Source organism: Strongylocentrotus purpuratus, unplaced genomic scaffold (genome assembly GCF_000002235.5).
Source record: "Strongylocentrotus purpuratus isolate Spur 01 unplaced genomic scaffold, Spur_5.0 spur5_scaffold_5, whole genome shotgun sequence".
NCBI classification, from domain to species: Eukaryota; Metazoa; Echinodermata; class Echinoidea; order Camarodonta; family Strongylocentrotidae; genus Strongylocentrotus; species Strongylocentrotus purpuratus.
Genome location: NW_022145611.1, coordinates 19,525,737 through 19,669,915, shown reverse-complemented (window position 1 = coordinate 19,669,915; position 144,179 = coordinate 19,525,737). Strand labels below are relative to the sequence as shown.

The 144,179-nt window shown below is 36.7% G+C and overlaps 6 protein-coding genes across 11 annotated transcripts; 3 read left to right on the top strand and 3 right to left on the bottom strand.

Moving 5' to 3' along the window:
- Positions 1-34,652: 34,652 nt before the first annotated feature.
- On the bottom strand, positions 34,653-41,994 carry LOC579434 (enhancer of rudimentary homolog). The gene is made up of 4 exons (XM_030998356.1): positions 41,569-41,994; positions 38,815-38,902; positions 36,561-36,681; positions 34,653-35,497 (listed from the first exon to the last, which is right to left on the bottom strand). Exons 1-4 carry the CDS (start codon positions 41,569-41,571, stop codon positions 35,404-35,406), a joined length of 306 nt encoding a protein of 101 aa, XP_030854216.1. The 5' UTR covers positions 41,572-41,994; the 3' UTR covers positions 34,653-35,403.
- Positions 41,995-49,731: 7,737 nt separating this feature from the next.
- Positions 49,732-64,378, top strand: LOC763202 (intraflagellar transport protein 43 homolog). Of its 4 annotated transcripts, XM_011663713.2 has the most exons (7): positions 49,732-49,863; positions 54,344-54,481; positions 57,949-58,031; positions 59,166-59,201; positions 60,883-60,932; positions 61,431-61,579; positions 62,692-64,378. In XM_011663713.2, exons 1-7 carry the CDS (start codon positions 49,828-49,830, stop codon positions 62,872-62,874), a joined length of 675 nt encoding a protein of 224 aa, XP_011662015.2. In that variant the 5' UTR covers positions 49,732-49,827; the 3' UTR covers positions 62,875-64,378. The 4 variants fall into 4 exon arrangements, with proteins under 4 accessions (XP_011662015.2, XP_030854213.1, XP_030854214.1 ...); XM_030998353.1 differs by lacking the exon at positions 59,166-59,201; XM_030998354.1 differs by lacking the exons at positions 49,732-49,863; positions 54,344-54,481 and adding an exon at positions 56,918-57,354.
- A 1,595-nt stretch (positions 64,379-65,973) lies between these two features.
- Positions 65,974-121,879, bottom strand: LOC580457 (F-box only protein 11). Of its 3 annotated transcripts, none has more exons than XM_030998954.1 (19): positions 121,525-121,879; positions 99,493-99,608; positions 93,904-93,985; positions 92,043-92,190; positions 90,424-90,553; positions 88,093-88,303; positions 86,935-87,041; positions 86,461-86,572; positions 80,676-80,782; positions 79,767-79,904; positions 79,094-79,311; positions 78,396-78,576; positions 77,797-77,919; positions 76,961-77,123; positions 76,047-76,190; positions 74,008-74,226; positions 73,417-73,525; positions 72,451-72,549; positions 65,974-71,805 (listed from the first exon to the last, which is right to left on the bottom strand). In XM_030998954.1, exons 1-19 carry the CDS (start codon positions 121,613-121,615, stop codon positions 71,676-71,678), a joined length of 2,628 nt encoding a protein of 875 aa, XP_030854814.1. In that variant the 5' UTR covers positions 121,616-121,879; the 3' UTR covers positions 65,974-71,675. The 3 variants fall into 3 exon arrangements, with proteins under 3 accessions (XP_030854814.1, XP_030854815.1, XP_030854816.1); XM_030998955.1 differs by lacking the exon at positions 121,525-121,879 and adding an exon at positions 114,253-114,426; XM_030998956.1 differs by lacking the exon at positions 121,525-121,879 and adding an exon at positions 107,174-107,420.
- A 3,417-nt stretch (positions 121,880-125,296) lies between these two features.
- On the top strand, positions 125,297-129,711 carry LOC580508. Its single transcript, XM_030998821.1, has 4 exons — positions 125,297-125,655; positions 126,853-127,068; positions 127,533-127,739; positions 128,158-129,711. The coding sequence occupies exons 1-4, from the start codon at positions 125,347-125,349 to the stop codon at positions 128,341-128,343; spliced, it is 918 nt and encodes a 305-aa protein (XP_030854681.1). The 5' UTR covers positions 125,297-125,346; the 3' UTR covers positions 128,344-129,711.
- A 2,120-nt stretch (positions 129,712-131,831) lies between these two features.
- LOC580574 (cyclin-dependent kinase inhibitor 3) lies at positions 131,832-139,214 on the bottom strand. Its single transcript, XM_780626.5, has 6 exons — positions 139,083-139,214; positions 137,000-137,109; positions 136,398-136,453; positions 135,659-135,703; positions 134,342-134,700; positions 131,832-133,363 (listed from the first exon to the last, which is right to left on the bottom strand). Exons 1-6 carry the CDS (start codon positions 139,107-139,109, stop codon positions 133,274-133,276), a joined length of 687 nt encoding a protein of 228 aa, XP_785719.2. The 5' UTR covers positions 139,110-139,214; the 3' UTR covers positions 131,832-133,273.
- Positions 139,215-139,391: 177 nt separating this feature from the next.
- LOC763235 (uncharacterized protein C3orf14) lies at positions 139,392-142,843 on the top strand. The gene is made up of 4 exons (XM_001199146.4): positions 139,392-139,599; positions 141,620-141,743; positions 142,055-142,129; positions 142,610-142,843. Exons 1-4 carry the CDS (start codon positions 139,544-139,546, stop codon positions 142,700-142,702), a joined length of 348 nt encoding a protein of 115 aa, XP_001199146.2. The 5' UTR covers positions 139,392-139,543; the 3' UTR covers positions 142,703-142,843.
- The last annotated feature ends 1,336 nt before the right edge of the window (positions 142,844-144,179 follow it).

Here is a 144,179-nt window from a genome sequence, read left to right as displayed (position 1 = left end):
TCTGTCTCTCTCCCCCCTCTCTCTCTCTCTCTCTCTCTTACTCTCTCTCTTTCTCTTGCTATCTTTCTCTTTCTCTCTCTCTCTCTCTCTATTCGTCTCTTTATGAGATGTGAAACCCATTCAGGAGTCCATGGGTATATGAAGCTTAAACAATTCACAGACTATTCCAAAACACGAAGCCCCCTTTTTTACGCATACTACCATCCAAGAATATTGTTGTGGTAGAGCTGTACAGGTAGGAAGGTCATTATCCCAGTAACAATTTCCTGGTCCAGGTTTTTTTATTTTTACAGAATGTATTCATTGGATATATTTATTTACGTCTGGGGCATTCACATCTGGGGCTCAACTTTCCAGAGGTGGATTTTTTCAATATCAGTTTTTACCGTGTTTGCCACTATTTGCTTAACAACTTTTGATAACAAAACAGAATGTGAGAAAAATCAATGAATTTTGCCTGCAGTATAATGCAGCTAATGAGATCTCCTTGCTCATATCCCTCTGATAGATATAGCTTTAGTTGTCAGCCCTCACGGAAAAGGAATTTTGTCCATATTCAATTAAAATGATATTGAGTTTAAACGAGCCAGAGGCAAGATTTATTGTTTTCTTTGATGTACTGTACTCTGTTTTAATCTCTCATGTACTCCATCATTCAATTTACATGTAATCACGGGCTATATTTTTCATGTACACTCTAGGTGCCTCGACCATTTTGCAAAATGGATATGGCGTGTTAAAAATACTCATTATCATTTATTGTTATTAAGATGACTTTCAGATTCTTGACATGAGAGAGGAAAGTTCACATAATGGTGGAACACATACAAAGAGTGTATGTATGGAGAAGGAAGAAGATGAGAGTTGGTCTAGTGGTCAGTGCTCGGGCTTCACCTACAACCCGCTCGGACAATACGGGTACAAAACTGAGACGTTTTTAAGATGGTGATGTTACAGGTTAGTCCCCAATCCTGAATAATCAGATCTGGACCCGTCTGATAAACAGGTGCGATTAATGGTAACTTATTTGCAATTGATATAAATTGCAACCATGTACATAAGAAAAAGGGGACTGTAAACTTGTATTGGTTCAATCGCAACTCTTTATAAGATGGGGGCCCTGATTGATACACTCCAGTGAAACCCTATTGCAAACACAAGCCTTTTAGTCAAAGGTGCATTCACACAGAACATTTTAGTTTCTGTATACCAATTTTCCTCCAGTGTGAAATAGCCATTACTCCAAACTGAAATTCTTATTTGGACATTGGAGTTGGAATTCAATCTGTGAAGAGATTTACTTTAAAATGAGACATGGGATCGTGTTCAATGACATCTGACCAGCTTTCATCAGAGATTGAACGTAAAACTCAATAAAGCTCAGTTACATCACAATGTGATGAATAAATGTCTGAGAGTGCATTACAATCATCCATAATCCCTCCAAGGGGATGTAAAATCTCCTTGATCACTCTTAGACTGAAATGAGATGATAATGGAAACTTGCAGACTGCCTCGATCCCTGATTCACTTGGCTCAAAAACTTATGAATAAAGATATATATGCCCACTTCACAACCACATGCAGTTACAGTTGATTTAATTTCACACCAAAAAGAACATAGACCAAAGTTAGTAGAAAGATGACGTACTGTATGCCTGATACAGTTATGAAAACATAGACTTGTTGCATGGTACTGAAGATTAAAGGGATCCGGTAACTTTGTCTCAGATTCTGAAACAAAATTCTGGATTTAGCTCATGATGCAATGATAATTATAAACCTTTGAGTCAGTCAGGAACCCCATGACATTTACAAGCCGATCACCTGTCTGATTATCAAGATATTTATGATTGAAATTACAAATTTTGAAAAACGTTCGCCTGACGGTTTTCATAACGCTACAGTCTATTGGGGAAAACGAGTATGGTAAAACCGGTCACTCAAAGATTTTTACTTTTTTGAGGCACTTCTTGATCATTTTGAAGCGCAATTTTTTCAGGGCTTCAATATTACACCATATCACAGACACTGATAACATGTAGGGCCGTGTATCTCAGATTTAACATTGTTAGACGATCCCTTTAAAGGGGACATCCGGTGACCTAATGCAGTATTGAAAATAAATGAGTTACAGAAAATCCAACCTGAATAGTTCACAACTCTGAATGAAAGAATCAGAAAAGCAAATGGGTGAAAGTTTGAATGAAATCAGAGAAGAAATGGGATAGGAATGACATGTTTAAAGTTGTAATCTGTAATCACTATATGAATTGGCAGTGGGCACTTCATATTGGCTGAATTGGCAGTGTCACTGTGACACATACCGGTAGTCAAGTGCCAGACAACTTTCCCACTTGCTCCAACACACAAAATGACCAACTGTTTTTAAAATTATGACAGAGGAGGGTCTTTTCTTTCCAGAGAATATGCTGACCACATTATATTTTGAGAAGTGCCCCGAAAAAGAAGGCGCTTTAATAACGGAATAACGGAAAAACAGAAATATAAAATATTTTTGTAAATGACAAAAGACAGGGTTGTCAGTGAAAACATCTCCATCAAGTGACCAAATTGCCAATTTGAAATTCACACAGATTTAGTGATCTCATATTTCAGGCACTCATAACTTTCTTATTATTGGTCCGATTTATTCAAAACTTTCGCCACTCAGTTTCTTTTATTTGTTCACCTTCCACAAAAATGAAACTATTACAGAGGTCGTATTTATTGTCCTTTAAGGTGATTTCAATCAATGCAGCACACAAGAGATGAGCTGTAAATTTGCTGCTGTTTCAAAATTTCTCAAAAATTGTGGAAAAAAATTTAATGTTTTAAAATAACATTTAAGTATTGAATACATACTGGTAAACCTGTAAAGCATATACATATAGGTTCTTTCAAACATACCAGCAAGAATAAAAGTGATATTTTAAGTACCATTCAGATATCACTTTTCAAGTCTGTTCACATAAAGTGAGATAAACATTGATTTTCATATTTCACAAAGACTCATATCCACTGATCAAATATAGAGCACTCTACTCATAGCAAAGAACTTAGGAAACACTTAGGGTACTCAATTAATCAGGATCAGAATTTCACTAATTTGTGACATTTTTTGTTGTGCATGCCCAAAATGACGTGATTTTATTTGTCGCAGTTATAAAAAAAAAACACTGCGCATATATGAACGTCGTTAATTGCTCTGCTTGTGAACTGCCCTTTTATGAACATGGCTACTAGATCATTACTTCACTAATGAATAGATGGCCAGGGCAGATGGCAATGTGATTTGGAGAGCTACCGGCCCACTGGTGTATAGTGGACTCTTGTACATTATTCTTCACTGAGTGAACTTGATGATGAAAATTGATTCTCCAGACTCCTTTGTGCCAGAAGAGACTACAGCGTCTTTCACACCGGAACAAAATTTTAACGGGTCATTTGGGTGCACTTAATTACTGCACTGGGTCTTATTCTTCAGTCTGATGAACTACTGACGATGACTCTTGATGAAACACAAATGAAAATTTGAGACAATTAATTTTCTCTTCTCTTCCCCCTAGTGACTAGTCTATCTTTTGGTGATTCCTTGATGGCACAACAGTGTTCCATCAAGAAACTTGGGTCTGAAACTCCGTCCCAATGGAACGCCGATGAATATACGCTTATTTGAGGTCACACTTCATCCATGGCTTCAGATGAACTTGCTTATAAACATAGCATTCCATTGGGCCTATATTTGCATATTGCTGTCATACCAACACTACTTCCTGTTGCAGTGAAACTTTCAAACTAGAGCAAATCCAGGATTGGCACTTGGATGCCTTACATCTCCTTTTGGTCTGAAAGGTAGGTTAAGAAATTAATCAGGATCCATCAGTTTTCTTGTTAAGTCTTCTTGCCCCAGTATTTTAAAGACTTTCAAAATATCATTGTAAGGAGTCTAATGCAATTTCAAAAGTCTTGTCCATTACCGATATGCAAACATTACAATGACATAATAATAATGATAATACTTTTTTTATATAATTAAGTACAATTAAGTCTCTAAGCGCTTCCAAACTTGGAGATTGTCGCTCTAGCATTCCAAGGAATTAATTCCTGTCAGGAACTCATTTACATCACCCGGGTTGAGTGTGGCAAATGTAGATCAATGTCTTGCCAAAGGACATCATGTTATCTAAACATGATTTCTATGGGATATACAATATGATATTAAAAATGCCCTCGAGCTGATTTCTTGAAAGTATTTGTGATAGTGTTCCCCCTTCCCGTTGAATCACTGGGAGTTCAACGGATACCAAAGGAAGCTGGGGGGCCTTTCACAAAACTTGTCATTGGTGACAAATGACAGTCTTTGTTATAAGCTACTGAAATCTTTGCTTCTGATTGGTTCTCAGCAGATTTGTCACTGATTTTTGTCATTTGTCATTGAAAAAAGGCTTTGTAAAACAGGCCCCTGGTATGAAAGGGGCATCATGAAGCCAAGGGCTAGTAGGCATGTGATGCAGCTCACAACAAAAACATGATTAGCATGATCACTACAGCCTCATGTCAGCACGTAAGTGTTGGCCTCCCGAAGCGCTGCCAGACTCGATTGTCAAGACGATGCCTTCTTCTTCAAAATCACGACTACTGGGGCAAATGAGCAGACGAGACAAGACAATCTGCAGCATTGATAGGAGTGAGGTACTATTTCACTCATTGCCAAACTTCAGACATACATGTGCAAAAGATTAATTATCCCCGGAGAAAAACATCTCAGACATTCATGATGATACTACAGGGAGTCTTTTCTTTGAAGCATAATGCCTAACAAACATTGGAAATGACTCGCAATCGGTCTTTGTGAATACTGCACCGGAAGAGAAAAAGGAAGATGATGTATGACTATTATAATCGGCAGAAGAATTTCAAAGAAAAGCATTAAAAATGCAAGAGCCACATAATCTAATCATTCTAATCCTTGTTTTTTTCAAAAACTATGATTTACAGTAAAGCAACAAAGAATTCAAATGACAGGTATACCTAGTGTACTGCACTATATATTACCACCTAGATTATTATTATGAAAAAATGAAAAGGGAATTAAGAAATAAGTTCAGAGGTTGTTTTGCAGAAAACAAAGAAGTTTGAATTAACCTAACCAAGAGGTGTATTCTAAATGAAAGCATGACAGTGACCAGCCAATGTCTAGGTAGTATATACCTCTGCATCCCACCTTTAAAACTCAGATTAATTTGAAAACATCGTGAGCTGATGATCACCAGCAATCCGCTATCTCCCTCTGGATGATCTCCCTGGAGTCTTCATAACCCTTCTGGGTGCTTTTATGGATCGTATTTCAAATTCTACTCTAATTAATGAAGAAAAAGGATTTTCCCTTCTACCCCCTCAACCTATTTGGTTTCGAGTCCAGCACATTCATGTGGAGAGTGCATATAAAATTGGGGTTTTCTGACTCTTGTTTGGTGCCATGACCTTCTGAGAAGTGATGATCTAGTTTATTCCTCACAGCCAAACAAACAAAAGAAAACAATAAAATGGATGCTCTGGAAAGTTCTAAGAGAGCTCTTGAAATTAAAAGCAATATATATATATCTGGGGGGTGTTCCACAAAGATTCTAAGTTGGACTTAACAAATATGGAGAGCCATTTGTAGCCTTGAAATAAAATATATCCAAAAGCAAACATTCAAGTATTTTAGACTTTTCATAAGTTCCACATCAAGAACATGAAATCTCCTTGGTAATAGAAATAATGAATATTTGGGATCAAAATGTTATGCCTTTTAAAAACAACTTTTACAAAATATTTTCAAAGATGCTAACGGCTTTCCATAATTGTTAAGTCCAACTTAGAGATAAGTTCAACTTAAGATCTTTGTGAAACACCCTCCTGGTGAAGTAAAAGATATGTAATACTGCTGTAAGGAAATTTACATTACCGTGTCAGGTGTGAATGGGACTCAAATCCTAGCATCTATTCTTGCTCAATACACGTATGCATATCATACCAGAAATTTGATCTGAACCTGATATCAAATTGGCAACGGGCGATCAGATCGCCCCTCCAGCAGATTAATACCATTTTCATCCAGGCTAAGTAAACAACACACAAGACGTATTGCAGCAGATGCAAGCGCAATATGGGAGAGAGCCAAGTGAACTTTTCATCAAAACATGGGGTTGGAAAAGCAGAACCCGACAGGCATAGAGTAAAAATAGCGAGCCTAAATTCAGAGACAGCAATATAAGAACCAGGTTAATTATGTTTTATGACTGAAAAGAAAAAGATCAGAAAAGAGTAAGCCTATTATTCTATATTATGCCGTTCTCAGTATCAGTTTATGAATATTCTTGCTTCTAGCAGCTCAGTGTTCATTTTCTCAAAAATGTTCAATCAACTCTTTGCTTTATATACATGTATATCTGAACTTTAACCAACCCTCCCCCTGAAAATGGACTTTATTCATATGGCCAATATCAAAGTAAATGAGGGGGGGGGGAGTCTCCTCCCTCCCAGGTTTTTTACACAAAATTTGATAAAGCATATACTCTGTATGTTCATAGGACATGATTTTTAATCTTTTGAGAGAAAAAGATATGTCTGAAAACTGATTAATCATGATCCTTTAACAAATATAGAAATCCCCGCCTTTCAATCAAATTGACAGCTATGAACCACAAAGTCACAGTCAATGAAAGGACACCGCAAGAACCAATTCCAAGGCTGACTTTTGTGAATGCAAGTTCATCCATGTCCTGTGGGTATATATATATATACTGATTCACAATGCTCACCATTCTACAGGTGAAGTCTACATCTCTAAAAATTGAAATCCAAGTGCTACAGAACTTGCGTTCAATTTGATTAGCTCAACAAAAAATCAATGAATGTATTTAACTGGGAATGACTATGATTGTCTGTTAAGATGTTATGTTCCACACATCATTTGATATTCAATGATCTAGAAAATCATGGATTTGCAGATTAGGAAATCATGTTTTATAATTTTAACAATTTGTTTCTCTTTACAAAGCACACACCTAAGCACAGTTTCCATTAAAAAAACGGAGGAAAATCAACATACGAGAGTGAACCAGTATGGAAGCGCTCCAAACACTCATCCCTTCATCCCGAGGGCGAAGGAGATGGTCGTTCCTCTGGGCACGACTATTCCGAAATTTTCACGTTCGTATAAGTGGAAATTATGATTTGAGGGAAGAAGAGCCATTTGACTTGCATGACTTTGCTCGGAGGGCCAATAAATCCTCTGATTGAATCTCTTCAGACTTGCTGAAGCTGTTTAATGATGAATTGATGAAGCTCTGGAGTATTCTGTCTCTGGGATTCTAATTAGAGCCTTACCGTTTGAAGAGACTGCCACTTGACAAAGAAGGGATGTATTATGATCAGTTCTTAAAGGGGTTCATAATGGACGATTAAAAGGAACGTCTGTTGGCTATGCTAGCTAAACACCGACAACAGTTAAAGAAAAACACTTTACTTTCTATATGTAAGTCCGCTCTCAATCCTACCAAACCACGTAGACATATCATGCATCTACCATCGTGTTGTCAATATTTGACAATCTTTCAATTTTTTTTATCCTGAATGTCATTACAACTAAGAGGAAATTTCAAAAACATATTTGATTCATATTTCTTACATTTTTTAAAGTGTTACATTGCTTCTATTAAATGACAATGCAATATGGGTATGTCTGTGGGTGTGTCAGTGGGCATGTATGTGGGCGTCTCTGTGGGCGTGTCAATAGGGTGGTTCAGTGGCTAAATGTATATCAAGAAGCATACAAAATTAAAGCCAATTTTTGGCCAGGGTAACAGATATTCTGATGAGGATGTTACAGACAGCTTATAAAAGAAGACAACTTATCTAAAAATCTTCATTTTAATGTTGAATTTGAATACAAATTTGAGTAAAACTTAACATTTAATCAGGTCCAACAAGATTTTATGTACGGGCATTAAGAATTACCAAAGGCATATTTCAACACCAAATCACTGGATACTAGTAAAACTGGGCCAATCCGGATCAATCCGGATTTATCCCATCAAAATGCAAATAAAATCTGAGTTTTCATGAAATTGAAGGTTGCTATATATAGCAAGGCAAGGTATAGTTAAAGATAAAGTTGAGTTCTGGTCATGCGATTGCATTGTGAAAGAAACGGTGTGGAATCGACCAGAAAAGGTTGATTATCTAGCATATAAGAATTTGTGTGTATTGCAAGGTTCTGGAATCATCAAAATGATAAGAAATTGGCCAAGTCTTGGTAAAGTTACAAACACTGTACACAGAAAAATGTATCATGGACTACACAAACACGTGGCGTAAAAAAACCTACCCCCCCCCCCCCCCGAGTTTTACGATGTACATGACATATTTAGAATATAAAGGCATTTGAAGAGCCATGCTTTTCAGGGAACATGTCTTATCTGATGTTCTTCCACACTTGCATAATAAGAATGATAACGCTCACAAATTATTTTTCACCTCTTCCCAGAACTCAACCTTCTCTTTAAACACCAAATCACTGGATACTAATAAAACACGGCCAATTCTGGATCAAGAGGGATTTATCCCATCAAAATGCAAATAAAATCTGAGTTTTCATGAAATTGAAGGTTGCTATACTTTCCCCCTGTCCACACACAACATTTTCCGTGATTAGCTATACTGTTTCGCGATAGTGATACCGTTTCGCGATAGTTTTACAATGAAATTGTGTGTGTGGACGCTCACTAACGATACGTCGTATAACGAAACTAGTCTAACGAAACGCAGGTTTGGGCATCGTTTCGAACTGAAACTCAATAAAGAATCACGCCTAATCACGGAAAATGTTGTGTGTGGACAGGGGGAGTGTAACTAGTGTAACTAACTGGGCGGGGCTTAACGTGACCTCGAGCAAAAGGAGACCAGACTGTAGAGTTTCAGGATTACTTTCTGCTGTTTATGGACATCCTTGAATTTATACGATGATTATTTATATGACGTTTCTTGTGTGTGGACACTTTGAAATTTATACTATGATTCTTTATACGACGTTTCGTTATAGAGTTTCGGGGTAAATTGTTTTGTGTGTGGACACGCTGTATGACTCATACCTCACAATTCATGTTGTTGCCAACGTGAAATCAGATTGACTGGATTTTGGCTCTTTTGTGCATGAGCATGTACCCCAGAACATGATTCAATCAGCATGTTTTGAGAGGTTATTATTCGCCTGGATTCAGTCCAGTGAATGCCATTACAGTCGACTCAAGGGCGCCTAATGAAGCAATATCCATAAATCACAATACATCAATAGAGATTGTTGGTTTAACTTCAAGTTCATGCAGCATATTCAAACAGTATTGTGGGGGAAGTACTATAGGACTGAGGTGGGATTCAATTGGTTTTCATCATTTTGATTCACCTTGAAAATTAAATTAGAAAATGCCCATATGCTCTTTTTAATAATCATAGAAGTCAATAGGTCAAATTTATGAGATTTGAAAAGAGCTGCTCAAGAACAGAAAACTCTTTTATGCTGATCATAATGCTCATAAAATTGAGTTAACTCATTGACTCTAGAATTCCCTCCTTTTCCTAGGCTTAATACAAGAACCTCGTGGCTCCCACAAACTGTGGGTTAAATTCTATTTTGACATTTTGAAACCTAGGAAGGCTAGGATAAAATACAACATAATTTTGGTGAAGATTGGTGAGAATAATGCAGTTGAGTCATCTCTAACATTTCTTATGTCAACTTCCCTTGCATTCCACAGCATGATCACATATCCTTATTTGCACAATGATGCATAGAGCAACATTTCAAATGTTGGCATTTGAGAAACACTTTCACTTCAAAAGATGTTCACTTTTAAACTCTGTATATACTTGGTGCTATCACATGTGTATGCCTTGGCCTGTAACAAAATTTAAGTGAAGACATAAGAGTGTTTAAACATACTTATTTTTGATAGGTAGTTTTAACCAATTTCTCAGAAAACTTGGTCAGATCCTCTTTTATCCTGACGTACCTATCAAGAGCCAGAAGGGCATTATAACTGATATAATTTTTCAGAGATTTTAACCTTCTGGCCCTCAGTTGATGAATATGAGCATCTTCCTTTCATACCACAATGATACAATTTCTTTCCACACAGGCCTAAAGAGCCGGGAAGCTGGATATATTTCATACAATACATGAAGTGAGTAAATTATACACCACCAAGTGGTACATCCTCTTGGGCACAATTCCATCCCCCCTCCCTAGGCAAAACAAGCAGATCAATAGGACCAGATAAAAATAAGTAGATAACCTAACCCTAATCCTAACTACAATCCCTTTATGGCTATTAATTGTGCCCTAATAGGCCAATATAGATCATGGTACAGATATAGAAGATTAACTTATCCACCAATTAACTCAAAGCAAATACAGGCCTGAGTGATCTGTTTGTCTGAAACCACCAGACACATCATGAACAAATTAGTAGGTTGTCATGCGTCAGTGTGGTCTCCAGAACTCCGAAACAGAAATGGGCCACAACTTGATAATGTTCTCTGCTGAAAGTTACCTACCTTCTTGTTTTCAACAGACTATCAACAACAAAATACTCTGTACTTCCCAAAAAAAGATAAAACTTGTTGATGAACATTGTAATGTTGCTTTTCACTTTCATGCACCCCTAGGCATATGTACTTCACAAATTCACTGTTCCAGATACCATGAGGCTACGCCACTTTCCTTGTGATGAAAACAAATCTGATTCCAGGTGGAAAGTGACAGCGGAAACGTTTGCTCGAATGAGACAAGCAGAAACCATTATTTAGATGTCAGATTTAGTCCAGACTTAATACTTCACCTCGGAAACCATCACATTGTCTGTTGAGTCTGGTTAGTGTAGGAATATTATGCCCTTATGGGCTCTTATGATTTGGTGAGATTAAACTGTGAGTATCATGCTGTGACATTGAAAGTCAAAGAGATTTCATGAACACTGTATTCCTTTCTTCTTACCATTTCAATCATTTCAATCACAAAATAAGTCAAATTTTTTCCTTTGATTTCTCTTTAATATTTAGTTCTTCTTTTTATTCCATTTCTCCTTCATTTTCTTTTCTTACCTACATTTCATCATTCAATTAATTAACAATTTCACCTGATATTGACAAATCCATAAGAAATAAAACCATGAGAAGGTCTTCTAACTATTCCAATACCCCTTTCATGGATTTAATAGCTTATACTGACCTGCAATACTTGTCTTTCGGATACTGACAATTTTTCATTCAGCTTTCAAATCAACTAATGAATCAATTATGCCAGTTTAAGATGTTAATGTTTTGATATTAAAAACACTTTGATGTAAATTAAAACGATGATTAAAACAACATCTAAAACAACAAGCTTCTGGATTCTAACGAGTCTGTTTGCTGATCGGTAATCATAATAATAATAATAATAATAATTTCTACATTTAAATTGTGCACGTATCCATCCCAGGGGATGCTCAAAGCACCTAAAAAGTACTGTCATTATCCTGGCTTCAGCCCAGCAGCCAGCTGCTACAAGTATTTCAAGGAATAAATTCTTACCAGGTACTCATTTACTACACCTGGTTGACAAATATAGATTAATGTCTGTCTTGCCAAAAGACGTTATGAACTCATTTCCTAGAATAGTTGTGTACTATTTCCAAAAATTACACTTTCTGGTGCATTGCTTAAACTCACATACTTATAAGACGGCCCTTTTTTGATGATCTGTTTTTGAAAGTGTGTGGATGTTGTCAAGAATACATGAATGTGGATTTATGTTTACCAGTAGTCACTCAATATATCTTGTGAATTAACCATGAAGAAATGATATTTTACACGAGCAAGCGAAAGTCATCTGCATGTTCAGGCAAACCCCTCTCGATAGTCCTCCCGGCAGTCGAGACGATATCTGACCCCTTCATGAATTAAGTATCCTCATTTCTTCCCATCTTGCTTCTTCATACACATTGTAACATAAGCGGGGAAGAATCCTCAAAAAGTCACATCATGGTTGATTTTTTTTTCTCCTCTTGCTGTGTCCACTTCAATGGTTTGTCTGCTTCTTGAGTCCAATATAAATGAGAAATCAGTCAACATACGCATTTGCATGTCTGCACAACCACAAACGCAAACAAGGCCTGTCCTCATCAGCTCGAGTTTGCCAAATAACCCGCTATTTTCAGACTAAGGATATTATCCCGAAGCTCGAAATTACGTCTTCACCAGACTGATACGCTCATTACATAATAGCTCAGACGGTTGCAAATTAGTCCGCTATTTCCCTAATAGCAGGATATTTGAGAACAAGTCCAAGATTTCTCAGGATACTTTCTCGACCAAATATCCTGCTAATTGGAACTGCGGGCTGATGAGGACGCAAATTAGCTGGATAATTTGCGATCTGGATAGTTAAAATAGCGGGTTATTTGGCAAACTCGAGCTGATGAAAACAGGCCTATAGGCAGCGCATGCCAGTGATATCATTACCCTTCATTGCTTTCGGTGTGAATAAAAGAGTCTTGATCAACCGCTATGCTACATTGTCCAGTGTGGTCATGCCGGGGAATTCCCCTTGTCTCACCTTGTATTTGAAGCTTTAAGATATATGTCCTCAAAATGTGAAGATTTATATCAATTATCACTATGTATTAAGTGGAATATTTCAGAAATGTTCAAGAGTGTGCAAACTCTAGAGAGTAATTGTCATGATAAACTGCTATAATATCCTGCAGCGTCCAGTTTGGTCCTGCCAGGGAATTTCCCTGCCCATACTTTGTAATTAAAACATTAACTCACTTGTAACTCACTTGAAACATTAAGGTAAGATTCCTTTTATCATGTAGGTGGAATAATTCCTAAATGGTTATTTAAAGTGCACTAAGCTTCAGGTCTGGAAAGAGAATCCTGCATTTGGTCATGCTAGGGAATTTCCCTCTTCACAAGTTGTACTTAAAACATAAGATTTGCACTTAATATGTTCAGATTTATATTATTATGTAGGTGGAATGTTTCAGAAACTGTTCAAAGTGATATGACCACACATGGACCATGCAGGATAGAATATAGTGGTAAAATAATTTAGGCCTACTAACTTGTAATCTCTCCTTGTGTTAGTTGAAAAAGTATAACAATACATTTTCATTCCCAAAAGACATCAAATGTTTTTTTAAAGAGACAAAAAACCATGCACACACAGAAATGAACATATAGTGTAACAAACTCATCACAAGATTGTCTCTTACAGAAATACCCTTTTCTCTGTAGAAAATGGTATACTGGACCAAGTAATCCTACCCCTCCCCCCTCCCCCTCCCCCCCCCCCCCAAAAAAAAGGTTAAGTTTCCACATTCCCCTCTAGATAATCATTTACTGTGGATTGTGAAAAATTCTCATAAAACTGATGCTTTGTTTATTTTGTTTCATCTTTTAGTTGCCACCTAGGCCATATAAAGATGGAACTTCAAGCTTCGAGACAAGATTTCGCACTAGTTGCAGAAGCAAGTATCACTGGATTCAAAACTGGAATACAGTTGTAAACTGTTATCAGTCTAGTAACAACCACCTTTATGAAGACAAATTATGCGAAATCTACATGTAGCAATTTGTTTGTAAAATTGTACAGGAACTTCAGAGTCAAATGCCCTTAACCACACAACCTGCCTATACATGTATGGTGCGATCTTCTTACAAAGACAACTTCACACTAGCATACTATGGGGTTTGTATGCATGACCCTCCCATTCAATGAAGACCAGCATGGACCTCTGGTTTGCTCTTTATTCATGATTGCGGTTGCTCCCATAGAAACTTAGGGTGCGTTCATGCTTGATTTTGAAGGCAGAATGAGCGATTTGTAACGCTCATCGTAAACGCTCATCGTAATGGCAGTTCCACAGTGCACTGTTCATGCTCACTTCTCCAGGCAATTCTCCTTGGGTGGCCTTCAGCTGGATTCGCAAACCTGTGTGCGCATGCTACGTAGACCCACTAGAGGTCAGTGCGTTGACCCCATTTAAACGCGTTTACAAATTGTAAACGCATCTTTTTGTGAGTTTACGATCGGTGATCGTGATCGCCGTTTTTCAGTGATTCTACAAAAGTGAGCATGAACGCAATCGTGTTTTAAACTAAACGCGTAACAGATGCCTGATTCTGGCCGTCAAAATCAAGCATGAACGTGCCCATAGAAAGAAGGAGTATTTTTCTGATTCAAAGTCCATGTTTTTCATTCAAGGCCATTCATTCTAACATCAGATAAATTAATGAGCCATTCTCATTGCCATTCTAAATGATCCTTTTCTTACTTTGGTCAATATATTATAAGACCAGACTCAATATTATTGGTCAAAATTTCAACAAAATTGTTAATAATCTGAATATAGATTCAGAAAAATGCCATTGGAAATGAACTGATTTCAGTTTTTATTGTATATGACTTCTTTTTTTTTTAACTGCTTAGAATTTTGCAATGGGTAAATAAAGAAAATAGAAGTTCATTACATGATAAAGGAAAGACTGTATAATATTTCATACTTGGATATTACAAGAACATAAAACAAGGGGATTAGGATTAATCCAATATCAAGGAAAAACAGCAGCATTTATCGGTATAGACTCAGGGAAAAAATTAGTATTTATTTTTCGGGGGCTACTTTTCAAGCTTGCCTACATGAAAATAACATTTTAAAATTTGTTTTGCATTGAACTCTATGCAAATTCATAGGGGCTCTTTTCTGATTTTCGGGGGCTCTTTTGGGATTTTCGGGGGGGGGGGCTCTTTTGGGCATTTCGGGGGCTAATTTGCCCCGAGCCCTCGTGTACTTTTTTCACTGCGGTATACACCATTGACCCTCCTACAAGCATTGAAATAATCACTATACCCCTCAAATTAGGTAACACCAGCAAGGAGTGAAAGAGAGAGACAAGATGAAGGGAATGCTAAATGCTTGTTATCAGTCCAAACCTCAAAGAGCTTGCACAGTACAAATAAAGGCCACACTGAGATGTCATTTAGGGATGCACCTCAGAAGATGTTGCAATTTATACCATCACATCCTCATGAGCATTGTGCCTCATTCAATCTTTACCTTACCACAAAGCCTATTACCAATTTTATCGCACCTTCCAAAATCCATAACTTCCTTAATTTTAATCAGTTCTTTCAGACATTCACCGACCTGTTCCTCTCATTTTTCTGCTTCTATTTTTAAAAAGTAAACTTGATATCAGGGTGGATTTCCCCTTTAAGAGTACTTAGATCTTTCGACCAGTTGCTACTTTTCTTCTTGCCAGCTTACATGTACCACCATTTGGAAATTACAAGTAGAAAGGTAGGCAAATTTCTCATACTATACAATAAATCAATTATAACCATTTAATTTTTTTTTTTCAACCCGGTATTTTCAAGCAGATATATGTATGTACAATGCGACCAAGGGAGAAGACTTTCAAGGAAGAATACAAAGTTTGTAGCAGTGCAGTGATATGACAAGTTAATGCGAAAATTTAGGACGTTATATGTCTTTAAAACAAACTGATGAGGCCCCCCCCCCCCCCTCAAACGAGACATTATTAGAAATCCAATCTCGCATCACTACTTAAGGAAAATGAAACTCAAGATGCCAGGTCAACATTCCTTTCCTACATGTTTAGTTCCTACGTGAACCAAAATGTTTATGCCATAGTTTCGGCAATGAAGGCTACATTATTACAACTACCAGGATTGGAGGATTTAGGTAGGCACCTAGCTATGTTTTAATCAGAATATGGAAACCCCAGTCTTTAAAAAATATATATATTGAGGCTTATTTCAAGATGAAGGAGGAATGATAAAAATAATTTTTTTAAGTCATCCAAATTTATATTTTAAACTGTATGTTCTATCATGTTATACTACTATAGCCTGATAAAATGATGGGATAATTTTTTTTCCAGCACAAACTTTAATATCCACATAGAATTCAAGTCTATAATCCACAAATACACAGCATACCTTCATACGTTCAGGTTGCATATATATCATATCAGGTTCTTGCCCGTTTCATACAGGGGCTGCAAGTGGAGGGGGGGGGGGTAATCGGAGCACTCCCATACCTTTTGAACTATATTGCAGCATTAAATATTAAAATGCTTGCTCATATACAGTCCCCTTTTTCAAGAACGCTCTGGGGCTTACAATCATAGTGTTCCCTACAAATTCCCAGGGACCCCTGACCAGCTCAGTCATAAGATTGACCAGAGTAAACATACACACAAAGCATAGGCACAAGTCTGAAGGGTCCTATACTATTCATGTAGCTGCTTAAAGGTAAAGACCAGTTATGGTCATGCGATTGCATTGTGAAAGAACAAAGAAACGTTGTGGAATCGATCAGAAAAGGTTGATCATCTAGCATCTAGCATCTGCAAGGTTCTGGAATCATCAAAATGATAAGAAATTTGGCCCATTCTTCGTAAAGTTACAAGCACTATACACAGAAAGATGTATATGGGACTACCCTATATCTCTCACAGACCATGAGAGAAACAAATTTACCAAATATATGAATTAGTTGGCGGTTTCCTGGCAAATTTTTTATCATCATGTATTAGTCAAAACATATTCTTTCACATGATTGGTAATGAGAGCTTCCATTTCATTTTTTGAAATTGGGGCGTTTCCAATACTGGTCTTTACCTTTAAGCTTGCCCTTTTCAACGCGCGCTTCCATTATGTCTGTTGAGAGCCAGAAGGAGGTGAACTCTATGTAAAAGTTCATGAGTTTACATTCTTCTTGCTCTGAGCAGATATTGAATAAAGATTTTGTTCAAGATGAAATCAGCAACGAGCAATGAGCATTAAAAAAAAAAAGTAAAAACCATACCACAGAAACTTGGCACATTTTCGGGCAACCTTCAGAGAAATGCATATCCAAAATGGATGTCAACCATCTGAAATATTAGTTGCAGTGTACTTGGAGGCCTATCATTTTCTTTACAATCTTTAGCCAAGGGATAAATACAAGTAAAGAATTATTTAACTAATGGTATAAAATGCTTGAGGTTGCAGGGACTGCAGTCAGATAAAAATCATCAAAGTAAAACAGGGAATATTTCCTTGTAAATTGACACAAATTACTAATTAACCCCCCACCCTGTTACAGAAAAATAATCATTATAAACAGTTTTTTGGCAAATGGCAAAGAAGGATCTCTTACAGATGAGCCCTATGTACAGTAAAGAATGAATATTTATTGGTTCATTAATGTGTAGACCCTATGCCAAGGTTCCAAAGTCTGTCCACAAGACACTGGTGGGCAAGTTCAATCTATGCACAATTTACACAAGGGAGTCATCACGATGGTCCCAGGGAAAAATTAAGCCACAAAGCTCGATTCTTATCCACGCACTCGATTATTTGATAGAGAAGTTGACAGAAACCACAAACAACATGATGGAGAAAAAAAACACAGGGGCAAGAATCAGTCCATCCCAAATCAAAGTTTAATGAAAAAACAGCTGAAAACTTGATGGATTTTCTAAATAGTACTCTTTGCCTTTGACTTTCAAAATAAAGACTAAATCTGTGAATTGGTTTTGAGGAGCCTTTTTTCACTTGATGGATTAAAATTGGAAGTGCCTAGTTTGCAGGAAATCAAGTTACATCTCAAATCATGATATTATCTATATGAAATGATTGATGATTTTCATATATTTCAAGAAATTCATAAAACATCTACATTATCTACAACATGTATGTATAATAAAGATCATCTGTTTTGTGTAACTTCTGTGTTCAATCGAACATGTCAACGTTTATTTTAAAGACTGTACTAGTTAGTACTACACTGTGCGCTTAAAGGCCCACTGTACTACCTGTAGCTACTTGCTCCCTCCATATAGAACACATGCCTAATTGGTGCCTGTTAATCCCCCATGATCCTCTTTTTTGTATGTTAATTGAGAGCTGAGTTGATGAGAAAGCCAGTCACCACCATGGGTGGTCTAATCCCTCCTGTCCACACTAGGACAGATGGTCTTTAAACAAATCAGAACCAATAACAGCAAGAGAGTGTATATTTCACTATATGCCAACTGTCATATTAAATCATCATGCACCATTGATCTGAAGTATAGCACACACCTTTAAAAAATAAAATACCTTAAAAATTAAGGACACTTGTTAGGATTGTATCCTCTTTAAAGGCTGGTTGGACAGGGCGTATGGAGAAGAAATAAGGCTAATAATACAACACAAATAGCTTCATTAACATGCCTCAGCAGTTGGATATAGAGGGTTAATCATCTCCTGTCTCCCTTTCAGTAAATGCATCTCGAGATTAAGAGATTTAACCCTATTCAAATATTTGTTATGCTGACTTTGTTATAAGGGCCATCTCTACCCTACGGAATCTCTATTGATACAGATAAGAACATTCAAATGCTCACCTTTTGCTAGATATTGATAGAAAACTGTTTTAAAAAGCAGTTGTCAGATCTATAGAAACATATAAATGTTTACGGAAGTATCATGCTGGACTTTTGTGTTTCTTTCAGTAACAGTTCTGAAAAGGACGGTTATAAGAATAGTTGTCAAATTTAAGGCATACCACTGTATGAATAGTCTTACTCTTCAATTTTCTTTTTATTCAATCATTCCTTTTCCAATGCTAAAGATTACAATTTTCAAAGATTTTTAAGCATATAAAATTGGTAATTTTCGAACTAAAAGTATTCATAGATGAAGCATATATCATGTTTTGAATACCTTTTGAACAGAAAGAAATTGTAATTTCTTATGTCGAAGGTTTGTACAAGGACAAACCCTGTTCGCACTTAAAGATGAAGTTGAGTTCTGGTCATGCGATTGCATTGTGAAAGAAACGGTATGGAATCGACCATAAAAGGTTGATCATCTAGCATATAAGAATTTGTGTGTAATTGCAAGGTTCTGGAATCATCAAAATGATAAGAAATTTGGCCAAGTCTTGGTAAAGTTACAAACACTGTACACAGAAAGATGTATATGGGACTACACGAACACGTGGCGTAAAAATCCTACCCCCAAGTTTTACGATGTTACATGACATATTTAGAATATGAAGGCATTTGAAGAGCCATGCTTTTTAGGGAACATGTCTTATCTGATGTTCTTCCACACTTGCATAATAGGAATGATAATGCTCACAAATTATTTTTCACCTCTTCCCAGAACTCAACCTTCTCTTTAACTGAAGTAACTGAACTTGTAACACTAGGGTAATATGAATGCTGCAAAACAAAATCTCATTAAGATGGTTCATTAATTGGCACTTCATCAATTATCTGACGACTGTCTTGAAATTTGCAGCTGCACTACGCTATAGCACGGTATCACAGTGCGACCAATCTAATGTGATTATCTAAGGGTCGTCTCCCATGCATGCAGACTCAAATGGAGATCGTTTTAGACTTGGTGCTTTCATGAGATGTTTTCACTCCCACCTGAACAGAAAAACAGCCCCCATAGTATACAGTACAGTGAATGGAAAATACAAGGTGGGTCATTTGCTCCCTCCCCCCCCCCCCCACAAAAAAAAAATGCCTTCCTTAAATTCAAAGAGAGCCATGCCCCTTTCAAATCACTCTGATATGGCAGCAAGTCTACCAGATCTTGAAGATCTGTTCCTAGCTTTGTTTTTAATACCTCACATACAATTTCTAATTTTCTATTTTTACTGTTATGACACCATTCATCTTTCATCAATGGGTTCAGTTCCACCATTTAAAAAAAATCTTTTTGTTCAAAGAAGTTCTTCTTCCAGTGAAAGTGATGCTTCAAGGTGATGAAGATAAACAGACATAATCACACAAACGCACATAATCACATTAAAAGTTCTTAAGGAAAACAATTGTACAGCTTAAGATTTTTTTTTTTTTAACCACAGCTCTGTAGTCTTTTTTAAGCTCCTTTGGGGCTTTCCAGAGCTTCTTGTAAATCACTCCCCATTCCCATTTATTAAAATAAAAATGATAAGGTCATTCCCACCCCCTTCATCATGCATATAATCACATTAAAAGTTTATTGGTCATGCAAAAAATAAACATACATTTGGCATTAAACACATTCTGTGGCTGTTTCCAGTACAGAGGATTAGAAACTGGGGTACTTTATACTTGAGGGTCAAAATAAGGATCTACTATGTATGTTGGTGGGTAATAATGCTTCTTATGTATGTGACAGCCTGACAGGATGTGAAAAAGTGATAATCCTTACTTTGTTTCCACTCCATTCACACTGGAAGAAAAAAATCAAAAAAATCAAGGGTTCTATGATCTTAAAGCGATGCTGCCGACCCCACCCCCCCCCAAAAAAAAAAAAGTTCACAGGGATGTTTGTCCAACTTCACACTTGCCGTTAAGTCAAGTTCAAACCTTTGTGTGGTTGCTTTGATATATAACAGGGCACTTTGACTTTAAAGTGTGACTTTGTGAATGGGGCCAACACAGAGGGAAAAAACTGCATTAATCATACATGCAATTTTACATACATGACAAATTTCATCTCTTGGAAAGGATCATATCAATCATGTTTCAATGTCACACTTTTAGTCCAACTCACATCCATACATAATAAGGTGTCTTAACAGACCATCTTGCAAAGTGTGCTCATATGTTTCGAATGTGAAAGAGGTCTCTGATGCAAACAGAAGTGTGGAGAACATAGGACATTATATCTACAATTTTTTTTTAAAAGCACATCAATGAAAAGGGGAAAGCTAGAACACACATGAGTGATTCTTAATTTAAAGCAAGCTTATAGTATTAAAAGAAATAAAAGAAAGGGAGTGTTATTTGCAAAAACATACAATTGAGAGATTATGTACAAGGTAATCTGTAAGAGATCTTAGGCTTACCTAGATAGGATAACGGATCTCAGAGATTTAAACTTAAAACCAGTGGGAATAAAATTAACGCAAAGGGTGATTTTCCCCAGGAAACTTAAATTAAAGTTAATGGAATGCATACCACAAAAACATTTCTGTCAATGGACTATGCCTATCAAGATCACAGGATATCGATAGCTTTAACCCCTGCTAAGCTATAAGTTAGCCCTTGGAAATAAAAGTCTTTACCCTGCTTTAAACTCGCCAATTTCAAATTGAGGTAAGAAATATACTTGTGAAAACAAACATTTTTTGCAAAAAGAAGTTCCTTGAGCTATTTTGGTCAAGTGAGATACATGTACATGTAGAAGCACGAACCTTATGAAATGTGTCATATAGGACATGACTAATGCAAGCATAGCTGCCAAACTCGCAAAAACAGTTGCAATTGTTAGTGCCCCTGGGTTTTCATTAATAATCCTTCAAGTAAATGTACATTCACAATCTGACAGGAAATCATTCATCTGGGGATAAAAATACACTAGTGTAGTGTACAAACACTGAAATCTCAAAATTAAAATCTACTACAATCCAGATTAAAACTAGAGCCTTCTTTCATCTTTTGTACAAACATTAGAGGTGCAATAGTTTCAATTCAAATACTTGAACTGCTTAAACCTTGCTAACACACTGACCCTCAAGGACAAATAGAGTGCTCTTTATAGTTTAAATCATCTTAATATTTAGCTGAATCTTGGCTACCATTTTGAGGGATTTTAGTATTTTACAAGTTACCAGTTCCAACCCAACACCAACAAGTTTTTTTCTTCTTCACATGGCTCTTTTGGAGTATGGAGGCATTGCCCACAGAGCCTTCTCTTCCCTTTCACTGGAGTCTAGTGAAAACCAACATGCACATAAAGAAAGAGTCACACCCCTGACATTAAAGGTAAAGACCAGTATTGGAAACGCCCCAATTTCAAAAAATGAAATAGAAGCTCTCATTACCAATCATGTGAAAGAATATGTTTTGACTAATACATGATGATACAAAATTTGCCGGGAAACCGCCTACTAATTCATATATTTGGTAAATTTGTTTCTCTCATGGTCTGTGAGAGATATAGGGTAGTCCCATATACATCTTTCTGTGTATAGTGCTTGTAACTTTATGAAGAATGGGCCAAATTTCTTATCATTTTGATGATTCCAGAACCTTGCAGATGCTAGATGCTAGATGATCAACCTTTTCTGATCGATTCCACAACGTTTCTTTCACAATGCAATCGCATGACCATAACTTGTCTTTACCTTTAACTACTTACAATACATGTAGCTAGAAACCATTAATTTCAGTTGGACATTCACATAAAAGATCAATCTTGTACATATCAGATCAGTGCAGACACAAGCTTCTTCCAAGCATACTTTGTGTAGTTCTTTATACTGTAGGTATTACTGTACATAAATGTAAAGATGACTGTAATCCAAAGAAAATCTTCTGACTGGGAGGGCTGGTATATAAAGAAAATTATTTACTGGCTAGAATAAGATCTTTTAATCTATCTATCTTCGTCATGGTTTGTGACTTTTTGTAGATGATCTGCCTGTGAATGCATCTCGATTTAAATTGCTTTTTATGGGATACTTGAAGTATTAATGCATGGTAAACTAATGTACTAAGCCTGGTTTAAGTTGTTACTTATTGTATGTGCCTGGTTATAATACTGCCTTAGATTTTTCAGAAAGATACAATATATCATCGACCCCTGACTTCCATGATACTAACTAGACTTTGTCTCAAACTTGTAGATCAGTGCATCACAGTGACACAATCACCAACCATTCTTGAATTATATGTACACATTAAATAGAACTTTTGCAATGCTTCAAACTTTTGTGAAGAAAAAATTCCCTCATAAACATTGGTTAGAGGACCTCTATCAATGACTGTGCTGCACTACATTATTTAATCTTGTATAGAAAGAAAATGAATGACTCAAGGCTGGTACTACACATTAATGGACTATATACCTGATGGCTTTTGCTCTAGAATCATTGTAAGAATGTCCCTGAAGATTTGAAAGTGCCATCCCCATTCTGCAAAACTGAATAGGGATACTGAAAACGAACTTTTTACCTACATAGCTCTATTGCTCCAAGGCTTTAGAGGGTCCCATCCCACTCCCAATAATTTGCGGGGGAGGGTTTTTGAGGGTTCATGTTTGGAGTAACTGGAAACTAAACCCTTTCATGTCATCATGGACCTACTCATGATTTCATGCTCTTGGCAGTCTAGAGCTGATCTCTGATCATCTATAGGCTACATATGTTATCTGGGAATCAGCCCTATACATGTATATCTTCAATCAAAAACAGTATACAAATCATGCGTGTATGAACATTATTGATACAGTGTAAATGGTCAGGGTGCCCCTAAAAGCCAAGGATTTATTAATGGGGCCCCAAATACATAAAGAAATATACATAGCATAAACATGAGATACAAAACAAACTTAGTTATAAAAAAAAAACATTAAAACATTAAGCACTAAACATACATGTAAAGAGAAATTGGAAAAGGTGAAAAAAGAAAACCTAGGAAGGAGACATGTTTATTTTTTTTAAATACTTTTTTGGAGGACAGGTTGCAGGATTGTTTGCAGGACTGGTTGCAAATGTATTCTAAAAATGTCAATTAATTAATAAATTAACCATGTACATCCAGATGATTTATCCAGTAGTTGTGTCATCTTGACAGGTGCAGGCAGACCAGTGCTCTATTTTAACGGACTAAGGAACCTGTTACAATCTCCTCAAGAGTAGATACACACCTTTGTTAATAAACTGTGTTTAAATACTATTTGAAGTGTGAGTCTGTAAAGTAAACACAAACTCTATATGACCCTCATACTTTTGTATAATTCTCCCAAGGTCCTAGAAAGATGGGTGCTATATAGTATACATTGCATTTGTTCTGCATACTTGCTTTAATCTTCAAACAGTGGAAAGTAAATGTCTGAAGTCAGAGCTACAATACCACATTCCTTCCAATCTCCAAAATATCACTAAATATCTAAAAACCTTTATTTGAAAAGGGCTTGGTGAAAGTTAGTTCTTGACAGACATAACCTACATTTTAGGTCTAGTTCCTGAACAAGTAAAGTTGCTAAAGTTTTTTGTCGTGAATTTTCTGACTCTGTAGTAGCCTAGACCAGACCGGAGCTCCATCTAGGTGGGTCTACAATCAGAAGAAGTTCTGTAGGGCCTTTACTGGATACAATACCACTCACCAAGGTGTGGTAATCTTGTCATCAACTGTCAGCTGAACGGGACCCCTAAGAGGATTTCTTTACAAGGATCAAGAATCAACACAAGTGACACACACAGATCTAAGCGCTTTATAGCCTGATAGTCTCCAGACAGTACAACTGCTCTGGGTCTAAGGGCCATTCAGACAGATAATGATAATCCGTTCTGCTAACACTGTCTCACTAGAGGGTCTCTCTTAATCATCTGAGTCACACTGACTTTCAAGAGAAGGTTTGAGTTCTGGCAAAGGTGAACAAAACAGTTTATGTCAGCCTCAAGGTCATATTAATAGACATGTATGTCCCCTGAAAACTGTGAATAGGATTGCCTGTTAATGCCCTCATATTCAAAATATGATAAGAAATATTTGGAGCTCACAGTAAAGCCACATGTGTATACGTTTGTCATCAGGATTGGGTAAATTTCTTGGCAATTTGAGGATTCCTAAATCTCAGATTCCTATTTGATTGGAATTACTTCCAGAAGTTCTCTTTGATTGATCAGAACTCAACTTTATCTTTGAGAGTATTGGATTTGGGGAGCAGTGGAAATGGTTCAAGAGTGAGAAGTTGCAATTTGAGTTCCACTGACAGACTGACTTGAGGTACTTTAGGATTATAAAAACATCTGTTTTGTGCCCTGAAGTTTTTATTTTTTGCAGTATATTCAAAATAGCAGCCTATTGGAAAGAGGTACAGAAAGACTGAGGGCCAAAATGGTAAAAGAAAGTTTAATGTGACTTTTGAGGACACAAGTCTAAGTTGATATAGCCTTGATATGTTAACCATATTTATTTCTCATATAATAGCTTTTGGAAATGATTTTACATCTTCTAAAGATGTAGACATTGCTTTTGTTTACCTTTTGGTCCACTAAAATAACCATCACATTGATAAGATATTGATATTATTATGCCGAAGCCCAGAGGTGAAATAGGCAACTTTCAAAATGTCACAGGGTGAACTCACTACTTATCCACTTGGTAATAATTATGACAGCTGCAAAATTCAAAGAGGGCATATATAGAGGATAGTTAACTCTGACCTAAATGGTAACCACTCTTTTCCACTCATCAAGAACCAAATTAATGTTGGCATGTGGTGAGTCTTCCGACAGTTGCCACATGTTGCATGCAGTGATCGGGCGGATGCGCAATCAAATATCAGAGTGCATGGACCAGTGTGTCGGAAACGGCTTGTCCGTAATCCATCAATCCCTATTCACTAAGCTACTGAAATCAATTAGAGCAACTAGGATGGGTTTTTTAATGTTGTGAACGGTTGCATGGTCTATACAGAGATGATGACACACGGAGTATTCATTAGCCCTGTGTCACTTGTGCTTTGAAATGATATCAGCATCAAAAGACAGTGATTTGAATGCCTTTAAAGATGAGACAATCATTTTGATGGGAAATTAATGTTTCTGACAAGCTATTTTACAGTTTACCCAAAGGTCATGACAGAGAATAAACACTAATAGAAGCATGGATCTTCGTAGTAGTTCCATGATAGAAGACAATGAGCTCAACTGATGAGAGTTTAGAATCATATAAAAGAGAAAGGTATGTTTTTTATATTAAAGCTTTTTAACTGAAAATCTACCAAAAAGAAAAATACATATATGTTTCTGAAAAAGCTTTTACCCCCCCCCCCCCCCCCCCAATAAAAAAAAAATAAAAAAAAAAAACTATAAAGGAGGAGTATAAAAAGGGATTTGGACAAGATTTTCACCTTGCACTTTTGAAAATGAACAGAAAACAAAGGAGCTCAGAAAAACAGATTGCTCTTCTTTCTTAAGAATATATTATGCTCATGGATTACAAGGAAATATCAACACATTAATTACTTTGCTAGACAAGGAAGGTCAATGTACAAGTCTCAACAGTTGTTACATTACACACCTCCACCCAATGATAAGTGTATTTGCTTGAGAGGTTTGTTTACTCTCAGTCTACAGATTACAAAACAAGCTGCTATCAATTTTGCATTTCAGTTTCACAATCTAATATCAGTCATTCAGAAATCCTACAAACTTTCAGGGAAGTGTCTATTTGTAATACAAGCTTAACCCAACATCATTGGTCCATATTGTGTTTCTAGACTGCAGACATATTCGTTTAAAAAAGCTGGTACACAAAGTATAAAACGTTTAAAGACCGTCAATACTACTGGGATAGAAGGGATGAGACCACACAGCCAGGTCACTGACAGGTGGCTATCTCATTACCTCAGCTCTCAACTACATAAGAAAAAGAGGAGCATGGGGACCAACAGGCACCGATTGGTTAGTTTTCTATATAGAGGGAGCAAGTAGCTACAAGTAGGACAGTGGGGCTTTAATAGTTAATGAGATTCATAAATTTGAAAGAAGCCACAACAAAAGAGCACTCCATGTATCAAAGGAGTAGTGTGACAATAAATTATCAGCAACAAAATACATGCATTTTTCTCAAGATAATGTTGCATAGATTTGGGTTATTCAAGTGGAGTAGAGAACAATCTCTATGTACAAGTTATATTTATATACATCAACTCTTCCTATATATGTTATCAAACTTCTTGCAAAGAGACTCAGATTTGTCTTACTACAATGTTGTTAATTTTGTTACATCCTTGACTCAAAGTAATGTTTGGTAAGCCATTTAATTTTCTCTTGAAATGTTACAAACTAGTTGCTTGGTTTCTAAGACTGACCACATAACCTTTATTCTTAAAAATATTAGTTTCCAATTGTCAGCCGGTTTATCTGAATATTCCTTGCTAGAATCACATCTCTATCTGTCTATTTACTGTCCTCTCTCTCTCTCTCTCCCTCTCTCTCTCTCTCTCTCTCTCTCTCTCTATCTCTCTCTAATCATTTTCTCTCCCTCTTATTTTTCTCTCTCTCCTATTTTCCTCTTTTTCAAATTACCTTTCAAAATCCAACTATTTGCCTGTAATGAGCATCAACAAGGCATTCTACTATAACATTTCAATACAATACAATGTCAAATGAGCAATTTATCCAAGTTATTTTGAGCTTAGAACATATTTTGTGGAAATAAATCCTTATAAATGTCAACAAATAGCATTGTTGTACTAATATGTAACCTTGATAACTCCTACCATTTCATGTCTGGCCCATTGTGATGAGCCATTACATCTAGTTATAATGTCTGGTCCTATATCATTATCAGCTGTTCAATTATGGCAGTACTCAGTCTACAACCACTTTATGAAGTGTACTAAATATCACAAATAGTGACAAGATTAATAATATAGCAAAACAGGAAAGCAAAACGTAATTTCCAGAAAAGACTTTGGACTATGAAGAGATAAATCAAATATAATGAGTCCCATGACATTTTAATCATCTTTTAACATTTTGTTTGTAATTCAAGTCACTAATTCCACCCAGGCCCAGGTATGAGGACAAGTTCTTCCTAATCATAATCATTACAAATGTATATGATTTATGATAACCCATTTTGTGTTTCTGCAATAGCATCTCATTTTCCTCATCTTAAAGTTTAAGCCTAATTAATTTCCTTTCAAACTCTCTGAACAGGTAGAATAAGTTTAAATCATATTTATCAAGGTTTAAATGTTGTATATATATATATATATATATATATATATATATATATATATATATATATATATATATATATATATATATGAAAATGGTAAGTTTAAAAAAGGTTACTTACAGCAATGTCATTAGCCTTGTATGCTGAATTAACCAGGTACAGTACACTTCCAAAGGCGGCAAGAATAAGGGTGAAAAACCACAACCGCTTTCTCCGAGGCATCCTAAATCGTTTGTCAGTCACCCCGGCCGCGCTCAAAATGTGATACCAAAACGGCCTCCAAATCCTCATGCAAACACACAGGGGATGCACTATCAGAAACATGCGCTTTGCTAAAGATGAAACACGAATATATCCATGAACAATCCAGGGGTTAGATAGCGGTAAATAAACCTTGGCGCAGTATTTGCTTCCCTGAACAACATTGTCTCTGGCCAGCTTATGTTTTTAAAGTCCAAATATGGCAAATTCGATTAACCGCTCGCCCAGTTGTCGAGCGTACGAATGACCATCGCTCCGCCGAAACTCCTGGCTAATAAATGATCCGAGACTCCGATCCACAGCCTAGTTCTCTAGGAATTTAGCGAGTTGACCTTAAAAGTCATAAAACTCCAATTAAACTTGCCAAAACGAACAATACGACTGGAAAAAACAGTGTGTGTAACACTGTAACCAAACTTTGGACTGTTAGTGGCATTAACGACGATTACATAGCTAAGTCCCCTTTGCAGAGAGACTAGAGAAGTTTACCACTACTGTTTCGAACAATACATACGGATGATATACAAATATGAATGCTCGCTCTATGCACATGTTATGGGGGGTCGGACAATGGAAGTTCAGTGATTGCGCGAGTTCTGTCCGCCAAAAGTGCAGCGCTGTAGTCAGTGCCATTGACTTTGTGCACCCGGGGTTATGATACTTTTCCCTCGCTTATTTACGCTGACCTGGAAATGCGGTTTTTCTGTACAATGGATGTCATTTCTTTTTGGGGTATTATCGTATTATTATAAACTTTGACTCTTATATGGGGATTCAAGCCTGAAAAAGAATTGTATAACTGTATGTGTCTATATATGTGGTTGGTTGTGCATGGCAAAACGTGATGTTCTCCACCATGACCCCAAAGTAATTCAAGATTAAATTTTAAATGTAAACCAGCCTTTTCACGGGCACAGGTGTGAAACTTTAGTCTGTAAGTGCAGACTCTGACAATTATGTGTCATCGTTTCATCAAATTTTTAATGGCAATGCTAAGTGCTCAACACTAACTATAATGCATTTTGTGTAAGAAGTAACTTTTCCTTATTTTAGTTGTCTACTGGCAAGGCGCCGAGGCATATGAGGCACAGACACAGTTTTGATGTAGAATCTTGTCTCTTGCAAATTGGGTATTCGAGACTTGTGTCTGCCGATCTCTCAGCACGAAGTATGCTTCTTTATTGCGTCACAATGTGGATCCACGCGCAAGGCATTTATGACGTCACAAAGAAACGTCCCCAGGGGCGCGGCACGCGTCCTGGAACGAGAGTAATTTATGACATCATAATCAACTGAAAAAGTAGGTCGAGGTCACGGTAAGGTATACTAGTAAGCACAATATCGGTTTGGTTGCTATAAACTTTCCCAGAGCAAGAGCTTCTCAAAAAAAGGATCTTGGTTTTCAAACATGAGCTGAGATAACAAGCCTTTTATTTTGCCACCTTGGTAAAATTGTTTGCTTGATATTCTCTGCACATTTTATATTATTATTATTGTGTGAATTCGACCAGAGAATTCATCACAGGCAGGAAAGGGGTATGTTTAATTATTCATCTGCGTTATTTCTATCGTTCATTTATTTATATTTTTAGATCCACCCATTTATTATCTATTTATTAAAAGATCCAAATATGGCAAGCGCATAGCTAGGATTTTATTTTAAGGGGGGGGGCGATAGTGAGCATTCAAAGCCGGTACGAATCACTTTCCTAGGGGCCGGGAGCGCGTGTAGGGAGAGGGAGTTTTCCCCTCCCGCGCAAAGGGAGCTTTTACGTTTCATTAATTAAATTATTAGAGAAAGAAGACTATTCGTTGTACCGTTCTCGACTCTTAATCATTGTCTGAATTCAGTAACCCCGCCCCCCTCCCGCGCGAAGGGAGCTTTGACGTTTCAATAAATTATTAGAGAAAGAAGACGATTCGTTGTACAGTTCTCGACTCTTAATCCTCGTCTGAATTACAAAAAATGTTTCTATGTCTGCTAATTTTTCTTCCTACGTCCTCTTCCTTTTTTCTCTTCTTCTCTCTTTCCCTTTTTTTTTTGGGGGGGGGAGCGACCAGGGGCGGATCCAGCCGACGACAAGAGGCCCGGGGCCGAAATCTTGAGAAAAAAAATTAGCGCCGACTCATCCAGCCGGTGAATAAGCGGGGGGGGGGGGGGGGGTTGATCTAAAGGAGAACCACTAATTTTTGTTGGTGTGGGCGAAAATATAATTTCATTTGGGGAGGGGGGCGCTTTTGTTTTTTGTTTTAAAAAGGGTTAAATTTACATTTACCAAAACAGTTTTGGGGGCTAGGGGGGGGGGGTCCAGGCCGGAAAAAATTGCCACGTGGATCCGCGCCTGGGGGCGACTGCCACACCGCCCCCCTGGCTACGCGCCTGAATTATGGGTTATGCCGTTAAACTTAAAGGCATTACAGGCAGTCATAAGCTTTTGTTGTCATATTATAATTTCTTCTGCTTTTTGCATACTTCTTCAAGTAGTAAAAAAATATGTAACAAATACTCTGTACCCTAAATCTATGTAGGTCTCGTATTCATCGGTCCATGTTCCCGAAAGATCAGGTTTCAGTGCTAGAGGCAATTTCATTGCACTATCCGACTTAGCACATGATATCCCCACATCGTGTGTCAGGTATTTCATTTCATAATATTTCAAGACTTATGTTAGACAATAGGTCGAATGTTTATGGTAGTTAGTGCTGCTTTATGCATACCTTTTCTAGGCAAAAGTGACAACTGTATTTTTGTTAAACGTCCGAACACATGATCTTCCATCATAGGGCACCATAACAGATTTTAAGGGGGGGGGTAGTTGGACACAAAATATGCCGTCTAACCCACCACCCCCTAAAAGAGCAATCTTAATAAAGACCTTTTGAAATTTTGAAAAACACCAGTTGCCTTTATTTCGAGGAGAGGATTAAATGTAACACTATAATCCACCACGATGTAAATTTATAATCAAATCTTGCGATACTCTTGTGTTCATTCGTGAAGATGTTAATTTTCCTTTTTTTGAAATGAGGATTTTACAAGACTTTATAGAAAAATGTAAAGAGAATTAAAATCGAATCAAATTAAAACAGTAAAAGCAGGCTATTTGGGGTTATAATCCTATATTTCTATGTTTAAAAAAATGAACACATAAAATATTTTTGGAGGATGGAGAGGGTTCGAGTAATATTAAGTCTGAAAGTTACGGGGTGTCAATTGAATTTGAGCCGCCCTTTCTTTGACAAAATAAATAAGTCTCAGTGTTTTTTGTGGTACTGTTTTCTGCCCTTTAATCAGGTAAGCTTATTCTCCTGAAAAGATTGTAATATTCAGATGATGGAGCACAACAGAAAATTAAATCCTATTCTGAATCTAATCAGTAGGTCTACTTTGAGATTAGGGTTACTAGTTGTTAATAGAGACAGAAATACTGTCAAATACATCCTTAATTATTCTCTTTTTAGTGAAAATAGTCAAATGAAGATGAATATAAGCACGGAATCAGAATTCACTTTAATGTAGTCACCCGAAGAATCAAAAGTGTTTTGAATTGATGCCAAATTCGTATCATTGCGAAGTGGAAGCCTTACTAATCAAATATAACAACTTCCCTCTTCAAAATATGTTTGGGGCCTGCAGTAATCATCTCTCAAAAATGTTTTTAAATCCAGATTTTTTGCCTTCAGCGGTCCTCCGTAGAGCGTCAAGATTCGTTACGTCACATGCTAGACATAACTAGCCACAAAACTGCATTTTACGCCTTTCCATGATATATATGATTTTTCAGCAAATTATTCGTGTTTTTTTTTCAAGAGAAAATCTTTCCATCCATAATTTGTCAATAATATTATCAGTTGTGAATTTTCTTCGGGCGACTAGAAAAACACATGTACGAGAATACTCCATATTTTCATCCGTCAACAACCACGAAAGGCGACCCGAACCCGAGCACATCTGGTTGGTAAATCTTTGACAAAGATGTGACGACAACCCGAAGAACCTTAATCACATAGATTTATAAACCCTTGTGGGAAACTATATCCCAAGCAGATAAAATAGGCTTCAAATCCGATCCATTGGTCCCCGGAGAAGTCTTGTCTGCCTACAATCAAAGACAACAAATTGTTTGTTGTTGTTTTATTTTTTGTATTTTCCTAAATCATATGTGTGTGTAGGGGTGCATGTGTATGTACATAATGGGTGTGGTTCATAGATAATTAAAGGAGAATTAATAACAAAATGACTAGTAAACATTTAAAACGAAGGCATTTTTTAATGATTTTTATTCAAAAATGTTTATTTTATTCTTCTTAAAAGGAACAATGAAGAAACTCAATTGTTTCTTATACAATGTACTTGACAAGTAACATATGTATATACACAACATATTTGTTAAAAGTACAAATACCTTACTTACAAGAAATAAAAGCATGTTAACTAACTTTTAAAAAGTTGCCCCAAAGTTGTCAACAAGTGACTTGCGACTGTAAAATAATGAAAGCAGAGGGCGCACGACCAGAGTAGACACGATTCAACATACACTTCCTAAAGACATTTGATGACTCCTTCCTTGAAACAAAAGTGAGCACAATTTTTTTTTATCTCAGGCAAACAAAATACTGTCTAAGATGCAAACTCCCCCAGAAAAAAAAAACTCACCTTGTTAATACTTACATAATAACTAATACAAATCTTGTGAGTATCTGTCACATACCATTTTGTCCTAAACTGGTACTTAAAATTTACAGAAGTGGTTCATGTGGGATAAATGATAAAAATAAAAGCATTTCAAACTTACACTTCTAAGTATATTGACATTTTGATGATTCTACATATTCAATTATCTTTTGTTTCAGAAAAACTTAATATCTTTAAAAATATTTTAAATTACAAAAATACTTTTTAGATAGATTTCAGGTTAGCCACTCGAACACGTAGTTGAAGTAGAAGGGCAATTGAAAACTTATTCCACTACAAGTACCTTTTTAGGTTGTATTTTCATAATTTATGACTTATCATGCACTGAAAGTACATAGAGAGAAAGTTTAAGCTCTGCATCATTACAGTCAATGCCTAACACCATCATGAATTTCCATAAAATTGGAAGCGCGATGGCTCAGTTAGTGGTCTAGTAACTGGGAGGTCCTGGGTTCGAAACAAAGTTGATGCCCTAGTGATCTTTGGTCAGGCATTAATCCTCATTACCAAGTCCCACAGAGTCCCCTGGATGCTTACAAACATATTCATGTACATGGTTTCTTAGTAGGTAGTCGGGTAAAACAATCATCCAATCATCATAAAAACATTTTTGATAGATTTCAAACAGTATACATGTATTTGGTTAGTGTAAGATTCAACTTACAATACTCTATCTGACATAATAGTGATAAAAAAATGCAATAGTACAATGATAAAAACAATTATTTCTGGTTATTTTGAGGAAAAATAAATCCTAAAAATAATTACAGTTAAAGGTGATCCTGCTAATACTCTAAACAAATGTATTTCACATGTAAAACCTCTCATTTGCACACAAACACTTTAGGACACTGGTACAACATTGTATTGATATTGCTTTAGAAAAGCATGGCTTAAAGATTGGAGAGAGCATTCAGTTTGGGTTGGGAGGAGAATTCATAACTAGAAATTCTTCCCCAGCAGTGGATCTTTATCATTTTTTAATATAATATTTTTGAAGATCGGCTCAGTAGTACTGTCAATTTAGCTTGCTTGAACAACCTTGGGTTTCAGTCACACAACTAATTTGAAGAGAAAGTGGCAAACAGAAATTCTGATGAGTTGTTAGGACCCAGCCAAATATAAACAACCCATATGTACTGAAAGCTTCCTGGATAACCACTTTGCCAGAAAAACACAACTTCCATTTGCACATTTGAAAATGTGTAATGCATTGGTCAGGAAAAGTTGCTTGGTGTCTCCATCTGTCTTCAGTCATTCTTTGAATGTTATGTTCATGAATTTCTAACACAATCATTTGGTAGATCAACCTTTCTTTTGTAGTTTTGAACATGCAATGGAATTTTCATTTGATCCTGGAAAATTATTTTTCGAAATTACCAGTACACAGTACAATTACTTTTTAAGCCTTAAAGGTAATACAAAGCTTTGGTATGGGGCCATGAATTTGGTTCAAATGAACATATTTGAAGCATATGCGATCCTACAATATACAGTGATCGTTGTCGTGGTTGAAATTGAGTCTAAAGTTGTGAAATTGTAAATAATAAACACTTTATGCTGTTAGCTCCCTCTCAATGGCTTAATTAAGCCATAAAACAATGTTTCTTGACTAAACTTGACCGATTGGCTATTTCCGTTTGGAAATTATATGTCACAACTACATATTCTGAGATTTGCATGGTCGCAGCTACAATTGTATGGGCATAAGCGCTATTTGAAATTTTTCAAAATTTACCGGGAGCACCGGTAAATTTTGATATTCAATTTTACTCAAAAGCAGAATTGTTTTAAGGGCTAAATTTTCTAGTGCTTGTACATCTACAGGGGCATCAAAATATATCAAAATTGTAGAGAATCACTATCCACCCAATTTTCAAAATTTCCCAAAACTTTGTATTACCTTAAAAAAAAAAGGAAAAAGATAGAAATCAACATCAATCTAGAAAATCAGAATGCTCTTACTTATGGATCCATTTTGCAGTATGGAAACTTACATTACAACACTAAAAAGCACAGTAACAACATAATTAATACTTTTCTATCTGTCCAAGTTCCGCTTTGGATTTAACAATAACAAAAGAAGAGAAAACAAAATTATCCCAATCCAGCAATTCCAAACACGCATATAATGAAAAAGTGGCATAAATTACAAGCAGCTTATTCTCCCTCCACCTAACAAGCATTTTTACTTTTCATAAACAGAAAAATGGTCTGATCATCTGATGGCATATCTAATTATCAACAAACAAATTCTTCAACAAGAAAAGTTGTCACCTAATTAGAAGTAAATCGTTATTCACTGGTCAGGTCTGATAATTGGTTCCTATGGATCAAGAAGCAACTTAATTCTTAACGTGCAAATAGCATAATCCCATCGCTCCCTCAAAAGAAGATGAAAAAATGTTTGTCGCAAAATGAAGCGAGAATAGTCAACTAAAATATTTCAATGGTTCATCCCATTGCTCACAATGATATTGGTAGAAAAATATAATTACACTGATGAGTGTGAAAAAAGATGATTACTCCAAGTTAAAGACTTCCTCTCAGATACGGCACAATATGATCTCAATCAACGTTTTTCCATCTTTTTTTTTGGCAATTTCTCATCAAAAGTTCAAAGTTCAAGTGTGATGTGTTGGACCTAGAGAGAGTCATCACTTGGCAGCTTGCTTTCTTAGTGTGAGATAGATTTTCTCCTTGATCCAATCCTTGTTCACAGGAACATACATGTTTGCAGTCGGTTGGAAGCTGGGGTGAAATAAGAACAAAGAAATACCACTACATCACTGACTAGTTATTATTGATGAAACCAAAGAATTATACCGGTACTAAATTAGTCTACAGAGAAATTTGATAAGTATGCACGGTTGAATAGAAGAAAGCAATTACATGTAGTCTGTTATGTAATTTACCCTGGGTAATGTAACTTGTACAAACAATGATACATGTATAAGGATCAAAGCCACACGTACATATATTTAATACAATACATCTTTGTAAAAATCTCTGGGTCATCCAATCGATTGTTACGACTGATATTAATGCAAATGGTTTACAGGTGTTGTAGAGAGCCATTGGCACTAACACCATTAGGCACGATATGAATCTGCACTTAGCCCAGGTGAGGTAGCCGAGTACAATTAACAAGGGAAACGCTCTCGGCGGTCTGGCCTGCCTTACGCAATCGATATGATGAAAAATTGAGGTTGGAACATTATTTATAGGCAGGGTTAGCTAGGGTGGCCCATTAGCAGGCCCCCCCCCCCCCCCCCCACCCCCCGAAAAAAAAAAAAAACACCTCTGAATATAATCAGCATTTTGAAGTGAATATTGGCTAAGAATCATCAGAACAATTATTTACTATAATTTGTACCAAGATTGATAACTTTAATGGAATATGATCGAAGAATAAAAATTGATTTATTAATTCTCATTCTACTGACCTAAAATGGCCTTTGCTCTAGATATTGTGACCTGGAATTTGCGTCATATGATTTGTGATACTTGAAAACCCTGAGTACAAGTTTCATGAAATTTGAACACACGCTTTTGAAATTATGCTAAAAATTCAAAATCTTGATGTTGATACCACAACAAAGTCTCAGTTTGCAGACCTTAAATTACCTTTGACCTTGACTTTGTCACCTAAAAGACTAATCACATGATTGATAACTTGATACTTGATAACCCCTATGTTCAAGTTTCATGGAATAGGAACAGGGGCGGATCCAGGAATTTCTTCCCGGGGGATAAGAGGACATATATATATATACATGTATATATATATATATTTGTTTGGTCCCAAACTCACATGAGGCAGCTCAGGTCTGTGAGGTTATCAATGAAGTCAAACAGCTCACTGATGTCATATGTGATGGATGGGCTGTTAGGATGCAACCTCTTCAGATGCTCCTCAAAGATCCGACAGATTCCTGAATTAGATATCAATTTTAGGGAAAAGGAAATGGAAAATGTGAGGTTTGACAATTTCATTTTCTGATACTGTAAATATTTGTGTTTTTTTGCTACTTCAAATGAATGTCATTTATAAATGTTTAAAAAAAAAAAAAATCCATTCTTTTATACGAAATGGTCCATTATCTGAATATGATTTTCTTTTCCTTTCTTATCTTTCTTTTTTTATTGAACAATTGAGATACATCATGTACAGATACGAATAAAACATGACAACAATTCAAATACAAGAATCTTTAAAAATGAGTTTCAAAGGTCAAAGAGAGTCTCAAAATTCATGTTATTTGCCATGAAAAGATGTCAGCAGTAATATTCAAACTCTGCAGGAAATATGACAAATGACGACTGGTTCCATTACATGTATGTGTCTGACATTAAAGATAAAGTTGAGTTCTGGTCATGCAATTGCATTGTGAAAGAAGCGTTATGGAATCCATCAGAAAAGCTTGATCATCTACCATATAAGTATTGGTGTATACTACAAGGTTCTGGCATTACAAAATCAATTTTTCGAAAAGTGCAGTGATTGTATGCTTGTTGTCGTCCTAGTTGAATATCTGCAATCAACTGTCTTATTGCTTGTTTGTTTTGTACTTTAATCTGTTAGATATTTATTTGTTTGACTATACATGTACATATTCATTGCCTTACTTCTTGCATTTGCAACGTTTTACATATTATTGTATAATTCACTGTATATTTATTGTTGTTTTTATGTTTGTGGACCCCTTTGAAAATCAGCTGTGCTGAAAGGGCCATCCACCCTATGAGAGGAAATGAATAAATAAATAAATAAATAAATAAATTGTAACCAGTAAGACAAAGCAACCTACATGCTCGTCTTGGGTAGTCAATGGGTCAACTATTGAGGAGAAAGTCAGTCATCTGCACCTAATACGGCGCAAGGCATGACCCCACAGATAACATCATTGGAACGGGTCTCCATACTTTCTACGCCCTCTCTGGTACTGGTGCATAATAGTGCATATACTGGTGGTTTCATCCCTACACTTATATCCCAACTGTGGAATACCTTCTGCATTCTGAAAATGTTACATGGCTCATCCATAATCATATTCACAAAATCAATGCTGCTGAAACTAGATAGGGCCCAATCACATCTTTTCAAACAGATATTAGGGGTGCCGAAGTCTGCTGCTGATGAGATAGTCTATCTGCTCACCAACCTCCTGCCAGTTTCCATGCAGATAGACCTCGGCAGGCTGTTGCTTCTAGGTCAACTGACCAAGCTTGACCACAGCGTTTTGAGTTAAGAACATTTTTAGAAGCCCTCAACACAGATACACCCATAATACTGGTTCTACAAGAGACAGTGATGAGAAAGAATGATCTTCCAGACCTCCATAGCCTCGTCTCAAACACCTCTGTACTCAACCTGGAAAAGGATAATCAAATACAAATACCTTGCAGTAAAACACCATACACTACAAGGAATCCGCTCTAAGTCCTCTATCAAGTTCTGGATAGATAACACTCCACCCTCTGCAAATCTCCTATATCTGAAGAACCCACCATCTCCTCCCATCCGAAGAGCCCTTATAGTGAGGGCCCACATACTCACATCCAAGTACTTGACACAATGCCGTCTCTTCACGCTTAAAAAACCCTATCTGTACATGCCCTCTTTGTAAAACTGACGATGAGACAGTGGAGCACTTTGTTGGACTCTGCTCCAATCTGGACCATCTCCATCAGGATTTTATCCGCAAAGTCAAGGAAGGCCTCGTTGATTATCCAATCTGTTCAAACTTGTATGATGATGATGACCCACAGCAATTTACCCCTGCTACTCTGTTAGTGTTACCCTTTCATCCATGCCTGCCATCCAAAATTCATAATAGCCTTCTTCTACCATCCCTCTTTTTTCTATACAAAATTTATGCCTGTCGTTCTAATGCTATCCAAAGCTCCTAACCGGTTAGATTTTTACACATTTACTTTATTTGGACTCCTGGAATCTCCAAAATAGTGGTGGGATCAACTGAGAAGAAAAGGTTCATTTAAAATAAATGGGCAATGATTCATGTTCCAGGGTTAAACTGAACTAAATCATTGAATTGAAACATTACCTTCCATACATTCTCTCACAGAATTGTAATCTGTGTATGTTCTCGTGTCTGATATCTCTCCCGGCTGAATCAACAGAATTGTGTGAGACTGCAGAAAAAAAAATGAAGACAAGAAAATAAACATGGTAAAATGAAGGGTCTATAGTGGGATGAAGAGGGAAAAAAAGTCTTCAGTATAATTTGTTGTGATATTAGAAATAGAATGACTAGACGAAAATCACATGTACATGAAGTGCGAGTCAGAAGGGAAAACATTAAGAATCGAACATCTCATACAAAAAATCTAATGCTTTAAATCATACTACATGTAGTTTTCATATGTAGATTTTCTCTAAAGAGAAATTTACTATTCTCTCACTTTATAATTTAATATTGTCTTAATATTTCCATAGTGCCTACAGCATACGATACCATCTGCCTTCAATTTGTGGCTAGAAAACCTGAATGGTCAAGGTTCTGAACAATCATGTGATAAATCATATCAAAATTTGGAGTGACTGCAAGATTTCCAGTCGGAAGAAAATCCAAATTGGCCGAGAAGGCGTGAATCGTGGCGATGTCAGACCAGTCATGTGAAATGTGATTGTCTACAATTTGAAGCTGAAATGTATACAATTTACCTGTAGTTTATTCCGACTAGAACTAAAAGGCTTCAATGCACATGAATTCTGATTATTAGACTATAATATTCAGAATCTCATTTTGAAAGACATTTGTTTGATTTTCAATATCTTCTTTGAAAATGGATCAAGTAGGATCATTTAGTGTGCGGTGAGCCTACAATGTAGCTTAGCTCATCTTAAAATTTGAGAGGATAATTTAACAGGATAATTTCAAAGGCCAACTGACACTGATTATTAAGATATTTTTATTAAGACAAATATAAATGTAACAATACAAAAGTTACCGGTAGTCATATAAACAAACTTACAAATACAAAGTAAGAATCAAGAAATTTAAAAAAGATGATATTTTGAGAATCAAATGTTTTTTATGCATACAGTAGGTCTCTAGACTGAAAATTCAGTCTCTTTCGTTCGTTAACCTCCGATTTGGGTAGGGTTAGGACCCTACCCAAATCAGTAATGAGAGGAGCCGACCTAGCCCGAATTTTCTGTCTCTTTCGTTCGTTAGCCTCTGATTTGGGTAGGGTAGGCTAAAGCGAGGAGCCGACCCTACCCAAATCAGAGGCTAGCGAACGAAAGAGACAGACAATTCAGACTTGAGCTGACCTAGACCGAAATTTCTGTCTCTTTCGTTCGTTAGCCTCTGATTTTGGTAGGATCGGGACTCAGGCGGTCGGCTAAAGAGAGGAGCCGACCCTACCCAAATCAGAGGCTTAACGAATGAAAGAGACAGAAATTTTGGTCTAGAGCTGACCCTACCCAAATCAGAGGTTAACGAACAAAAGAGACAGAATTTTCGGCCTGATTAGATCTAGATCTAGACTGAGAGTGAGACTGAGAAGTGAGAGTGAGAGTGAGATAGTGAGAGTGAGATAGCGAGAGTGAGATAGCGAGAGTGAGATGGCATCGACAGTCAGAATCTCAGTCAGATCTAGACTAGAGTCAGATCTAGACTAGTAGAGTCTAGATCTACTTCTACATCTACATCTAAGGTGGTACTGGACAGGACCAATTGGTATATACGTCCAGATTTCCGTGGCATCGCAAACTGTCAACAAACATCACAACTGATGCAAAGTTCAAAAAACAAAATAATAAGGTGCTCATAAAATGAGTGGGTTGTAGACATCATCTAATTTATAGATGAAGTAGAGCCACATTGACGCTCTATCCCGCCTGTGTACAGCTGGGCTGAGTGGTCATTCTGCATGTAGCTCCAAACTTTGGTATTGAAGGACTTGGCCGATGTTGACTCTTTGATGATGGTGGCTGGTAGTCGATTCCATTGCTGAATGGTACGAGGATAGAAGCTGTTCTTGTATGCTTCGGTCCTGGCAGAGTAGTTGATGTACTGGCTTGGTCTCTGACTACGGGTGACTGGTCTGTTGGGGTTGTTGGTGACTGGGATAAACTTCTCTGGGATGGTAATCGGGAGTTCATGAGAGTTGATCTTGAACAGCATGGTAAGACGTGCAACTGTCCTCCTATCTTGAAGTGAAGGCCACTTCAGCTCCTGCAGCATCTGGCTGACGCTAGCCGTACGCTGATAGTTCCCTTTCACAAAACGGGCAGCTTTCCTTTGCACTGATTCAAGGGCTGAAATGTGTTTCTGGAAGTAGGGATCCCATGCTGTACACGAATACTCCAAGATTGGCCGTACCAGGGAAGTATAAGCCTGCTGCTTGATCTTCTCAGGACACTTGTAAAGATTCCGTTGAAGGAAGTTGAGCGATTTCCGGGCTTTGCTTGTGACATTGTTGATATGTACACCCCAGTCCATCTTGGAAGAGAATTCCACGCCAAGGTATGGGTGATTGTCAACTTGCTGCAGATCAGCCCCTCTCATGCTGTATGTTGTCCCAATACTGCGACGTTTCTTGGTGATACGGAGTAGGGAGCACTTTGCAGGGTTGAATCTCATCTGCCAATCAAGGGACCATTTTGATAGGGTGTCAAGATCCTCTTGAAGAAGTGCAGCATCCTGTTCAGACTGGATTTCTCTGTAGATGAGGCAGTCATCTGCAAACAGTCTGATGGAGGACGAGATATTAGTAGTGATGTCATTAATGTACAGTATGAAGAGGAGTGGGCCTAACAATACTTATTTTACGCCTCAATTTATTCATACCATGGTGATTATGTAGTTGCCTTTACGTTAACTTAAAAGGTCTGGAAGACGATCAGAGGGCTCCAGTGCAGTGACAATCAACAAAATATAACACTGCATAGACGATCAGCAGGATCAGGCCACAAAATCCAAATCCGAATCCAATTCCAAATGTTTCGAATACCGTGCGGGATCAGACTCAGCGTGCAGAGCGAGTGGAGTTTTGTCGGGTGTGCAGGAACAAGCCGCGACTTCGTGAGATTCCTAGCAAAGACCTCTGTAATATTCTTGGTTAAACTGCGGATAAAAGCTGCAACTAAAACATAAACTAGAAATTGAGAGCTCAGGAATATGAAATCAGGTTCCGTGCTGTCTTTACAACAACAAAAACAACCGTATGGGCCTCACGCGTTACGCCTAGCCAAGCCTCGGTAAAAAAAACGTGTGCGTGTAAAGAAAGATGTGCTGTTATTAGAATGATCGACGTGCGTGATGTAGACCAGCTGCAAAAATATTTGATTGCTAATTTGATGGTCGATGGGTTGAACCCCCCCCCCCCCCTTAACCTTTTTGATATGTGTGTTTGGAGGACCCCCCCCCCCTTTTGTTTTTTGTTTTTAATTCAAAAATAATAATAATAATACAAAATATAACAAAAATATAAAAATTATAGTAATGGTGACCCAAAAATGTACTCTTACCCCCCCCCCCCCTCGCTTATTCAGCGGTTGGCTAAATCTAAGCGAAATTTTTAGGACCCCCCCCCCCCCCCCAAAAAAAAAAAAAAAAAAAAAAATCCTGCGTACGCGCCTGTACCCTTGTATATTATTTATTCGACCATTCATAAAAAAAATACAATACAGAATAAAACATGCAAAAATATTTAAAAAGTGGGCTAAAATTTAGAATAACCCTAAAAAGGGAAGTTCTTTGATAAAATGCTAAACATTTCTTAGATCTTTTGAATACATTTTCAAAATGAATGTTTCAGCTACTACAAGTGACCAAAGTGTCTATTTTATGGTTCTACTTTGGTTTGGGCATGTGCAGATCAAAGGTAAACTTGAAAAAATTACAAGGAAAAGGAAATCCCGATTAAATGACCTGAACATTAGGAGGGGAGAAGGGTGAGGGGTGGAACAAGCCAGTGGCGGATCCAGGGGGCCGCCCCCCCCCCCTGGCAAAAAAAAGGGGAAAGAAAACAACAACAAAAAAAGTGCTCATCTGACCGCGATTAAATGCCTTAGAACCCCTGAGCTTCCGGGGGCTCTGCCCCTTGGATTTTACCTAGGGCCCAAAGTCAGGCACCTGGATTCTCATCTGACGGTAATTTAATGCCTAAAACCCCTGAGCCTCCGGGGGCTCTGCCCCCTGGATTTCACTTAGGGCCCAAAATCAGGCACCTGGATGATCATCTGACGGTAATTTAATGTCTAAAAACCCTGAGCTCCCGGGGCTCTGCCCCCTGGATTTCACCTAGCGCCCAAAGTCAGGCACCTGGATGATCATCTGAAGGTAATTTAATGCCTAAAACCCCTGAGCTCCTGGGGTCTCGGCCCCATGGACATCATGCCAATTAGTGTCCTGCCAGTGTCACAAATAAGGTATAAAAATATGCTCATCTGACTGTAATTTATTGCCCAAAAGCTCTGAGCTTCCGGGGGCTCCGCCCCCTTGCCCCCAGGCCAATTCGTGATCTGCCAGTGTTACAAATAAGGTATACAAATATGGTCATCTGGCGATGATTTAATGTATAATACCCCTGCGCCTCTGGGGGCTCCGCCCCCTGGGGTGGTATTCTGAACATTGTTGTAAGTTTTGTGTTATCTTTTGTTGTATCTTCCAGAGATAACACAGCGCTAATATTGTTGTAAGTTGGTATTCTGAACATTGTTTTATCCCTGTGTTATCTCTTGAAGGACCGCCTCTATCTTATCTTTGACCATTGATGACACGCCCATTTTTATGGACCCTACCAATCAAAATCTATTTTATATAAGCATGATAAGTAGATCAACCAATAGGAATACTTTATGCCATATCTGAAGATGCGCCTAGCGCATACTAATCTTGGGCGTAATTAGTTATTTGAGCACTTATTACGCGCGTCATCATTATGCGCTGTTGAATGTGGATCATGAAGACAAATCACGCTTTCACTATATTGGTTAAGATGAGAGCATTAAAATAGTCCTATCCTAGCATGTAATATCTTAGAAAGTTCTCATCTGTGATGTTTCCGGTCAACACACAATCTTCTTCTAACTCGTCTATTGGCACGAAGTTGGTTCTGGGCAAAAAATATTGCCGCCATTATATCACCACGAAAGATACAACAACCCCCTACCTGTTGTAAATATTGTTGTAAATACCATGCAAGATAAGATAAGATAAAAGATACAACAACTTTCAGAATACCAATTATCTCGACATAATCTCCCGTGCGCATATGCAAATGAGAATTAAATGCCACTTTATTAATAATACGCACAATTACAAGCGCACCAAAGTATGAGCGCAGGCGCGGCCAATAAGATGAGAGAAAAGATACAACAAAAGATAACACAAAAGTTACAACAATGTTCAGAATACCAACTTTATCTTATCTTCAAAGATACAACAATATTAGAGATAACACAGGGTTTAGAATACCGCCCCAGGACCCAACACCAATTTGTGTCCTGCCAGTGTCACAAATAAGGTATAAAAATATGCTCATCTGACCGTAATGTATTGCCTAAAACCCCTGAGCTTCCGGGGGCTTCGCCCCCTGGACCCTACACCAATTTGTGTCTTGCCAGTGTCAAAAATTAATAAGGTATCAAAATATGCTCATCTGACAGTAATTAAATGCCTATACCTTCTGAGCTTCTGGGGGCTCCACTCTTGACCTCCGCCGAGAAACGTTCAGCGGGGCCTGCATGTAAGAGTGGGGTGATGGAGATTTGTTTTTTGTCTACCCCCTCCCCCCCCCCCCCCCAAACGTTTTTGCCACTGCCGGTGTCACCATTACGTACCAATATTTAGCTTGCATTATTTCAAATTTGGGCCCCCCCCCCTTAAGAAATCCTGGATCCGCGCCTGGGACAAGCACCCGCCCTTATACTAGGCCCCGGCCCCCCACTCAGGGGTCGGAATGACCGCATGCGTGTTGCCAAAGGGGTACTTTTCGTGCGACGAAGTCCGGCCCGAGAATTGTAAAAAAAAAAAAAGGGTGTATTTGACTTTTCACCCGGAGATTTCTTTAAAAAGGGGTGTTTTTTCTTTTTTTTTTCTCTCATCTCTTTGGACTCCTGAGAAATTATTCCAAATTTAGGGGGGGGTACATTGAGCATTTTTCCTGATTTAGGGGGGTCTCCAAGGCAGGAAAAGCCCGCGAAAAGCCTGCAAAAGGGGGTTTCGGAAAATGTTGGCAGTCCTCAGATAGGGGGCCGTGCTTTCAAAAAGAGGGAACGAGCATATGCGTACCCTAAATAACACTAATTGGTGGCGGGGGGGGGGGGTACTAGGCAAACCAAACGGTACAAGTTTTTTGGGAAGGAAAAGGGGTATCGGGGCGCATCCACTACCGGATCCGATAAATATTATTAAGAGAGACATAAGATTGAATAAATCTTATATTAAAGGGAATAAATCTAACCTTAATAGCCAACAACTCTAGAAGAAAGCAGGACCAACAAAAAAAACGGAACCAAGGAAAACAGAAAATGATATCTAATTATTTGTATACAAGAAAAGTGGGCGGGTTGGATTGTGACTACTTTACCGACAGATTTGTAATTTGAGATTCGCATAGCTCTAGTGATCTCATAATTATATCGAACATTCATACTATATTTTGTTCGAATTATTTCAACATTTTGTTTCTCTTATTTTTCTGCTTTTATACAAATGAACTTATTACAAGGGTTGGATTGCCCTTTTATGTATACCAGATGATGATCTGAATATCAAACAAAATAAAGTGTATTTTATCAATTAGGCCTACCAGTAAATAATAACCTGCGTAACGGTGGATAAAAAATATGACGATTTGGGAAAGATTTTCCTTTCATTTTCATTTTTAAAGTTCGGCACGGAAACACTTACTTTAGCCAACAATGGCTGTTCTTCTGCAAGTCCGTGCTTTAACATAATGCGTACTAATTATGTATACATAAGAAAATACAATACAAAAAAAATACTTATAATGAAATACTTATTTTCGCCTCCCTCATAATCTACATGCTCAATAGACTGCTCTTATTTATTCAAGGGAATCTACAATTTACAAGCTTAGCTTTTTACTATAGATTATTATATTAATTTCAGTTTAAATACCATGCAATCGTATGTATATTTCTCCGTGTGTTATTTCGACTGTATTATTACTTTCATGACCTGATATTGTTGTATGGATTTTTACACTTATTAAAAGAACATTTTTGTTTCATTCTTATCGTTTATTGCTTATTATATGATTTATGTAATTAATGTGAATGTGAAATGTGAAATAAACTGAATTGAAACTGAAACTGAAAAAGAACAAAATGCAAACAAAGATAATTATATATATTACATATCTTTGAAAGAACAACTTCTTTAAATTCTTATTGTTTATTGCTGAAAAAGAACAAAATGCCAAAAAAGATATATTATTTAAAAAAATTATATACGCATTATTTGATTACATTTTGTAATTTTTGTTGCATTTGTTTGTAAATTTTGATTTAGAATTCACTATCTGAAGAAATAAAAATGAAACTGGTCAGTATAGTGAAGAATAGAACTCTCAAGGATTTTCATTTCAATTATTTTTATTATTATTTGTATATCGCCGTGACGGAGGAATATCTACATTAAATTATTTGTTCTATTTATTATATACATGTAGGCCTATATGAAATAAACATAAATAATGATAAATAGAAGATAATAATAATAACGTTTTATTTACGCAGGGTATCCACTTCAGTTATTAAACTGCTCTTCCAGCGGGCCCTGCATAACATTATGTTATTACTACCCTTCTCCAATCTAATAATATTATGCTGAGCGCCTAAGGCAGAAGGTCCCATTGTTAAAAGTCTTTGGTATGACTTGGCCGGGGTTCGAACCCACGAACTTGAGGCGGGCGCTCTAACCACTGAGCCACCATGCACCATGTTAGATAAAGTTATATACATGTAAATAAAAGTACAAACAAAATATATGCACAAATGAAGGCAGATAATCATATTATAATGAATGAGGATACACGATAAATGAAACTATAAAGAAAAATCGAGAATTAAAAAAGAAGAAATCAAACATCGAATATGATCTTATGAATTAACATATAAACATTGATTGGAGCAAGATTGGGTATAGGTGCTAAATGCAAAGAGGTTAGAACAGTACAAGAGGCAAACTGGGGAAAACAAGAGTACTGAGGTTGTTAGAGAAAAGTATAAGAGAGCAACTTGGGGGAAGGGAAAAAACAAAAAGGTAAGAAGAAGAGGGGAGAGTAAATGGAAGAAGTAACGATCTTACTCAGCCTATTTGATGGTTTTAGGCAAGGGGTCATTATAATTCGTGCTCTCTCTCTCTCTCTCTCTCTCTCTCTCTCTCTCTCTCTCTCTCTCCTCCCCCTCTCTCTTTCGCTCTCTCCTCCCCTCTCTCATCCTATTTCCCTCTACTTTTCTGCGATTATTTTATTTTGCTTTAGCATCATGCTTTGCAGTTGGGTGTGACGGTCTGAAAATTTATTTGCGAGCGAGGAAAAATGTTAAGATTAATTTTGTGAGGTCGCCGTGCGAAATATACAAAGAGAATTTGTCAGAGGTGAAAATAGGGCACTTCTTACACCCTCAAAAAGAGGCACTCACCAGGGAAAAAAATCAGTCATGACAATAGGCATTCGTCGACGGAAAATGGGCTCCCATCAGAGTTTGATGGGGCATTTATAAAAAGTGAAAAGGGGCATTATGAAAAGGGGATAGGTCCCTTATTCGAAACGAAAAGGGCACGTATCACTGTTAAAAGGAAAATTACCAGAGGTGAAAAGAGGCACTTATCGCACCTGAAAAGGGGCAATGACCAAATATGAAAAGGGGTACTTATGTGAATGAAAAAGAGGCACTTATAAGAAAATGATTTTAAAGGGGCATTTATAGGAGGTGAAGGGGGCACTTATGTGAAGTGAAAACGAGTAACTTCTCGTACCTGAAAAGGGTCATTTACCAGAGAAAGGGCACTTATGAGAAAGGAAAATGGACACTTATTGCAAAGAAAAATGGGAACTTGTCGAAGGAAAAGGGCACACTACCAAATAAAAGGGCACTTATCAGAGTTGAAAAGTTGAAGGGGCACTTTTACTTGTTAATAGGGGCACTTGTCAAAGTAAAAGGGGCACTTGTCAAAATAAAAGGGGCACTATTCCTATGTAAAAAAGGGGCACTTTTCCTGTGTGAACAGGGGCACTTTTCGGGTGCGTAAAAAAGTGGGGTCACTGTGCCCCCTCTGCCCCCGGGAGGGCCGCCTCTGGTCTGTTTCTTACAAACATAATATAAAACTTACGTTCCAACTACCAAACAACAAACTTCCTTTATCTCCTTCTTCACCCAGATATACTTATCATACCAGATACGCTCTAAAATATAAGCATAATATTCCCCTAAGGCCCTGACCAGAGCACTATTTTTTCTTCAAAAAACTATAAGCAGTCTTAGAACGTGCATTATTATTGGAAGGGTGTTATAAACAAACCTTCAAATTTTATAATATTCTAACCTTCAAAAACACCTTAACTATCTTATGCCTGTTACCCTTGAATACAATACATAGGTCTACATCAACTTTTTAATAAAACAAAAATAAGTTGTGACATAATAATCTTTCTCCAAAATATCGAATTGGAGTATTCTGCTGTATTGCCTGTTATGTACATACAGTGAGCTTATTTTCAAGAGGCACTATAGATCCATGTGTGTAACTTAAGAAAGAACTCTTTGTTTACCCGATTTTGTTCAGGTGTCTATGCAAAATTGTTATTAAAAGATGCATGTGTTCATAATTTCTCTCGTAATTTAGGTTAATAATTTTGTTCAAGGTAAATAAAGGAAAACGTATATCATTATCTCCATTTGCTATCAAAAGATTTTGCTCCTTTCGGAAAACAGCTCTTCAAATGTTTAACACGTAGAGATATAAATAAACAAAGAAATGGATGAAATCAATAAAACAAAATAGATACTGAGTATGAATCAGGGAACAAACTGAAAGTTTCGTCTCCTACATGCTGCCATTTGGACAAAACCGTCTTCCTCTTCAATGATACAATATTTTATTACTCTACTTGCATTATGAGAAAAAAACGCATCATCAACCCCACATAGCTTTAAAAATCACTTCAGATTGAACTGGCCAAAAGACATGTGATATTCTTGCTCAGATGCTTTCCTTTACCTTTAAGAGTTCTTTATATTGAGGAATTGGTTGATAATTTTTTCTTGGCAATAATGCCCAAATTAAAAGAGTTAAACAAATACACGACTGTAACTTTTAGCGCGTTTTGAAAAATATTTTAGGAAATATCAGGAAATAAAATTAGTGAAAAAAACAAACAAATAAAGATACAACGACGTGAATTTTAAAAAGAGTGAACGGAAACAACATAACAAGTCTTATAATTCATAGCAAAATGTGTATATTGAGGGTCATCTTGCGAGTAATAACCATTAACTACTCTCATCGGGCTCTTATCATTAATTTTTCTCTTCATTTTTTTTTTTTGATGGTGATTTATTGGGGGGGATGACTGTACAGGCCACCCCCCCCCATCTGAAATATTGGGGGGGGGGGGATATATCCCCCCCCCCCAATATAAATATATATATATATATATAGATATATATATCTCCCCCCCCCCCCCCCCCCCCCCCATCCCTCCTGGATCGACACCCATGGTAAGGGACCCCATTGGAAATAAGCTCTCGAGCTTTCGTGGGTTATCCTGTTCAAGCTGACTAAGGTGGTATATTGTTGTATCTTGGAAGCTTTAAAATCAATCAATCAATCAATCAATCAATCAATCATTTTTCTGGGAGTATTCTGGAACGGAGTAGCCCTATGGTATTACTGATATGCGCTATCTTTGTACACAGTATATCATTGGTCAAATGTCATTCTGTTTGTGAATTTCATCCAATCAGAACAAATAATACGAAGGCCGTAGTTACAATACATCGTCAATGTACACATTTTTTCATGCAGATGATCCTGAATCTGAGAGTTGAAAGTTGAGCAAATCTAACCATAGTTATGGACGAAAATCTGGAATTTACGTCTGAAAAAAGAGTAAGTAATTAGATATATGCCTTAACTTTATCTGTAAAATGTTGAATCAGTGTTAAAGTTTATAATGATCATTCGATTTACATGTTTGTGCTCTATCTGTGGAGAAGCCGTAGGTACGGCATCTGCAAGCCGCGGTAGCCGGGCTGGGCGGCCCAGCCCTGGGCAGTTCTCCCTTTCCTTCCGTAGTAGTTAATACGTGACGTCCTACTAGCTAGACCGAAAGCTTCAGTCTCTCTAATCGTCGGTTGTTCCACTGAGACTACGTCTGGCTCCACTAGACCTCCGATTATAGAGACTGAAGTCTGGGGACCTCTTTCTGTGAGGCACTGTATGGAACAAATGGTTCGGTTCGACCGGACTGCGATGAATGAGATATGCAACGAGATTTTCACTCTCCTCATAACTGCTGCAATTATAACACAAATTAAAAATAACATCTATATATAGCTTATTTGACTTACGATAGCTTGCTCATTTAGATCCTAAATTAATGATTAATCCGAGAAAGTCTCGTCGTCAACATTATCCGTCTTGGTGTTAGTTGATGAATATTCATTTTTTCTTTTCGAACGTCCAATAGCTACCGTAGCTAGAGTCTACGTACGAGTTAGACCGAAAGCTTCAGTCTCTATACCGTCGGTTGTTCCACTGAGACTACGTCTGGCTCCACTAGACCTCCGGTTATAGAGACTGAACGATCGCCTATGCCAGCCTATGTTGAAGATATCACGGCTAGATTTTAGCCGTTAGGCCCCTCCCACAAACATGAACAAACTTGCCACGGCCGTATTGTTATGCCCCCAAAATCCCCCAAAATGTCATTTTACCTCGTGCATATCCAATTTTACATTAGGCCTAGGCTATAATACATCGGTTCCACTTACTAACTTGATTGAAATAATCCGTTTAATGGTCCCTTTTAAGGAAATTATGGGTCAAAAACGACATCCATGTTGAAAATCTTGCAAGCCGTGTTAAACTCTCGCTGCCGTCAATCTCATCCCTTCTAGTCTACGCCGAAGGCAAAAATGATTATGAAGGAAAAACTGTGATAACGCCATTACGAACGTGTAGATGGCGCACAGTTTTTCCTTCATAATCATTTTGCCTTCGGCGTAGACTAGAAGGGATGAGATTGACGGCAGCGAGAGTTTAACACGGCTTGCGTGGAACCGATGTATTATAGCCTAGGCCTAATGTAAAATTGGATATGCACGAGGTAAAATGACATTTGGGGGGATTTTGGGGGCATAACAATACGGCTGTGGCAAGTTTGTTCATGTTTGTGGGAGGGGCCTAACGGCTAAAATCTAGCCGTGATATCTTCAACATAGGCTGGAATAGGCGATCGTTCTGTCTCTATAACCGGAGGTCTAGTGGAGCCAGACGTAGTCTCAGTGGAACAACCGACGGTATAGAGACTAAAGCTTTCGGTCTACGTACGAGTAAGCCCAGCTTGACCAACGAACTCCCACGAAACGAGTGCTCTGATTGGCCATTTGGCTATGTTTTGGTAGGTTGACCCGGAAATATTTTGGCCGCCGGGTCATATAGACCTATGTTCCGAGTGCATGAACGTTCGGAGATACAAATTGGATAATTCATATAAGTAAGTCCGTAATTTATCCATTTAATATTGAGTTATCAAATTTTGATAACTGTAATTAGGACAAATGACATACCGACCTAATTTACATCTGATTTAGAAATCAGGAAATTAGATCTAAATAAAGAAAATCGGGGAGAAAATGTCGTGGACGAAAATATGTACATAGCCTGCCCCACGGTACGAGATCTCTGGGTTGCCATCTGTATTGGGGAATGACAACAAATGTCAGTTTTATTAAAGAAATGACCCAAATCAGATGGTTATTGCTGTCTACCTACTAGCTAGCTAGCGGCCGTTGCTGAGCTGAGCTGAGCTCAGGATCAGGCTCGGCCTTAGACCGAATTTGTTGTCTCTTTCGTTCGTTAAGCCTCTTATTTGTGTAGGGTCGACTCCTCTCTTTAGAGACAGAACCCGACTAGTCTATAGGCGTTCTCCTTCAAGCACCATGGCCATTTATATACGGGCATATTTTATGCCCCCAAAAATGGCAAAATTTCATTTTACCTCATCATGCTCAAAGTCATGCATAGAGTGATACTGATAGACTGATTTATTCTATTTTGAAAATTATGCCTAGACCTCTAGGCTATTATACGACGGTTCCACTTACCACGTGACTGAATAAATCAGTTTAATGGTAAGTCAGAATTTGTAATTACTAGATCTACACACTTCGGGGAAAATGTCGCCACAACCGCTGTTTGATTTTTGTTTCAGATGTCGCACTGAAGCTTCGGTGTCGAAGCTTCCTGGAGTTAGCAACTATACTGTCTCTGATCTTTCTAAACGGCAAACTGTTTCACGAAGAGCTTAATGATAATAGCTAGACATCTTGTGAAAGCAATATTATATACATCATTCATATATTCTTGTTAATTGATTGGTTAAAAGTGTGTCACATGATAAAAAAAAACTATTTTGCAAAAAAGTACTACTACTGGGGCCTACTACTAGTAGATCTAGACCTATTCTATTTACAGCTAGCAAAAATTAAAACAGCAGTACTTTTTGACTGGCTACAGCGGGTAAGTTTGAGCTCTTAGATTTAATTTTACAGCAAAATCATTTAACCAATCAATGAAAAAACAATGACATTTACTATATGAAACAAATATATAAATATAGACTAGCTACTCCCTTTATTCAAGTCTCTGGATTAATAAAACTACCCAGAGCCTCTCATGGCAGTATGTACTTGTATACTAGATTCTATCTCAGTATCTGCAAGAAGAGAGCCAAGACATAGCCTTAGTCGCAACTCCACTGGATTAAAAAAAAAAAAAATAGTTTTAGGAAAACTGCAATTATTTAAATGAATTGGGAATAAAAACGATTGAAAGTAGTACCAGGGAATATGAAGAGAAAAGATGCAAAATACTTCAAAGTTTGTGTAGATTATATTTAGAATTACTTGTATATTTTGTAAAATACTACTGTGAGTATTTCATTTCATGACCAGTACAGTAAATCAGTTTTGTTTTTGAGTTTTTGTTGTTGTACCTCTATATACACTGTATTTTCATTTCTACGTCCACGTTTATGATAGTTTATACAAAAATACACCCCTGATTATAATACAGTGTTTACAGTGCTATGAAAGTTTTGACAAATGTTTTAAGCTTCAACAAAATGTCAATATTCCAAATGTTAAAACACATGTTTTAAACTACCATATTCAGTTTTCACATTTGGAGAATTTATCTCAAAAATAATATGGTCTGACAACTAGAGAATATACTTATGGCTGGCTTACATGGCAGATTATCCATCCCTTCAAGGATTTTGCATTGTGAAAATAAACGTGTATAATCAGTTTAGTTAAGTGGAAAAAGCCTTACAAACATGGCATATTTTCATTATATTTTCAATATACATGTATTATACAAATAATACACAGCAGTGAGGGCATTAATAAGAATTACCCACACAAAGTACCTTTGGAAAAGTCTAACACACCCGAGGCGATAGCCGCAGGCATGTTAGACTTTTTCAAAGGTACCAAGTGCGGGTAATTATACTAATGCCTGAACAAAATGAGGTGTATTATTTGTTTTATAAAATTATAACGTGGATCCTTGTTATTTGATCAATCGCCCTCATCTCAAACTCAAAGGCCCGAATTCACAAAGGAGGTTTAAATCTAACCCATGGTTTAAATTCTCATTTACATAACCCATGGTTTAAAATAAGCGCAAATTGAGGCGTACCTTGCCTTGCGCGCGTCTAATATTAGACCTCCGACTTGTGTCACGCTTATTTTGCGCTAATTTTAGCTAGATGTGGTAATGACCGGTCATTACCCAAATTACGCGTTAGGCAAAATAAATGCCTGGTCACGTGTACGCTTTCAACCAATCATTTGATTAGGATCTACGTCATCATCATCTTATAAAAAAGGATAACTTCCTGTTTTAAATACTGGTAGTGAATGGGTAGAAAGGTCATAGCTAGAGGATTTCTTGTCCTTTTTTTGCTAGCCATAGTCTACCCAATAAATGACATGTGATGGCACTGCCCATCAACTAAAAAGTTATGACAGAGATATGACAGGGTCGGAGGTGCCATAACTACTTAGTCAGGATGTTGTCCTTGATTTTGGCAAAGAGGGCTTCGTTAAACAATTAGCGGACAAGTACATGTAGCTTACAGGATCAACTGGATATATTGACATTTTGTAGAGAATGGTTTTCTAACTAATTATGATGTAAAAGAAATTAGAATGCATGTATACAATTTGATCACCATTGATCTTCATTTCAATATCATTGGATGGACCTTTCCCTAATACAGTCAAGTACTTCAACAAAATATTTATTGTCAATAGAGGGCAGCACAGCCTTTTTAATCACCACTTAATCTCTAATCTTACAGAATGCAAAGCAGGGCCGCAGAGCACGTAAGGCAGCCCAAGAAGCCGCCGCCGCCGCCGCCAGCCAGTCTAATGGGGACATCGGAGGGGACGAGTCAGCAGAGGATTTGGTAGGACACCCCCCTCCGTCAGAGAACCAGGTAAAAAGAATCAAGGTTTACCCCTAATCTTACCCCCATTGGAAGGATAATCATAAAGGCAGTGTCTACCGTCTCTACGTACTGTACACGTTGCTCAGATTATCGTTGATTACTACTAAAATGATAGATTGCTTAAGTTATATGCTATATATATTCATGCATGTGCATGTACAAGTAAACAACATTTTTGTGTAATATAGATACATATAGGGTATGTACATGTATACATATTGTTTTTCAGCAAATGAATAATTCATTATCCAAGTCATGTTCATCCTGTTTTGTCTATTTTATCCCAAGTTTCATGCAACTTTGGGAGGGTCTCCTATATGTATAAGATAACCAGAAAATGGGTGATTCCCCCAAAAAATCTATCCTCATAGTTGAGACTTGAGAGAAGGTGATATTTGAAGGAAAGTGCTTGAGGTGAAATCATAATGTGAAACATTTAAACTGCTTCTGTTTGAGAAATTTACACTGGTTCTTCAGTTTCATTGATTGATTCATAAATGTACATAACGATATGTAGTTGCTACTCATATGATAGAGCAATGCATTTAAACCATGAATTAAGGAAAACTTGATCTTGGTTAAAGGGGTTATGACTTATGATCTCTTGATCTATTGCCAATGATGGACATTTTAAAACATCTATCCAGTTAGTACAGTAATGTTTGTAATGCAGAATTCTTTATTTTATATTATCTCCATTCTCCAAGGAATTGAATGAAATCCACTTTGTTTGTGTTCTCTCAAATACAATTATATCACTAATCAGTACATATCCCCATTGTTATTCTAATGACCAGAAGTGCTGCCGTAAATAAATTTGTTCCTCATTGTAACACAATATCTAAAAGCAACTAGACATTGAATTTGTCACAGCGACGAATTAGGTGATCTGCTGCTTTGATCGAGACATGTCACATGTAGAAAAGCAATAAGAGTTATGGTCTTTAAAAAAAAATTCCACCCTCTACTTACATAACACGCCTATATGTACAAGCTCATTTAGTAATCAAGGATATAGAAACAGAAGTAGGTGAACAAACAACAAAATTCATAAAGTACATGTTATGATTGTATATTGTATGAATATATCGGATGATCGAATCGTACAGAGCAGCAAGGAAAGCGATGAGATAGAGAGAGAGAGAGAGAGGGAGAGAGAATGTTGAAAGACTACACTCATTAGGAGATTTGCTACACGAGGCGGTCGATCACCTAATAACACAGAGTGAGAGTGAAATTCAGACTTTGAAAAATACTCCCATCCTCCATTCGTATAACACATACAAGGAGAAGGTCTGAAACGTGTAGACTATCCATGACGGAAATATTACACAAACTCAGTGGGAGATATAATACCTACTTGTATATGTACACACCATAATGGCAGATTCTTCACCTTAAATTGGAATTTTGACCACAATGTAGCCTTCTGATAAAAAATGTAATTCATTGTACATTTGTAAAGTTAGGTTTTAGCTACAACAGAATTAAGTATCGGAGACATCAGATTAGGGATAGACGAGATATATTCAAAACAGCAACAGCAAATTTTACCTAATCGAATCAAATTCAACTTTTTTCCTTTATGTGGCACTATGTTGACGTCAAAGCATTCTAATAGCAAACGTGTTACATGAAATCGCATCTCCAAGTCATACCCTATCAGAACATGAAGAAAAAAAATTGGGGGTCACCAGCCATTCTGAAGAGTTATAGCGGATTAAAAATAGGTATCGGTTCTCTTTTGCCCTCTTTTGGCCTTGTTTGCAAAAGCGTGTGTGCATCAATTTTGAGGTTAAATTAATGTCTACAAGCTAAATGAAGGTCGATAAGGGCTAAAAGTGATTTCAAATTGCTAAGAACAGTATCAGCAACACAATACAAGTAACAAAATCAGTAAGGACGGCACACGCACAATTTTGAAATTTTCAAAAAGGTCTGAAACCTGTAGTAAATTGGTCCAATAAGCATTTTGACCAATTTGAATTGTTGACAACCGCGTACACGTCCGCTCTGAAGCACGCACGGACATGGTTGTGACCAAAAGTTTACCCATGACCTCAAGATTATGCATATATCAAATATCATTCAGAAATATGGTAAATATTGGAAATTAACAAAATGGCGCCTAGATGACGTCACGCATGAGTAATACAAAAAAAAAACCCTCTTTGTTAGGCTCAATAATCATGCATAAGCCACACGCCATGAAAGTTCTATGGTCATTCACCATGCCGTTCATGAGATATCCACGTAACAAAATTCATACTGAAAGAATAGAAAAAGAAAGATTCTGAAGAAAATCAATATGTAGGTGGTCTGCCAGGCTTTGTGGCAGATCATCTAAACATCAATGCTTTGTCATTTTGAATGAAAAGCATACACACAATGGACTGTGATGTAACTGTAAGGCCACTGCACATAAGATCACAACAAGCAGTTCTTGGCAACACAATGAGCGAACAGCCAGACAGCAGAAGAATTCAACACTATAGAGCTTCTTAATAATTCTTTAAAAATAAAAGGAGGATGTCTTATCATGATCGCAGTAACCAGTCTAGTTGAAGTGTTTGCCTTTCTTCTTTGCTAAGCCTTATCAGGGTGATTTAATGTGTGTGTGTGTGTCGGTGCAACTGCACTGGATTTGCTAGATAACAAGTACATGTATATCGAGCTTCATTTTTACCGTTGCCTTGGTTCGGGGAAGCTGTTTTCTGGACTGAATGCTCTAGCTGTTGCGGTGGAGAAATGGAATGATTTCAGCATGTGGCCTGGATTGGAGGCTGGTGTTGTTCCTTTACATAATGGCATCAATCGACTTCTTCTTTCAGAAAGAATTTGCCAAACTCGTCATGAAAAGCGTAAGATCAAAAGGTTGCTGATTCAATAAGGAAGCTGTTTCATTTGTTGTCTGTGTTCTTATGTAATGACTGGTCTTGAGGTTGGAAATACTGATAAATACACTTGGAAAATAAAAAATTGATTGTCTTTTGGCCCTAAGGGCAATACTAATGTGCAATCATATTGCAGCATGTTTATATTTGGACTAGCTTAATTCTTGAGTATAATGATGAACTGAGTTCAAGTAAATCATTGTGAATATCGATAACAACTGTAATAGCAATCCATTGACCAGCAGCAACTTATTAATGTAATTGGATCAGATAGGAATGTGTAGTACCCACCTTTAGTCATTGCCTTAAAAAGTGATATAGATAATTTGTGATAGAGTATCAAGCTACTTACATGTAAGTAGGAGTTCTTTTTGACCTTCCCTTTCTTTTCCCCTCTTTATCTCCCCTCCCATCTCTGTTCTTCTCACTGTTTTCTTTTTCCATGATCTCTGTGTAATCATTCCTCTGCCCCCCTCTTTCTGTTATCCCTATCTATGACCCCATTACCACGTACTGACCATTCCTGTCATTTTTGTCTTTGCCCCCCCCCCCCTCCTCCAGGGTGCATCTCAAGATGGTCCAGTCCGCCCCCCTAGGAGGCAGATGGGATGGGGTGACGACGCCCCCAAACCTGCAAGAAGCCGGTAAGTCACATGTCCTTTTCATGTTGGTTACTATCACATTATAGTTACAATCATATCATATTCAATGGGTTAAATAATATAAACATGTTGAAAATCATCCAAAAGTAAAGGGAAGCAATTTAATATGGGTGGTGAGTCAGTGACAATGGTTATACTAGGAATTCATGGAAAAAGTTCCAACTGAAAGTTGATCTTCTGGATATTTGTACTGCAGTTTATGTAAGTAAAAAAAAGAAAATAGATATCCAAATATTTCATTGTAAATTTACCATTAGTTTTTCTCTTACTAAACATTGATCATTTTTATTCCTCCTTACCATCTTAGCCAAATGGATTAACAGTCCACTATTTATACGGCCATGTAAAGATGTTATGTAAGATTTGTTATCTGGATATATTAAAAGGAGTGCTCCTTTATCAAGCTTCTGAGAAGAACCATTTGGAATTATAGTTAATTCTCTCAGCGCTTGTCTGAGATTAGTAACCTTTGATTTGTCTTCACCAAAAAAAAAGCATGATATTGATGAAGTAGAAGCCTTGGAATGGGTATTGATATATACGATTAATGCAGAATAAAAACTAGCCAATGCAGTGAATGCACTCTAGTATAAGTACAGGGTACTTGTGTAAGATTTTGTTTGTATGTGTTTGAGGTTTGTGCATGTCTAACTGGAAGATTAGTATCTTGATGAATGTATTGCTTGTTCCTATGGATTTCTGACCATATCAGACATGTTATATGGGAATGGTAACCTTTGAACCAGGATCCATTGGGGTCCATTTGATAACGTAATTGTTGGTCAGCATGCCATCGATTGTGGTTCATGTCATTTTCATCATTTTTTATTTTCCTACTTGTTCATGTGCATCTCTCCCCAAATGAATACAGAATATTGCATTAAAGTTTTTGACCTGCTAGTATGCAAATATATGCTGACTTATATGCTTATCTTCGTTATTTTTTATACTTGTCCAACTCAAATTCATTAATTTTCCTTGTTATGGGATTAGTAAGATCCATAAAATGTAAAATGATGTCTAATTATCTAAATGAAAGCAATTGTACCCATTTTTAGGTAAAATATGACTGTATTTCTTTTTTTAATTGCTTGAATTTTCACTAAAAATTCATAGTGGAAACGTTGATCAATTGGAAGCATTTTCAGCAAAGTAAGTTTACCTGTCTAGACAAATAGGAGTTGAGTTGTTCAGTCTCAGAATTGTGTTTGCTGTGTGCTTTTTTGTTGTATAATACATAGAATCTCAAGTAACTTTAATTTTACAGATCTTCTATTATTTGTTTAAATGTTCAGAAGATAACATGTTGAATATGTTTGTTTGTCCGACTTCACGTACAAAAATTTCGTTTTTGCATACTAACATTTTTGCTAGAGTGCTGTTAAGCCTTTCTGTTTCCTTTCCTCATTCACAAGAATGTTTCCTCTCAGTTTCATTTTTGTTGTTAATGTATTAAGATTTCATCATTGTTCACTAACGTTTTGCTAGAGTGCTGTTCAACCTATTTCGTTTCCTTTCCTCATTCACAAGAACGTGTCCTCACATCAATTCAGATGTGTTAATAATAGTTGAATGGTTTTGAAATCACTATAATGCCTTTTTATATGCACTTGGTTGCTCATGCTTACATCATCATATTTCCATGGAAACACAGTATGAGAGATATAAATAAATGCATGATCCTTGAGGGTCTCAATTTTTCACATTATAGACTTTTTAGTGATTTCTGCACTTTATATTCTTATTGATATGAAGCATACATTATTTTGATGTGATGTAATGTGTTGTGTTCAGTGTTCTTCATGCATATAATTTCTTGCATGGAGTAGTGGTAATATTTCCCTTTTTGCCAAACTATTTCCAGTTAATCCTATTCATATATCTCTTCTCTTTTCTTACTACAGTCGATGCCTTCAAGTTTATCTGAAATTCATCTGTGCATGCATGAATTCAGTTTTCAGAATTATATTTGTGAGATAGAAAAAAAATGAAATAAAATGTAGTATAAAGCATTTAGAGGATTTAGACCCTTTTTTGTGAACATTGTGGTATTGAAATGATCCATGTTTTACATTTACATATACCGGTACATGTATGCCTACATGTACATTGTACCTACATACATGTATTCTTCATTGTTATACTGACAATGTGCATGTTGTTATCTTCCTAATTATATTTGCGCAAACTACACTTAGCAAATATAAACAAATAGTCATTCTAGCCTTTCAAACTTCTTTATAGGGTATAAAGTTTGCTTAGAAGTGTTAAAGGTACGAATAATTCAACCTAAACAAAAATAATGAAACAAAACAAACAAACGAACTTTTCTTATCTATCCTTCTGAATATATGTTTTCTGTATTGCTTTTCTCTTTTGTTTTTTTGTTGAAAATCTATGTTTCTTTATTTTCTATGCAACTTCGTAAAATACTTCATGTATGTGCATATTTGAAAATTGTTTCATATCTTTGACTTCTTTTATAGTTGAACAAAATAAAGAAGAAGAAATATCTATAGAGGTCTTTCTGTTTGTCTCAATATGCGATAAGTGCTCCATGAAGAAGGGGGGGGGGGGAGGGAATGTACCAAATTTTAAACTCGCCTTGTTTTTGTTTTTTGAATCAGGCATGTATTGTACACACCATTTGATGACAACAAAGTAAAAAAAAAAAAAAAATGTGGGCGACCAGGTGTATGCTATACATTCTTGTCTACAATTGTTACCTTGTTATTCATTTTGGATTTACAGAGATATGATAAAACATGAAGACCAATGCTTAGGCTTACATGAATCAATAGTTATAATAAATATTACTTTATCTATTTTATAGTGATAGAGTAGAACAGGAAAGCAGATCCAAGGCGCATGATTCCGATGATGGTAAGTATATATGAAGTGGAACATATTAATGTTTTCCTGATGAGCAAACAACTGGTGTCAAAATATCAAGGCAAAATCAGTAAACATGAAAAAGAATCAACTTATTTTTTTGGAGCACAGAGATAAGAGGAAAAATAAAAAGGACAGATAGTTATCAAGCAATTGTTGTCCTATTCACAGTGCAATGTTAATGTTGGGGGGGGGGGGGTAGTGTCAGCTGAGTTAGCAGAACACTCAAATGATTAAGGTTATGGATGCCAGCCTTGGCAAGTCTATAAGTTCTTGAGCAAGGCAATTTTTTCTGTAAGGCTTCTCTCTATTCATGGTATGATATGATTCAATAAGTGGGGTAACTTGGCCAAGTTGCCTGCTTCAGTTGCTGCATGAAGTGTATATTTACGACAGGGGAAAAGATATCTAATAGGTCTACAAAATTGATATTGAGTGCTCTATAAATGTTGACACTATCATTAATGTTATATCCTGGTCATTTTTCAGACATGCCGGTCATCCCAGACCTTGATGATGTCCAGGAGGAGGATATGGCCACTCAGATAGCCGCCCCACCCAGTGTACCGGTCAACAGGGTCATCACCTACAGAGAGCTGGACAATGATCTTCTCAAACACTCACAGCTACTCACACTGGTTAGTAGAACATGGACACTCCAGCAAAGCATAGAGAGTCAATGCTAATGCGTATTGACCTCTAGCGCTGCACTGTGTGCTATAATAGGCAGCAATTGCAAACACAAATAGTCAATACACAAATAACACCCAAATGCACACAATGATGCCGATGCGGCTGATCGGCAAGTTTGTCAGTAGGCTTACAATTTGAATTTTAAAATTCTTCTTCCTAACATCAGTAAGTTTAAAAAATGGTATTTTACTGCTATTTAGGTGTCATTAATTGTCACTAAAGTACTGATTTCGAGTAAATTCAGTTGAGTTTTGTACAGTGGTGTTTGAAATATTGAGAATCAATAGCACAGCTTTTAATACACAGCCAGGCTAGTAATGCAGCTATGTGTGGTTAGTAGAACATGGATAGATAGTATGGAGTTGATGTTGATAATCAACTTCTATAGCAATCATAAACCCAAAAAAGGTGGTGGGGGGGGGGGGGGCTACTATGAACCAATGATATCACGTTTTTCAATGAAATACAAGTGAAGCACTACAACTTACATTTTGGCTTCCAAGAAGAGGGGAATATCAGTCCTGGTACTGGGTTGACTACCATACCCTCCTGCATGCATGAGCCAGCAAAAATCCCCTATGAACTTGATGCTTTGTCGCAAGCAATCCTCTCTCTCCAAAAGAAAATATCAGAGTGAGCTTATTATGCTTTTTAGCTTCCACACCAAAGGAAAAAATCTAACAACAAAGAGTCTGTATAGTTCGGTACACCTGAACATTGCCTAGCTACTCTGGTTATCAAGACCACCCTTTGTACTGGAATGGACTCCATTGAGATACCTGCATATTTCTTGCTTTGTCAACCCTAGTAAACCAAAAGAGACATCACACATTCTTGCATAAATTTGTAGAAGATCCTCACAAAATAAATGGACTAGAGAAATTCACAGAAAGTTTTTGTTCTTGTATGTGGTAATGAATTGATTTCTTTGGATAATGTAATGATATTAGCACTATTAGAGTTTTTCTTCATCTGAATAAAATTATGTGTAATGCATGCACTTACTAATATATATTTGTTTTGTTTTTGTGTTTGTATTTGATCCTCAAATTGGCAGGACAATGAGATAGATCTGAAGCTCCTGAGCAAAGCCTTATCGGCTGAATCTGAAGTGATGGAAGAAGACAAACCGTGGGACTGGGACCATCTCTTCACAGAGGTCTCATCCGAGCTTCAGACAGAATGGGACCAAACAATCTCCACGCAGAAATCAGACACAAGTATAGTGAGCAAGTCGTAGGGCTCAGTCAAGACTGACCAACAACTCCAAGTATTCAGTGTGGCAGGCGTAGCTGAGGATGGCTGTCGGCTCCAGGAAAGCACCCATTTTTTTTATCATTATCTCCCCCGTCCCCCCTCAAACTCACAATTTTCTTTCTTAATGAAAGATATTATTCAGACTTCTGGTTCCCATGGAATAACATTGATCACCATGCTAATCGACAGGGCTTGTCCATCCATTGAGCAGGAAATCATTCAAATTACTTTACAATCAATGATCCTGATTCATAAAAATTGCTATCGATAACAAGTTACATTAACTGTTAGAAGCTACTGAAATTGTGGCATTTGATTGGCCGAGAGCAAATTTGTCATAGAAATTTAGCATAAAAAAAAACAAGTTTTATGAATCAGGGCCCAGTTCATACGCTAGCTTCTGTCTTGTCAAGGAAATATTTTTGTTCATACTGATTCAGAGAATGATGTTGGAAGTAATTTCTCTATACATTGCCAAATTTTAAATTCTCATTACAGATATTTTTATTATTTCTATATGACATGTAGCTGTGCTTTCATGTTTATCCATAGATTTTTTTCTTCTTTAGGAAATGCAATTCCGCTCGCTTTTCTGTCTTTATAATTGTTTTTTTCAGTAGCTGTCTAATAACAGATTACAGTTGACACAAACATGAGGGCATATTGGTTCAGACAATTAAGCTTATGTCATGTCATTTGCTCTACCACTGGCAGATCATATCTGTTTTTGTTGTTGCAAGAGTTGGTCATTTGCTGTGTGCATCGTTGATTCACAAGTTTTCATTTAAACTGTATGGACAGATCTACATCTGAATTTACCTCATCAGATGTATAGAGGTACCATGTATCTGTATAAATATACAAGAAAACTGCATTATCATTGACTATTAAGATGGCTACAAACATTCCATTTCTTGATAGGTTCCTGGTATTTATTCTTCTACAGGGCTACATTTAAGGCATGTTCATAATTGTGCAAAGTACATCATAGAGAAGATGATAGAAGCTATGAACAGGAATTCTCCCTTGAATTTAGGAACTCGAAAATAGGGAACTGACTTTCTTGAATAATGAAAAAGTTTTAAATTCCAATTGAACTCTGGATGAGTAATCCATTAGTTTTTTTCCTTCATATTATTCATAGATCAAGATTATTTTGTTAATTTGTCATTAAAAAGGTAGGACTAAGATTGTATATGAATACTTTGTGGGTATATTGCTTATCCATACCTACTTTTTTTGCAAAAGTTCTCAAGAGATTAATACTGAGGCATAGAAGAAATATATTTTATATATTATGATGAAGTTAAAACTTCTTTTGGCTTATCTGAGAAAGGGGAGAGAAGAAACAAGACATAATTTGATGGTATTCAAATAAGTGTAAATATCGTGTGTAGTATTTCAACCTATGTATATATGTGTATATTTCAAATTTCTTATTTAATGTACAATTGTGTGACAGAAATAAAAAATGTCTTAGTTATGTACTTCTTGCGTTGTTTGCATCCTGATTTAATGTGTATTTGTATGTTATTAATTTTTAATATAATAATATAATATCAGTTTACTTTATTCCTCTCAGGTTAATTGCTCTACTACCATTTAGGATTCTGATGAATCGTTGAGGACAGATATTCTTAACACGAACAAAGTAATCACCACGATTTCTATTTGTGGACTCATTTGCAGTGTATATCATAGGTTAAATTGATGAAGCAAGAGGGAATTAGCAATCAATAATTGCATTTACACATACTCATAATATGATGTAATTGAATTATAAGTGAAGGTTGAAGGTTAGCTCAATGAAGTGTATTTAAATCACACCCAACCACTTTACTTTAGCAAGCTGACTTGAAGGCAAAATATTTACAAAATATCTTGTTTATATGATTTGGCCTTTAAGGTAGTTTAAACCACGGTACAAATTTAAACCACCTCTTCAAATTTGGGCCATATAGATTTTCTCTTTATTTCTAAACTAGATGGAACTTCGACTACGCGCAGTTGAAACTGATGCCTCCGTCATAGAGCAATTTTACAAACCAAAACAGAAGAAATTTGTCAAGTTCGATTGTAATCCATTAACAGGTTCTCAGAATATCGTGATTACAAGCTATTTCTCATATACATGTATGACCCTTTGATCTTTGACCTCATGACCCTAAAATCTACTCAGTTCATTGGCTCTGCAAGATGTCCTGAGTTTGATAGTAATCCATCTGTCAGTTCTAATGAGGAAGCGTTCACAAGCTATTTTTGCATACATAATAAAGCCCCATGACCTTTGACCTCATGACCCAAGAATTTACTCAGTTCATTGGCTCTGCAAGATACATACATGATCTAAGTTTGGCAGGAATCCATCAATCTGTTCTAATGATAATGTGATCACAAGCTATTTTTGCATACATAATGAGCCCTGTGACCTTTGACCTTGTGACCCAAATCTAATCAGTTCATTGGCTCTGCAAGATACATACATGATATAAGCTTGGCAGGAATCGGTCGGTTCTTGAGATAATGCGATCACGAGCTGTTTTTGCATGCATAATGAGCCCTGTGACCTTTCACCTTTGACCTCGTGACCGCAAAATCTAATCAGTTCATCGGCTCTGCAAGATACATACATGACCAAAGATTTGCAGGAATCCATTAATCGGTTCTTCAGATAACACGATCATGAGCCATTTTTGCATACATAACGAGACCTGTGACCTTTGAACTTTGACCCTGTGACCCCAAAATCTAATCAGTTCGTTGGCTTTGCAAGTTACATACATGACCCAAAGTTTGGCAGGAATCCATCAGTCGGTTCTTGAGATAACGCGATCACGAGAACGGGACGTACGGACGGACGGACGGACAGACGGACGAACAACCCGAAAACATAATGCCTCCGGATACTTCGTAACGGAGGCATAAAAACCTCCTCCACTTTCGAGCTCATCACCTTCTCATCTATTCTTCTCTCTCAACCTTCTCATTATCCTTCTTCTTAATACTTTGGCTCATCTATCTTTCTCTCATCACCGGTCACTCTGTAAAGGCAACATCATAAAAACAGACGCACAGTCCGATGTTTGAAAGGCATGAGGCAACCAGATTTTATTTGGTGCTTCTCTACACAGTGAGTTAAACGACACCTGGTCGCCCACATTTTTTTATTTTTTTACTTTTTTGTCATCAAATGATGTGTATAATACAATGGGAGTGAATCTGGCTTCTTTCAGGTAGTATTAATATCACAATCTACAAATGAAGATTTAAAAAAAAAAAAATAACATGAAGAAAAAAAAATTGATGGCCCATAAATAGTAACTATATTGCATATTGATCGTAAACCAACGAATGGAGCATTCTACAACACCATTTACAAATTTCTTTGTACAACAGAGAGGGAGAAAAGAGGGAGGAAAACAGCTCCCTTCTTTTTGAGCATTTCAGTAGTGAATGCAATGTTTTTATTACAAGAGGATATGAATGAAACCTCCTTCACATTTCATTTTTCATGTGGGAATTGAGATTAAAGAGGTTTTCATTCAGTAACGTTCCTACTAATTGTGTGTGTGTACATAGTGCATGGCATAGTGAGAAAAAAAATTAGACAATTTTAAAGAATGAATACTTCAGGTTCTGGACAGCTGATTACACAAAACATACATATGATAAGACATAACATAAGATAGCAGAACCAACCAAGCTTCTATTAAAATGAAATGTTAAAAAATTAAATTAAAAACTATGCAATCTTCTGAACATGTTTACTATACAAAAGAAAAAGACAGAAAAAGAGTTGTTGCGAGAGAAGAGTAAACGATACTTCTATTATTGCTGGAATTACAAGATTAAAAACATAAACAAATTAAGATGATCTATATTCGGAGATCGGGTATTCAGTGTAAGTGATTTTGGTCGGATTACGTTAGCCGCTCAGAGCCTAAGCTCTATCAATCGGCCTTGTCAGAAGCAGCTGAAGTAAAGAGCCTATGGTGTGCAGTAGACAATGTAGTCGTCATAGTCTCACAGTGCATACATTTTTACGCACAACGACTGACAAAGGTTTGTGCTTGCAAACTAGCGTGCAGCAACTTTTTTTTCTTTATGCCAACTATTCACTTGCGCGTAAAATTTATGTTGCCACAGCTCTTTAAAAAAAAAAGATGGCTTACCATGTTATGTCTGAGCATGACTAACAGTATTCAAGAAGAATAAGAATAAACTTTCCCTTGATCTGATGGACTGAGTTGTTTTGTTGAGCTTTGCTATAAGTTTCAAGTCAACTCACAGGACAAACAATGAGTTTGTAACAAGTTTTCGGACTTATGTCACGTCATAGGAAAGAGTGTTCTAGCTTATTGCGGTACATTGGCATTTCTGGTTAACGCAGGCAGTGCTTTAGGATACCATGAAGGTGTTTATGGTCTAAAATGTTAAACAGGTATTCAACATCGGCCATTTTGTTCCGGTTATAAACCATATACAAAATATTATTATTTATTTTATTTAAAAAAACATATTACAAGAAAAAAAAGACCATCTCAATTGACAGAACAATTTCCAATACCAACACTTATACCGACCAATCTACCAACAATATTCAACTATTTAAAAAAAAAAAATACATTTCATCAAATGTAAACAAAAGATTTCATTTTCATTTCAAGATAGACTGTTAACAAGGCTTTTTTTAAACACTGTTTTCACATCACATAAAAAAAATCAGACGGAACAACAGATTCAAAAGCTTTTAACAATCAAAAGAAAACAGGAAAAACAGACTTCAAGAATACCATCCCTCGATGCTCAACATAAAAAATAATTAAAATTAACTGTACAAATTACTTTTCACTCATTCTTTTCATTCTCTCCCTCTCCCTTCCCCATGGAATGCCTCTAAAAATATGTGCTGTCACCTTCTAGAATTAGCACCATAACAAATAACAAATAGTTTCTACTATTTAAATAATAAATAACATTGGCAACAGCAAAGGGGGGGGGGGGGAGGGGGGGGAAGCAGCGAAATTTAAAATCGCGACCTCCTGAGTGAAATGTCATGACATTCTCTCTGTATGACTCGTATTATTCAAATAGAGAAAATGCGGTATTCGATTCAAATTGGAAAATTGCTAAGGGATAAGGTTCACTAGCATTTAAAAATCGTTGGCAATTTGCATTAATTTCTCTATTATTATTCCATCTTTAAAATGATTTTAGCCTCAGAATGTTATCCTTTCTTAAACAGAAGTTTGGGTATTCTTTCATCATTTTTGTTCTTTACGATACAATATTTGAAAAATGAGAATTCTTGATTTGACTCAATTTGTATCATACCATTTTCTCATTGCTCAAATGTTTTTTTAACAAGAAATAACAAGTTTTCATACTTTCATGAAATTAACAGATATTTCTTCCTGTTCAAGTATCATGCAAGTAAAATTCACAGCCTCTGAAAGTTCAGATTTGTTCCTACTTTTGGCAGAATTTAGTAAGATTTTCCGAACTACGATAGGCCCACTCATAGAGTTTATAATAATAAAATGTATGATAAATAAAATGAAGGGGAAAAGAGACTGTAGTGAAGTTTTTGTAAATAAGATACGATAACCTGAGCTAGGGTTTTCTATTTACATACATTATACCATTGGCCAGAAAAGCTTTGAATAATAAATGACTGCTCTCTGCAAAAAACCCAACATGAGAAAAAAAAAAGAGTTGTATAAATTTCAAATCATCTCATCAACAATTTACATATTACTGTTGACTTCAGTTCTATACACTGGTGAAAATATACATTCTGTGATGAAGGTGGCAATGTGCTGTACCAAAATATTGGCAAAGCTGTTTCATCTAATGATGTCATAGTTTACACTCTTGATCTGCATACATCAGACACTCTAGCATTAATTGAACTTTAAATTTAAATCATCATTGGCTTTTGAGTTGATTTCTGGGAATTCTCTAGAAATGAGATTTACACACATGCGTGGATCCCAATTCAGCTTATAAAAAACACACACCTTTATACTTTTGCAGCTATAGTTATCGAAGGGAAGCAATGAGAATTCAATTTTATTACGAAGCAATGGACTCATTACCTATCATTAGGCATCCAGGACTTTAGGTACTAGTATTAAAAAAAGTGTACTAGCCTTAACTGAGTTTTAAATCCTGACTATTAAAGTGGATAGAATTAGTCCAATGACTTATTGAGTAACAGATGCAAACCTCTTTAATCCTGTAATATAACCATAATTCTGTAACTACATGAATACATGAAAGCCTTGTCCAAAAATTGGTTTCTCATTTTCATTTCATGTCTTAAAGTCACTTTGTTTATTCATTACAGAAAAACAGAAATGTATAATAACTAAAAGAGGTCAACACTTGGTGCTTCATATATTGCATTGGGCAAGCCAGAATGCAGGCCTATCTGAACATGGACATAAATGTAGGCAGTTTACTGAAGGTCCTTTATCCTGATTTTCTGCTGCTGTCTTGTTATCAGTGAATAATAGGACTAAACAGGACTATGGAAGGTGGCAGAAAATGGTGCATATATCTTCATCATAAATCCCCCATATCTTGATCGATAGATTGTCATTTCGCAAATACTTTCAGAGATCAGAATAATCTCTATTTCTCACAGAAACGTTCTGGAAGACCCTAAGTTCATCAAAATTGTCTGATTAAGTCATGTTCGGTCACATGAAATGGCAGGCTTGGCTGTAGGTACCCGTCAAGCGCAATGGAACCAAGTTCATTTCGTTGAATGACTGACTTTGTACCTACCATTCTTAAAATAAGCAAGTGGAAAGTATCTCAAATACCCAGGTCACACAGATGAGACTAACAACAGACCTGATTCACATTAACATTACCCTGAATGGCATTTGTTGATTGTTGTTGGTCAGTGTCGAGTTGATAAATGTTGTGACAGGGGTATCACACTGACCTGTTAAACATATATTAAAGCATTTTCTTACGATATCATTTTTTCACATTAAGGTGAATTTCATTAGGTAGTTCTTTTTCTAATTAACATATCCTTTTAATTAGCATAGCCAATTAAAGTGTTCAGACAAAGTCAATATAAAGGAACTTAACAAGGGCCTAATCACACATTTTAACTTTCTGCAATTCCTCTCAAATTAAGTCAGGGATGTCTCTCGACTTCTGATCATCTTATGTGGTTCCATGATTCTGATTTTGGCAGTTTTCAACTCTGCAGCATAAATATGGATAAATATATATTTATAGAAATATAGTATCTCAACTTTTAACATATTCTTTCTTCCTTTGTTATTCTCTTCCACCCGCTTGACAGAAAACATAAGAATGCTATTTCTCTTCACTTGGACATTGATTACAGATACTTCTCTGGTGGAAAACAAATGAACATTCCTTGTAAAAAAAGCAACAAAAAGCAAACATTTGAAAGCGTTGCTTCTAAAACAATGTTAGTAGTCCATCCCATGACAAAAATGTTAATGTTCTATAATAGTCTACACGTCTAAATGGCAAATGAATGTATCATGCAAATATATGTCAAGATTCATTAACAAATATTTCTACATTGAAATAATGAAGAAATAACATAGTCTGCAGGATAATGTCTTCTGCTATACTCCTTTCACAAACTGATTTGGTGTGAGGAATATAATTTCTTTGTACTTCATATCAAAATGAGACATTCTCAAAGGAGATCGAATCTCCCTCGGTTTGAACAACAAGCACGAACCATACTCAACACAAAACATGGGTGCACACATTCTATTCACTACTCAATGACACTTGACAATTTAGACAAAACATCTTAGGCACCTCCTTTTTTTTTCATCCATTTTTTTCTTCTTTCTTTGATCACATTTAACCACCAAATAAACAATAAGTGAGTTGTATGAATCCACTGGTGTGACTGTAACAGATACTTGGTAGAGCTGGGTTGGGCTGGGTTTGGGTTCCTTGCCTGTGACTCCGAAGAATACATTCAACAAGCTTCTACTTGCTGCGGATATTGAGGTGTGAGGAATCTTGATCTGCGCCCCTTTCTCAGGTCAGGGTTCAAAGGTCACATCCTGATTGCATACAGCGAATTGATCCAATAAGTCTGCCGGCACTTAATTGTGAAAGGCCTTCTTCCTTCAACATACTCCGACTTTCATCACATACGTCTTGTCCATGTGCTCCTTTGAACATCACGGCTTATGTGAAAAGAAATAATACGCTGAGGGACGATAACTTATAGGATGACTTCAGCCCCTTCAGTTTGGTTATCAAGTAACAGGTTACAAATGAGTCCTGCTGTGGCTGTACGGTAAGATGAGCGATACGTTGCATCCATATCCATATGGCATTTTCATCAAATTTCAGGCAGGGAAGTCTTACTGATGAATTCTTGACGGTACTCTCAAATGGGGTGAACCTCTACACCAAAGACTTCTTTGATGATCTTCAAAGACCACATTGCATCGTTCCAACCGCTCCGGTAGAGGCAGAGACACTCGAGCCCAGTCACATTCTCCAATGCGCTCCACCTTATACAGAGCCTATCCTCCAACCAATCCAGCAACCTCCAACAACAGTTTCTCCCCTTGGTCAATGTACAACAAAACTTTGGCATGGAACAAACAATAATCATCACTTGATGGGTAACCAACCAACGTTTATCCTGGAAGAGTTCAGGGTTTCCAAACACATCTCTCCTCCTTCTGCTTTAAGGGTTCTCCTTCTGAATTTTGGTCTTGATAAGTCATTTGTTCAGTTTCAATGTGCATAGTCTTGTCAGTTGACCATGAGTGTGTGCGATTCGATGGGCGCGGCCGAGTCGTATAGCGTATCGGTATCCTTGGTCGGCTCTCCTGCCAGTTGGCACTGCAGTGACAATGTCCCAGCTCCACAATCACAGAAAAACCTGCAGGACATGAGATAAGAGTACATCTTTAATAGTGAAAGGTAGTGCATAGTGATTCACCCATTTATGACTTTTTCAGGGACGATCATGAAGTTGTTCCAAAACTTATAGCACACAGGTATCTCTCTATTCACCTTGATAAATCTTGTAATGTTTAATATTTATGAATTTGCATTGTTATCACCTGCATAAATATCCAGAATGCGTAGCATTTAATCTCCATCAAAATTTGTTTCACCTTAGTTTTAATGATTGCAAGGTTGCTTACTAACAAGTATTTATGCTTTCTTAGCAGTCAGGTAAAATAACCAACCACCACAATATCTTGCATCGATTTGGACCTCCCATAAAGATTTCCTCCTATATTCTCAAACAAGCCATTGAAATCATTACTTTTTTTAATATTCAAAAGAATCACGAGACATTTAGCTGGCTAGAAATCAACATACAATATCCTCTGCCATGTCGGGCTAGCGGATCTGATCAAATCACTGATAAACTATTCCCTCGCACAGAGAGAGAGAATGCGCCTAATTGCCAGGTGATGAAATTGTCTAACGGTAGCCAGATGGCTGCTATCTCACATACTTTAACACAGAATAAATGCCCTCCTGACTTCGCAAAGACAGAAATGTTTGTTCTCACCTATCATGCGTGACAAACTCCACGTCATGACCAGCATGACACCTTCTAATACAGTTCACACAGATGGCATTCCTGTCTGTCGTGTTGCACGTCTTACACCTGAAACAACAAACATGTACAAAACCTCAGTCATTAAGAGCTTTCCAGAGGAGCTAGGACACACCTCCATACAATACATTTGAGTCTTATTCACACGGACACATTGGACATAAGACTGACATGTATTGACTCTAAAATGACATACATTACAAATCCAGTCATTCAAAGCTTTCAGAAGCTAGCAATCACAGATATGCCACCCTTTACATTCAGCTTTCAGGGAAGATTCACTCAGAAATCAGGGAGGTTTTTATCAACAGCATACAGCACGATAGGAATAATCTTTCAAAAAGTCAGGGAGGCATTAAAATTTGTGTGGAGTGAGTATCAAAAAAAATAATTCAGGGAGGGTCTGCAATCAAAGTTCTAGAATTCTAGTTCTGGAATCTACATTGCAAAGAAAGATAAGACATATGACTGAGTATATGACTCAGGGGAAATCATTACTGCATCCAGACGAAGAAAACTCAGTCATGACTTTACATTTATTTATGTAACTCATGTAACAAAGAGTTCATGTTTTCAGAGCACAGACCCTTTTCTTGAATGTCCAATACTATTTTTTCTGATGCTTTTCTCAACAACTGATTTTGTTTACAATTGGATAAATAAATATGTTTACAGAAAATTTATTTTACAAAACTATTCTGGTACACACTTAATAACTGCAAAATATGCCATTCTTACTTTTTATTTATTTATTTATTTTAAACTACATGTTCTCAAGTTAGAAATAAATGTTGAAACTGATTATATATGAGTACATTATAGCTGAGACATGACAAAAGGTACTGCAAGCTTATCGTATAATAAAACATACTCCAATGGGCGGGAATATAAGATTATTGATTTCCAATGGTACATTACCTGTAGAAGTCATGCATGGGATAGCTTGTATAGCTGGAGATCTTGTACAAGCACCTGCCACACTTGACTGCTTTCTCAATGGCATTCTTATTACCATACACCTTATTGTCTGGAGAGGAAGACAGAGAGAGATCATAGATCAATCAACGAGATTACAAATATACTTTACAATTTCATCTGTCGTTAAAAGCACAATCCAACTCCATAAAACCATTTAGGAAGATCTCGTCTAGTTGCCTATTAGCAAAAAATATACATATATACTGTAACTGATGATATTTCATACTTTTGTTTTCTACTCAACTCAAGAAAAACGCACTTAAAATTGTATTTTTAAAGATGTGACATCATTCAGAGAAACACAAAATACAACCTCATTAATGTATGACAGCTGTATAAAGATATAATAATTATTCAAACATTCTACCTAAAACTATTGAATTGATTGTCTTCAAAGAAAACATGTCCAATATAGCATTGTTTTCATATTTCATCACACTTGGATATTCAGGACTTGCTAACACTAAGGTTATCTTTCCAATACAAGAAGAAAAAAATGGAAAATAAATGCTGTAAGCTTTGACCCCTCACCTTTCATCTCTGGGTTGACCCCTGTGGCAAGGCAGATGCCAGCAAACTTGTTATTGAAGACATGGTTACCCTCCAGGTAGGCGTTGGCATTGTTGGTGATCTCAATGCCCGCTGCCAGACCATCGTAGATCTTGTTACGCTTGAGCCTGGGATGGCTCTGAGAGCTGATGAGGACGCCTGCTTGGGTGTTACGGAAGATCTCGTTCTCCTCAAGGATTCCTGGATACATGGATGGATGGATCAGAATGAAGATGGGGTTTGTTTTTGAGTTTCATTTACAATGTAGACACCAGGGCCCGTATTCAATAAACTTCTTAAGCTTGAAATCTAAGTACTTTTTCTTAAATTTTGGCTAAGAAAAAATCTTAGCCAAAAATCGTATTCTATAACAGCAATGGGGACTTAAGAAATTTGCCTTAAGATTAAGAAGGATTCTTAGATTTTATCTAAGAAAAAGGACTTAAGTAGCATGTCGTATTCTAATACAATCGAGATATCTAAGATAAGTAAGAAATCTACCCTATATTTAAGCATACTACGAGGATGCTTAAATGGGGCTTTGGCACCGGCAGCTCAGTGATGCTGCAAGCAACCGCTTCGGGTTTCGATCAAATGGAATAAAAACAATGCATGCAGCGCGCGCAGCGCGAGCGCAGGTTATCAGTTGACCTATATAACAACGTAAGCTTCGCGTAATATACAGCGTCGACGGCGCAGCGCGCAGGAGCGCCATAGGCTCTTTGTACTTGTACTAGTATGTTTGTTTGTACACAACTACTAAACGAGTAGTAGCATAAGTATGCATAACACTAAATCATGACATGGCTGTCGTATATAAAGAAACCGTCTCTTACTTTATTAGTCTTTGGCGCTAAAGTATGGAAACAGGGAATAATGTGCAATCGGCATAATATTAGGTGAGACAAAATTTGTTATAGTATGAGTCTGATAAAGGTTACATTTAGCCATTTGATTAATTTTAGGCCATCATAACAGTAGACGATGTAAAACAATGAAAGGGTAGCTCCAAATCCAATGCTAGCTAGCGCTGGTCGGCCGGCTAGCGACGGCGCTCCCTTCATACTCACAGACCTGCGGCTGCGACATAATAAGTAAGCCCGGTTGGGCTCCTCGGAGTTGTTTGACAGAAAAGTATAAAAAGCCTACAGTGGATGTTAGATCTAGCCTCAGGTGGTCTTGACTAGACCATAGACGTAACTAGTGTCAGTTGGTCAATCCCGAAATAATTATGTGAGCAACTCAGCATCGTTCCTCCCTTACGCTCTCCCATACATGTTAGTGTATAATTTTCGTGCGGTGCGATTTTTATTTTAACACGCAAATTACATAGGCAAATCGAGTTGCAATTAATTCGCTCGAGTCGACCACATCAACTTTCCCACATGACGTCATCGGGTCTAAGAATTTGTCTTATCTTTCGTCTTGGCTAAGACAAACTGCTTTACGTGTTTAGAATACGGCTAAGGCAACTTTCTTAACCTAGACAAATTCTTAGACATTTTCTTAGACTTAAGAAAAATGTCTTAGAAGTTTATTGAATACGGGCCCAGGCCCCCATTTCACGAAACTTGTGATCAGTGACAAATGACAGTTTTTGTTATAAGCTACTGAAATCCTTGCTTCTGATTGGTTTTCAGCAGATTTGTCACTGAATTTTTTCATTTGTCATTGAAAAAAGGCTATGTGAAATGGGTTCCAGAAGTAGCAACTGTTCCTTCAATTTATCCTGTAGTTAGGATACTATGAACCCACTTATTTAATTTCTTTGCACCAGCCACAATTGCAGAAAAGGGTAGTAACAAGAAAACATTGTGGATGCATTCACAAAATACAATATGCTCCAATGCACTTGTTAAACAATTTCATATCGTACCATGATATCAAGTCACCCAAAAATTCAAGGAATGTTTTTCCTTTACCAGTAATTTGCAAATCTGTAAAGTAGAGGTACTAGATTTTAGCTTTGGTTCAATTTCATAAACTGGAAACCTCACATTTATCGACTGAATGATTCTTACCTCTACCACCATTGAATATACAGATGCCACCATCCCGCCCATCGTGTATCTTGTTATAACGAAGATGAGGATTGCTATCCGTCTTGATCCATACACCGGCCATAGCATTGTCAAAGATCTCATTACGCTCCAATACACCCAGACCTGAACAGAGGAACGAAGAAGAGGATAGTATTTGAGATACTCTACAGTAATAAAAGTAAGTCACTGCACATAAGTATGATTATATTGAAGTTGTCCGGACAGTAGACAAAGAGTTGAGTACCATAAAGAAGGACACAGAGACAAAAATAAAAATTTGTAGTTTATGGTAGCTGTCTCCCATACAAATCTATTCCACTCAATTATTATTGATAGTTTGATTACCACCACCATGAGCCTTTTGCACATAGAACTTGTTTTGAATTGATCAAGATAATTTGTTATGGACTTGTTTTTTAGTTTTGGTGTTGCATTTAAACACAATTTTATATGCAAGAGGTCAATGGTGTAATGTACATTTGACTACTTTGATGATAAAAAGAAAACTTGGAAGTTCTTGCTGCAAAAATTGCAATCTTAAGTCCTTACTTTCTACAGAATAAAGGACCTGCTTATCATTGACGCAAACAAAGTATCCAATGATATTTTTCTATTAGCCTATTATTATTATTATTATTATTATTATTATTATTATCATGTCCAATGCTGATATATCCTAGCCTAACAATGCCCACCAACTATGCAAAGAATAAACCATACGTATGTAGATGGCAGATTAAAATATTATCAGAGATTTGTTTCTGACTTGTTTTCAATTACAAATCGAGCATCCGATCTTTATTTACTGGGTGCAAGCCAACATTTTCTTTATAACAATTGAAACTTCTCCCAGGAAGCCTAACATTCAAAAAAGTATGTTGTATCAATGTTACCTCCGTTGTAGACAAGGATACCACCGTTCTGGCCTCCCCAGATCTTATTCCTCTTGATGATGGGATTACTACCTGTCCTGATCTGAACACCAGAGTACATATGATTGAAGATATCGTTGTCTTCTAGCGTGCCGTGACCATTGTCATAGAAGTATACACCAACCTAGAAAGGATAAGATAGATGGATGGAGAGAGTTAGCGAGACATAAGTGGTTTTTTAAGGAGATTTATTGTTGAGTGCCTTTGGTACTTGCAAATCATCTACTCTAAGTAGAAGATGAATGTACATAACAACATTATGTAAATAAACAGAGAGAGAGAGAGAGAGAGAGAGAGAGAGAGAGAGAAAGAGAATTTGGTGATGAGAGCTAGGTCTAGGTGATTTGTTCATTGCTTCTCTCTAGACTTGTCTCTATACTTGTTATCAAGGGAAACACCAACCTATAACATAGACTTACACAGACTACAGAGACACAAATAATACATGTGATCACCAACAATACAATGATACTCACCGAGTGCCGAAAGATTTTTTTTTAAATAAAAAAATCCACACACTGCAGTGCACCTACATTTTTCTGGAGGAGAGGATATAGATTTTAAAGCCCCATTGCACTACTTGTAGCTACTTAAAAACAATGCCTAAGCGGTGCCCGTTGGTCCCCTATGATCCCCCTTTTTCTTATGTTAATTGAGAGCTGAGTTGATGAGATAGCTACCTGTCAGTGATCACACTGGGTGGTATAATCCCTCCTGGCCAAACTAGTACAGACGGGCTTTAACTAGACCTACATTTTCTTTCTCTACATAAGGAACTTATGAGAGATGAGACTGACCTGTTTTCCACTGTGAATCCTGTTTCTCCTGAGCTCCGGACAGCTCCCTGTTGTCACCCACACACCAGCCAATGTGTTGCTGTAAACCTCATTCTCTATGATCAGTCCTTTACCCTTCTCATGCTGCAAAAACAACACAAACGAAAATCAATCATTTATTCAGCCTTGAATCAGCTATTGTACAAACATTTACTTCTCTATTTTCACATTAAAAATATATTAATTTAGGAATGAGGATGTTCACCAAAAAAGATAATCTTTATGCACTGGTGAGATGCTTGGTCTGCTTAGAAATCTTCCATTTCCTGAGAACTAGAAATACTCTTTTTTCATGTATGTTTCATCCTTTTCAAAAATATGCAGAAAATGTCATCAAAGAGTGTGATCTCATATCATTTTTATAACATTACCTCTCAGCGATTTTTTTGATTCTTTAAAGAAATGAAATTTGCATTAAACGTGAATGAACCAACATTCCTGCTAATTAGCATCATTTATTCTGAATCATTACAGCCTAGTTTGTTATATGTCTGTTTTCTTTACATTATAATCAAACAAATAGTAAAATGACTAAAACTCTTCATCTCTGATCTACATACCACATAGATTCCGCCATGCTGGCCGTCATGAATACGATTGTTCCTAATGATGGGATTGCTGTTGGTGCGGATCTGGATCCCTGCGAGTGCGTTACTGTGAATGTCGTTGTGCTCGATCAGGCCACGCCCCTCTCCAAATATGTACACGCCTCCTTGGTGGCCATTGAATATTTCATTGCCCCTAAAATAATGAAAATAAAGCACCGGTCATAAAGATGATTATTTGAGATTTGGTATACGGGACATCCACTCAGAAATTCTCTTTTATCATATGTATCACATATTTTTGTTTAGAACTACTTCAAGCTTTGTAGGGGAAAGACAATCTGATAGAATTAGTCATACATAAAAGCTAGTTATTAGACATTGCACATACATCTGCACTGCACCTCAACAGTATGACAATACACCAGATGGTGGCCTGTGTAAGACAACTGAAGAAGAAGATAATTATAAAGCAAATTTGAACAACAATAGTAAAATAGTTTCTTAGACCGTCAAAACTATATTAACAAAATTCCTCGTAAGAAACAACAAAAGAGGCCTATTATGAACAGCAAATCTATGTATTGTATTGATACAGGTTTCAATGAGAATGAAATTATATAGGCTGCTAATATCCCACATTTCAACAAACTCTTACAAAGTATATTGTGACGTTAATGAATCAGCCATCCAAAATGGAAGCCTGATCTTACCGTATCGTTGGATCACTGTTTGACGTCACCCAGACTCCAGCAAAGGTATTGGAATGGATTTTGTTCTCGATGAACTCGCCTCTCCCATTTTCATGGACATAGATCCCACCGGTCTGACCATGATGGATCTCACAGTGGACGACGGTAGGATTAGCTCCGGCCTTCACCTCGAAGCCGGCGATGCGGTTGTGGTGGATGTCACATCGGTCGAAGTAACCCTGCAAAGAACAGAGGGATAGAAGTTGCTTGGTACTCTTTTCTTACAAAGTCATCATTCCAAGATAGACGTGCATAATTTTCCTATAAAAACCCCCTTCCATTTAATGTGATAAGTTCCCTGTGTTTTGTTTCATATACAACATCACAAGGTACTTTTGTAGGAGGTATGACTTAAGATAGTCTTACATACAAAAACGTTGCTTGTCAATTTTCTTCCTCTGATTTAAAGCAGCAAATGATACTTTTACAACCCCACTAATTGTTTATTTCCTCTCATCATCTGTGTTGGCATGATGGTCAATACAAAAGAACCAATGTGTCTCTTATTTTATTGAAGTTCTATAATGATCCACTTTGGTCTATTCCATTGTTGACGAATAGGCTTATGATGGAACTATTGACTACACTATCTTCCTACCCAACTTCCCTTTCACAAGCCTACATTGTTTCTTACCATGCCGTTGTCAAACGTGAAGACACCCACATCTCTGCCATGGTGAATATGACTGCGCCTGATGATGGGGTTTGCGTAGTTCTTGACCCAGATACCAGCCAGCGCATTGCCGCTGATCTCATTGTCCAGGTAAAGACCCTGAAGTATAAATAGGGATAAATACCAATGATGATGATGATAACAACAGCAACAACAGCAGATCAATTATAATAATAACAATGACAATGAACTTATATGTTTCTATTCAATATTTTTTATAACATCCTGTTAATAATATCTTCAGCTGCCCACAAGATGGCTCTTACTGGCTCTGCTAATAAATAGATTTTATAGCCTTTTTGCCCGCAGCTGACAATAAAGTTTCTAATACGATAAGCTTCTTGAAAAGGATATTTTGTTTCACCTTATGAGTATCTGGTATAACATCCTTAAACATGTATTTAACTGAAGCCATACATGTATGACACATGCACGTTGTAGGTTTTCCCTCTCAGCATTGAAGACTCTAAGCCTCCTTCGGGTAAAGGTAATTAACTATGGCTTTTTATTTATTTTCGTTTTTATATATCATGATGGAACTGTAATACACTTTACATTTCTGTATCTTATAACTCAGAGTTTAGCGAATATGCGTAGGACTTTTGTTGCATGAAGTTGCTATTCATTTACACATAATATAACTGCAATGTTTTCAGTTCTTGTGGGAGTTTAAAGCGTCATATCTGGATGAACCATTTCTGTGATTTCAACTCTTTGGCTGTATTAGCTATTCAGGTCTACGATTACAGCTCCATCAAACCTGACATCAGGATCATTTCTGCAACCAACAACAGACTCCATAATCAAACTACAGCTAATTCTAGATGAAGCACTTTGAATGTTATCTATGGAAAGATTAAATATTCTCACCTCTGCATGATCGTTGATGAAGAGTCCTACATTTTCGCAATCACTGATGACACAGTTCTTGATGGTGGGCGATGCTCTCCTTCCACTCACACTCACTGCAGCACCCACTGTATGCAAAGAAATACAAATAAACAGAAGGAACTAGTTTACCAGTCGCAAGACTCTTGGTTATCATACCAAAATGATTGCATTTACAATGATAAGCAATGAAATTGTTAATCTTCAAATTTTTCATTACATCTACCTGCTTCATTATCTTACCTGTATGAATTCTGTCTGCAAATATTGCTCAATTACTTGGTAACATGGCAAAACTTTAGCTGTATCTTCTCGATTAAAGACGGAGCTTTACAGAGATGAAATGTATGTCTCCTCAAGTAAAAATAGAGCTTAATGTATCTTTTTCAAAGCCATATCTTGTCAACTTGACAACTAAAACAATACAAGATGTTTTATACATGTATGCTTTCCTGAGAAATTTAAAATACTACAAGCCTGCACCCTGAAACTATTCACAATATTAGTGTTGCCTACTATTATAGAATTGTCAAAACACTCCAACGTCGAAAGAGAGAGAGAGAGAGAGAGCAAAGAGAAAGAGGGGGGGGGGAGACGGACAATGACAGAAAGAGACAGAGAGAGAGAGAGAGAGAGAGAGAGAGAAAGAGAGGGAGTTTGTATTGAGCATGCACTGCAAGGTATAAGACCGAGACAATGTGGCATAATCTGCAGAGTACCTGAGCCTAATCGCCAGTGACAAAACTGAGGCAAAGCAGGTGAAAGTGGGCTCAAGTCTCTGTAATTAATCCCCTAGCAGCTGCGCTGAGTGACTTGACAATTTTGGAGGAATTACACCACAACAAATTGATGTAAATGGAACATAATGATGAGGAGTGATGGGAGGGATGGCCAGCCTTAAAGGTTCCATAAGAGGTTTATGAAACATTTTTTCCTTTGGATAATAGTAGATTTTGGAAAGCAATTGCAGAAACCATTGATATGGGAAGTAGTAGGGACAGATAGGAGTTCCAATTTTCAATTTATCCTACAGTATGTTAAAAAAAATATCTGTAACATTTGTTTATCTAACAAATTGTGTATACACCTAAATTATCTTAATGAACATATAAAACTTGTGAAATAATACAAACATTCTCCCTTTCAGACGTTTTTTGTTGTTCTTTTTTAACTCATCTTGTACCTCAGATACTCAGAAAAAGGAATTGGATATATTACTGCCACAAAGTATTAAGTATAAGTAAAACAAAATTATATGTAGACATTTATTTTGCTATATATTTTTTTAAAGGGGCGTGGGAGATTGAAAATGGCTAAAAAAAAATTTAATGAGATCAAATCAAACTAGAAACAAAGAATAATATGGAATAACAGGGGCCTTATTACATTATATGTGTAGAATCTTTGATTATAAGAGTACAGATCAGACCAAGTCCAAGAAGATAATATATTAAAGAGGAAGGGTAATGGAAATCATGAAGCCACGTCACAATTATTGGCGTTAGGCCATGTTTGTAGGATGTAAAGGGATAAGATGGGAAGTTTTATCTTCATTACATTGTATAGCATAACTTATAATAACTAGATATTTTAATCATATCCTATAGCAGAAATAGATAATATGTTGCATAGCTATCATTTCTGTCACACTTAAAATTCTCCTTTAACTCTTGTAATAGAATTGCATGTGATTATAAAATATATATATATCATGAGATTTACATGTACCAGTACATCTAAGTTATCCCATTGTGATTTTAAATAATTGAAAGTCTACTATGTAATGGTGCATCTAATAATTGAAAGTCTACTATGTAATGGTGCATCTAATAATTGAAAGTCTACTATGAAAGGATGAAATTGACAATCAGTTTCTCCTACGAAGCTTAAAACATTTCCCCCACTCTAAATGCGATGAGTCAACAGCATTTCAAAAACACTGTCAACTGCAGTCATGACTGTGCCTAGCATGCGCATTAATCACTATTCATGTGCTACATCTCAAACATACTTTATGACAGCTCACAAAGAGAATGACAAAGTTCACATCTGATTAAATAACCTAATTTGACATATTTACCTCATATATGAACAATAATGTTTTATCTCTGTTATCTTTATCAATTGAATGGGGTCATTCAACCCTGTGTAAATATGTAATTCTTTATGAACCTACTGTCAAATAACAATAATGCATTCCAGTATTGTGATTGTGTCTCATGACCTTACGTATTAAAGTAAGTAGGTGAAGAGTACAAATTTCATGTGCCACTTTTCAACCAAAAATGAAAATGATACTTCTTGAAATGAAGTAGAGTTCACAGTGCGTTTGTCACATTTAGAGAATTAAACAGTCAATATAATAAGCAATTTTGTGTATATATATATTTTTGTAAAGTACAAATTGACAAGATGTCCCAAAATGTAGCTTTGACAACACAGTCTAAATCTAACTTGATTACAATTTTAATACATATTTCATGCAAAAGCAACATCTTCGTCTATCTCACTGTTCTTTTCCTGCATATTAGCATAACTCTTTTTGAATTCTTACACATCAAAAAGTTTTTGAACGGAAGTTATTTTTCATTAGTCTAGAACCTGATATGCTTTCTATAATCACTCCTGATGCTATCACTTCCTGAGAATGAATAGAAACTGAGCACGAATGACAGGAAGGGATTGATCAAATGATACTCACTCACTTCAATCACAACAAAATTAAGAATGTATGAAAAATTATATATTTTTTAGTTTATTCCTCAAATGAATCATACAATTTAAGTGACACAGTTGTCTGATTTTTAGTTATATATCTATTCTTTCATTAAATATTTATATATTGTCTAAATTTCAATTGATTTATTCATTATATATTATTATTATTAATTTTTTTAATTTTTTTTTGTTTTTTGAGTGTGTGTGTGTGTGTGGGGGGGGGGTATTTAATTGTAGTTTTGCTGATGTAATAGTCATTGTCCCTTCAATATCCCTAAAATTACCCAGGAATGATTCAAAGGGGGGGGGGGGGGGGCAGCAGGATACCCCCGTCCGCCCCCCCCCCCCCCATCCCACAAACAAAGTCTTTATTATACTTAAATTTAAAGAGGTATATGTAGCAAAATGATTGCAAGAACCTCCAAGCCACCATCCCCCCCCCCCCCTCCCCTAATTACTTTTGACCAAATTGCTCCTGAAATGGCCTGGCCTATTCAGGGCATGCCCATTTTAATACTACCTATCACCACTCCATGATAGATCTGAAACAAAATGAAGGAAGTGATGAATAATGTCTGATAGTTTGCAAAACTATTAGTTAGAGTTGGCGTGAGTTCTGAGATATCCTGAATATAAACAAAAATGCACTGTATGAACCATACAGCTTGGTTCAAGGTTGTTATTTCCTGTTAAAACACTTTGAAAAGTTAGACTTGATTGTAAATATTCACTTATTGTGTCCGTTCTCAAGGGCCCAACACTTCCTTTCAATATGGAGGTCATTCTACTTTATATAGCTGAAACAAGGAAGTCTAGCTACATATATCGTATCGAATTGGTTGTGAAAATCTACAGATTCTTTCCAATTTTCAGAGGGAAATTAGCTGTCTAACCCATCATATTCCACCTTCAGATATAACACAGTTAACTGCATTTAAAAATAAATGCTGCCAAAAAAACTTGCCATGTCAAGAACAATATTTTGAAGTTTGAAGAAAAAAAAACAGACCCTATAGGTGCATACAAAAACTAGATGGAATTCGACTGCGCGCAGTCGAAAATGATGCCTCCGTCATAGAGCAATTTTACAAACCAAAACAGAAGAAATTTTTCAAATTCAAGTTCAATTGTAATCCATTAACAGGTTCTCAGAATATCGTGATTAGGCCTACAAGCAATTTCTCATATACATATATGACCCTTTGATCTTTGACCTCATGACCCTAAAATCTACTCAGTTCATTGGCTCTGCAAGATGTCCTGTGTTAAATAGTAATCCATCTGTCAGTTCTAATGAGAATGAGTTCACAAGCTATTTTAGCATACATAATGACCCATGACCTTTGACCTTATGAACCAAGAATCTACTCAGTTCATTGGCTCTGCAAGATACATAAATGATCCAAGTTTGGCAGGAATTCATCAATCTGTTCCAATGAGAATACGATCACAAGCTATTTTTGCATACATAATGAGCCGCATGACCTTTGACCTTGACCTCATGATCCCAAAATCAAATCAGTTCATCAGCTCTGCAAGTAACATACATGACCTAAGTTTGGCAGGAATCCATCAATCTGTTCTTGAGATAACGCGATCACGAGCTGTTTTTGCATACATAATGTGCGCTGTGACCTTTGACCTCGTGACCCCAAAATCTAATCAGTTCATCGGCTCTGCAAGTAACATACATGACCTAAGTTTGGCAGGAATCCATCAATCGGTTCTTGAGATAACGCGATCACAAGCTGTTTTGCATACATAATGAGCCCTGTGACCTTTGACCTTTGACCTCGTGACCCAAAATCTAATCAGTTCATTGGCTCTGCAAGATACATACATGACCAAAGTTTGGCAGGAATCCATAAATCGGTTCTTGAGATAACGCGATCACGAGCTGTTTTTGCATACATAATGAGCCCTGTGACCTTTGACCTTTGACCTCGTGACCCCAAAATCTAATCAGTTCATCGGCTCTGCAAGATACATACATGACCTAAGTTTGGTAGGAATCCATCAATCGGTTCTTCAGATAACGCGATCACGAGAACGGGACGTACGTACGTACGTACAGACGTACGTACAGACGGACGGACGGACAACCCGAAAACATAATGCCTCCGGCTACTTCGTAACGGAGGCATAAAAAAAACCTATGAGTGATCCCTTATCTGTTTATTATAAGCACATGGTGTTTGTTTCACCCAAATTTGCCATGGTCACCGTTTTTCAGCAATTTACTTTCTTATGTCCAAACGGATCCATTGTATCCAATTCCCTTTATTAAACCATTCAGACAAATGCTGTTACTGTTATACATCCGACAGCCACCGGGTCCTATTCAGGCATGCCGTTTTTTGCCGTCATACTTTCTAAGGTAACAGCAAAGAGAGTGAGTGAGTGGTTTGTGTGAGTGTCAAATGGCTAGTTGGAGGGCAGGAGGAAACGCTTGATTTCCTGCTGGAGTTAGCCAGGTCCATGTAGAATCATCGTCGCTTCTTGACAGATAGATAGCATGACGTACCGTACGACCACTCACCTCTCTCTCTCTTTCAGACTTTCACTAAACTTCCCTCCCTCGCCTGAAGTGTGTCATGCATTCAACCCACGTAAAATGATTATTTGGCCCACATTTCAACACCGGTTGTGTCATCTTGGCCAAGAATGAATAAAGTCTTTTTCGGTTGTCCATTCAAAAGTTCACCCTCTTCGACCGTAACTTATCACTAATTTGATATGGATCAAACAGTGTACCAGTCATTTTTTTGTTTTAATCTTTGCTGATTTAATTTCTCTTTATTTCCCTTTTTTCCATCCATCTCTACAATCTTATAATGCCAGTTGTTTTTGTTTTGTTTTCTACACTGAAAATAAAACATAACTAAAGTTTTGTTTGGTACAAATCAAACCATACAAAACCTGATAAAGCATCATGTAAGAGGATTACCCACCACAAGGGTTAACACGTTCTGTGAAAGAGGACATAGAAAGAAATGACGAAGATATGCAAGCAAAAGGACATGGGAAAGAAGTGAAGGTGGGTACATACCTTGTGATCTACTCCTTATATTACAGCTATCAATGGTTGGCGAGCAGTTGGCATCAACCTCAACACACGAGTGTTTGTGATGCGGTTGATTGGAGTTGCTTTCGGGATTGAACTGCAAAGAATGAGGAAAACTCAATAATTAGCGATGGAGAGACTTTTGGGCAATGTCATGGTATTGGTTGCTTTTTTTTATAGTTATGTTCCTACATAACCAAACTCTTTTATTTTATTTCATACATTGTTTTTCTGGAAATGTAACAGACTGATCCAAGAAAAGAAAAGAAAAAGAAAATATTTCAAAAATTCATATGACAGGACTAGTCACAATGCATCATTACATATAAGATAAATGTTTGAGGCATAACCTGTTATATTTTGTTGATGTGTCAGAGTGGTGAGCTCATCGAAACATACATTCCTGGCACAAAAATACAAGCATACAAAGAAAAGAAAAGAAAGAAATTGCTTAATTACCCTAATACTAATGTAACCAAGATATGCATCTTCACAGCCTTCTATGAACCTAAACGTAGACTCCTTGCTGTTCTCTACGATCACACTGTCTGGAATGTGTCCAGGAGCTGTGGAAAAAAAAAAAATACAGTCAAATGTTAAGTTACCATGGCAATCCATGACATCAAAATTAGAGCAAATATGCATCATACTGTAATAGATATGGACAGTGAAATTCTACATAGTGTCCAAATAAACATAAAATGGGATTTTTTTTAAAATTTAAAAAGAAAAGAAACTATCTACGATTACGGTAATCAGAGCAATCCCCTCATTATGTTACTGCTGTCCCAATGATTTGACAACCACAACAAATGTAAAATCAAGGCATTTCAACTGATAGGAACAAAGCTCACAATATTATTCTGAAGACAAGTGGCTTGACAATTATGACTCAATAATCCTTTTATAACTACATGTTAAAATAGGAGGGCTGGGTAAGTGAAAAGTAAATTCATTGATACATTATCATTATTATCTTAAAGATAACGATTCAAAATTAAAATCATGAAGCCACATGTGAAATGTGTGTTCGATCCTTCTAAAGCCTTGTTTTGTTACACAAATGAAATCTCAAGGCATTCACGAAACATGCAAAGATCACCCACACAAACTAACCCTAATCCTAAACCTAAACCCGTCACTAGAACCCACCAGCTCCTAATATGCAGACAGGCGTGTCAATGTACAGCCATTCTCCTGTGTAAACGCCCTAACCCTAACCCTAAACCCGTCATTAGAACCTACCAGCTCCTAATATGCAGACAGGCGTGTCAATGTACAGCCATTCTCCTGTGTAAATGCCCTAACCCTAACCCTAAACCCGTCATTAGAACCTACCAGCTCCTAATATGCAGACAGGCATGTAAATGTACAGCCATTCTCCTGTGTAAACGCCCTAACCCTAACCCTTAACCCGTCATTAGAACCTACCAGCTCCTAATATGCAGACAGGCGTGTCAATGTACAGCCATTCTCCTGTGTAAACGCCCTAACCCTAACCCTAAACCCGTCATTAGAACCTACCAGCTCCTAATATGCAGACAGGCGTGTCAATGTACAGCCATTCTCCTCTGTAAACGCCCTAACCCTATCCCTAAACCCGTCATTAGAACCTACCAGCTCCTAATATGCAGACAGGCGTGTCAATGTACAGCCATTCTCCTGTGTAAACGCCCTCGTGCACCAAGATGAGGGTGTACTCGTTGCCCTCGACAGACGACAGGGCCTCGTCTATCGTGTCGTAGTACTGGATATCACGGCCCTTGAACAGTTCAGGAGAATCGTGCATGAACGCGGCATAGCCTGGCTTGACATGGACAGCAGAGTACTGCAAAACGGTTAATAGAAATAGAAAAAAACTTGATACAATGGCTACTTTCATCTTCAATTCATCAGCTCTTAAGAATCTAATGTGCACCCTTCTGCATATGTCACAAGTGCCACAACATACGATGCAAAGTTCTAACAGAAATCTTCATTTTGGCATCTATAACAGTTGGGCAAATGAGCTTGTAAAATTTAGAAAGCAGCTCCTAGAACTTGCAGAACAATATAAAAGCTGAAATACACACTGTAGGAATCAGTACTGGCATTTAAAATGAATACAGGTAAATTGATTCTATCATGTGTTATAAATTCATAGATTCATAGATCTATAAAAACCAGGTGGTAAATAGTCCTGGCTGTACATAAAGTAACAGAAGCAATCAATGGAACTTAAAATTGAACATATGGTATGAATGTCTATTTATATATTCTCTTTCTCAAAATTTGATAGCCAATATGGAATGACCAACTGAAAATTCCATATCAAATTTACATGCAATATTCAATAGGATGTTTTTATTGTTTACCGTTGACAATAACAATTGGCAAAAAAGTCATGATTATATGACTCGTCAACTGGATGTCACATGCTATTCATCATGGTTTTTCCCCCTCAACAGAGCAACTATTTGTATACATGGGTCAAACTAATCAATAATCAAATAGTCAATATGTGATCATTTCTTAACTGGACAATTTGATGAAAGCAAAATACTATTTGCATTTTATCGCTATTGCACATATCCATGCCATGAGCGTACTCCAGAAATGCCATGTGTATACTCCAGAGGTGCAATAAAATGGCTTCTTTACACAAAAAGTTACAGTTTCCACGATATTTGTTACTTGGATCAGTTGGATGGATCTTAATGTTAACAATAATTTTACATGACAAACAAGAGAATTAACAATACAAAATAACTCATATATCAAAATAACAAATAATCCATTTTCCCTGTATACTAACAAATGAGCATGACATGTACATACCTTCTAACATTCTTTGTTTAAAAAATACTACATGAGCAAGCCCTCCCCCCCCCAAAAAAAACAACAACAAACAAACAAAAAAAACACAACAACAACCCTCCAAAAAAAAATTTTAAAAAATGACTTCATGAGATGACATTTCATGACCCGCTGATTGGGAATATAACCTATGCATACAAAATGACACACGCATCTATGTCATGTCTTTGAGTATCATAGACTACCATGCCAACTTCACTTCACAGGTACAAATAAAAATGCAACAAGCATTGCCATGTCACACAAAAACATGAGACAAACATGAGAGCGATCCCGGCGGACGTGATTATGACTAGGCAAGAAACGGACTGTGGGTCCCTGCAGATCATAAGTCAATTGCATCTATCGAAACCGACTTGCCCCTTCACTCTTATCGAGCTCTCTGCTCGATGAATATCCATGTGGATTGTAATTTGACAAGGAAACAAACAATTACTTTTGATTTTCACCCCTGTAGTAGCGACCTTTGGCATGACTGTTCCAATTCCAAAAAGTTAGTCTTATAAAAAAAAAAAATCAGAGTTTTTGCCAAAACTTTCTTCTTTGTATTATTATTATTATTTTTTTTTCATTACATGACTTATATTGAAATAACAATGAAAGTCTTACGCAAGTAGTTACAGGCCTGGTACGCCATTTGTTCTAATTCAAGAATTATGTGGTATGTTTTATCAACAAAAATACTGAAGAGAAAAAGAATTTTCAAACCTCAAAGGTTGAAAATGTGTATACCGGTAATGCAATCATTGATTACATTGTTAATACTCACTTAATTTTTTTTTCAGTTTCAAACTCATTCACCATGGGTATTTCAAAAGACAATTTTCAAGACACCATCCTTTCTATGGCAACCATATACAACAGAGATCAATGAAACACTACCATTACCACATAAGACTATGCAAGTGTAAATCCATGTAAGAGATTGAAGCATTTTAGCAGGGCTAGACACTTACAGGTGTCGAGTACGGACCCCAACAATTTCTTTTTTTTTCTTCACACAGGGCTTTTGCATACAGACTCTAAAAAGTTAGAGCTGGACCCCTTACAGAAAAGGTAAATGTGGAGCCCTGATTATAGATTTATACATACCAATGTTTTGAAACTCTCTTTCCATATGTTTGGCACATCTAGCTTGTCTGGTTGGACAAATTTGAACTTTGTTGGCCCTGGTCGCAGGAGGGGAAGAGACAGCTCATAGACAGACTGGTACAGGCGTTTCCTATGATGGAAAAAAAATAAAGAGTTCACAATTAAAACCTTACAAATAAAAACATTTATCAAGATGGTGATGATCGATGGAGATGGAAACTGTGGTGTAAGTGATGATGGATCATAGAGGACATGATGATAGTGGTGATAGTAATGAAGTTTGTTATCAGCAATAATGGTAGTGATGGTGAAAATTAAGATGTGTGAAAATGTTGGTAGTAATGATGATAGTATCAGAGGTTGTGGTAGTGGTGATGACAATGTGATGATGATGATGATGGTAGGGGTCATGCTAATTGTGAAAATCATGATGGTACATTGGAATGCTAGTAATGATAATAATTATCATGATATTGATAGGAATTGTAATGGTAGTAAGAATGATCTCTGAATATCAGCTTTATGATACTGCCTCTTTAGAACTACAATAAATGATTTAGAAAAGTTTTCACACAAAATTATTTATACTCCATATTCAGTAGTTATACAAAACGATACCTGTCACATAGATACATGCAAGCATACTCTTCAAACCAGGCTGAATCATTGCATATTCTTATTTCCCTTAACATTTCTTGTTCCATGTTGCATACATCTCGTCTTACATGTAAATGTATTCAATCATGTCGCTCATACCACACATTGTGGGTTCATTGCCTGCAGCAGTTCATAGCTCTAAAGCCACAGCCCAGGGAATAGTCGCGCTATTCAAATCATGCCTCATTTGATGCTATCAATCGAATGAAGACATTCCATACTTATCAAGATTTGGCAAAGCCTCCTTACCCGTGGGGTAGTGCACTGAAAATGCATGTATCTAGGCTAAGGAAAGATTTGAATGTTGGTTGCAACAGATGGATTTCGAGGCAGTTGGCTAGTTTTCAAAATCGACAATGACAGCTTTTGTCACTCGTTGTGAAACATTCAACAAAAAGGAAGAACTAGCACAATGGTACAGGTGTATATGTGGGTATCAATACATTGATTAATATTAATAATAAAGAGAATACTATTGATCTACCTACTTTTATACACAGTGCACTTTACTTTTTCTACACAAACTGACTTTGGTTATTTGTATATTGTTATCAGGCCATTTAATATGTCAAAGGTAAAGTTGATGTATGAACAATGCAGGCGGATGAGTTACTGTTTAGCGTTATATCTGACCAGCCCTTTAATGTTAAGTACAGTAGGTAGGTTACAGTTCATATGTGACAAGCCCCTTAAATGGTTACAGACAAAGTTAACGTACAAACAAAGTGGTTGAGATGGTTAAGGTCTAGTGTTTATAAGTGACCAGCCTTTCAATGGGTTAAAGGTAAAGATGACATATGAATTAAACAGGTGGATAACTGCTTATAAGTGGCAAGAAAAGACCTTTAATGGTGAAAAATAAAGTTGAAACTGTTCATGTGTGACCAGCCCTTTAATGTATTAAAGGTAAAGCAGACATACATACAAAGTGAGCAGGCGGATGGGTGGGTTAATGTACGTACCATAGAGTGAGATCACTGGCAAGGGTGTTGAACCTCTTACAGACACACGCCACATTGCATAGATCCTTCTCGAGGAGGTAGGACAGGATTTTGATGAGGATCTCATCTGGCATCAACGACTCCAGGAAATTGTCATCTCCTGTCGTCCCTATGAAAGGAAAACAAAGACAAAGACAAGGGAGGTTAGACGTGCTGGTTACTCTTGCGTTATCATTTGGCCTCTGGATACCTAACCCTCTGTTAAAATCAATTTTGAGTTCTGGAGATATCATATTTTTGAGAGAAATCATAGGTTTTATAAATTGTTGATTGTATGGTTGGTAAAAATCCTCAGATAATAAGTAGGTAATTAGAACACACATAATATGAACAGAATGATGAAAACATGTTAAGTGCAAAAACAATGAAATACACCTAAACTGATGGATATGGAATGTGAAACAATATACATGTACAGAAGTTGAAGGGTCATAACTTAGTTATACTGGAGCATATTCCAGTTATGATAGTTCAACCAATAGTCTGAACACTCACTTCAGGGTCATATTTATTATGCAAATTAGGTGGGATCTATACATTTTCTTTATCAAATATATTTGGAAAGTATGATTTATTTAACATGAAATTGTTGATAATTCTATCTTTACCACTTTACATTTATATTTCAGAACCCCCCCCCCCCCCCTGCAAAAAAAAAACAAATATGACATAAATCTGTACGGATGAGGTTGGCACTTTCTGAAATATCAAAATTACCTAAAGCACATCTAGAACTCAATATATATACCGAGGTTCTGCATCTACAAATATACCCTGTCCAATACCTGCGCCTTCCTTCCATCTTGGCATCTCTCTCTTCCGACTCTCATGCGTTACATTATAATGAATTGTTGTGACTGTGTTTCTTTAGTCATGCTCTGTTTGTTGAACAGTGTGCCATTTCAAAGCCCTGCAGGCATTTCTCTTTCATTCCTTTCACTCCTTCTCTCTATAAAATGCTTATTCACTGCTCAAACGGCAGGGAGGTAAACTGGATCAATCACACGTCTTTCCCATCATCCCATCCTTTGCTTTTCGTGACGGGACGGGAAGAAGGAAAAAAAATATGGGAGGATACAATAGGTGATAAAGGGTATAAGGGATGGGAGAAATACAATGACCTGTCCACATTAACAGTATGAATGCTCTTAGGGATGCTGCATATATCTATTTGGAGGATAATAACAGATTTGCTTCCTGTTATCATTCTATGACAAGTAAAATTAACATTTAAAGGGAGAATTGTCTCTTTAGGGCCAGAAGGGTATTATTAAACTCTATGTGAACTTAGATGTGATTATAAGAAGACACATGAATGGGAGACACACTGAGATAGAGAAGATAGAGAGGAAGGGGTCCAAAGGTAATTGAAAAAGATATAGAATCAGATTGAGAATACATCAATAAATTGAGACAGATCTATAGCATAATGATCAAAGAGAGAGAGAGAGAGAGAGAGAGAGAGAGAGAAATACACAAAGAACAGAAATAAAGAATGGGAGCCTCTCTTAAAATTCCTTGAAAGTTAAACTGATAAACAAACAAAAATATAACAGAAGGAACAGCGTAAATTTCATTACTAATGTAAAACCAGAAGCTTCACAACACGAACATTTCGCAAATTTTGTTTATCTAAATCACTCATAATATTGCAAAACTTTCATGCATGCAAGGTTTCTGGTTTCCAGTTATTTCTGACAGAATAGTATCAAGGAATTCACACCAAAGTGACGATACTCTAGTAGGATTGTATAAGAAAAGATAGGACAGAGACGGGGAGAAGAAAGATGCTGAAGATGACAATGGCATGATTGTACGTTACCTCCTGATCCTTGAGTGTCTGTGTGACTGGAAAGCCTTGATCGCTTGGCTCTCGTCATGGGAGATGACCCGGGTGATGAACTCTGTAGAGACACAGACAGAGACAGAGAGAGAGAGAGAGAGGGGGATGAGGGTGAGGAAAGCATACAAATGTCATACTAAATACCTGTAGATGGATAACAGGGTTGAATGTACATCATCCTTGTAGAAGGCCCCTGATATTGAGTTAAATATAGCGATGGGGCAACAGACAAGTAAATGGTACTGCCGCAGACATAGTTCATTGTATGGACAGCCTGTTAACTTCACAAGAACATTGCTGAACATTTAGTGCGCAGTCATCTAAGTTATATTTCATAGTAGTACTACCTAGCCTACAATAAAAGTAAGAAATACAGTAAAGTTGAATGAATAAAGTATAGAATAATCTGGATCTTGTAATGCCTGATATTTAAGCCTACACTGTACATGTTGAGCTGCTGTACACTGTACATGTATATCACGTTGTAAACCTATCCAGAATTTGATAAACAAGAAGAAATGACCCCAATATTACACATCATTACAGTTTATCAGAATAAAATATGTTGAAAACATTACAGACCAAATAACACAGGTGTAGACCAACTATACATGAAAAAAGAGATGAACTTTCTGGATGGCAAAATGATTACAAGGTACTGTAGGGCATTCAATAAATTGTGAGGCTACAGGTAAATTACCGCAGTTGTATGTAACAACATGTTAGCGGACATACCCTCCATGCGTTTGAATGGGAGGATGTCATTATGGGAACTCATTCACATGGCACTATGGGCAGTGCATGTATCAGACCTTCCCAGAATGCATGTAACATCACAAATTGGCCAATGTTGCAGTGAATTGAGTCTACTGCTAGCCTTGGCCTCATTTCATCTCTTTCTAACACCTGTCTAGTCTCCAGGGGCACATTCACACTGATACCGCAAAACCATGATCCAACATGTTATCATTATGCTGTAATGGTGATTGATGATGCAGATACGTCAAATATGAACTGGGAGAAGAGGTTGATAAGTCATAATCATTACACTGTAGATGTGGATACATGAATGTGCGTTCCTACTGGCTTTCAAGTTCAACTGTCATGAATTCGATCATTACACACAGTGATTGATAATTAGGACATAAAAAACTATAAATTCCAACTGCTTATCGTATTGGATAGGATGACTGATAATTGGAGTCTCATGAAAAGTATAGGTGTAATATATCGAGTTTTAAAATTTCCCTTCCATCCACTTTAAAAACAAAAGGATGTGTTCCTATTGGCTAGCATGTTAGTCAAGTCTACGTAATTTGATCTCCCGTTTTACGAATGCACAAGAACACTACAATATCATCCAGAAAGGTTGAGAGGTTATTACCAATCCATTGTGGACAAAAGCATGATGCGTTCCCATTGGCTCAGTATACATGAAGTTAATACAATTGCACTAATTAACACTGAGTAGTATAAATCGTCAAGTCTACCTCCTGCGGTATGAATGCACCCCGAGAGCCTTCAACAACTATGACTGATACTTCCCTCCCATGTGCCATTCGATAGTAATCACAGACTTTCCTGTGTGTGCTTCCCTGCAAGTCAACCAAGCAAAAGGGCCCCTCTATATATCTCTCTCTCTCTCTCGATTTTGCTTAATTCATGTTTCTTTCCAAACGTGCTTGCCTTGTTTCAGACGTTTTACACGTACAGTATATGGGTGATGAACTATTATTGTTCTCTTTTTCTTACACCTTTGAAAGGACTTGTTACTTTTAAACACATTTTAACTTGTACAGTACATGTAAAAAGCATTTGATAGCATATGGAGGGGCAAAAGCAGAGCCTTGATTTAATTTGATATCACTTTCACTTAGATCACCATTAAATACTAGTAGACAATCACATGTAATAAAATTATAAAAATATCATACAGGATGTACATGTAGCATGTTATGCATAATTTGTTAAAATCTGACAATTATTATAGGCCTACTGAATTTGTGCTAGTCATATCAAATAAATCAAACTTAATTACATTCTGTGAGTTTGATAGAGAACTGGGAAACGGTTGATATCAACATCAGAATCTATAAAGGGACTCAGGGCTATCTCATCTCCCAAGTTACTGAAATAACTCCTTATTTTCACAAGAACAGATTTTGTGGAAAGTTTCAAGAAATAAGCTATTTATGATGGCTTTCATGGGTCATCCATGTTTGGTCATATATTCATTCTCTCTCCTGCATATTTTATGATCTGAACGTACATATACTTGATAAACAAATACAATCAATTGAGCCAGATATCTTCCAGAAGTCACCATTGCTGTATGCAGCATATTTTACCTTCAGATACAGCCACATAAATGTACATATGGTACATTTACACATGTTTGCAATGCTCATACTTTCATGCATAACACTATTGTTTTCATATGATACCTCTTATCAAAAACAAATATAGCCTTTACTCAATTTGAGATGAACATCAGACTTCTCCTGAAACTGCAATTATCTGAGGCTTCTACAATTATTATTGGCAGTTTCTAGAAATCATGCAAAGCAGAAATATATCTGGATTGACAATGACTGAATTCTCAAGAGACCACCCTTTGTGTGTTTGTTCCTGTCTCGATACAGTGCGAAAGAGAAACTACATGTGCAGTGCACTTGACCTAGAGGTTCTTGCCTCAAAACAAGAAAACATGCAGCGTTTGGGTATGAAAGTTTTGGCTTGATGAACGAGAGATAAGGAGTTTACACACTGATTCACAGTGATTCAGCTTCTGGAATTCTTTCCTCTCCCATCAAAACGGTTTCCTCATACAACAGAGTTTAGATGCATCATTCTCAAGTCGCTGCCAAATCATTTATTGTACATGTACATGAGAAATAGATCATACACATGTTTTCAGTCTTCAGTGCCTGATATTGTATCAGAACATAAATTCAAACTTTTAACCTTGCAGGAAACCCTCTTCCCTTCTCCCCCCCCCCCCACCTCTCTCTCTCTCTCTCTTTAAATTCCATTATCTTGTTTTGTTCAGGTTATTAAATATTAATATGAGTTATAAATTACAGGCTCTACAGTAAATTGAACAAATTAATTGATGGAATCAATACATTATTTTGAGAAATTTCATTGGAGGATGTTAATTAATCCTATTTGAAAATGTTATCGCTATTTCAAATTGTCAAACTTTGTTAACTGACCTGCCTAGAATGAATATTTAAAAAAAACAATATAATAACTTCATCTGAATGAAATAATTATGTGAACCTGTATTGCGGCACAACCAACCCTATACCTATCCTGGAGGGGGAAGGGGCACTTTTCAATTCTAATTATTCATGAGACAGAAAGTTCAGGGGCTAAAGGGGGCTATGGGACCCTTTCTCTACAAGTAGGGGCAAACTACCCTTAGCCCTCGTGTAGATTGTTGGGCATAATCTTCTCATGTGTATGTCTCAAAGAAGTTAAAGTTCATCACTTGAAATCAATTAGCTAACCGATACCCGCTGCCTTTATCTTTGCCAGAGTAAATTAACTATTCACACAGTATCCTCATTTCTAAGTATTCAACATTGTCAGTATCTAAATTAATATTGTCTAAGTTCTCCTTCCAATAATCAATGCAAGATCATGGCTAAAGAAAACTGAAATGGGATGAGACAAGCTTTGAATGTGTGTATCTTAAAGAAAACCTCACCCCAAAGAATAAGTGTAGGTATTCTGAATAAAAGTGAAATGTATTCCTGCTCTTTGATGTACAATATTTCTTACGAATATGTACATGAGTCATATTCTTGGCATAATGTGATGCCTTTTGGCATGCCATGAGCACAGTCATTTTCTTGATATTGTGAGGTACTTGGTGAAGGTGTACTTGTCTCATGCACCAAGGTTTAGTTGGAAAGATTTTTAAAATCAATAACAAAACCTTTACTGTTCAATGAGTACAAATCATAGCTGAGAAGATAGAAATTATATTTGGTGAAAAATATAGACCAGGGGAACAATCGTCACTTATTAATTTAAAAATACTAAAATATAGCAGTTGAAAAATCTGTTTCATTTATGAGAAACCTTCACCCAGAAGAGTGCCAACTTATTTATTTAATTTGCCTTCTTGCAACTGTAGTACAAAGGATAATAGCAGGTGAATGAAATGCTTCATCACCACACACACCTGGGAAGGAAACATCCATAAATTGACTTGATACACAACTTCATATACATGTACGTCACAGGTTATTATCAAGAAAATGGCGATGCCCATGTCATGATTAGGAACTGTACATTATTCTTGCTTTATGCCTCTCTCATGCAGTTTGGTGGGGAATCTTGTAAATAAATGGGTAACAATATAATAAATCTCAAGTTATTTCTTGGGGTGAGGTTTGCTTTAAATGACACACACCTATATTACTCCAACAACATGACCTTTTGCAATTCACTTACACATTAAATTTTATAGCTGTAGTGTATTTGTTAAGAAATTTATTGCGTCATGTCAGAATGGGGATTAAATTTGACAATTTTAAAATTCAACAACGATAAAAAGCATTACAATGAACATATTTAGCCTGTATGTCAATATGAGTGTATATTTATATCGTCCCTGTTTTCACGAAGTGACGGTAATGAGGAAAATCGTAACGCAAAGTGAATGCAATTTTTTTTCACTACCGTCACTTCGTGAAAACAGCGACGATATGGATGTACACTGTATATGTATGTATACATGACTACCTACTGACATGTAATCTTTGAGGTGATCTGCCATGGCTGCTCGTCATGATTACATTATGAAAGCGGCATATCTCACATTCATCGTTTATCCAATGGTTTGTCTCCCTCTATCATGGCCCAGCATGGATGCCCTTTGCTTGCATTGTAATCTCATTTCATACATGCCATGCACAATGTCAAGTGCAATAAACCGAAAGGCAGCTTTCATTTAGGATATTAATTTATCCTCAACCCGGGAATTAAGCAATTTAAGCGCTATGTATTATGAACGCTTCTGAATTAATTGTGACTACAATGTCAAATGCTATCATGATAGGAATATGTAGTGTTCAATTCCATATCCCTATATCATATGAAAGGCATTTTAATAGGGAACATTTTTTTTGCAATTTCTAGGGGTTTACAACATCAGAATTATTATTAAAATAACCAAATCTGACTTTATGAGTCTAATAAAATGACATTGATCGCGCCCTATCAAGGTTATTACATTACCTTTTGAAGTACCAGTACTATTCAAATTCATATCTCTTTGGCAAATAAGAAGGCTAAATTGCATAAAAATAGTAGTTATCTTTTCTCAGTGCACACCACTCTGAATACCAGTAGATTTGGAGTACAGTGCCCACTATTAAATTGTATCCCCCCCCCCCCCCCTCAAAAAAAAATGTTAAAAAATAAGGGCATTAATTCTGTATTACCAGATATGAATCAAGGCCCATCTTGCTCTCACCCAACAACTTGCCTACTAAATAGTAAGGGAAGCAGAGGAGAGCTAAAGGGACATACGATCATGATGGGTTTTTTGCTTACCAAGTCCCATCTGCCAGAGCATAGAGTTGATGCCGCCTTTCGCCTCAGGCTGTAGGGCTGCTGTGATTGGTCGTGGTGTGGGCAAGATGTGCGGATTTTGGAGTTGCTGCCTAATTCTGTTGACAAAGTAACGGAGACGATATATAATTAGTTCAGACAAGTATGATTAATTAATTGAGTGTCTACACTATTTCTGGCATCAGCCACAATGTACAGGATTCTTGCTAATTCGATGTAGCCCAAATCGGAAATATGCTTTGTGTCAGTGCTACATGTACAATGTACAATAGGCTCATTTACACAGCCCAAACACCATTTTGAAAAATTATCAATATTTTGGACTGCCATTTACACTACTGGAAAAACCTGGGGGGTGTTTCACAAAACTTGTCTTCAGTGACAAATGACAATTTGTGTGATAAGCTACTGAAATCCTTGCTTCTGATTGGTTATTAGCAGATTTGTCACTGATTTTTGTCATTTGTCATTGACAAAAAGCTTTGTGAAACGGGTTCCTGGTGTTTCCTCATTCCAACTTTTTGGTGAGAAGTGCGCATGTGTGACTTGTCTCTCTGCTCTGCATGCGATCGCACGAAAGCGAGGAGAGTCATGTGACCAAAAACTGGTATCATTCACCAATGTATTGAGAGCGGTCATTTACACTGCAAAATAGGTGCGATTTCTACTCAGTACAAGAGGTCGATTTTTTAAATTTAGATTTTTTGTTGTGTTTGATGGTGGTTGCTTAGCAACTAATGATGAGACACAAGAATTTGAGAAAAATAAATGATTTTTGCTTGCAGTGTAAATGCAGCTAAATGTGTATCCCATGTACATTACAGCCATGAAGGATCTAAGATTAGATTCCAGTTTATCTTTATTTGACGCAAAATGTCTGCCTGAAACATCAAAATATCTTACATTTATGAATTATTTTGAAAAAATTTTAAAATTAAAATTGAAATTCATGTTCATTTCCTTCAGACAAAATACTGAACAATGTATTTGACAGTAAAGAGCAATCCATTAAATATTGCAAAAACAAGAGGAAAACACCAACAAAGCAGAGTTTGCCTTCAGAACACCATAAAAAAAGAGAATAGAAATCAGTAAATGTTATCCATTTCATACCATTTTGAGAGAAAATGAAACAACAAATAAACTACATACATGTACTACTAACTAGACCTCACAAATAAGAAATATTAACATTTTATTTGATCACTATCCTGCACCTAGTGCACCCATATCAAATTTAATTTGTTTTACATGGAGGTTTTCTTTATCACAATGATTTTCCTTATTGACCTTTGTGTATCTGCATGGTCATATTGACCCTGTCTCAGGACAAAGTGATAATGTAGATCACACTTCCAACCTTGGCAATGCATTGATTCCACAAAACTCACTACTACCAGACCTTCTACTTGTACATACTTCCTACTAGCCTGTGGACACTACAACAGAGGATTGTGTTTCCCGCTGCAATGCATGGTCATTCCGCCCACTGTACACATTCACAGGGTCAACAAACTGTGCTTACACAATACATGTCTGGATATATGTATATAATGTAATCAAAGTTTTACAAAAAATTAAAAATGTATTCAAGGCTCAAAGGGAAACATGTGTCTTTGAAAATACAGTGAAGGGATCATCATAAGATTTACTAGTTATACATGTAAATGTTTGCTAAGTCAGTATATCCCTTTATGCATGTTTTCCTTCCTCAGTATTTTAAAAGTTTGTTTACAATACATCCCATGCAGAATGATATTGTCAAGTTTTAAAAAAGGCCTCATACTCATAACTTTGATGTTTCATGACAAATATCATTCAAAACATGAAGGCTGACATGGAAAAGTTTTCTTTCAAATTCATCTTTTCTATTTACTACTATTAAAATACATGTTAATTCACAAATTGTATATTTCTTCATTCAGTAAAATATGAATCCTTCCTGCTTATGTACATATACATGTACATTTACAGATATTTCTATTACGTAATAGAATATTCCTGTACTTCTCTCTTCATACATGATTATTCCTGAAATAATTACAGTAAAATCAGAAATTTGCACATGCATGAAACTTTCGCAAATTCTTGAATCGTTAACATAAATTTGTAAAAGCTTAATGTTGCAAAGTTCATAGTTTTACAATAAATTCTACATGTTCTGCTATTAACCCGCACAGCCTCAAGAATGACAAGGACAACGTTGTTATTTGTTTACGGTTATCGTCATGGTTACGACTGTTGTCATTACTGCCCATGAGGAAGTAACAATAATCACTGCCAGTGTTTACATACAAATAAAGGAGCGATAATTAGCACATGTTATGACTATTACCCATGAATAGAGTATGAATGAAGTGTGAATTGTCCTTGTTTGTTGTTTGATGATTACATGCAGGCCTACTCATCTAATTAGATTGACCTAACCTACATTACATGCCATACATGCAACTTTTACATTATCGGATGGGATATCTACTCAAATGAAACTTGATACAAGCCATAAATTCTTAGTACGGAAAACCTACAAAACCATATGATATTCACTAAAATATAAAATTTAAATTATATAGAGGAAATACTTTCTAATATATCAATATGTTAACAATTCTAATGGCATTCTGTAGAATTATTGTGACAAAGAGTCTAAAACTGCATGTAAATGTATGTGTTTCCCTAAAATGCATATCCATGATCAATTACCAAAAAGGTATCAAGGAATCAAATGTAAAGATATTCCATATGATACGGAAGCAGGGAAAAGGAAGGAAAAGCATACACTTATGCGAGTAACAAAGAGACAAATAATTTGGGCTGAGCGCACACAAAACCCCAAGACTGGTTCAATATATGAATTTGGTGTGGAGTGGTGCAACATGCAGGCAGACTGTGCAGTGTGCGTGCGGCACACATACCGGCAGCTTGGGACCCGGCGCTGTGCAGTAGATGCTCAATGCTCGCTCACTCGTATGGAAGCATTGAACGTAGCAGCCAAGGGTGTATTATGCATGATCCCCTCTCTCTCTATGCTGCGTGAAATATTCATGCAGGGGAGATTGATAAAAGGAGCAAACGCTTGGACACTACCAATTAATAACATTAGTAGCAGTCTGGCAAGCTAGCTAGCTAGGCAAACCAAACACCCTTTTGTTCATCAAAAGACGTCGCTTCATGCAGACATGTACATGGATGAAATTCCATGAGAAAATTGGGAATGATAGTACCATTTCATGTACACGTACATCTGTGTAATATGATCTGCAACTAGCCATGGCATGAACAGAATAGACCAAGATATAGTAGTTGTTCATTTAAAAATGATCAAAGCATATTTCATTTGAAAAATTAATATTTCCAATAATATCATACAGCAAGGAGCATTCAACATTTGATGGATACATCTAATAAAAAACTAGATGGAATTCGACTGCGCGCAGTCGAAAATGATGCCTCCGTTATAGAGCAATTTTACAAACCAAAACAGAAAAAAAAAATTGAATTCACGTTCAATGGTAATCCATTGACAGGTTCTCAGAATATTGTGATTACAAGCAATTTCTCATATACATATATGACCCTTTGATCTTTGACCTCATGACCATAAAATCTACTCAGTTCATTGGCTCTGCAAGATGTTCTGAGTTAAATAGTAATCCATCTGTCAGTTCTAATGAGAATGCGTTCACAAGCTATTTTTGCATACATAATGGGCCCATGACCTTTGACCTTTGACCTTATGAACCAAGAATCTACTCAGTTCATTGGCTCTGCAAGTAACAAACATGACCTAATTTTGGCATGAATCCATCAATCGGTTCTTGAGATAACGCGATCACAAGCTGTTTTTGCATTCATAATGTGCGCTGTGGCCTTTGACCTTTGACCTACGTGCTCCAAAATCTAATCAGATTGTCTTCCTATGGTGATACACACTATCATTAAGTTTGAAGTTTAAATCTCCAGTGGTTCTTGAGATATCATGATAACAATCTCAATGTATGGAATTTCATAAGTTGACCTCTATGACCCTTGACCTTTGACCTACGTGCTCCAAAATGTAATCAGATTGTTTTTCTATAGTGATACACACTAGCACTAAGTTTGAAGTTTAAATCTCCAGTGGTTCTTGAGATATCATGATAACAATCTCAATGTATGGAATTTCATAAGTTGACCTCTATGACCCTTGACCTTTGACCTACGTGCTCCAAAATGTAATCAGATTGTTTTTCTATAGTGATACACACTAGCACTAAGTTTGAAGTTTAAATCTCCAGTGGTTCTTGAGATATCATGATAACAATCTCAATGTATGGAATTTCATAAGTTGACCTCTGTGACCCTTGACCTTTGACATACGTGCTCCAAAATCTAATCAGATCGTCTTCCTATGGTGATACATACTATCCTTAAGTTTGAAGTTTAAATCTCAAATGGTTCTTGAGATATCGCGCTAACAAACTCAATACAAGGAATTTCATAAGTTGACCTCTGTGACCTGTGACCTTTGACCTACGTACTCCAAAATCTAATCAGATCGTCTTCCTATGGTGATTAATACTATTCCCGAGTCTTAAGTTTAAATCTTAAATGGTTCTTGAGATATTGTGATAACGGTCAAACGGGACGGACGGACGGACGGACGTACGGACGTACGGACGGACAACCCGAAAACATGATGCCTCCGGCACCACCTTCGGTGGCGGAGGCATAAAAATGTTTAATGAACTTGAAACCTATGCCAGCCATATAGCTTACATGTTGGGGCTTACCTGAAGAATTACAATAAATATGTAGCCCTTAAAAATAAAATGTAAACTAGTTTGAAAATACATACAAATTAATTTTACAGGACCTACAAATTAATTTTACAGGGCCTACAAATTTTGTATCTTTGGCAGAGTTCCAAGCTTTCAAGATCAAGATCTAATTTTCCTACCATAATAATAAATTACATATATATTTTTTTTACGTAAATAGAGCAAGGATTTGTTAAAATCTGTCGAGGGATTACTATAGACTATTACCCCCAAAATAAAAATATTTTTATTTCTTTTTATCATAAAGTTCAGTACTGCAGAAAAATAACTGAAAATGCAATCAACTATAAAATGACACAAATCTTGAAGGAAGGATTTGCCATAAGTTGCATGAATACAGCGGATACCCCGTGTTATAGAAAGCAACTCAATGAGCGGCCACTGGACAGGCTCCGTTCAAAATTAAGAATGTATAAGACAACAGAACTGTACGAGATGGCAAAGAAAACAAAGAGGGTTCCTGGCCACAAGCAGGTGTAGATGGGTTATATATGTGCCATGATGAAATAGACACAAAGAGAGCTCAGCCAGTGTAACTAACTGAATAGCACTTATGTAGATTGCATGCCCCTTCGTTCATTCATTCATTCACTCATTCACACAGTAAACAAGAGAGCATTGCTGGTCTGATTAGAGAACACAGCTAGGGCTACAATCAAAGCAGGATGAAAGCATCAGGACAAAGGATGCTATTAGCTTGGATAAGGGGTCCATCGATGAGAAGGGGTATCGCAGCTTTAGTCAATGAGTTTTTTGTTCTTTCTCTCCTACGATCTGCCTACATTTTAAAGTTTAGTCTGTTGGTTGTTTCTCATCAAATTATAACAATCGCAATTATAATTTGAATAAATATTGATATAACTGATAAATAATTTAACAAATACCTCTAAATTTGAATATTTATTTACATGTAGGCCTATAGTGTACATGTACATGTATTCAACTATAGATTCTAAAATGTAAATTCTAATAATCTTCAGATAAAGTGTGGTGATTGAATGCAAAGTATATTTTATTGCAATTATCTGAATAATCAAGAAGATTTTAATCCTAAGCAATGTTTTGTGAGCAGTAAATATCAACAGACTACAGTATGTCACATGAGCATTAATTTTTTCCCCAGGGCTATCATCCCAAGTCTATTACTTTACCCGATATTGGGTGGATTATAATGCAACTTTTACATAATTTTTAATTCGCTGTAATTAAAGGTCATAGAGCATACATGTACCTATAGCACATGGCACATCATTGAAGTCTTCTGCCTTTATCCCATGTAAAGGGAACTGCCCAGATAAGAATCTTTATGTCCCTATTGAATGTTCAAACCCTGAATAAGCCATTCACCTACTTCGTTGACAAAGGAAAACAAAGCTAAAGATAGCACACTTCCACAGCGTTTCTTAGTCATTCAATGTGTGTAGGCCTACAACTACATATGAACATGTAGGCCTATGTGTAGCTAGGCATCAAATCAAGTGCTCTTCTATACTTATTTACTTGAAAAAGAATGGAATATAGGTTCTATCCCAATATCACAAATAACATAGAAAAGAAATGTATGAGAATACCATGCACGTGATGCCACTCTGATACATGTAGGTTAAAATTAATTACAAAATGTAATTAAATGGGTCTTGCAGGGTCAAAAATAAACAAAACATTGCTACCGTATTTATTGAAAAGGGGCCTATATTTCTATGGACATCCAGTGAAGTTAGAGAATGCTATAACATGTCAATGGAATCAGGGGATATTGATATATGACATAACAAAGCAATGAACTTGGCCGTAAGTTAAATCAATGGCCGCAAAGGCTACGTAATGTAAATCCAGTACACACAAATGCATATGTGGGTATGTGTGCCATCTCTTAGTTGGATTGTCGACAGCAATGGATTCTGACCCTTCTAATATCCTTAACTTGAATGAATTCAAGAGATTAAATCATTTTGAAGGATGTCAGGTAGCATTTCCCATCATACCCCTTCCTCATAATTACTTGAATGACTCCTCCCACGACATTTGTGGCTAACCAGTGATATACTTGAATGTCTCCGGATTCCATTTTGGTACGAGTTGGTACTGCATATTTGAATGTACATGAAATTGTCTTTACTAGTAGTAGTATTGTCTACACAATAATGTGTGAAAATGTAGTTTGATGCATGTTTGGTAATACATTTTATGATTTAGATAGAACATGACAAGCTCATCTTATCAATACCGGTATTTGGACATTTTTCCTGGCCCCTACCCATTATTATTATTAAGCATCCTGGCTATAGGGCATGACATGCAGGGACAGCATTGTAAACTTTGATAAATGCCATGACAGCTGCATACAAATTATCAACCTACAAAGAGATTACATATAGGCCTGCACACTACTGGCCTGCACACGTTTACAATTTTACATGTAAGACAACCACAGCTTCTCACATTCAAATTTACGTTCTTGTAATTCAAAGTATATGTATATTTATTTAAAGCAGTCTAAAATAACTCCTGTGAATGAAAGATTATGAACTAAACAGGACTAGCACACTTCAGTATGTACTTGTACAAGCTTTAACACAAAAATATCACCTTTGTTTACAAAAGCACGCTGTATAGGTAAGCCTACAATGTACATATGCTCCAATTGAAAACTTACTCAACACAGCCTACATGTACATGTAGCTTTCTAGCATTTTTAGAATATGTGAAACTATATTCTGGGCTATGCAAGCCATGATAAACTGAGGCACTCAGCAATATCCCTGTACATTGGCCCCCTGCCTGTCATGAATACTCAATGCTGCCAGACCCAACTTAGCCGAATACTCAATCTCTCTACTCACCCCTAGCAACTCTCTCAGAAGAAGTCGATGATTTTCCCATTGCATTCCTTAAAGTGGATCAAACAAGAACACAACTTGAGGTTGTCAGTAAGGTACGTGTGTAGTACCCTTGCAGCATGAACTACATGTACATGTAAGCAGTCCTGAGCTAGCTGTGCTGTGAGAAGTAATGCAGGGAACAACGACAAGAGAGAGAGATCGAGAGCCAACCACCCAGGAATGGATGGATGAAAGCCAAGCAGAGGCAGTCAGCGTGAACACACTGTTCCTGATCAAGTGCCAGACAGGGTCATTTTGCGAGAGTCCTCTCTCTCTCTCTCTCTCTCTCTCTTTTTTTCTTCTCTTTTTCCCCCTTTTCGTGTACTCATTGCACCTTTCTACAAATGCAGTTAACCTGTTTTGATTTCAATGACAGAGGACCAATGGGGACCCAGTGTTTGGGAGGCCTTGAACCTTGTCTGTACTTGGGGGATATCAGGGACTTGGGATAGTACATGTACAAAGTAAGCCTACATAATAGTACATATACATGTCGTAGTAGTAGTAGTAGTAGTAGCAGTAAAAATGTAGTGGGATGAGAAGTACATGTAGCAGCAATAATCGACACTGTATTAGTACCACAACATGTCATGATAATAACATATTTTCAGCTTATGCATGCAGGCATAAATGACACCTGTGGTACCAGAGGAATATCAATTGCACAGATTCGTCTAGATTTGGAGCCCATTTTCATCTTTAATATATCACTATGACATACTTGGTTGTTTATAATTAATTATAAACGTCATGATGTTTCAGTCATATATCTGTTTCCAGAAAATGCCATTTATGACGTGTATTGGTAAACAAAACTTACAATCAGTTCTGCAACACCTGTATAATCTGCTGGACCTGAACATGTAATTGGTCTCCAGATCTCGCATACCGGTATCATTTTCATACAGACTTAAAACAAGTGCTCTGTTTATTTGAAAGCAAAACTTGTCTTTGACAAAAAACAATGCACAAGTAGGCTCACTGTATGATAAATAACAGGACACACCTACTAACAGCACCTCTGAACAGAATTTAAAAGTTCTTGAATCTCTAAATGATACATGTGTTTTTGTTTACATCAAGTAAAACATTCATGTACCCACTACCCAGAGGGGTGGGACAACTATTAAAGGGGTTGCCATATTCTGTTCTAGGAGATGTATGAATGTGTCTGAGCTACTAGACTAGCCATTGACAAGATGTATGAGAACAACTTGCTTTTATATGTCTCTCTTCATGGTCAATATCATGGAAAGTATGCAGGGTCATGTAGGGTCACAGGTACAGGGTAAACACAACACAACTCCAGCTCTATTCACTAGCATTTCTACAGCCTCCGATGACGCTCATCAGGTTAAGCTTTGAATAACAGTAGCGCGGAGGCTCAATCACAAACCAATCTCGTCGAACACTTCTTGACGTATTAGAAATGTCAATGCTAATGATTTCAATGGGTTTTTCGCTTTTTTACAGGTAGGTGCATTTCTGAGAGTAGGTTGCAGTTGAAATTGTTGTTTGTTACAGATGTTATATCTACCCACATCTTGTAACATTTTTCCTGCCTCCGTAAGTTTTCTTTTTCCCCTAATCAATCAGGCAGTGGGACCCCCCCCCCCCAACAATTCCAATTTTATTCTAAAATAATATTAACAATAATTACTAATACATGAAGCTACAATATTGTTTTAAGTTGATTATTTGTTTATTAAGCTGGCTCCCCTAAAAAGGCCAAATGAACATGGACCTTTCGTAAACACATGTACTTGATCTTTATTTTGTAAACCAGAGAAATATTGCCCCAATGTCTGGTTTTACTCGCAATGGATAGTTCACACTACTAAAGCACCCATAGTACGCAGACACATCTAAACTTGAACCTCATCATCTCTCCAGCATGTCTGTATGTTGTACACTACTACCACTACGATATACACAATCTGCTCGTACACTGGTTGACCCTAGAGGGAAAGAATTTAGCAAAGATCTGCATGTCATGATGAGTCAAAGGGGGTAAACTGACTGTACAGCCCCCCTCATTCAACCTAGCTTTGCTTGCTCCATCCTGGCTGTACTGCATGTGTACAATTTGTAGGTAATGCCAAGGGATTGGAGTGTACAAGAGTTTTCACAAGAAAGAATGAAGAATGAGTTGCAATGCTTCTGGGATCACCAAAATCTTCAGAGACCCCCCCCCCCCCCTAAGAAGTCGAAGTATAACACTGGGTAAAGAAATATTGGCATGCAGTATTCTTCATATTGACCGAAAATGCATGGAGTATCATTACATTTATCATTGTAAATAATGAAATAAAGTAAAAATCAGTCTGAATTGATGTATGAGAGTTATATAATGAAGCAAGATAAATAATAGAGGCATCACTATACATGAAATGCAATTTGGGGCATTTTGTCCTAATTTTGCATGTACTTTGAGCGAATCAAATGCGCAAATATTGCAATGGTCAGGCAGATGTTTGCTTGATCTAGCAAAATCATTATCACCTCATCACTAGATGTATGGTAGGATACATATCCGACATTCCCTGTATACACAGATGTGAATACCTTTCAAAGCACACATGTGAAACTTTGGACCAAATCCATTATTTATTCTGTGAAATCTGACGCCAAACAAACATGAAGTATTTCCAAATTATGTGAAGTTACTTCAAACCAAACCAAACTGTGAAAGAATTCTTGTCATTTCAAATTTGTCACCTAACCAGAACCCAGCCTTCGCTTCAAATCAAATCCAAGTGCAATATTGCTAGTGTTTTAACCATCACAGGCGTGACAAGAAAGAAAGACTTTTCACCTAAACATACAACTAAATGTCCAACTTTAGTGCGTCACAGGATCGATTGACCCAGACATCGAGGACTTTTAATTACATGCTCAATCAAAATGTCTGTGGGGGAGGTTAACATAAATTGTAATTTCTGCGTAAAGGCAGGCAGGCAGGCAGGCACAAGCCCATATTAACCCAACACCCACATCTTCAAACGTGTATCATATTCAATTAAGCTGAACCTTCATCCTTGGCAATTTCAGAGCTGCCAACATTTGATTTGGGTAATCAGGGAGATTTCTGAGAGAGCAGCATCGAACGACTTCATTGTTGGCGGGAACCAAGAATGGCCTTTTAGTGCCCCTGGTGGGGGGGGGGGGGCAGGGGGCAGGCCCCCAAAAGCTCTTGGTTTTAAGCCTCTTTGAAACCCTTTTAGAACACATTTTTTCAATGATTTCTCAAAATGGAAGGCTTTGATATGGCACATTTTATTTGCATACAATTGATAACATATGAACTTCACATCATATTTCAGACTATGAACTCCTGTTACCTCTATTGTGAAATGGGGGATGTACTTGTGGAAGGCAAGGACTGGGGTGTGCTTGAGGGTTTTCCTTGAAGTGACTGGTAGGTTGCTTGCTTGAGTTTGCTAAGGAGGTCCTTGCTATACTCCCTTTGGTAGCATGGGACATCTGTGTTGGCAATTTTCTCTGTTAGGAGTGCTTGAAGTGTTTTCAAATTCATTGATCCCCTGAAATCAGTTTTGTTCTTCCTAACAATGCTAAAAACTCTTTCACATGAAGCATTGGAATGTGGTATCACAAGCAAAGATTTCATCACTTTGCTCAGAAGTGTGTATTTCTTTGAGCCATTGCCATCCTCCATCTTTGAAATTGCAGACCATTTCTTGTCTATTCTCAAGTTTTTGTTCAGGATCTCTGGTTCCCCTGAAAAGTCTTCAACCTGGTATTGTGCAAATTCCAGCTCAAGCTTGTCCAGGTCTCCATTCTCTGATTGTCTGTTCAAAATGCAAGGGTACTTTTCAACAAAGTATTGCACAGATGAAAATGACACATCTCTTCTGGAACTGACATCAATCACTTCAGCCTCCTTAAGGAACTTAACATCTAGTGGCCAGGTTTTCAAGGCATAGTCATGAAATGAACTCAGGTCTATGGTATAGAGGGGTAGACTATTTCTCGATTTTACAAATCTAAGAACTGTTCATACTAACCTGAAAAAGCTCTGTATTCCTTTTGTATTGCCCCTTGCTTTCGCGGTTTGCTTGTGTTTGTCAGATGTGATGTGGCGAAATACATCATTTCTTCCCCCACTCTTGATGGAGATATCTGCGCCGCAAACTGTACAAAATGCGTAGTATTCGCCTTTCGTAGATTTCCCAACACAAGGCCATTCCAAGTGGTAGTCATCTTTATATTTCTGATAATATTTCGACTTCGACATTGTCCTGGATGATATTTTAATACTCAAACAGAGAGCAAAATACAGCCTTGTTTTGGACAAAGTTGACTTACGCCTTCGGAAGATGCAAGTTATATCGATGCGTTCCCAACGGCAAAGGAGATCAGAAAAAAAAAGTCGGCTTCAAAATCCACTCTGCAGTAACACTGCCATGTTGGTATCAAATGATAATCCACTTAAAAATCACATCGCAAAAGTCCCCAAATCAATCCAAAAACTGATGTTGAAATGTGCAGTTTTTTGGGCCGATCGCAGCAGACAAAGTCTGCTTGTTGTATCAGTGCAACTTCTGGCTGCTCTGACGCGACCGATCGGAAACCGGCACCAACGTACCGGGACGCTACGGGGGCCGGCGAGGAAGCCGCCCGGCAGAGCAAGCAGGCGAATTGCTATCACACAAACACCACTCACATTATCACATGTTCCCAATGGTTTGTTAGATTAGCCCGCCAGTCGTTCGGCGTAACTCTCATTTATTACGCTGTTAAATAAAGTACGATATCACGGTAAATTTATATTCGACGACTGGATAACAGGAAAATTCATATTACAGAATTGCCGTGTGTTTGTATACGTACGTACGAACTCAACATGCTAGTCTTGTGAAACAGTCGTTTATGAAAATAATACAACTTAAAATCTGGAAATCCGGGAGATTTTTGCATGGGGTCGGGAAAACGGGATATTGGGTCAAAATCCGGGAGTCTCCCGCAGGATCCGGGAGACTTGGCAGCTCTGCAATTTATTAAAAAAATGTTTTAGTAATAACCCTCCTTTTTCAGCTATATTTATAATCTTTCTTTTTTTCGCATTCAAAAAATAATCCTTCATATATACATGGATTTTAGACAAACAAATGTAAAATACATCAAGCTACCAAAACAAGTGGATTGAAATTATTGTTTCTCGAAAGTTTATTTGCATCTGATAATATACATATTTAACAGTTTTTCATACTCAATACACACTGTACATGTACTGAACATCATGTAAAAAGACACATTTTCAATTTTAGGCATACTATTATCTGTCATTCAAATCAACTTATTCCCCAAAATATTCTGTTCATACTGTGATAATCAACCAATTTCACCCCCCCCCCCCTTCAATTTTTCAGCATAAGACCACTTCTGCAATGTGTTATTTTTGTGTAATAGTGTAATGCAATTCTCTAGTCATTTATGATTAATCCGTCACTCTAATTATAAAGTTTGTATTTTTAGCTTACACCTTTGTGTTACAGATGTACTCATTATTTAATTTCATTACAACGTATGGCTTCATTAACATTTCATTAGTTATCTAATTATCTAACACAGAATGTTTCCTTCCGTCCACATGAATGTTGTATTTCACACAGAAGTATGGCTGTTTCCATTCAGAGAAGTTTCCCATGATCTATATTGAAGAAAACATAGAGTGAATATCAAGTAAGATTCCAACCATCTTCCAACCCCACTCTTGTCCACATTGTTGTGGGCTTATGTTGTGTATTGTCAACTGTTTTTTTTTCTTCAAATACACATGCAACTCTTTTTATCAAATTTTTTTCTTGAAAATGTTATATGTTAACCTTTGTTATATTTTATGCTTTAAGAGTGGACATATATTTGAACTGAATTGAATTGACGTAACTGTTCTATGACTATAAACAATGGATTGACAGCATTGCCTTGTCATCTGTGTCACAAAACAAAGGATAAGGCTATAAGTTTGACGCTCTTTGATCCTATGTCAGCCTTGAGCATGTATCTTTGACAGTTAGCCTATACAACGATGATTCCCTATTAGCCCCATAGAGGCTGCACCGCAAATTACAGAGGATATCAGACTCGGGCGCCAATATGGCCAGTTTCCTGCCAACGCACACAGCATCACTGCAAAATGTGGATCCCTGCCGAAAGGGAGACATTTGAAACATGTTTCAGGGATTATGCTGGTTGATGAATTTTTCTCCTTTATGTGGGCTAAATTGCAGCATGCCTTATGAATGTGATTGTTATTGGATTCATTAATGTTAATGGATGTTTTAATTTGAGATTTTTAATTTCACAAATGATTTAAAATTCCTATTGAAATAATAAATTGATACATGTAAATTGGAAACACAATTCACTGTGCCAAAAAGTTTAGTAATCATTTTTGACAAACTTCTGCCTTCCTCCATATGATTTAGTCATACTACAAATGTGCCACATACTGTACGTGTAGAAAAACAGTATGCCAAGCAGGGAGTACATGTATGTTATGTTTAATCAAAATCATTAAAAGCACTGTGAATCCTTTGAAAAGGGTCAGACTTTCTTGAGCTGATAAAGATTTTGACAAATTTTGACAAACTACATTGTATTTAGCTCTGAGCAGGGCTCAACACTAACGGGTGCCCAGGACACATGGGTACCAAAATCTAAGGCCGAACCCCCAACATTCTCAAACTTTTAGTTTACATTGGGCTTCGATTCGGACCCCCATCAGAGAGAAAAAAAACCTGGTACGCTACACTTAATTTTTTTTTAAAACTAAATGTAGTACAAGGTAAAGGTCTAACCATGACCTTATCCACATTTTATTGTACAGCTTTATCACGGTTTAAAAAACAACATTAACACACCCCAGCCATGTACAGCACTTAACATTTTTGCATGCACAAAAAACATTACCAAGCAATAGGGAGGGAGGGAGGAAGGGAGGGAGGGAAAGGTCAATGTATCAGAATTGTATTCTAACCAGAACTGAACCCTGAGGCCCACACAGACCTGGAACTCACCCTCTGTATTTCTATGGAAGAGTGCAAAGGCAAAGAGCAAATCAGGGCCAGGGTACATGTACGCCTACATGTACCACAGGGCAAAGGACACTGCAGTTGGGTCCCTAGCACAGATTGTATTGAAATCAAGTTTGCAGCGAACATGAGGATGGATGTGTGTACATCAGACTATCAGAGGCCTCTTATACATAAAAATAAAAAAATTGCATTTAAAGTTTTACACTCATTTCTGATCAAGTCCAAAAATAGGAAATCCTGATTAGCTGAAAAGCAACTTGCATTCAGGGCTTGAAATTAACATTTGTGCTGGTGCCATTGACTGACTATAAAGTCATGCCAGGCAACCTAAAAGCCTTTGTCTCAGTTTCCTGGTTGGTAACCAAAACAATAGTACTCTTCTAAATAACTCATTGCAAGCTTTACATAAGAGCCCCAAATTTGATTTCTTTTAAAACTTGTCTTTACCACTCCTAATGCAAGAAGCCCATATATATAAAATTAATATTAATATATTTCATTTATATACGGGTATCATCATTTTATTTATATTTATATCATCTATTTTGTATGTGCTTTACTTTTGTTGTGACTTGTGAGTGTGAGATACAACCTTGAGAAAGTTAGGACATTCTGCATCTGACAATGAAATAATGTGTGGGCAAAGTACTATACATCACCCACACATTGGTCAATGTTGGCAAGTTTGTTGGACTGTGAAGGGTTCATGAACACCATACATTGACTCATCATTTTCTGGAAAGAGATCATGAGAAGATACCGTAACTTCCGTAAGGGGATATATACTAGTGCTGTAGTAATTCGAAGAGTTCTATCTGAAGATCATGGCAAAATGCAAAGCCCAGCTGAATAATCAGCAAAGATCATGGATACAGGGATATAGTGCTGTACATGTAGTTATAATCAACTATAATAAGGTTGGGAAAATGATATAATATCATATAAGAAATACCGTGATTCATTTTGTCAAAATATTGAAATGACAAAGAAGAATAAAAAGAAAAAAATAAACTGTAAGCACTGGACGGTTGAATGACCAAATTGTCCACCTACACATTATACCCACAGCATGAAAGGAAAACACCTTCAGGTGTCAAATAAACAGAACAATAACATGAAAATTAAACGATGGGATGAAAGGACAAATCAAACAGAATTTGATCTTGCTGATGTTAGACAGACACAATACCTACTATGGGATACAATGCTACCCGAAAAAGAAATAAAATAACTGATTCTTCTCCTCCATAACCACCCTCGCAAAAAGTTCAGCTAATATCAAAAGCCTGGGATTCAAACAGGCAAGTTCCATAAACATGTGGAACCAAGTGATTTACGTGGGCTTTCCAAAATTTGAACAAAAGTCACTGCCTCTGCACTTCAGGGAACTGCCAAGGTAAGTTATTCAAGAATAAAAAATAAATCTCTGGTTCATGTCTGAGTACATACAAGTGTAGGCAGCTGATTGCATTGTCCACACGTCCATGCAGCAATAATTCAGGTGAATGCTTTTTTGCATGCCTTTTGTACATTGTACGTCAGATCTGCATGAGCGTACAGTCTATTGAACTTCACTCCTATGTTTTTTTCACACCAAGCTCAGTGAATGAGTACATCCAAGGATGAGGGACCACAAAGGCAACCAAATCTGCCTCTTCCACCACAAAAAATGAAAGAAGATATTAAAAAGGAAATGTAAATTTGTATAACTGACACACATGTATACATGGGCCTACAACTTTACTTTATTACAAGAAAGCTTGCTTCTGCATTTTTGTGGAGTTCTCACTTATTATCATGGATCATAAGCAGATAAAAGAGTGTACCGGTATCTCTTCTGAAAAACAAAGAATTATTTTTTGCAAATACTTTGAAAGGCTAACATTTTAATTGACCTTACTTTACATTTGGTAACTAATCACTCATATTAAAGACCTTGGTCAGGATTAATATGGTTTTGAATGAATATACATGTATACCGGTAGGCCTAGAATAGACCTTGTATTAGTTGGAGTGTGAATATTATCCAGCTTAACTGATAGAATCTTTTTATTTTTAAATTGAGAGAACAGAATGGCTTTTTGGCAGATCTAATACAATGCAATTACAAATTACGTCATTATAAATCTACATGTAAATTATTGTGCAACTGTCAATAACCATCCATTAATCTAATTAACCTAATTGCATTATATAAATACTACTCAGACATACAGTAATGTATGTACACAATAAAAATTGTGTCATTGTTCATGTAGGCCCATATACACATGGGTCTAAATATCAGTATAATGTGAACACAAATCTGAGGCAAAATACAGTAAAAAATAGCCAAGGGGAAGAGATGTTCTTGCTAAATTAAAAGGTGACTTTTCTTCCATGTAATGACTTTTTGACAAGCTCATAATTACTGTAGCATGAAACACACTTTAAAAGGTTGGCTACATTATTTTGAACTTTAAATGTTCCTTAGTTAAAAATAAGCTTAGCAAAGTTCTTTTTTTCCATAATCCCCATGAAAAGAGCCAACCTCTTGTTGAGCAGAGTTTATACTCAACAACCTAATCTTGAGTCTTATTTTGTCCCTTCACTGGCTTAAACAAAGACTTCCAAGTTTGCGAGGCAGCTGTTGATTAGTCAAGCTTGCTCATTGTGGCTGAGACATATTATTATACCCACAGTTTCTAAAATAGGATGAGTTGATCTGTTCAAATGACAACACACACAAGTACTGATAATTGAATTTCTCATAGATACATGTACATCTTTCCTTTTTTTAAAGACCATGATAAGATTGCCATTTGCAATATTCAAAAGGATAGGAATATTAGATGTTCTTCCACAGAAGAATTTTAATTTCCTGATTGATATCATTTTGTAAATCTTCCAGAAGCGTATCATAAAATCTTAATCCAGCAGACCCTACATTTTTACCACTTCAAATAACAATCACAGATGATTTACAGTGTAGTTCATTATACAATCTAAAAAGCCCCCAGGCAAAAGTACTTCTTTACATGAACCTCAATCAATCAGATCACAAAAGGATACAGACTAATTGCAGTTCACCCGACACCTATAAAAGGTCCTTAAAATGACCTACATATGTAGTTTAAGCATTCGGGACGTTCATCTCCTACACCCACACAGTCTGTGTAACGATGACAAATGTCAATGAAAATGAATGAATTTACAGCACCCCTCTGCCCACTCACAGGACAATGCCAGTTGCGCCACATAATATTGGACTCATTTGAGGGGAACCTACATATTAAAATGTAGAGAATATGTGGGCCTTCTTGTAATTTGCTCAAGCCTAAAGCCACACCAATGTGGGTGTCCTGATCCTCCCTTTCTATGGAAATGCCACTCTGGGAGAAAGACTCCCATTTGCAGAAACATTACAATGCCCTCCCACACAGTACGCCAACTGCGACAGGGACAGGGCTCTAAACCTTTGTGGACACATGCTGGCAGTAGAGCTGGAGAGGAGAGGCTGCAGGAGAAAAGTTCACCAAAGGGACGTCCCCTTGAACATTAGATTTGTGCTTCCTGTCGCAAATCTGAGCTAATTGAAATATTTTAGATTTGCCAGAGGAAATGGTGTGGGGGGTATTGCTAATGTATATGACACGTACATGTAGGCCTCATGTATCTGTATGAAGCTGTAGATCTGTCATATTTCTGATATTGATACATTCTCTGAAAGGAATAGTACAATTTGCATAAATGATACACAACAAAGCAATAGCTTCTGCTTTCTAAACACAGTAAAAAAATCAGGGTCTGCCCTGTACCTGTTGACATGTGCAGCCTATTAATGTACATACCCACATGACCATGCCATTCAGAAACATGTTCATGTGCGTGTATGACTAATGTACAGTACATGTCTGTCAATATTTTTGTTTTGTTTAATGTAGATCTAGGCCATTCCATGCATTGAACAAATTTTAAAAAAAAGTTGCATTAACACACAGGTCAAATAATATAAAATAAAGTTGATTTTCTAAGTTACCCGCATCCCTTCCTGCTTTTCATGTAAAAGAGCAGAAAATTCTCAATGAATGCGAGAAAAAAATTATGTAAGCCTACATGTACCATAGCCATAGCCTAGGTATAGCATGGGCATTAAAGAGTTGGACAAAACAAGTAGAGTATACAGTCATTCTTGTATTTACAGGCCATAAACACTGCATCAATAACACTGTTCTGTGTCCTGTTTGGCAAAACCCCATTTCACATTGTACTGACAACATTCCCTCTTAGAATACAGCACAATGAAACTGGCCAGCGGTGCGGTACAGCACAGGCCAGGTACAGTGAGTTGCTAAATGAACATGTGAATGTACATGTATTGCACACCTCAGCTCAGGAAGGTTCCTGGCTGAGCTGAAGCAGCACACTCTGACTGTAGAGTGCTTTGTGTATTCGTTTGTTAACAGGACTAATGAATACAGCATGCATTATTCTAACAGCCCATACATGTAGTACAGGCCTGCCTCACTGCCTGCCTAGCTGGCTGACTGAAACAAACACCATACATGTACGTGTAGTCATGTACATGAACTCACACAATTGGCATGGTTCATGTCATTTTCCATTTTACTCACCTCGATAGTACATGTAGTGTACATATGTACAAACCCCCTACTCTATTTTCATTATTGAACTTATTGATAAAATCATGTACACATTCAGGTACATTGTGAACCAAATTATTTTTGTTAATAACTATTTCCATCATTTTGTTCTAATTACTGTATTCATTCTTTTTTGTTTTGGTTACAGCTACATGTACGTGTACATGTGAACAGCACATCTTCATACAACCTTTCTCCAAAGAATTACAAAGTCTGTTTATCATGCAAAGCATAACAAAAGGTCTGCATGTGTTCACTACTCAAAGCTCTCAAGAGGAATTGCAGTGTAGAAATCATGCTAACAATACATGTACTTGTAAGCAAGTTCCTCTTGAAAAAAAAAGAGAAAAAAAAAGCATGGCAACAGAAGTGGATAGAATTCATGACTTTTACCCTTTAAATTCTAAGAGCCCCCCCCCCCCCCCCCCTCTTCCCACTTACAAGTATGAGAAGGAAGGGGGAAAAACTCAACAAAACCCAGAGTCTCCCATCTGAATGAAACTACTTTTTTAATGGGGTTAGGGGAGGGGGGGGGGGGCTCTTTTGCATTTCATGTGAGGTGAAAATTAAAATCTCATGTCTATACAATGTAGCATGTCTTATTTTGTTGCAATTGTGCATACATGTACATGTGCAATGTAGCTGCTGCACTCCCTTCCCCACTCGTTCCGAATCTCACCACTCTAAAATCATTCCAAAGAAACTTGAAAACCTATCTCATGTCAAATTAGTTCACTTAATTTCCTGAATTACTTTTTCTTATTGTTATACATTGTTACGTATTTTCTTATTGTTATGCAATTTTATTAACTGTCCTTTATATACATGTACATATTTTGTTAGGTGCATTAAGCATTCCTTGGGATGGATACAAGTGCATAAGAAATGTTGCTATTATTATCATCATTACATATATACCGGTATCTTATTTTGTAGAAATTTTGCTACATGTATGAATATCATGTATTACAAAGGGGTCACTCATTCTATTCTATTCTCTTTTCAGTTCCATGTCACTAACAGAATGATACAATCACACTTTTTCTAAACATATGAATTGGCCTATCAGAAAGATTACATTATAGCAAATGGTCTTACAGCAATAAGTGTCTATAAAATACCTGTACGGTATGTTACATTCGTAGCTACCATATCTTTCGCACTTATAATGATTATCATCGGTGTAAAACGAAATGACAAGTTCATGTCAGTCTTATGTTAATACATTTCAACATAACATTTAAACAGAAGCAATCAGCTGTGTCCTTATGGTAAGTAAATGGGCACATTATAATTTGTTTTTAAATCTGATTTCCAATAGGAACAGGAGACACAAAATTACCTAGAATCCTAGATCTAGTGAACAAAATTTCTTTGAAATTGGATGAGACATAATTCAACCATAAACAAAGATTGGCACATTTGAAGGGTTTTGCGTTTATTCCAAAAAATTACGAACTTACTGCCATTTCTGCCAAGGGTCTGGAAAAAGAGAGCTTATCATAACAATTCAATCGTGAGTAATATGTGATACCAATTACAACTGACTGTATGATATTTTGCCTTCCAACTCATGCAATCATCTTTAAATTTACCCATGGTTCTTTTGGATAAATAAGCTGTAAATTCTCATGCGCAAATGAAAGACTCTTTGTTTTTATGACTTCTTCATCGGTTCAGAACTTCTAGCGCACGCCAATCCGAAATGTAATTTTGAGATCATGATCTACAGAATTCTTTCGACAATAAATATTCTAGATGAACCATTTGTAGTCCAGAATTTTCTTGTCCATTCCATAGTAGATCTATTAATTGATCTAAATAAATTAATTAGGATACAAGTCTGGATTATGGATATCAATTATCATGGATCGAATATCACATTTGGTGCGGAAGTACATTTGCTGCATATTTTGAGAAAAGTCAATGTTAACTTGTCTTAAAAATAAAGATGTTCATGCGTCATTCCGGGAGAATCCGGGCTAACTCGGCTCAAAGACAACTCGGCCCAGCTGCAAAAGCGGTCAGTTTTTGTCATTTTACCCTAACCCTGCAAAAACTGACTGTTTTTGCAGCTGGGCCGAGTATTTGGGCCGCGAGTTAGCTCGACTCCTTCGTGGAGAAGGCAACTTGCTGATCACTCCCGATCACTACATAACACTGAGCCAATGGGTATTACGCTCCTGTGCGTACGTCCGTGTGCTGCCCTCTTTAAACCAATGCTTGAGCAACTTTAAGCAAGTGTCCGGACATGCATCCCCCCCCCCCCCCTCCCCACACATGCATGCCCATACTCGACCGATAGTCCTTCTCCTTGCAATTATTTTTAGTTGCATGGACAGTTACAAATTCCACTGTGACTGTGTAGACCTAGTGTTACGAATCGATCAAGTCTAACTTTATAGGCCTAGATCTAAATAATTAGGAATAGGGAAGGAATAGGATATCTCTCTCATCAATCTTCAAACAATCACTATCCATTGACAACACTGAGTCGGCTTATAATATCTGAACCAGTTCGCCATTTCACTTTGCATGGATTTTTAACATAGGGTCTAGCTAAATGTAAATGCGCACATAATTCGGAATGGGGTCAAACAAAGGCTCTCACCATTCGACAAAGAAGTGCTTGGTTTTTTCTCAATCAATCGTGCTGATCTTCTCACTGTAGTTCCAGATGATCTTTTCTCAGGCGTCGACATCGTCAGAAAGAAGAACAATTGCAAATTTCTCACGAATTTTTGACGAAAATCTCCTCCCAGCCAGGCAGTTCCGAATGGAACATTAATCGGAAGGTCACCCTGTTTTGCCTGCGCTGCGCCAGCGTACTTCTTGCAGCCAAAATTACACACACACTGCCTTCACTACATGGACCGCATACACTACATGTATTTCTCACGTATAACAATAACCAAAATCAAGCTGCGCCTAGTGTATGTGTAGCGCCTGTGCTCTGCCTATGCGCTGCATATGAATTCTGCATATTCCTCTCATAATAATGAAGGCATTTGACGATAGCTGGCAGCATACCAATCACCATTCCCAAGTCGAGCAGTCTAGGCTTGGAGCGGGAATTCCCCTATAAAAATCATTCCCGGGAAATAGTTTATTTTCTCAAAGTTCATATCGGATAATCATTTATTTCACATGGGCCTGGGTGGAGAGTGGCAAATGTAGACTGATGCCTTGTCAAAGGACATTAGTACCATGAGAGGGAATCATGTTTCTCTCTTTATGATAACCGATAATTTTTCAGGTCTGTGATGTGCAGCAAATGTGTCAGTATATTCTTCTTGCATCTTGATCATGAACGGAATAAAGAAGAAAAAAGGTCAGTCCTTCAAAGATCTCCTTCAATGGGAAATCCCAAATTTAATTTGATGATCCGTCATGCCCCCATCCCATTTTCATATTTTGAAGAACCAGGGGGAAAATTACTAAACCAGTGGTGTCATATACCCCCACCCCTTTTCCATATTTTGAAGAACCAGGGGAAAAATTATTAAACCAATGGGGTTTATATGGGGTTGCCCACCTCAGTGGCGGATCCAGTTAAAAACACGTTAATTTTACCCTTTTTTTAAAAATGTGGCACCTCCTCTGGCGCTCAAGGGGAGGGGGGGGGGGGGTGCGATTTTTCAAATTTTCAAGGGCCAAAAAAAAAAATTAGTGCTCACTGCCCCCCTCCCCCCCCCCCCCCCCCCCCCCCCCCCCCCCCCCCCCCCCCCGCTGAGCGAATTATCGGCCGACGCGATTTAAAACAAAATAGTGCTGACTACCCCACCCCCTTTATTCACCGGCTGGCTGCTTTGCCGCTAAATATTCTCTCACGAATTGGACCACCTCCGATGGCCCCTCCTCTGCCACCGGCTGGATCCACCCCTGGCCCCACTCCTCCCCCCCCCCCCCAAGCCCCCCGGATGTACAAGGACTCTCTGTTCCCTGTTTATTAATATATTATGGATGCCGCTAAAATATAAGTGTTTACATAACTATTAATAAATTCTAAAAGGATTAATCTATTTATTAAAGATTATCATGATCAATCTCTTTCTAGGTCGCAAGTCACTCTCTTTCTTTTGCTGTAGCGCTTATCATAAACTTGATTTCTTACATTTCCTATATAATATACTGTTCATTGGAAAAATGTATCAATATCATATTAATTCACATGAGTGTGTATGTTTGAAAAAATGATATAAAAATGAATTAGCATAAAAGAACACTATATAGGCAAGATTATGGCAGCATTGAATCAAAAGACAGGAAAAGGAAGAAGAAGAAGAGAAGGAGGAGAAGAAGAACGCTTTCAAATAAATAGATACCGCTGTTAAAGAAATGAAAGCATGGTCTATCAAAGTGGAGGTGCCCCATCAAGAAAGGACACTTTTAGGAAAAAAGGGGGCGCCGACATAGGGTAACCCCAAAGCGAAAAATTACAATTTTAGACATTGTATATATACCCATAAATTTGAATAAATAAATTATCAGGGATTATCTTATGTTCTCTTTACTTGGCAAAGATACTGCTTCAGCACCATGCACACTTTTGAGGTCACATTGCAACCGCTTGGTTCTCATTATTAGATGAAATAACCGATCCCTATGGAGTTTTAAGCACAATCTAATAATGAAAGAATGAATGAAAACTATACTGATTAAGATAAGCTATAAATGCTAGCGATTTTTAGAGGAAATTTGAGGGGGAAAAAATTGCTCTCAGTCGATTTAAATTAGGGGCACATTTTAAAAAGGTTGTGGCTATGAGAAATCTCCTGTTTATGGGCAGATGAGGGGTATAACAAATATGTCTCAGACTTTTTAACATGAATGACATTTGGTTATGTAAATGCAGTCGCCTTGAGTTTCAAAACTTTTACATTTTCTACACATTTATATTAAAAAAGGGTCAATAGATTACCTTGGCATTATGAAGTTCAAAAGGGCATGGTCTATAAACAAAAAATACGATAGGTTGGCATGCAGATGCCCCTTTTAGCATTTGAGTAGTATATGTCATGCATAGTTTAAAGGTTTTAGTGTAAAAAGGGCACACTTCTAATATATTAGAGAAGGGACATTATTTTGATAGCATCGAAAACGAGCATAATTATATTTTGTAAAATGAGGGGGCACAATTCGTTCTTAAGAAATTTAGGGTGACAAACCCCTCCCCTTGCCCCATGCATTGCCTTTCCATGTGGTGATAGAAAAAAGTTCTTGTTACTACACAAAGCTGCTCTGATTCGTTGACGTTATATAGACAGGCCTCTTTATAGATGACCATAACATTAACTTATCGTATTTGATAGGGTCACTTGCACCTGAAAATGTGGAACTTACAAGAGGGGAAAGGGGAATTTATTACAGATGGAAAAGGGTCACCCGTCTGAGAGCAGAATGGGCAATTACCAGAGTTGTATAGGGGTATTTCGCATATAACAGGGGACATAAATTATAGATCTGAAAAGTGGCACTTCTTAGAAGAGAAAAATGCACTTAGTTCAAAGGCAATACTGCCCTTCCATGACAAAACAGCATAACTGACATTTCAGTGTTTCTGAGATATAGGCCTAGGAAGAAACGTGCATTTGGATGCTAGTGTGTTAATGTTTTTATTTAGCGTTAACTCATCAAAATAGGTAATTACAATATTTTTTAAATGTAACTTGATGTTCTTAATCACCCACACTAACTGAAATAACTCAACTTTGCAAACAAATGTCAGTTACTTGTAGCTTATGCTGTTTTTTCATGGAAGGGCAGTATAGGGGCATTTATCAGAGGTGTAAAATGGGTATTCATAACAAAATGAGAGAGAGGCACTTATTACAAAATGAAATTTGGAACTTATCTGAAGTAAAAAGGGACACGTTTGGGGTGATCGAAAAAGTGTAGGGGGGGGCACTGTGCCCCAGCAAAATATAAAGTAACACATTTAAACTGGTGAATATTCCCTGATAATTTTGAAAGAAATTTTCTCACTCTCAATCACTATAGATCTATACCAAAAAAGAAAAAGGAAACGACAGAAAACAAAATCAAAGGTTTAATTAATCTTGTAGACCTACACAGATTCCTAAAGGAAAACATAATTGTTAAAGAAAAAAGAATCTGAATTTATTTATTTATTTATTTATTTATTCAAGTTTCATATAGATTTAAATTCAGTTTAACAAAACTGCTTTCCAAGTACGCCCTCAAAATTATCAGGGAATATAATCTGTTCAGATCATACACAAACATTCTGAGGATCTTTCCATAAACTCCGTATACCCCTGCGCCGCCCCTCTCTTGGACAACTTTTTCTTTTTTTCTTTCTCTCCATTGTCTGAAACAATAGACTAAATATACACCGGCCGGTGGCGTGACGTCATCGGCATGTACACATGTGTTCTGCATTGTGCTACATTAAAAGTGACTCGACGCAAAAATGGCTAATAATATTCTTACAAGTGTAGGCAGCAACCTCTGCAGTAACCGACACTATTTTGTGGGAGCTGCTTTATTAGCAACGTCCAGCATTGCTGCTTATTCAACTTACAAGCTTTTAAGATACGATGAGAGCCGTGCCGACGTTGAAAATAAGTATGAAACTGAGAAACTTGTCAACGAGTATTTAGTTTTTCACTACGGTGCACCGGAGGAAGTTCTACGCTACAGTTTCGGCCCTAGAGATGCCCTCGACTTCCCTCGAAGAGTCGCAGACGAAGCACTACAGGCTCTTCTCACTACAGACAAGGTGTATATCTATAATGTGTTGTTTGTATTAGTTTGTACTTGTTGGAACTTCAGCCTATTATGTTTACTTTTAGATTTAAGCCATTTACCAAGTTTACCAGAGAGTTCTCTCATTCCCATACTTTCTCTGCTTGATTTATAAAACTCATCAACATCATCATCATCATATGATACGAGGAGAGATCCTGTAATCCTCGGTCACTAAGCTTCTTCAGGGTCCGGTTACCATAGGCTGTGGGTGTTTTAAACTGCATCAGACTCTCGTTCACCATCACCATCACCAGAGCACAGTGACCAGGATGTAAAGGCTAAAAATATATTCTCATCTGGAGTATAAAAAGATATATCTACAGGTACCTGATTAGACAGAAATAACCATCTGATTTGGGTCATTTCTTTAATAAAACTGACATTTGTTGACATTCCCCAATACAGATGGTAACCCAGAGATCTCGTACCGTGGGGGTAGCTAGAGCCAACAATGTACATCTTTTCGTTCAAAATATTTTCTCCCCGATTTTCTTTATTTAGATCTAATTTTCTGATTTCTAAATCAGATGTAAATTAGGTCGGTATGTCATTTGTCCTAATTGCAGTTATCAAAATTTGATAACTTAATATTAAATGTATAATTTACGGACTTACTTATATGAATTATCCAATTTGTATCTCAGAACTGTGAAACAGTACGTTCATGCACTCGAACATAGGGCTATATGACCCAGAGGCCAAAATATTACCGCGTCAACCTACCAAAACATAGCCAAATGGCCAATCAGAGCACTCGTTTCGTGGGAGTTCGTTGGTCAAGCCGGGCTGACTCGTATGTAGCTACGGTAGCTATTGGACGTTCGAAAAGAAAAAATGAATATTCATCAACTAAAACCAAGACGGATAATGTTGATGACGAGACTTTCTCAGATTAATCATTAATTTAGGATCTAAATGAGCAAGCTATCGTAAGTCAAATATATGCTATTTTTAATTTTTTTAGTCTTAATAAGTTATGATTTAACACATTCAGAAAATGTAATAAATGAATCTTGAACTTCGTTTGAAATGCGGTTAAGTATCTGTATCAGAGAATTGGTTGTATGATTTGTATCATATTTAGCCTAATCATATTAATGAAAAATATTAAATAGAATTGAAACTCAATTAAATTCATAGTCATACTTTATTTTAATTCATGTAACAGAGCACAATCCCTAGCAGAGCTCTTGACATTGGTTGTGCTGTTGGGAGGACATCCTTTGAGCTGGCAAGAGAATTCGAGCAGGTTGTTGGCATTGATTTCAGTCATGCCTTCATAGATGCTTGTAATCTTCTCAAGGACCATGGTAACTTACAGTACTCTGTCACAGATGAGGGCGATCTATGTACAGACCTGAATGCAGTTGTGGATTCAACAATAGTAAGTATCCCATTCTTTCTATGATTTGGACATCTTCAGTTGAAGTTTTTTGGCACATTTGTTTGTAAGAACTTTTTTTCTTCTTCTATATCTTTACTTAGCAAAATACAAGATAACACATCTTTAGATTACACTATGAACATGACTGACAATGAGAGCGGACAAAATATACAGTTCCTCAGGTAGACAAAGGAACATCCCTTCACAGCTATTATGTAAAAAGGTGAATATGCATGTGACACCTGTTCTACACATTTTTACAAGGGATGTTCCTTTGTCTACCTGAGGAACTGTATATTTTGTCCGCTCTCATTGTCAGTCATGTTCATAGTGTTACATGAATGATGGATGGCCTATTCCATTTACATTGATGAAAATCTATGAATTGTTCATGTCATACACTGTAGTTGTAATTTACCTACTCATTGACTGTGTTCTGTTTTATGATTGTAATCTACATCTAGGATCGGAAAAGATGTCACTTCCAGCAAGGCGACGCCTGTAACCTTCCCCTGGACCTGGGCCAGTTTGGTTGTGTGGTGGGAGCCAATCTTATATGCAGATTACCAGACCCAATGGACTTCCTTAACAGAATTCCAGGTCTAGTTGCTTCAGGGGGTTTACTAGTGCTCACAACGCCAGCTTCCTGGGACTCAGAATTCACACCAAAGGTAGGTGATCTGAGCTAGTCATTTATTTTTCATGAAGAATTTTGAAATTGAAGTCTTTGAAGTTTAAAAAACATAGAGGTTTATGGTAAAGAAAATAAGATCAGCACCAGTTGTGACCAGTGGCGGATCCAGGGAGGTGGGGGCAGGCCCCCTCCTACCTACCGTCCCAGTATAGCTTCCAGTGTGAGCTGCCAAAGGGGCAACTGGAAACATGACAATCTTACCTGAAAAAATTATGTAATTTCCTCAGATGAGCTTATAAAACAACATGCAGGACCACTGATAGGGACCTAAGTTTTCCAAAAGATACCCATGAGAATCACATTTAGAATAGAATTATTGAAAACATAGTCGTAATTGAACTTACATGACTTGCTCAAGATTGATTTAATCATGATGTTTTCTTACTTCTGAACAGGCAAAATGGCTTGGAGGCTACAAGGACAAAGAGGGCAAACCTGTGAACACCCTTGACTCATTGAAGAGGATACTAGGGCCTGATTTCACCCTGATGGACGACAGAGGACTCCCAATGTTCATCAGGGAAACTGCGAGGAAAAACCAATGGACGGTGCCCCAACTCAGCGTTTGGAGACGGAAATGAGGTCCAAAATCATGATCGAGCTAAAATTCCCCTCCCATGAATTGCTGTCGTGCTTTTCAGTATTAAACAAGATAAATACCCGGCACAGTATTGACTGTCATCATATGAAGTCACTTTTGCATACAGGCAAATCTTATAGGCAAAATGTTTTAATGAATGGGGCCGTCTTCTGCTAAATAGAAATTAGGGTTTCTTTAGGTGTGTAATTATGATTTGCTCATATTTCTATGAAGGCATAGCTTCATTTCTGCTTGTTGCTTTAGAGGTAGCTAATGCAGTAACTTTCATGATAAACTATAAATGATTACTGATAAACTGGCAATAGATTAGGATTCAATGTTTCCAAATTGAACACCTTTAGCTGCAAACAGAATAAAAGAGGGTGCCAGCATTTTTAAAACTTTAAAATATGCTGATACACAACAGGGCAGGCTATTTTATTGTACTTTTAATCAGACAACTCCTGCAACGTAGCATTCCCTTAGGCTTAATACAGGACCCATGTGGTTCCCATAGGCAGTGAGTAAATGTACATTTTAATGCTGTACTGAGCTTTGGGCAAGTTATTCTCATTAGACATCTCTATAAAGTATCAATTAATTTGATATTGTAGGAATTATAAAATACCCAATCAAACTTCAGTATTTTATTATGTGAATTGTACAAGGAACAGTGAAATCAGTATATCAAGACCGCTCAAGGGAAACAAGAAAAGTGGTTTTTGATCATGATGATGGCTATGGCTTCTGTAGTGGGCGCTTGCTGGTGGGCGCTTGCTCTACAATGCCTCACAAATTCAATGATCTTGATCAGTGTATCAAATTAAGATTATTTTCCATTATTCTTTATTCGTAGGTGGTCTTTATGTACAGGTTTTTTTAGTATATGTTTCAACGAGGAAGGATATTTGAAGGGAAACAAGAAAATGTAGTCTTTATAGACAAGTGGTCTTTCTATACAGGTGGTTGCTAAAGCAGATTTCACTGTACATAGCGATAAAGTAAATTTCTGCAAATAATCATAGATAATCATCCACCCTATAGTGGAATCTTTGTGGTGGTAACAGTCTATTTTTGTAGTTGAGTGTAGATATCTGAAGGGGGTTGATGTTTGGGACATCTTTATATTGGAAAGTCTCTGCCAACGGTACAAAAATGGAGGTATATAGCATTTCAATGTATTATTTATTAGTTTTTACACTATGATAGATGCATAAATTAGTTCCAATTCATGATAATTATGAAGAATGTGATAGTTGTCCATGTTTATTGTTCTCAAATGTGATTCAATCACTTCTGTATAGATATTCTTTTTTTGTGATTAAATGAAAAATTATGCAAAGTGATGTTACTGTGTGTGTGAATGTAACTGGTAAATTAATATGTGCATTATTATATTTTAAAAAGACCAAAATGACACATTGGCATTGTTATTTCCTCTATCAAACCTTTCAGTGCCGTGGCTGGCAAAGAATAGCTCTTATTTTTGCCAAAGACATTGTGGATGTAGATTTGTTATTTAATCAAACAGTGTTCATCAAAATGTAGCACTGATGGGGTACTGAACAAATTTCTCCCCATTGATGACAATCATGACATGACCAGATTTTGTGGCTGTGCCCAGTCTGAACATGAAAGTTAGAATTTTTTTCAACACATAATGTTTGGTAGTTCATTCATGATACTCAGTATGGAATAAGTCTATGTATACAGGGTATCTGATTTCACAGTAGAAGTCAATGAAATTAAATCTATTTTAGACCATTATGTCAAGATAATTTATGCAGGGCTCCACACTTCCTTATTTTGTTGGAAGGGGGGCCCCCTTAAAATTGTTGGGGTCTAGACTTAGATTTTGGGCGCCCATGTGTCCCAGGGGCCTGTTGGTGTCGAGCCGTTTTATGAGAAGGAAAAATTTATACTTGAATTGAATAACTGAAGAACAATAAGAGTGTTTGAAATGTATTTAACTTTTACCCATATGAAAGGAGCACTTGATATTTCTAAACCATTTTGATAATGAATTAGAACATGAGCAATGTGTCTACTGGTGGTATTCATTTACATTCAGACACCATTCAGGGGGATATTAACCATTCTTTTATTCTTGAAATTTTGTATTCAGTGTACATGATCACTCCTGCTTATATTGACTTTGAAAGATATACGTCCATCCATTTACATGATTCAAGATTCAAACGATTCAAGATAATTTATTGTCATGTAAAAAATACATTAAATTTGCCTTCGGACATTTAAAGGTGCTTTACATGTACATACAAATATAAATATATAAATACAGACAAAATAATTACATTTCAACATAACATTTAACAATCATCACAATTTTAAGAAAGGTTACATTAAAAGAATAAAATAAAACTGAGGAAAGGCAGTGCATATAACTGCAATATATCATCTCAGAATGGTGATGCATTGTTTCATCATGCATGTATGTGTAGACTGCTTTCAGATTTCAACAAAGTTTTGCAGATGTAAAATTGTAGATGCATCTAAAAACATGTATGTGATAAAACGGACGGTTCCATTAATATTTGAAGGCTTTCAATTAAATGTGTAAGATAAATGTGGACGGTGTATATTTCACATCTAGAATAATGTGTAGTAGAGAAAGATTCCTTTGATGGAATCTACATGTACGGTACAATTTATTTGTTCTACATTATATCCAAAATCGAGGTTTTGTAATTTAAAAAAAAAAGAAGCGATTTTGACACTACGCGTTGTTCCCTTTCACCTATTATTTGCATTCGTGAAATGTAGGGTTTTGTGTTGATAAATAGACCCCATTTTTTATTAAATCGCATTATCTCTTTAAATTGTGCATACTGTTATTCTCCCACCCCTAGTAATAATTGTTTAAATGTGTGTATAAGAATGAAGATACCAGGTATTCAATCATACATGTTGGAGAAGGTTGTGACATGAGCAATAAATATATAGATAAAAGGAACTGAAGAGCGTGTTGTGTGGTTGATGCAGTCAGCTTCGTAGTTAAAAAAATGTTTGAAACTTTAGATTTTCTGTACATAGGAACTCATGTTATTTTATTCTGGTTCATAACATTACGAACCAGAGCAAAATACTGGTAACACCGAGTTCCTATAAGAAATCTATTTATTCAGATGGTCATATTTCAGCCAACCCGTATTCAATTGGTTTTCGACATTTATTATAAGGAAAATTCCAAAAATGGATTTTATGTCACAGCTTCGGTTGTCTGTAAATAAATCCTTTCTACCATATCAATATAGAATTTATCTAGAATAAGATGTCAAATTTGCAGTATGATACAAGATTATATATATATATTTATTACTATGTCTCATCATTTCTAGACACACACACAAATACACTGTAATTCACTTCTACCATATCAATAAAAAAATTGATGCATACATGTTTCCACACCCTCATGTCCAGGAAAACTTGACTAGTCTCAACAAAACTTCTCATAAACAAGCTTACTACTTCCACGATAACCATGGAAATTTTTATTCAGTTGTAAATTACAAATTGGAAATGCACGATTTTCAACAATTTTTGCTAATGATCCGCCTCATGATTTGATGTCTATAGTTTACCATTCTCACCATTTTAAAACAATGATATCTTCTAGATCTAGCATAACATTTCAAATTTATAGTTTGATACACGTTTTTATACATATATTTTTTTTTGGAAAGAAATAATCATCTCATTCACCAAGAATGAAAGCCATAAACTATGCTGTTCCTCTAAAGCAAAATTCATAAAGCAAAATGGCAATCAATAAATGCATTATTCCAGTCATAACTACCTGAGAGAGATAGTTTGGTCACTGGAAGTTGCTTCAGATTGGTCAGGCATTTCATGAAGCTCAAAAAAAGTTCTTCACATAGAGACTGTATGTGTGAGGGAACTATTTGGAGCTCCATGATTTAACCTACAACCCCTCTGGCATACAGGTAGATGCATGTGTCACAACTATCTCTCTCAATTAGCTACGATTCCAGGGTAAAAACTTTCCTTGTGTAAATAAGCTCAGCTGATCAGGGTGAATATATACAGTGCATTGAGTGGATATAAATACACTCATACTTGTTAATAAATTTCATTTCACTTGAAATAAATTAGTATAATTAAATATCAAATTGAAATGAAGTAATATCAATGTCCAAATATATGGAGAGTAAATCAATTCAGGAAATCATGTTATAAAGTACTGGGACACAATAAATCTAATCTAAATACATGTGGATTAGAGCAAGACTATTATAACATGAATCCCATCTCATGTATTTTTTTATTCAATGAAGAAGAAAAAAAAGGTGAGATTTGTAAATAATTTTTTCTTCTTCCCTTCATTATCAAAATGATGAGAATCTTGCTTCTGAATCACATTTCTGTTAGTATTCCATATCACATTGATACACATTACAAATAATAAATGTTTAAAAATATAAAATTATAGTCTTACAATATATAGTACTCTTATATAAATTTTATTTACATGACATATATACAACTTACACAAATTTTCTTACTTCAAATCTTATATAAATGGCTAGATCTGTATGACAAAAAGCATAACAGACAGCATAGGTGAGTTGGCACAGAAATGAAAGAACTTACCATAGAATGACCAAGTATCAACAGAAATTCAAGATTAATACAGCAGTTTGTACTGCATGTGTTTTTACTCAAAATATATGCACATATACACCTATGATACCAGGTTATTTCTCTCTCTAAGGATTAGCATTTCCCCAACATTATTACCACAAAAAAAAAAAAAAATCATTTTCTCACCATGATTTCAATAATTTCATAACACTGGTTGGTGGGTCATTAAAACAGAAAAGATTGCAACCATCCCTCCAGTGTTTTTCAAATGATGAATCAAAAAAGCTTGCAGAACACATGGTGATTCACCGAGATATGGAACGCCTGTCACCGTCCGGCCTGGTAGCTTCATATTCCTCTCTCATCTTTCTGAAGTCACTCACAAAGTTGTATTGCTTTTAAAAGTCAAACAGTTTGAAGAAAATTGGGAGAAGAATACATTTTATCATACATATAATCATAAAGTTGATCATTTTATTCAACATTTAAAATATCTCATCAATTTGAAGTGGCTAATGAACATTGGGTTGCTCTTGCAAAACCCTAATTCACAATCTTGCATACCCTAAAGGAAATAGCTAGTTTGACAATTTATTTTATTTTAAGTAATATCATTGCATGACAGAAAAAAACTTGATTTGACTTGGAAAAGATCTGTAAGAAATCCAGTAAGAATCAAAATCAATCCAAAATGCTCCAAAGAAATCCAATAGTAAAGAAATAAACAATATCATTGAGTCTGTCATTACATATCACTCTATTTGTCATACATGCCAAACGTTTTAAGGAATAATGCTGAAAAAGAATTCAATCAATTGTTCCTTTAACAGGAAAGAAATCCAACCTAACAAAAAAAGTCTTATAATATAAACAAGGAGTGTTGGCTCAGTCAGTAGAGCGTCCGCCTCACAACCGGGAGGTCGTGGGTTCGAACCCCGGCCGCGTCATACCAAAAGACGTTAAAAGATGGGAGTTGTTGCTACCTTGTTTGGCGTTCAACAATAAGGGATAGAGCAACGTCGATCTGGCGCTGCTCAGTGGCTGCCGGGCTCACGATCAATTGGGCAAAAAGAATTTCCGTTTCGGTTTAATAAAATTTGGAGTGGACTATTAGGCTATTATTATTATTATAAGATAACAAAACAGATATAACACAATACAAGAAAATCGTGAAAGCACAAACAATAATAACAAGTAAAAAAAAAGCAGAAAAAAAAGTAGTATGGTAATCATTTAAAATAAATACTTTAATATGGGAGAAAATACAAGATGCAGATGCCAGGGAAAAAAGAAGAAGTTGAAACTACCTTTTTTTTATGGTTGTACCAACATGTTACCAAATGAAAGAGACAAAAAATAAATTTAACACATACCTTGACTGTCTGAATAGCACGTGATCCTTTGAGCTGGCGGACCTTTGCAATGGCGTCCTTCCACTCCATGTAGTCATCCAGCATCAGCAGCAAGCACGCAATGATGAGGGAAGACCGGCCGATCCCTCCAAAGCAGTGGACCAACGTGCCTGTTCCGGCGTTGAGGTTGATCCTTATCTCCTCTAGCATCTTCATGCAGTTTGCTGGGGAAGGGACGAGACCGGCGGGGAAGGGGTAATGGTGGACACTCAGCCCCGCCGTGGTGTACTCCTGCATCAGACGGCGCACTCGGTACTTGTTGAGCTCTCCTCTCGTACACAGCACAAAGACATCCTCCACGCCTTGTGAGATCAATCCATCTGTAATTGTGAAATAAATCACCAAAATACAATGTATCATTAGATTTTCATAAATATACAACAAAAATGTTTGTGGTTTACATAGATTTGTAAAAAGATAACACTAGGTAGGGCTCAACATTAACAGGCATCTGGGACACAAGGGCGCACAAAATCCAAGTCCTGGGGGGTGTTTCACAAAGATCCTAAGTTGAACTTAACTCTAAGTTTGACTTAAAAATTATGGACAGCCATTGGAGTCTTTAAATGAAATATATTCAAAAACAGAAATTCAAGTATTTTAGAATTTTTATAAATTCCACATCAAGAACATGAAATCTCCCATGATAATAGAAAATACGAATGATTTGAATCAACATTTTATGCCTTTTAAAATAACTTTTACAAAATATTTTCAAGGATGCTAATGGCTTTCCATAACTTTTAAGTTCAACTTAGAGTTAAGTTCTACTTAGGATCTTTGTGAAACACCCCCCTGGCTCCTTAAATTTTGAAATGTTCACATGGGGCTCATGCGTACAGATAGTAAAATGGTAAATCAGGACCTCCTTCTCCAAATGTTAGCGTAGAGTCCTGCATTCGGATATTTTTGTTGTGTTTACTGATACTCATCATAATCATGGTGAAAGAATTGGATTTCTGTAAAATGATCCATCCACAATTACACATATGTATACAGTAAATAGATGTAACTATTTATGTAGGACATAAGGAATCCCTCAGCTTCATGTAACATCTGCAGATATGAATGCATTACAACAATCTTGATGTCACATTGCTTAAACGTTTAAGTGAAAAGGGTTGTGAAACATTTATTTGATTGAAGTCACACCTTTTTCTATCCCCACATATTTATCAACATAACAGCCCCCCCCCCCCCCAATAAAATTCGGGGAGGGGGACACTTATATGTCATCTTTAATTGGAAGTGAATTATAAGCAACAAGTCATGACTTACTGATATCACTCTCCATACTCCTCCAAGTATCATCAAATCTGCAGCCTGCAAAATTAGATAGATCATTAATGCTCCAAGTATCACAATTGACTTTGAGGTCTAAAGACTAAACAACTTTCAATTTGCATTAATATACATGTACGGTATGTAATTTTGGTTGAAGAAAGAAATGAACATTTATTCCTTAAATCAATAACTTTAATAATAAATGTTCTACAAACATGAACAAATTAGGTTCAGCCTTTCAGCTAATATATCAATTATAAAACACCAGGAACAGGATGTACAGTACGAGCACTTTTAACATAACTTTTCATTTTGAAATCATTAAAGATGAAGTTGAGTTTTGGTCATGCGATTGCATTGTGAAAGAATCGGTGTGGAACCGACCAGAAAAGGTTGATCATCTAGCATATAAGAATTTGTGTGTATTGCAAGGTTCTGGAATCATCAAAATGATAAGAAATTTGGCCAAGTCTTGGTAAAGTTACAAACACTTGCACAGAAAGATGTATATGGGACTACACGAACACGTGGCGTAAAAAGCCGCCCCCCCCCCCCCCCCCGATTTTTACGATGTTACATGCATATTTAGAATATGAAGGCATTTGAAGAGCCATGCTTTTCAGGGAACATGTCTGAACTGATGTTCTTCCACACTTGCATAATAAGAATGAGTAATGCTCACAAATTATTTTTCACCTCTTCCCAGAACTCAACTTTCTCTTTAAAACCATACCTGGTAGACCACTGATGCCAAGTTTCTCAGCAATTCCATATTCAGATAAATCCAACCTAGAAAGAGAGAGAGAGAGAGAGAGAGAGAGAGAGAAAGAGAGAAAATAGATAAATAAAGGGAATCTAACCTTTTTTTAAAAAACAGTACTGTCTTATATAAAATGGAATTTTGTCACAAAAAATTCTTTGGAACCGAGAAATTACCTTGTTATAATGAAACAAATACGTTGTAACTTATATTGGAGCTAAAATAAATATTTAAAAAATGAAAAAATTGTGACCTGGTAAAGTTATAAAAGTTACAGAATACAGTGCACTTAATAATGAGAATCCATTGTATTAAAAAATAGCTAATAGGCTATTTAAAATCTAAATATACAATTTTTTAATTAAATTTTTGAGAATCTTGTTTCTCTCTATAATGTAAATGTAAATATAAATCAGGATATGAAGACAGGAAGCTATCAATTTGCTTTCTGATTTTGAGGAAGATCCCTGTTAAGCAATCAACATGCGTGTGATTGTGAAATGAAAGATCTTTGGATCTAATTCATCTCCTAGAAGTCCATTTAGTCATAAGGATGTGCTCCTAGAGTCTCTTACCAATCAATCTGGAATGGTGATTTATCAACTGGCTCTTGATCATCATCTGATGAATCAAATCCACTGCTACAAGCTGCATCATCTCTCACTGCTGTAGTATCTCTTTTGGCCTAACGAAAAGAAAGAAAGATTAAAGTAGGTCTAGATCTACATCAAAGTGGCAAAAATCATAACTAAACGGAAAGGACTATCAGACTATACAACTCCAAAATATTTGTTAAAAACCAATCAATGGTGATACTGGACTGGCCAGGGTCTCGCATTAAACATTTACTAATACCATACTCAATAACAGTAATCAGCTTCAGCATATATGGAAGATAAGGTAACTGCATTTTTCATAAGGGAAATCCAACCTAAAATAAAGCAGAAATATCAGAGAAACAGACAAGTGAAATTTTGAATGAAATCTGAATTTTTAAAAATTAATTTCTGAAACTTGTACTTGTAAGCTTATTACAATATGTATGGATAGTATGGGGACTTCTTATTTGCTAAATCAGCAGCATCACAGTGAGTGAAAAAAATTTTCCCATCTGTTTCAACACACAAAGTCACAAATTGACTGAAAAATGTCAATTTAATTAATGCCCCAAGTTAGAATTCAGGTGCTAAGGAGAACAACTTATATTATACACAACAAATGGGAGAGTTGTCAGTGAAAACATTAAGTGACCAAATTGCCAATTTGAATAGATTTAGTCATTGATATGTTGATCGTGTTTAATAAAAATAACCTCTCACCAAAAACCATTAATCACCCACAAACCACTGCCAATCTAAAATAAATCCTCTTTCCTAAGTCTCCAACATAAAAGTTGCAGAGCCCTAAATCAATTGACTCAGATGATGTCCAGTGTAACTTGAGTGCAGGTCTGTCTGTCTTTTATTGTAGGCTGCTATGCAGCATCTCTCTCTCTCTCTCTTGTACCCTTCCTCTGCTCATCCTGAACATTTTTAGGCAAAGTGACATGGAAGGCTTCTTCTTCTTCTTCAAGATAATCTGCCTCCTTCAATACTGAAGATTCTTGCAGAATGCAGATGCCGTATACTCGGCCTGATTGGGATGTGCAGGTGGACCATTACACCGGGGTTTCCCCCTTCTCTTATACGAATAGTGCAATGGGTTCTTAACATGCAAGGATGGTGACTCTCCTGTTCACGGGGCCTCCATTTAACGTCCTATCCAAGGGACGGAGTGTTTTCCACTTGACATAACCTGCGTCTATGAACAAGGGAAGGGGCACGTTAACACACAACGCAGACTTCAGACTTCAGACTTGGTATATAGAGTTAGAGGAGATATATGGAGGAAGGAATTGTAGGTAGCTAGGTGAAAACAAATGATGTGAAAACAGTGAAATGAATATAGACTAGGTCTAGAGAAACAAATAGTAATTCTAACAAATACAAGAATGGAATGAGTCTAGATCTAATTTTAACTCTTACAATCTATCTCATCATTCGATTGTATTGCACACACGTCACACTGAACCGTTTTAAATAATAGTCTAAATCTAGACTAGTCTATAGCTCTGTACTCTGTAGATCTACTGTAGCTCAGTAGCTGATTCAGTAATTTATCTAGATTCTAGATCTAGTAATTCAAACTTTCGCCATGCATCAAAAGGGTTGGATTGCCCTTTAAAAGTTTAAGGAAAATCCAACGGCAAACGTGAGAGATATCTATGTCCAGACTTCGTCTTCGGCAGATCGAGACTAGACCTAGATCTACACCATAAATATATGCCAGTCGGTGCAGTATGATCTGACAATCCTGCCTGCTAGACCATGAACCTACTTGTTATGACAAACTGCAGTACCCTGGTAGCTGCTGATCTCCGATAGAGCGGAGGAAGAATTAGAAGAAGCCAGCGAATGAGCGCGGTGGCTTCTCTCCGCACTGGCCCTTTGAAGCAATTTAGACCCTACTTAATAATAATAATAATTACAGCGCCTAAGACTTACTTTGTCAGAAGTCTCTAAGACTAAGCGCTCTAAAATAACATTAAGTGTGATATTTTTCATCTGTTCTTATTTGCATTCTCACTTTTTCACCGAATTCTTATAAATTACTACTTACTTGTGAATTCTCAGTAGGAACTCCCATCGTAAAGTTGTTGTTTATTTCTTAGAGATGGTCGATTGTTTACAAAATTTGAAGGTTGATGTTTTTGCGCTCCCTTTCGTTGATTGGACAATCTTCATATGGCCAATTTAGCAATTTGTAAGACATAATATTTGATAATATTAAATCTTGTTATTCATTTTGTCTCTCTTTTTTAATTCAAAATATGTATATGTATAATTTTAAAGGATCATATAAAATAAAATGGCTTTATATCAATTTTTATATTTGTAAATTTCTAATTAAACTCAGATGGCCTGTAACTAGACGACGCTATAATCAATATGGCGGCGCCCATGTAAAAAAAAAAATCCGTTCTTCATCTACGCATTTGTGCTTTTTCAGTTGTCTGTGACCTTGATTGTGCTGGGACTGTGTACGTGTTTTCCAAGCCTTACATCAGTATCATTTTTAGAATGGAAACACAATTGCTGGAAAGGGAGATTGAACTGAACATGAAACATGAAGACATGTAAGTTTCTGGCTTGAGTCCGTACGTCGCCACACCCACAGCTAATAAGCCCGTAGTCGTACGCGCCTCGCGCTCGACAGGCCCGCCCTCGACAGGCCCGCGACCAAGCGCAGCCAAGCCTGGCCTTGCATGCCCCTTCCCTAGGCTAGCCCTGGCCTGGCCTAGGTGGTATTACAGTATTACTATTAGCCTCATTAGCCTCTCACTCTCAAATTTAAGCCTCTCAGCTCTCTAAAGTCTTTAGTTTTAAAGTGTTGGGAGCTCCACAAATTTGGTGGAAAAATTTTACTTCAATGAATAAGATTGTTTGTTTGATTGAACTTTTGAAGACGAAAATTAGATGAAAAATATTCAGGAATTACGTTTTCCACGTACAAACACGTAACAATTTTATTACAATTTTTCCAATGTTAAAGTTAATTGAAATCACGTATCTGTATACATTTTGTTTGTTTAGGCCCATATGTAAACATTTAATCATTTTTGCTAGCAATATTTCATATCTTGTATTTAAAAAAAAAATCTTTTTTTGTTGTTTTGTTTTCTTCTTAGACCTACTACTTTAATGTTTTGATTTAAAAATGTATTCATTGTTATATATTTGTCCTCATTTGCTATGTTATCTTTATGTATTTGAATGCTTTTTATATTGATGTAAACTTGCATTTTTAGTCTTCGGACTTGTTGACAAGTAATGAATAAAACCTTATTTGAACTTGAACTTTAACTTGAACACAAAACCTAAATTTTGTGAGTATTCTTTCATCAATATTCTGCTCCAAACACATCTATTTTGAAAATCCATGTAGAATTGTGAGTATTCTTTCATCAATATTCTGCTCCAAACACATTTATTTTGAAAATCCTTGCAGAATTGTGTGTAAATAAAACAAAATAAATAAATAAATAAATAAATAACATCCTCTTTTACATTATAACATTTAAGTGAAATGTCATCAATTTACAATAGAATCTAGATAATATAGATCTAGACCCTACTCATGTTTGAAATAGAATTGAAACATGAGAATCTGACATTCTGTCAACTCTCAAGTTGACTACCGGTATTCATTCAAAATTGAACTTTGTCTGTAGTTGTATTTTTGTGAAAGTAGGGATAGGATAATGGGGCTAGTGTATTTTCACACCGGAATTGAGTGTGCTTCGTTCCATCAAACGTATTGGCTATTTGGTTTTCCCATTTCCACTCCATAGACTCTATACAGTCTATTCATTATAGTTATAACTTGTGTGTGACTGAATGAAAAATGCCTGGTGCTAAAGATAAAGTGCATCAGCGCCTAGGCCCTAGGGCACTCCAGCAAAGCATAGAGAGTCAATGCTAATGCGTATTGACCTCTAGCACTGCATGCTTGCTGTGAGGCAGGTATTATTAGACCTATACACAAATACACACACCACACAATATTGCATAGACTGCATACAATCATGCCGATGCGTCTGTAAGCAAAGTTTGACAGTACAATCTTACAATCTGAATTTTTAAATTATTCTTTTTAACATCTGTAAGTTGAAAAAAATGTATTTTACTGCTATTTAGGTTTGAGGTGTCATCAAGTGTCACTAAAGTACCGATTTTTAGTGAAATCAGTTGAGTTTTGTAAAGTGGTGTTTGAAATGATGCGAATCAAAAGCACAGCTTTTACTACACAGCCAGGATAGTGATGCTCCTATGAGTGCCCTAGGGTAACTGCAAATTTTTTCCTTTACTCTTTTTGTGTGTACAAATGGGCAATGTTATTTTGACAGTTTTCACGTTGTCTATACATGATAAATGTCTTTTCCATTTAATTTAGGGAAATCATTTAGTTAATTCTAAACTCAACAGGAATTGGTGATTGTGGGGTGATGCAGAGAGAGGCACTTTCCCCCATTTTTTAATATTTTATTCATTTTTTTTATATATATTTTTTTTTTTTTTTGGGGGGGGGGGGGGCTGTCAATCATAAACATCTCCAAACTGTTGTTTGATAATTACTTTGTTTCTTTTATTTCTCAGAGTGTCCAGAAGGGAATTTCTATTGCAAAAATCTACAGAAAATTTAAACAATCAAGAAGTATTCCAGTCTTCAGCTGCAAGCTTCAGGAACAGAGCACTCAAAAGGAACAAAAAACTAATTCAGGTAAAGCACACACACAATTAACAAAATCAAACGAAAAATAACAAACAAAAATTAATGGAAAAACAAAAACATTTGACATAGATTATGTAGAAAGTTCCTGCTTTTAATTTTGTCATACATGTACATGTATTTTCTACTTGTAAATTTAGTAATTTATAATTTTGCTTTAGGAGTTTAAAAAAAGAAGAAAAGATTAATATCATGAATGCATAATCATTTTGTCTTTGTAATATCATAATCGAAACCTGTTTATTATTTCTAGCAATATATCTCATGATTTACATACTGTACCATTTTAATATTTCCTCCAGGATATAGACACATGTAAAGAGAGTATCAAGAAAAGCTTGGGGAGACCACAGCCTACTGAACTTGTTACATTAAAGGTAAATGTATGCTCATGTTTTATTAGAACTGTATATGAAAATTACATTTTATGTCACCAGTTTGGTCATTCTGTTTAAAAGAAGTACACCTGTATCTTATTACATTTTAAAGTGTTGGATACAGGATTGGGGGGGGGGGGGGTCAGGGGCATAGGTAAATTTACATCATGTTTGTCATGGTATAAAATAGCCTGGACCCCCTACAAAAAATAAATAAAAAGTGGAAAAAAGGGAAAAAAAAGAAAGGAAAATGAATTGAAATAACAATTAAAACAAAAAGTGGAATATTTAAATTTTAGTAGATATAAAAAAAAGAACACTACATGTTATTTTCATATGAGTTATGTACCAGTATTCAGTCCCTCATTAATACCTGTAAATGCTGGTCCGGTGAACCATCAATCTCGTAAAAGTCAACAAAATGTGTCTGCAAGTCTTAATAGTATTCATATGTTGTATTTTCGTTGTTCCTTTTATCAGGAGAAATACTGGGCCATGATTGAAGAAGAATTACCAGCCTGGAAGTCAGATGTTAAATCAGCTAGAAAGAGTAATCCATCCAGTGCCAGATGATACAAATACAAACCATTCTATCCATCTTTGTTTAACAGTGCAATATTTTTAACCCCACTGCCAATGGGAACTGGGTAATTCCTCTGCTAAGCCCGGGGCGTTTAGGGAACTCAGTTGTTAGATGTCTAAGCCTGCCCTAAATCTTTCTGAAAAAAAAAATGCCTTAGCAGATATATTGGAAAGTTTCTCAGGCAAAGTGGTAATCACATGGTAAAGAGAAAATAAACATTCTCCCTGTCCATTTCATTTGTCAAGGTGTGTGAATGAAAATGGCCGCCATGGCATCTTGCAAAGTACAAAATCCTCTTCTTTTTTTTTTTTACTCAAGGGGGGCGTGGTTGAGGGGAAAATAAAAAACCTATTTTTGTTTTAGTGCTCACTATCACCCCTGGACAACTTACCCATGGGAGTTATTTCAATATACATGTGTAGGTTGTCTGATATATTGAATAAAAGGTATTGGCCTGAAACATTTGATTTAGGTGGATTTTTTTTTTTTTTTTTTGGGGGGGGGGGGGATAAACGCAATGTTCTGACCCTTGTGTATTCTATGCAGCCATTATGTCACTAGAATGCAGAATTAAATGTTAAGAGATTTGTGGCAGTCTTCAATATGGCTGCCCATATCGGGATTCTTGTGCAGAGAGCATTGAGAAGGGAGAGGGTGGTAAGAGATCTGGCCCACCCTCTCGCGCTCTACAACGACACCGAATTATTATTTTAAGAAATAGATTTAATAATGCCAGATTTGATCCTTGTGATGTAAATAGTTAATTGGTGCCACTTGGTTGGTGGAGAAAAATTCCTTGAGCTTCTCGTCATGGCCACCGAGTAGAAGGCAGGGATAATGTAACAACTGCACTCTACACTAGTCCAACTAGATAGCTGGCACAATTTGTACAAGTATTTATTGATCTTGTGGGTTTACCAATGTTAACAGTATCTCATGGTGAACCTTTTCTCAATAATCAAGAAGTGAGGCTGGTTTTACACACTAAGAAGACAATTATCTTGATTATTCGGAAGGTTTCTGTGATTTTGTAAAATTAGTCAAATACTCCTGAACTTTCATAGTGAAAGTATGTATCATAAGAAGTGTATTTTCAAGTTTTCACCATAACACTTTAAAACACAGTGGACTGTTTTCATTATGTCTTTAAAGGTTGTATCTTGTTAGCACAGTCAGATTGGTCTGAGTGTCCTGATTGCACACACACAAAAAAGATACATTTTGAAGCAAATGTTTTAATGTGCATTTCTATGAAAATATATTATTGTTTGTTAAGGGTTACATTTGAATGAATGTCAATACAAGGAACTACCTCATGCATATGAATGGTGGTGAAATGACAAATCTTTATTGAAAGAAACACAAGTTGAAGCATTTAATTGTCATTGATATGGTGTGTCAAGTCCTTTATACAAACTACAGAAGTTCTTGGGTAGGTGCAGAATGGACGCTGGACATTAATTCATA

Bases quoted from the DNA above. Each gene is read 5' to 3' on its own strand.
- LOC580574 (XM_780626.5), bottom strand. From the start codon at position 139,109: ATGGGAGTTCCTACTGAGAATTCACAA. The intron at 137,110-139,082 runs GTAAGTAGTAAT...TCTTTTCGTTAG, and splicing joins TTCCTACTGAGAATTCACAA to GCCAAAAGAGATACTACAGC. The intron at 135,704-136,397 runs GTATGGTTTTAA...CTAATTTTGCAG, and splicing joins TGGCATCAGTGGTCTACCAG to GCTGCAGATTTGATGATACT.
- LOC763235 (XM_001199146.4), top strand. From the start codon at position 139,544: ATGGAAACACAATTGCTGGAAAGGGAGATTGAACTGAACATGAAACAT. The intron at 139,600-141,619 runs GTAAGTTTCTGG...TTTATTTCTCAG, and splicing joins AACATGAAACATGAAGACAT to AGTGTCCAGAAGGGAATTTC. The intron at 141,744-142,054 runs GTAAAGCACACA...TATTTCCTCCAG, and splicing joins GGAACAAAAAACTAATTCAG to GATATAGACACATGTAAAGA.
- LOC579434 (XM_030998356.1), bottom strand. The intron at 36,682-38,814 runs GTAATGTTTCAA...TATCTAATTCAG, and splicing joins TGTGAGAGAATGTATGGAAG to GAATCTGTCGGATCTTTGAG. The intron at 35,498-36,560 runs GTGAGTTTGGGA...ATTTCACCCCAG, and splicing joins ACAGACCTGAGCTGCCTCAT to CTTCCAACCGACTGCAAACA.
- LOC580508 (XM_030998821.1), top strand. From the start codon at position 125,347: ATGGCTAATAATATTCTTACAAGTGTAGGCAGCAACCTCTGCAGTAAC. The intron at 125,656-126,852 runs GTGTATATCTAT...TTCATGTAACAG, and splicing joins CTCTTCTCACTACAGACAAG to AGCACAATCCCTAGCAGAGC. The intron at 127,069-127,532 runs GTAAGTATCCCA...ATCTACATCTAG, and splicing joins CAGTTGTGGATTCAACAATA to GATCGGAAAAGATGTCACTT.
- LOC763202 (XM_011663713.2), top strand. From the start codon at position 49,828: ATGGACGAAAATCTGGAATTTACGTCTGAAAAAAGA. The intron at 49,864-54,343 runs GTAAGTAATTAG...CTAATCTTACAG, and splicing joins AATTTACGTCTGAAAAAAGA to AATGCAAAGCAGGGCCGCAG. The intron at 58,032-59,165 runs GTAAGTCACATG...AAAAATTCATAG, and splicing joins CCCAAACCTGCAAGAAGCCG to TGGAAACGTTGATCAATTGG.
- LOC580457 (XM_030998954.1), bottom strand. From the start codon at position 121,615: ATGTCGACGCCTGAGAAAAGATCATCTGGAACTACAGTGAGAAGATCA. The intron at 78,577-79,093 runs GTAAGATCAGGC...TCATTATTTTAG, and splicing joins AACAGTGATCCAACGATACG to GGGCAATGAAATATTCAATG. The intron at 71,806-72,450 runs GTGAGAACAAAC...CATGTCCTGCAG, and splicing joins GAGTTTGTCACGCATGATAG to GTTTTTCTGTGATTGTGGAG.